Genomic DNA, 102,391 nt, shown 5'->3' with positions numbered 1-102,391 from the left:
GAGTCCTGACTGCCTGTCAGAGCGGAGCAGAGAGCGAGGCGCCTTTGTGGGAAAGGTTTCTTACCAAAAACATTTCATGACTGAGTTCCCCCGGGTCAGATTACTTTCTGTGCAGTGTTGTAAGAAGTTTCTCCTGTCAGTTTGAACCACTGACCATCTGAAAATATAACGTACTGTGCACCTTTAGACGATGGAACATTTGATTATTTCCTGGAAACTTCAGAATTGCAGCAGCTCATTTGTTTAAGTTGACTGAAAGAAGTGAAGACATGTAAAAAAAAGTTGTATAATAATGATTTTTTTTATTATTTAAAACAGTGTAACTGTATTTATAACATTTAAAAAGTTCAACGCTCACTCATGTTCCTTCACATTAGCTTCTGTCCACTGACCTTTTGTAACTTTCAAAGCATTCAAAGCCCTAAATGATCCAGTTGTAACGTAAAGGTTTGGCGTTCAATGGAGAGGCCTCTTCACACATAAAGGTCATTAATGGAGTTCCACAGGGTTCAGTGCTTGAACCACGTCTGTTTACATTACACATGCTTCCCTTAGGCAGCATCATTCAAATGAATAGCTTAAATTTTCCCTGCTATGCAGATGATACCCAGCTTTATCTATGCATGAAGCCAGTCTTAGAAATATGGTGTCTAAGCAGATACTGGCATTACCTTGGCTTCTAATAACACCGTTGGAGGTGTTTTTGACTTCTATGTTCTTCAGTCTGCATATTAAACAAATATGTAAGACTGCTTTCTTTAATTTGTGCAACATCTCTAAAAACATCCTGTCTCAGAGTGACGCTGAGAAACGTGTTCATGCAGTTGTGTAATTTAGTATCAGGTTTTTCTACAAACTGCTGCAGCGAGAGCATCGACAGGGACGAGAGAGCAGGTTTGTCTGATATTAGCTTCTCTTTATTAAATCCACAATCACATACAAGGTCTTAAATAATCAGGCCCCATCGTATCTTAATGACCTTGTAGTACCATATCACCCTATTAGAGCACTTCGCTCTCGCTCTGCAGGCCTACTTGTTGTTCCTAGAGTATTTAAAAGTAGAATGGGAGGCAGAGCCTTCAGTTTTCAGGCCCCTCTTCTGTGGAACCAGCTTCCAGTTTGGATTCAGGAGACAGACACTATCTCTACTTTCAAGATTAGGCTTCAAACTTTCCTTTTTGCTAAAGCATATAGTTAGGGCTGGACCAGGTGACCCTGAATCCTCCCTTAGTTATGCTGCAATCCGGTCGGGAAGTCTGACGTCACTAGCCGTGTCTGGGCCTAAACTCCGCTGCAGGTCCATATATCAAACGATCACTGTGGCATTACTGAGAGTTGAAAAACTGTCTAAAGTCTTTCATCTTTAATAAAATGATCAGCGTTCTGCTCTACCAGGTGTAACAATTGAGTTTAACATCCAGGCATCCATGAAAACGGAATTTATGACATTTAACGGAGTTAGAAGTTAGCAGGGAGTTAGCTCGCTAGCTTCTATCTAAATACAATATAGCATGTCCTGACTGCGGGGTTTTGGAAACAAATTCAAACGTACAGCTCTGTTATCACTTCCAACATAAATGAAGACAGAAACTAAACAGCAGTGACGTTTGTAGGGTTACTGAAGTTTGGCTAGTTGGTATATAATGATGTGCTACGTGACCGCTAGCGACACAGCTATGTTAGCATAATATAAACAAGCTAACTTTTTTTCCACTCGATAAAAGTTACCGTGAGTGTTCTCGGTGGTCAGGAACAAATGTAATCGCGTGGCAGGATGCTGTAAAAGGACCAAACTTCAGCCAGGAGAACAACTGAGATAATCCATCCACAATACGAGGTTAGTCATTCATATACTGCTGCATGGGCTGGGCTGTAGTTACATCCTAAGGTTTTAAAAACTGAGCTTAAATAAATGATTAGTGGTAATAAAAGCCGAGGGAGGTCAACAGGGATCACTGACTGTTTTAGGAGCTTTTTGAGATTAAATAGAAGAAAATACAAAACATTAAACATGTTAACAACACAAAAGCCATATTAAACGCAGACTACTTTAGACCCGGAAGTAGGATTCGTCGCGTCATCACTGAACAACCGGATTGACGTAGGCTGCCGGGGGATTCCCATGATGCACTGGGTGATTCTTCTTCACTCATGCTGTGTGTTTATACACCACTTTGCATTTAATCATTACTGATTGTTAAACTCTTCCAACTCTTCTGTCCAGTCTCTCTCCCATCACACCCATCAGTCGTGGCCGACCCTCCCTGAGCCTGGTTCTGTCGGCGGTTTCTTCCTCTGAAAATGGACTTTTTCCTTCCCACTGTCGCCAAATGCTTGCTCATGGGGGTCACCATATCAATTAAACTGAGTTGACTTTTATAGAATAAATGGTAAATGGCTTGTATTTATATAGCGCTTTACTAGTCCCTAAGGACCCCAAAGCGCTTTACATATCCAGTCATCCACACATTCACACACTGGTGATGGCAGCTACATTGTAGCCACAGCCACCCTGGGGCGCACTGACAGAGGCGAGGCTGCCGGACACTGGCGCCACCGGGCCCTCTGACCACCACCAGTAGGCAACGGGTGAAGTGTCTTGCCCAAGGACACAACGACCGAGGCTGTCCAAGCCGGGGCTCGAACTGGCATATGTGTCCTCATCTCTGCTGACATCTCCTGGACAGTCAACATCTCAGCGGTCATCAAGAAGGCCCAACAGCGGCTGCACTTCCTGAGAGTCCTCAGGAAGTACAAGCTGAACTCCAACCTGCTGCTGACCTTCTACTTCTACCTTCTACTGCTAGTCCATTGAGAGCCTGCTAACCTACTGCATCATATGGTACGGCAGCTGCACCAAGGCGGATAGAGTGAGGCTTCAGAGTGTGGTCAAGACAGCACAAAAGATCATCGGCTGCCCTCTCCCCTCCCTGATGGACATCTATTCCTCCCGCTGCCTCAGCAGAGCAGCAAACATCATCAAGGACAGCTCCCACCCTGGCTTTAACATGTTCAGCCTGCTTCCCTCAGGGAAGCACCACAGGTGCATCAGCACAAAAACCCACAGACTCAAAAACAGTTTCTTCCCCAAAGCGATAACCACCCTGAACTCACACATGCACCGACTTCCCACTTCCTCTATGGACCACCAGTGTGCAATACCAATTCTATGTGCAATGACTCAACTGTATATACATAACACTATTTATTACATATTACTTACAGCTTGTATATTTACATCTTATATATATATATATATATATATATATATATATATATATATATATATATATATATATATATATATATATGTTTTTCCCTGTGTTAATACTGTCCATATGTACATAGCGCTGCAGAACTGTACCACCCCCCCCCCCCCCCCCCCCCCCCCCAGCATGTTTACACTGAGTAGGAGATGCTCTGTATCTCATTGTACAACTGTATAGTGACAATAAAGGCATTCTATTCTATTCTATTCTATTCTATTCTATATGCACAAAGAAATTGTGAGTGCTCCACATGGACTGTGCAGGAAATAAAAATAATAAGACAAGTGAAATAAATACCAAACAAGAGGAAGGCACATCATTAAGGAGGCACAATAAGACAAGTAGACAGTGAACCATTTAGACCTTCAGCTATCATGCTGCTCTCCAGTGGAACCAGTTCCTAATCTGAGTTATGGCTGTGGAGTTATTGTCTCTTTTAAACAAGAAATACACCGACTGTCTGTTGTCCCTTTATGCTTTCGTTGTAATGTCACAAAATCCTTTCACATTTCTTTTTTCCAAGTGTACTACATGCATGTATGATGCAGGAGCCAGTATTTTCAAATTTACCCTGAATTTTGTCTTTTAATGTATTTCTTTGTCATGGTTCTGAGCAGTGAGACAAGTTAGGTGGCAAAAACAGACACATTCCACTTTTTGGGCAACTCAGAGATGTAGATATTACACCATTACAAAAATAATCATTAACTGCGGGTCATCTGGTATACTGGTAAGATGGTATTAGAAGATATAAGTTAAATGTTTGCTTCAACAATGTGTTTCTGACCATCTTGTGAATTTAAATCCATTATTTACTTTAAGCTCTGCCAAGTCCTGGAGTAATAACTGGACCTTCTGTATCAGCTAAAGTGTTGCACATCTTCACTTGCTGGTCACATCTTCATCTTCCTGAAGTGTGCTGACAGAAGAAGTACAGACGCAGTAAAAAGAGAACAAACTGAGGCTCAGACAGTTGAATCGAGATTGGAGCAACTTTGGAAAAGAAACAAAAGACATCTTCTGTGGATTTATCAGCACCAGTGACGGCTCGAGTTTTTATTTAACGAAAATAGGCAGGTATATATTCATTTTTAAGCTTCAGCCTCAAAATGCTCGACTACAAAAAATACAAGTGCTCACACCATGCAGCAGATGTCTTTTCATCATCCCTCAGCAGCGCTACTCGTACCTACAGAGCTGTGCAGCAAAGGAAAGAATAACAGGAAGGAGTGAGACTCAGGTGCGTCCAAGCTGCTGTCAGAAAGCTGCTGCTGGGGTTCAGCGCTCACAGATGAAAATAGCTTCACTGTGGAAAGTCGAACGCATCTTCACAGCATCAGGGAAAAACTGCCGTGGACCGAGCACTTCTTCATAAAAAGAGGGGGAAAGAAAGAAACGGCGTAACCGGACATTATAAATCTGGGAGAAATGTGCAGCTCAGTGTGAATGTTCATAATGAAGAAGATAAAGAAGACAAAAAAGGCCAAAGCGACGGTTATTAAAGATCATACTCGCTCTGCTTTTGTGCATAAACGGTTTACCCTCGCAGATATTAAGCGTCTCCTCGCATCACTTTTCTGAGCTTGTAATTCGTGGAAAGACATTTTTATCTCTTTGTGCTCATCTTTGAAACACCCTGATGCAGTGGAGTCACTGCACTCAAAATGACAAGGACAGAATATTTTAGATCTAAATCAAGGAGTCGTTATTTTATGGCACTACTATCCGCTGAGACAGCAGCGCCGTTTCAGCTGCTTTCACTGTCATTTTTTCACCTTGCTTGCGCTGACGGGCCTCCTTCTCCCTCGCCTTGGTTTTGGCTACTGAGACGTTGGTGCATGCTCAGTCATGAATGCGAGTTTGCACCAGCTTCGCTTCTTGACCTCGCCTGTCTGCTCACGCTCAGCTCGTCATCTCAAGGATGCCCCCCCATCAGAGGCCTCACACCGCCAGAGGAAAATGAAGAAATTATGGAGCCTTGTGGCGCCTTAATGAGCTGTCGGGCTGTCAGACTCAGAGAGATAATTAACCTTGATAATTTGTCACGTCACAATATCGTTGGAAGTTTGTCTACGCTGAGGACTCGAGCTGACATCAGGGTGACATCCCTGCCGCCGCAGGTACGGGCAGACGAAGGAGAGGGAAAGACCGGGGAGTGATAGTGATGGAGGTCCGAGATTAGGCCGGCGGATGTTGATACCTCAGGGAGAGCTGGTCCTCTGGCAAATTTCATTCTTTTTATAGCCTCAGTGGTCGGGCGCTCCCATGAAACCTGCCTGACACCTCACTTCATTCCTCTCTCCATCCATCACTCTCCCCCTGTTGGAAAGCCAGCATAATGTTAATGTTTGTATTTAAAGTGCTGAGCTCTTCCCCTGACTTTCCTTCTACAGGAAGACTGTTTAAATAAACAGCACACACACTGAGCACTCTCTCACTCGCCTCGCACTCCCTGGAGGAGGCAGTCTGGGAGAGTTGTGTTTATTTATTTTACTGTTATCAGACATAAATAGCATTCATGACGCAACGCTGGAGATTTAAGAATACTTCACAGAAAATCTGGAAGAGGAGGCATTTGCAGTTGCTGGTTATGTAAAGAAACTCACAAATGCAATGTGAGAAAAGGAACAAGGCATGCCCAGAAGCACCCAGGCGAGCGGCGTGGGGATACTCACACTGCACGCATGCACACACAAACTACGGGAACAGAGAGAGGCTACATCTTGTCTGTGGGTGGGAGAAGATGAGCCGACAGTCCAGCTTAACAAGCTGTGAGCTGAGTTGGAGCTGCCTAAGCTCCGGACTCAGAGGAGGGGGAGGCGTTTTACAGCTCCTCTCTCGTTCTGTCACACACACCGGCACATATGTAAACTCAGTAGGTTTCCATCGAATCTGAAGACACTCTCAAGTTATTAGTCTGACGTTGTAGTGACTTCGTTCTGCAGATGATGAGTTCTTCTTCTTAAGGTACTTTTGCATCTTGCTTCATAAGCTCCCCTAGCTCATATTTACTGACTCAACTCTGAAGGCGTCTCCTCTAAAAGCTCACAGTTACCAAACAACATTTGTGTCTCTTCTGTATTTCTATAGCAGCCATAGTTTCGAGACAATTTAAGGCAGGGGTGTCGAACTGCAGGCCTCGAGGGCCGGTGTCTGCAGGTTTTAGATCCCACCCTGGGTCAACACACCCGAATTAAATGATTAGTTCATTACCAGGCCTCTGGAGAACTTCAAGACAGGGGCTGTGTCCCAATTCAGGGTCTGCAGCCATAAAGGCCGCATTTTAAGGCCGATTACATCACAGCGACGCGACGAAGGCTGTCCCAATTCGAAGGCTGCTCGAAATGCGGCCCTCAAATGCGTCCTTCATTTCCCTGAATTTTAAGGACGTGGCGGTGTAGACTTCATGGCCCAATTATCCCAGAATGCATAGCGCGGCGGTGGGTGTGGATAATTTTGCTGAAAAAAAACACGGCGGATGAGGGGCAGCCGAAGAGTAAACTTTAAGTAAGTACTGAATATTATGTCACTTATTTATGTGCAAATGTTTAATAACGAAGAACATGAAAACATTCCTGTTGGCCACATGTCGGCAAAGTCATGTGACATTAGTGACGTTTGTACTAACTTGGTTTTAAAGCCTTTACTTTAAAATATACACCGATCAATAGCTGAGCTTAATCTTACAGAGAATGATCAAAGCTCATGTAGAAACAAACAAATAAATGAACAAAGAATTTTCTCCTTCATCTCTGTCAAACACAGCTGTATGACACGTTTCCAGCTGTTAGTATCATGGTTGCTAGGCAACCTTGACATTGCAACGGAGGCTAGACCGTCCCATTTCACAAGCCTCGCACTTCCGGCCTTAGCGGTCTTTGAGTACGCGGCCCTTGTGGACCGTTAAGGCTGCGTACTTTAAGGCTGCAGACCCTGAATTGGGATACAGCCATGTTGAGGAGGTCGTTTAGCCATCAGCTGTGTTGGACCAAGGACACGTCTAAAACCTGCAGGACACCGGCCCTCGAGGCCTGCAGTTGGACACCTGTGATTTAAGGTTTTATACACAAAATATAAGTTAGTTAATACAAAAAACCTGCATTGGTACAAGTCAAAGTAAGCTGCTCCCTGAGTCCTCATCAGAAATATACACCTGGCATAAGAATAAGCAGCAAAGTAAAAGGAAAGAAACACTTTTTCCCTTCCATTGAAGTGCTTCCTGTCTAACATTCACACTGTGATGAGCTTCAGCATCTTCCCCAGCGATACTCATGCAGGAGGTCAGCAGGGATCAAAGCACCCAACAGTCGTCCCGCTCCACCGCCTCCCCTGTGAACATGTCAGTGAGATACTGAAGATATCATAACTCAATTTAGACACAGCTTGATAGTTATGCAGTCCACTATAGTTTATATAATTGAGGGAACAAATGTGTGATTTAGCAATGTATGTAACTGCACAAACTGTAGTTATTAAGCCTGAGCATTCGATTGTGTCAACCTTAGCTTGTTGAGTGTGTTTGTTGTAAAACCTGCTGCGACAGCGATCGCTCTGTAACAGTATTGTTGGTGTTTGATGGTCTGCTGAGCCTCAAACACTCCTGCTGTCTGTGTGACAAAGGCCAGGCAGATGTGCTCCAGCTGTAGTTCTTCTTCTAGATGATGTTTGCAGTTCTGTAGCTTGAACACCTCGTGTACTCACTTGTTTGAAATACATAAACAGTGTGAATACATACAAATATATTTGTGTTTTTTATTCCCTAAAATTACAGATGAACCACTTACAGGAACGGAAGGTTTCAAATTGAACACTTGACCATGACTGGCTGTCAAACTGGTCATGGTGTTACAATTCATGCTTGTGAGAGCTTGTGTTAAACGTGTAAGCACAGAGAAACTTTCCGCCTTTAGCAGCAACAGAAGCCCGCTGGTGTCAAACTGCACATCACTCTGGGCAGCTCAGCCATCCGAGCACAGTCGCATTCTGACGTTTCCTGCTGCGTTTGCTGAGGATACTGAGAAAAAATAAAGTGACACTTGGTGCACGCAGACAAATGTATGTAGTTAGAAGAAAAGCCACTTGTGTGAGAATCCTGATCTGGTTTATTGATGAACAATGAAAAGACGGACTGGTTAGAACTGGGTTTTTGTGGTGATTTTGCACAGGAAATCTGCATTAGCCTCGACATCAATGGATTTTATTCTGTACCCGGTGAGGTGGCACCTACACTGAAGTGTGTGTGTGCGTGTGTGTGTGTGTGTGTGTGTGTGTGTGTGTGTGTGTGTGTGTGTGTGTGTGTGTGTGTGTGTGTGAAGCCATGGAGCAGGTCCAGCATATGTGAAGAGCAGACATCAGCATACTGGTTTTCTTCTTTTGCTTGTCTTTTAATAAAAACAGGATCCATGCTGTGCTGCAGCACAAACTGTTTATGCTGGAGATGAAGAGCTCAATGAAAGTCATCAGAGGAGCTTTCCAAACTTAATTTCACTAAACAAACGCACCTTTGGTAACTGCAGTTGTTTTTATTGTTGTGGATTCCTGATCTTTCTCAGCATCATCAGCGCAATACCCAGACTTCAAACAGCAGGCAGTGTTCCCACTGCCAATAGGGAGATATGTTCTTCAGCTGGGTATAAAATCACCTCCGGACCCTCAGCATCACATGATCTGTACATTCACTGATGGCAGCATTAACAAGCAGACCACCAGCAAATGTTCTCCTTGTGATGGGAAATTGCCCTGGGAAGATGTAAGGGATCTGATTAGAGGAGTCCTGAGTGAACAGCTTCATCCTGCACATACACGACAACTACTACAAACATAAAATATCACGAGTACTTTTACATCGATTCTTGCTGAGCTTCCTCTGTGCTTGTGTATAAATCAGGAGTCAGCAACCCTGGGCACCCGTGCCACAGTTGGCACGCAAAGGGTTAACTGATGGCACAACCAAATACCCAACGGTGGTGGTTTTTCATTTTTATGGGCCGATGGTGGTATTTTTGTAACGGCATGAACAATGAGAGGTGGTGGATTGGCCAGATGCTGGCAGATGTGTAAAAATAACTCAGTTGTTTGGTGGTGGCTATGGTGGAGCTTCCACAGAGGCAGCAGGTGGATGAGGGAAGGGGAGGCAGGAGGAGAGACCCGAGGCGGCCGCCGGTCCGAGTGTCAGGTGAACTGAACTTCAGGTAAGAAGTTATGACCTGCAGTCTCTCTGGGTCAGATATGAACCAAGTTTAGGTGGAGTTTATTTTAGCTGTGCTGACTTTTTACAGTCAGTTACAATAACTCGTACTGCGTACTAGCTAGCATGATGGAGTTTCTACAGCTGGGTGGTGCTATGATGTTACTGATAGTGAACTTTATTGTATTCATAAGGTCAGTTAGTAGAGTTGCCAACCGTCCCGTCTCGTATTCACAGAAAATATTACGCGTTTCGTGTTGAGCTGAAAAGAAACACAGTTTGTCCCGGACTTCAGCTACAATGAAAAAGACACAAAGCTGGAGTTATTCTGTCTTTGCTGCACAGCTGCCTCTTCTCCTCTCATTCAATCATGAAACTGATTAATGATCAGCTGATCGGCTTTTCTCTCTTGTTTGTTTATCACTTTGCGTCAGAAAGAAGAAACCAGCAGATGTCGTGTTAAACAACAGCAGCACGTTCAAGCTTGATCAGCTGTTGTTAGAGTTTATTTAACATTAATTTCTAGTATCAGCTGATGTTTGCTGGAGCCACAGCTGTCACGGTTCTGGGTCAGTTTTGACCCAGTATTTTGAGTTTCTCGTGTCTTGGTTTAATTTTGTATTTTGATTCTTTGTTGCCGCAAAACCAGAAGCTTTGCAAACACCTTAACAAATCTGGCTCACGGGCCGAGGAGCTGCACGTGCGCTCTCTTCACCGGGACACCTTAAACACCTCGAAATGTGATTTTTGTTTTTCAATCTGAAAGCACATTTGCTTATACCACGCGTCGGATTCGCTCACTGCAATTTGTGCTCATTTGGAAAAACACCATGATGCGTTCATCATTTATGTCCGACTTTTGATCCCAGCGCTAAAATGCTTTCTGTTGTTGTTTCGACCCTAACCCACTGAAAGGGTCACGCTCACGCACAGGAAAAAAAGCTCACACATTATTAACACGTGACACATGGACTGGTATGCAAACTGATGCCTGGCCTGCCCTCTTCTTTTGCTTACATTATGCTTCTCCCTGCCAGGCTCCATCTCGTCACTTCAAAGAAATCAGGAAGCTCTCTAAAAGGCAGCGATGTCCATCTTCCAGACTGCGTCAGATTCAAAGTTGGGGTAGAAAAGGGCTGAGGTGTTAAAAGTTAGTAGGAGGTCTGATCACCTCTATGAGAGCTGTGCTATGAAGCATCGAAGCCCCGGAGAATTGCTGCTGCCCACGTTACAGCCTTTAAATAAAACACTGTCCTGATTATACAGCTCTCCTCCCAGAAACATGCAGCACAAGGCGACTTGTCTACATGGCCTATATGCAAAGCCGTACAGTAAAGTGCAGTACAACGCCACACAGGACAAACAGGCAAATGCACTAGATCACAAAAACTTACTCAGTACTCAGATTATTCTACTGCCAAAGACATCAAACACCCTTTTCTCCACAGTAAGAAAGGAGACAAGCTCCAAGTTCTTCTTCTTTATTTGTTTTAGGTAAAGCAGCAGCAAAGCTGAGTAGACTTAGGCAAAACGACTCACTGGAAGTTTTCTCTGTCCTGATGTCAGGGACACAAAGCTTCTAAAGGCTGATGTTACACATGATGAGGTTACTCACTTTGAGAAACGCTGCTTATCCTGCTTATGGTCCCTTAATTCTCAGAAAATTTTATGGGTCGATTTTACAACAATACATCACTATTATACTTTTACTGCCTCTTCCCATTGAACTGGCCAAACTCTGTGAAGTGAAAGAAAAACTGAATCTAAAGTTAAGTTCCATTAACAAACACTGTTTGTGGAGTTTCATTTGAAGTATTTATTCTTACAGTCTTACTCAACATGTTCCTGGAAAGAAGCGTTGTTTTGGTGGGTGATGCTACCACTTTAAGGCGTATTATGATGTACAGCCCATTTTTTAAATGAGGATAAAAATACCTTTTTATGACCTCATTGGAAAAAGGGATATAGCTATTTACAGCTGTGGCCCGTGTCACAGACTGCAGTCTGTAGGATGTTAGCTAAAGGCTGGTCAACCAGAAGCATGCACAGAATTTGCCTAACAAATGCTGGCAAGCAAGGACGGACACTGGATGCAAACCAGGCTGAGATGATAAACTGAGGCTGGTGCTGCACACACACTGTGAGAGTGTGCATTATGGCTGTTACCTAAGAAGGTAAAACAAATGGTATGCTTTCATTTAGAGTGCAGTACTTAGCATGTCGCAAATCCAGGAGCTAATTTCCTATTTGGGAGACACCAGTGAGAGCTGTGCTCTGTATTCTTCATAGTCAAACAAATAAAAGCCCATCTCTGTTGTTCTCGACCATATCAAGAATATCAACATGACATATTCCACATGTATGTGTGGATACTTCTTTAAGAAACTCTGGCTAGCCCGGCCAAATCCCACAGCACAAAACAGCTGTTGAGACGTGAAACCGGTGATTGTTTGATTGTCACTTGCTTTTGTGTGTGTACCCCGTGTGGTACAGTGTGTGGTTTATTGTGTGTCCGTTTACCTTTGTGGAGTGGTAGGTAGCCTGTCCCTGTTATCCCCAATCCAAAAGAAGCAGCTGCAGTGACACTAGTTCCTGGTACCCTGTCTCGCAGGCTGCACACTTGGCACTCGCCCAGGGTCCGACAGCAGACAGTGCCCTAGCGTATAGCTTGCAGTGGGTTTATGTGAAAGTTAGACCTCGCTGTGTTTGACGTGTCGGCTAGCGAGTGAAAGTTCTCCAGCTTGCAGACCTGGCTTGCCATACGGCATATTGCCCAAGGTCTCGTGGGTTTACACACCCAGCGGGACCTGGCTGAAGCTAACATGTTAGCTTCTCTGGGTTTAGCGAGCCTAGCACTCTCAGACTTCCCAGTTCACAACACATAACATCAAGCATCCCATTCACACCATAAATGAGTGTGAGTATGGCAGCCCCAATGTATCATAACTGTGTGGTTTGCAGATGCTTTTTCTGTCCTCTCCTCTGAGGGACCCGTGGCCAGCCTCCAGATAGTTCCCTAGGGACAGAGTCGGACCAGAATCAATTTTTCAGTGTGTTAGGCAGGGTATCCAGGGTTCTGGATATCGCTCTGTCTGAGAACTCTGTGGAGGTGGTCCCATTGGCGCTCCTGGACATGAGACCGGTCCAATGATGCCTGCGTCTGTGCCCGCACCGGTACCACCAGTCGACAGTGGTAGTCTCTCAAGGGCTCCACCAAGCTCTCTGTTGGTGGAGGGACTCGTCCAACCTGGAGCAGGGTCAAGTGGTGGGTGTGGTGACCCACCATCAGTTAGTCTTCACAGGCGGCTCTCCAGTCGGGGTGCATTCAATGAGAGCTGTAGGGTCAGTGGCCATTGGACTGGCCTCTGGGCATCCCGGCACATACTGGAGCTGCAAGCTGTCGTCCTGGCACTCCGGCAGTTTCTGCCTCGATGGCATAGGTATCATGTCATCATCAGGACAGACAGCACGGTCGCGGCAGCCTATGTCAACAGGATGGGGGGCTAGGAACTCCTGTTTTGGAGGGACCTCCTATTCCAGGCAAGCGGGTCTCTGGTCCAACTTCTCCCCACAGGTTTCCGGCCTGATGGCCTGGCCCCTATGAGGGACAAGCTGCCTGCTGCCTGGCTCAGTTGTGTGAATGTTGCAGGAGTCTCCTGCGCCATCAACCTTGGTTCTTTACATGAGAGACCATCTCTCCAGCCTCAGCCTGCTTGGAGACACATTTCAATCAAACCATCAAACCATGACCGGTTTCACACCTGCACATCTGTTTTATATGCAAACTGTGGGCTGGACTAGCTGGACTGTCTTAAAGACGTATCCACGCGTCAGGACCAAGAGGGGTAACCTTGGTTCTCTCATTCAGAGAACCAAGGTTACAAAATAACCGTACACTTTGTGACACTACTGTGTTTATCTTCTGTTGGCAGTTGAAGATTAGATAAGACGGTCTTATACAGAAAAGTATGGCACCATTTTAAACTTTAATTTAGATGGTAATGTGCAAGAACAGTGGTTTTGTTGCATGATTAGATGAGGCAAAGCTATTGATGTGAAGTTGTCTTAGAAGCCAGCTTTCTTGGCATTAGGCCACCTTTACAATCAGACATAAATTCCTCAGATTAGCGTTCAGTAAAAAGCGATGGAAGCCTGTTTGATGCAGTAGCGATCCTGTATGCCTAACAGGAACAGATAACTTGGAAGATATGTTAGAAGCAAGTTCATTTCAGAGATGTGTTAAAAGGACGTTCCCTGTCTGGGCTCATTGTGTAATAGAAATCTTTTTTTAAGTTTATGTATGAGCTCTCATACAGGTGGTTGAGACACCTGAATGTGAAATGCAGTGACAAGGCAGCTGCATCTGACGCACAGCCAGAAAGCCTCTTTTCTACAGAATGAGTGCTCCATCACTCCGCTGTCACACAGACATGCACACTTTGGGAAAAGTGACAATTAGGAAAAGGGAAATCCCAAAGAAACAACAGTGCAGCGCTGGTTTCCTTTCAGTTTTTCAGTGATTTGTTTTCCAGTCATTCCTGCTGACAATGAAATTTCCAACAATACTGTGACAACAGTAATATTTTAATACTTCTCCTTTGGCCTTATTTCCAATAAGAACTAATCTTTGTATTTATAAGCATGCAAACACAAAAGCTGGCAGGTCATGTACGCACACAGGCTCTGCTGCCGTTTCAAGTAATAATGGCCATTAACTATTAACCAGCTCCCACTCGTTTATGCTGAGGCTTCATTGTCTGTCAAGGTCATTTGCTGAGAAATGATCCTGGGCCAGGAAGGCTTAATAAAAATGACGGAATTAAAATATCATCTTTCATGGCTGTGACTCCACTGGACCATCCAGTGACAGAATGAGTTCTAGTACAGTGCACCTTTAAGAACATCACATTGTGCCGCAAGTTAATGATGGAGTTACAAGTAGACCACTGCAGCACATTGTTGTGCATCAGAGTGTGACCTGAATCTGGGGCAAGTGGATGTGGAACAAGTGAGGCACAAGTTGGAGCTCGCATTTAGTAAAGCTCCACATCGACGAGAACAGCAAAAACATGTACAAACTGGATCTTTGTATGTGTGCATGTTCCTGCACACGTCTGACAGTTTACATTTAAACTAAAGGCCTCAGAGCTAAAATAATTTGATGCAAGCAGAGGGAGACACGTTTGTCACTCACACGTGCTGCATTTCATCTATAAAATAACACTCTTAAGAGACTGATGCAATGTCCCTGAAGAAAATGAGCCTAATTAGATCAGCGGATTGTAATTCCACTGGAAACAAAGACACATGGGATGGACCATAAACCTGGTCTTCCTACCACAGTGACAGGAATCTACAACAATGCATGGCACACGTCTTCCCCAGTCCATCCATCCATCTTCGTCCACTTCCCTGCTCTCAGTATGGCACAGGTCGTCGTGCAGGCATGCCCCCTGCTAAAAAAATAAGGAGTAAAGAATCAGGCAGTGGAGCACATTGCAGTACATGTGGTTAGTTACCCACCATCCCTTCCTCTCTTCATCATATCTGTTACTTCAGTAAGCCCCAGAGTGTGGGCTTGTGGGCACGGTGGACGCTCCCCTGAGCCTGGACAAGCTTTGCCTCTGCAGGAGGCAGACCTCTAACAGAATATTTACTCAAAAACATCTGTTCTGGATTTATCAAAGTACACAGAGTACATCTGTGCATACGTAGTAAAAGTTGTTATGTATGTGTCGTGGAAGAACCCAAACGCAGGATTCAGAAACAGGAAGTTAAGTTAAGGTGCAGCTTTATTGCTGGGAAAAGTCTACATAAGAAATAAACATCACAAAATGAACCAGAATCCTAAACGTGAAATTAAAACACTAGACTGAACGCTGGAGCCTAAAACTAAGAACCTCGTGGAAACAAACCAGGACTGAGAGCGAGGGTCAGGAACGCAGCACGAAGAGAGTGCAGGTTAAACAACAAGCCCGGGAAGACTGAGGACTAAAATACACAGGATGGGGAGCAGGAAGAAACACAGCTGGGGCAACTCAGACATAAGGAGACGAGGGAGGCAAAACTAGATACACTGACGTAGGACGCACACTACCAAAATAAAACAGGAAGTACGACACACACGCACCGACATGGATTCAGACACGAACAGAGGGAACACGGAGTGACTGAGGAACAAGAGAATAAACCCGAGGGCAGAACTGAACCTAAGAAGTAGAAATCACAAACCAGACGAACCAGAGATCTAGAAATACAAAACACAAACCAAAAGCCTGGTAATAATAATAGATTGGATGTATATAGCGCTTTTCAAGGCACCCAAAGCGCTTTACAATGCCACTATTCATTCACTCTCACATTCACACACTGGTGGAGGCAGCTGCAGGTGTAGCCACAGCTGCCCTGGGGCAGACTGACAGAGGCGAGGCTGCCATATCGCACCATCGGCCCCTCTGGCCATCACCAGTAGGCGGTAGGTGAAGTGTCTTGCCCAAGGACACAACGACCAGGACAGAGAGCCCGGGGATTGAACCAGCGACCTTCCGGCTGAAATGACATCGCTAGCTTGTCCATTTCAAGCACTTTTTAACAAAAATCACACCATAAACAAATAACATCTACTTACATATACAGTAAATATGATCACAAAGCTCATTCACATGATATGGTAAATAGAAAGGTTTCTACAGGACTCTGTGCCATCCTTTGAACGATACGCTTACTGATTCTGTAGGAGTTCAGAGGGTAAGTAGCAGCCAGGTCCTGCTAATCAAACGCACCGATTAACTGATTATCAGTGAGCGTGAACACGTAAAAGCAGGCGTCTTCACAGTTTGCTGGTCAGCTGTGTGTTAACGGTTGATGTCCGAGGAAATTCACCCAAATAATCCAAGCGTTACATATACATATTTTTGCCTCAACCTCGTGTACTGCGATAGTTGTATTTGAATATTGTAAAGACGAGTGGGCCAAAATTCCTCCACAATGACGTGAGAGACCGACAGAGTCATACAGAAAATGATTTGCATGCAGGACTGCAGAGGGAAAACATTATTTTTCACATGATTGTATGTTTGATATGATTCACAGCATCTCTCTTTCACATAAACTGGACTTTTTTTCTACTCAGGTTTTCAACTTAATAAGATCCTTTGGTCTGTGAATAACTCGACATGTGGACGCTTACTGTACTTGCTCCAACAACAAAGCTACAGCATAATCATAAGATGAACATTTTAGCTTGACTTTCTAATGTTACTAGTCAAACTTGAAAGAGGAGAGGATGAAAGGATGAGAAGAGAAAGGAAGGAGACGATACGGAGATCTGGTATAAAAGACTAAAGAAAAAAGTAGCAGAGAAGAGAGGAGGAAGAGCAGCTGCTGTCCTCCAGGCATGCCGTCATGTTGGTAGATTCACCTGGCGTGGGCAACCAGCTCTGCTGGAAACATTGGGGACTAATACAGGCTTTATGATTCTCCACAAGCTCTCAGTCATCTCTTAGTAGCTGAAAAGCCTCCTACAAGAAAACAGTGTTACAACTAGAGGCGTCTTGTGTCACAGATGAGCAGCGAAGAAGAGCTGACAGCACTATATCCCGATATCTATGGCTTGATCTTTGCAGCACCTGTTACAAGCCTTGAAATGTTTCCCACCAGAAAATATGACGAGTAAGACACAAACTCAAATCTGACTTGCATTTGTTTGGAAAACAAACAGCAAAGCCGGCGACGGCCCACTGGAGCTTTGAGAGTTACCGATTTCTCCTGAAAGCGTGTTTATGCCTGTAGCTGCAGAACACACTGTAGGAGTTTAAAGCTGGCCAAGCAACACTTCCTTGGCTCTAAAGATATGTAAGGCATGGCCTGGTCTCTCATATGCCTAAGTCTGACATTTTGGGAAATACAGTAAGCTGTTTTCCTAAGACTTAGCCTGCATGACAAGACTCATGCCATTTTTATATCAGAGCAGTAAGCTAGCTTAGCATAGATGCTGGAAACAGGAGGAGGCTTGAAAGAAGCTGAGGTTTGAGTTTAATGATGTGCTGAACAGAATGTCTCTTAATACATCCATTGGACTCTTTTCTGACACTGGGCCACTAACCAGAACCTATAGTAACCTATAGTTGCCATGGTTCTGTTCATGCAAAGATTTAAGAAATAAAATACTCTATAAATGTGAATCAGTCAGTTAAAGAGTGGTCGCTGGAATGTGCAACTTTGGACGGCAGCTACCACTTGCTATGTATGCTAAGCATTAACAAGAAAACAAATAAGTGTATCTTCCAAAATATCAAACGTTAAAATTACAGTGTGTAAAATCTCACCACTAGATGTCAGTAGATTGCAGATTGGTTAATTTGGTTTCTTGCCGTCACAATTTAAGTGCATAATCTTATCAGTGGAGGCTGCTGTAGGGTAGAGGGTAGCCTATGGGATGATCTGATGTCCTCGTGTCAGTGTTGTTCCCACATCATCATAATAAATGTTGTTCCAGATCGTGCTAGGCTATGCGTCTGCTGTTTACCTCAGCTGCCAATACGTGTCCACTTCCATTTACTCTGGAGGAGGCTGTAAAACATTATGAAAGGAGTTCAGTGTAAGTGTAAGAAGTTAGTGTAAAAAACAGCAAAGCTTACTTCTTACTTACTGACAATGATACTGAAGAGAGTTATTGAGGATATCTTTTACTTTTTAGTAAGCGCTGCTGTTTTTGCCACTGTTAGCTGCTGTTAGCTATTAGGCCTAGACTTGGACACTTTGTGAATAAACTCTCATATGATGTGAAAATGTAACCAAACTGTTCTTGAGGGAAACCGTGATTTTTAAGATACCCACGGCTACCATTAGCTGGCATAATGTTAGCTTATAACCAGTTGTTGTTGTTTAGCTGGCCTGTTGTTAGCTAGGAAGGAAATGAGACAGCATGTCTAATGTGCTAACAATAAGTAATTGTGACAATATTGGGAATAAGAAAGCACGTTTATTCACATTTCCATGTTAGAGCCATGACTTCAGATCAGGAGATGAGGCCTGAGGTGAGGAGGTAGAAGATGACGTGCTGTCCAGATGTTGGTCATGTTGTCTCTTTCTTTGTATTTTTACTTCTTTGGTGATAAAACATAAGCATCCTTGATGTCTTGAGGCTGAAGGTGCAGGCATGAATTAAAATTTACCTCTGTGTCTTCTCCCTCACCTTTGGTGTGCCATGTATCCCCGACTCCTAGCTGAACACATTATACACGATTGGCAGCTGTATTCAAGATGGTGGGGAAACATGGTTGGTTCTACAAACTGGCATCACTTCAACTGACTGTACTCTCAGAAAAGCTTGAACTCTGTTTTGCAGTCTGGGTAGTGTGGTATTGGGTTCAATTTACATTCCCCTTGCTTTTTATGAGGCAGGATGAACAGGCACATTTTTTTAAACAAAACCCGTGAAAGCACATATTTCAAACAGTAAACTCACCACATTTATGCAAATTATTTACTTTTGTTTATTTTGGGTATAAATCTGTTTATGCAGTCAAAGTGTAATAATATTTTTAGAAAATCTTGGTTTTAGATTTAGGCCGTGGTTAGGCAAAGGCCAGCGGTTATGTTCATCGTTGTGGTTATGGTGAGGCTCTATGACATGAATGTACGTGAAAGTAATCTCTGATAAGACCTTCACACTGAACTCTGTGCAGAAGCAATGACGATCCTACTGGAGGTACAGAACCCCTGGAGGGGACAGTGTTAGGTGTTTGGTACAAGTGAATCTTCCTAATAAAATGATGCTCCTGTAGTAACTAACATTCAACTACGTACGTTTAAAATATATTGTGATCAGTTAGAATTATTAAAAGGTTCATGGTGACTCTGAGTTTGTTCATTCAATGTAAAATCCATTAAATAGAAAAGTAGCCAAACTTATTTTCATACAGAAGGAATCAGTTTTAGAGGAAGAGCCTGGTATGAAAACATGTTGAAAGAAAACTTTGACAGCCACCTATCCCTCACAGGGATGTGACCCTTACATTTTATCCAAGCTGTCACTTTTACACATTTTCTTGAATTTAAAAAATGTGTTTAATTCAATCAAATTTTATTTATATAGCGCCACATCTCCAACAACTGTTGCCTTAAGGTGCTATATATTGTAATGTAAAGAGCCTACAGTAACAGAGAGAAACCCAACAATCGAACGACCGCCTTTGAGCAAGCACTTGGCGACAGTGGGAAGGAAAAACTCCCTTTTAACAGGAAGAAACCTCCGGTAGAACCAGGCTCAGGGAGGGGCGGCCATGTGCCACAGGCGGTTGGGGTGGGGGGAGAAAGAAGGGACCAAAGACTTACTGGAGGTTAATAATAACAAATGACTAAACTGAAATGACTTGTTGTGTCTTATCCATCCATTTACACACCACCACTCACACCACTGCTGTGTATGTGAGGTGTTTGTCTGAACCCCAAACAGCTGGTTAGAACATTGTCTCATACTCAAAGGAGCTTGCAAAGAAAAGCGTCTGGACTTCTTTAAGTTGCTTGAAGACGTTTCACCTCTCATCCAAGAAGCTTCTTCAGTTCTGAAGAATCTCATACAGACAAACTAATTTGGGTGTTTGTGACCAGTTTCTTGTCCAGGTGAAGCGATCAATAATCGCCCTTTCATTTCACACAGGTTCAGGCCACAACAGGCCAGTCAGTTCCTCTCGTCGCCATCGCATTAGAGCCATTATCCCCTTTTAGTCATACACAGCCCTCGTCCTAATGATCCAGATTAGCGAACGCGCTTGGCACCACGGCTGTCATATTGGAAGCCCCAGCTATCCATTATAGTCCACCTTCCCCTTGTGCCCTGGGTGGCTGTTCCAATAACAGCCCTCCTCTAACCCAGATAGGAGCGCAGCGAGAAATGAGATCAAAAACAGCGAGCTTCTCTCTCCCAGTGCGATCACACAACAGTGTGCGCCTAGCTGCTAAATCTGGGTGTAGTCCTTCACAGCGTCCTATTCTCACTGGATTCCTCAAACTACCCAATTATCCCCGATCCTCTTGAGAGGTGACCCATCGTGTCCCAGGAGGCTGAGTGGAAGTGGGTCTCATTATGATAAGGTGAAGGTAGAATTTCCTTCATCGTGGGAGCAGTTTCATCAGCGGGGTTGTGGAAAATGTCCAGAGATGTGAGCAGACTACACAACCATTCGCCCCCTTTTAACAGACTCCACAGTGAAATTCTGTGTTATTATTGGTGATATTATAGCGGTTCCATCCACTATAGGAAGCCTGAGTGGAAAACACTTAAGTCATCTGCACCAAAGTACAAAAGCAGACACGAACAATGATGACGTACGTGAGACTCAACGTCCAGTGAAGCTGGAAAGATGACAAACACTGGAGCAATCAGGAAGCTCTCTCTCTTCTCAAAGTTATGCAGGAAACGTATTTCATATCATATTTCCACGATCTTTCCTACATTCCTACGTGGCCATCTTATCTGTTTTGTGGCACCGTCTGTTTATCAGGACAAGCAGTATGTCTGTGTGACACGAGCGGATGGAAAAATGCTTGGTGCCGTCTACACGAGTACAGCACTGATAACAATCACTTTACTAAACACTCTGGCTGTGTCCCAATTCAGGGTCTGCACGCTTGAAGTACGCATTTTGAGTGCGATTACGTCACCGCCACGCAACGACGGCTGTCCCAATTCGAAGTGTGCTTCAAATGCATACTCCAAATGCGCCGTCGATTTCCCCAGATATCAAGCGTGCACGCTTTGTGGTCCCATATATCCCACAATTCATAGCGCGGCGGTGGGTGTGGATAATTTTGCCACAAAATACGGCAGAAGGGAGCGGCCGAAGAGTGAAATGTCAAAAGTAAGTACTGAATATGATGTCACTTATTTATGTTATTAATGTTTAATAACGAAGAACATTAAAGCATTGCTGTTGGCCACATGTCGGCAAAGTTATGTGACATTAGTGATGTTTGTACTGTATATATATATATATATATATATATATATATATATATATATATATATATATATATATATATATATATATATAGTTCCTGATGAAGGCTCTTAGGGTCCCATTGATCATGTACAAATGTAGGCATTCCAGTATCCAGCTGTGGGGCATTGAGTCATAGGCCTTCTTGTAATCAATCCAGGCAGTGCACAGGTTGGTCAGTCTGGTCTTGCAGTCTCGGCTGACTGTTCTGTCTACCAGTAACTGGTGTTTTGCGCCTCTGGTATTCTTGCCAGTCCCTTTCTGTGCCCCGCTCATGTATTGACCCATGTGCCTGTTCATCTTAGCAGATATGATGCCTGACAGGAGCTTCCATGTAGTACTGAGGCAGGTTATTGGTCGATAGTTGGATGGGACCGGTCCCTTCTGGGGGTCCTTGAGGATCAGGACTGTCCGACCTTCGGTTAGCCATTCCGGGTGTCTCTTGTCAACTAGCAGCTGGTTCATTTGTGCTGCCAGACGCTCGTGGAGTGCAGTCAGCTTCTTCAGCCAGTAGGCGTGAACCATGTCGGGCCCTGGTGCTGTCCAACTCTTCATACTAGAGACCCTTGCTTGGATATCTGCCACTGTGATGGTTACTGGACCCTGTTCAGGGAGGTTGCTATGGTCTGCCCTCAGATCCACTAGCCACTGAGCATTGCCGTTATGGGTTGCATCCTTCTCTTCCAGTATTGTTCCGTCTCCAGCCTTGGTGGTGCTGTTCTCTTATTGTTCCCTTGCCACTGAGAGTACACCTTTGCTGGTTCTGTGGAGAACAGCTGGTTTATTCTCCTGCCTTCTATCTCTCTGGTGTACCTCCTCAAGTGGCTGGCCAAGGCTGTGAGTCTTTGCTTGGCACTCAACGATCCTTCTCCTATCGCACTTGGGGCTTGGTACCCAATCTCGGGTGGGGGTGATGATATCTCACCCCTGACCTGGCGTCCTGGCTCCCCCCTTGCTGTAGCATTTATGTTGTGCCTCGTCAATACATATATATATATATATATATATATATATATATATATATATATATATATATCATAATAATCTGACATACATACATAATATTGTCCATATTATATTTACATTACCACAGTGAGATGACTTTAGTCTCATGAACAACATTAGCTAATTGTTATTTACTAACTAATCTTAAATAACTGTTCAGCACAGAAATGAAGCCCAACAATCATGTTTTACAGTCCTGTGGTCTCAGCCTCAGATACTCAACTAATCAAAGTGATGTCATGACAAAAATGAATGACCAACAAAACATTTTTCTCCTTCATTTCTGTCAAACAAAGCTGTATGAAATGTTTCTCGCGGTTAGTATCATGGTTGCTAGGCAACCTGAACAGCGCGACGAAGGCTAGTCCGTCCCATTTCACAAGCCTCTCATTTCCGCACTTCTCGTACTTACAGTACGCACCGTGCGTAGTACGTGTAGTGCGCGTACTTCAAGCGTGCGGTCTCTTAATCCGGTTGTGAAGTCTGACGTCACTAGCCGTGTCTGGGTCTAAACTCCGCTGCAGGTCCATATATCAAACGATCACTGTGGCATTACTGAGAGTTGAAAAACTGTCTAAAGTCTTTCATCTTTAATAAAATGATCAGCATTCTGCTCTACCAGGTGTAACAATTGAGTTTAACATCCAGGCATCCGTGAAAACGGAATTTATGACATTTAACGGAATTAGAAGTTAGCAGGGAGTTAGCTCGCTAGCTTCCACCTAAACATGATATAGCATGTTCTGACTGCGGGGTTTTGGAAACAAATTCAAACGTACAGCTCTGTTATCACTTCCAACATAAATGAAGACAGAAAACTAAACAGCAGTGACGTTTGTAGGGTTACTGAAGTTTGGCTAGTTGGTATATAATGATGTGCTACGTGACCGCTAGCGACACAGCTATGTTAGCATAATATAAACAAGCTAACTTTTTTCCACTCGATAAAAGTTAACGTGAGTGTTCTCGGTGGTCAGGAACAAATGTAATCGCATGGCAGGATGCTGTAAAAGGACCAAACTTCAGCCAGGAGAACAACTGAGATAATCCATCCACAATACGAGGTTAGTCATTCATATACTGCTGCATGGGCTGGGCTGTAGTTACATCCTAAGGTTTTAAAAACTGAGCTTAAATAAATGATTAGTGGTAATTAGGGCTGGGCAATATGACCCAAAATTCATATCTCGATATTTTTTACCTGGACGGCGATATAAGATATATATCTCGATATTTTTTTTTAAAAGCCATAAAGTAAGAACAAAAAGAGAGTTCTTAGTCAAAGCTGTGTCCCAGATGTCACACAGGCACTTTTATTAACATAGAGCAGATGTACATAAAATTTACTCAAAAATAAATTATGAGCATTTATTAAATAATAATGCTCCATAAATAAAAGAAAACAATGTTGTTTTTGTGCATAACAAAAAGCTCACAATTGTGCAGTCAAAATGTAAACTAAAAGACGCTGAGCATAGTAACAAAGACAGATTTCACAGCTGCTCTGTTCCCAACTTCTACTCTGTGACTGACAGCATTGAGTTTGAAATCCTCTTCGTAACCACGTCTCTGAACAGGTGCCATTTATGGTCCTTATACACAGTAGGGTAATATTATGTTGAAGCACAGTACGTATCACTCCGCGAAGGCTCCTCGGTAGCTGTAATGCTCTGACAATCCATCAAGCGGTGCAGCACCGTAGCTTACCAAAGTCGTAATAAAACATTTTTGACAGATTGCTGAGCGCCGTGTTCCACATAAAATCGGTTCACGGCCATCAAACACAACCAGAATTCATACATAAGGCGCGCTGTCAACTTTTGAGAAAATGCAAGGATTTTAGGCCGCGCAGCGCCTCTGGGCTGCATGGCGTTAGCGTGGTTAGCTAGCTAACACGTTGACGGCGTCCAGCCCCACGCACGGGGCGATGTGCAGTAACTAGTTAACAGAGATTTGCCGTGTCCATCTTGTCGCTTCCTGCAGGTGAAGCGATGGGGGAGGAGGGGGAGTTGTGTTCAGTGAAGGAGGGGCGAGGCCGAGTAACGTTGCGTAAAGACAAAAGTGGATGAAAGAGAGGCAAACCTGCGGCTCCACAAGTATAGTTATAACGTAACATAGACTATATCGATATAAAGGATATTGTCACATCTTATATCTCGTATAAAAATATATCGATATTTTTTAAAAACTCGATATATCGCCCAGCCCTAGTGGTAATAAAAGCCAAGGGAGGTCAACAGTGATCACTGACTGTTTTAGGAGCTTTTTGAGATCAAATAGAAGAAAATACAAAACATTAAACATGTTAACAACACAAAAGCCATATTAAACGCAGACTACTTTAGACCCGGAAGTAGGATTCGTCGCGTCATCACTTAACGACCGGATAGGGACACAGCCTCTGACATCACTGTTGGAGGCGGTTACAGGTGCAGCCCTGACTCTAGCCACACCGCCTCCACACTTTGAGGAGCTTCACGCTGGTGGCATCATCATCATGACAGGCATGAGTTGCAATCAAGAACGTGCCAGGAGGCATCTGAATATGACGCAAATGACACACTTAGCATATGTGTGGTGACAGTGAAGAGGGGGAGAAGGAGCCACAGCAGGCTGACCTCAACTGCCTGAGCCGCAGTGTGGCCGCTTAATTCATCTGAATGATCTAAAAGGAAAATGATGTGAGACAAATGGGGATGCTGGGATTCAGGGAGGCTTCGTAAAATGTGTTACTGCTAAAAGCTACACATTTGTAAAGCACTGGCAGCCTGATTCATTTGGTGCTTCGTGATTCAGAAGTGTAAACAGCTGAAGGAGACGATCGTGAAAAGCAAACGAGGTCTGAGGCGCGATGCTGCTGTCGTGCATATGGCCCCGTGAAACAAGCTCGGCGTATTGTGTCTCTTTGTTTGCTTCTCTCACTTTAGTCATGAACATTGTGTTATCATAGCTCTCTCTAGCTGTCTAAACTCTTTCTTCCTCTCGCAGCCTTCTAAATATTTGTCCTCTTGTATCTACAGAAGCCGGGAAGGTTCTCTTTCTATTTTTTCACTCCACTGTGATTTTTCCCATATCGCACGACCACATTATGCGGGTAATGTTTAATTAGAAGTCTCTACATTCCTTCCAACACTTAGAAGATGGAGCTGAGTCATTTCTGACATATTTGTGGGGATATCAAGAGCACATCTCTGTCCTCAAACCATTTTCTTCCATGGTTATTATAGAAACATGGTTTTCATATTTGCAGTTTTTCTTTCTTGTTTTTGTTTGTGTTAGAAAAACTGTGACACATTGTTTCAAATGAATCAGCAAAACTGTTTTTCTCCATAAAACCAAATGTTTGGTAGATGGCTGTGCTTATGTTGGTGTGTCTTTGTAGACTCACGGCAGGGAGACTGAGACCTGACAGAGCTGAAATCTGTGGCTGCACAGGGCTCGTGGTCAGCACTGTTACCTGACAGCAACATAACCCAGGCCGGGGCATTTCTGCGTGAAGCTTGAGAACCTAAAGTTGACCTTTGTGTGACCCTCAGCGCTTCATTGCTGGGCTGATGTCAGTGCTGTGATGGAGCCGCTGCAGGTGGAGAGTCATGACCAGGCCAAAACAGAGTGCAGCTGAATACGAGGAGAAACAGAAGCGTCTGCTGATGCTACAGTGATGACAATTATTTTGCTGAAATTCAGTTTAGATCTTTTTAATTATTGAAAAAAAAAGTTTGAAAACGGCTGCCGTGTGTTAACGATTCGACATCAAAATGTGCATTTTTGAAAGTCTGCAGACGATACAGTAATATTTATAAATGCTAGATACAGTCACAAGAGCATTAAATCTGCTTTTGCCTTCAGAAAGGTGTTGGAAACATTCCTCAGAGGTTTGGGTCCACACTGACATGACAGCATCGCACGGTTGCTGCAGATTTGTCAGCTTTTCAAACACATCCCAGAAGTGCTCAGTTGGAATAAGATCTGGGAAAGTGGAGACCATTCACACCAGTCGGTTTGGCACCAGCAACCGTTCACAGCCACTTTAATCACCTTTCTTTCCCTTTGTGATGCTCAGTTTGACCTTCAGCAGCTCATCCTGTCTGTGGCTAAATGTGTTGACTGTATTTAAGTATTTGAAATAATTATTTATTCATACAGATTTAGTGTGTTGGTGATTTCCCATGTTGGTGTTATTCCTCAGTATCATTGTGTTTGTCCAGGATCAACGTTGCGTCTGCGGACATCAGATCGTGCTTCACATTCACAGAGTGGGATGGTAAGGGCAGAGAAGTGGAGCTACGTGCTGCAAAAAGGGAATTACAGTCAGCGCAAGCGAGAGCGAAAATGAAGGTAGACGAGTTTAAATAGCTGTGGTCAACCATTCAAAGTGAACGAGAGAGCGTAGAGGGTGGAGATGAGCACTGGGTGATTTGGGTTTGGAGCACAGCAGGAGTGAAAGGTGCTGAGACTCGCTATGATGTGAGTGGCTCTAAAAAGTGCTTGAGGAGGCAGAAATAAAGGTTTAGTGATCTCCACTGTGAGCGACCAGGATTCAGGGATGAGCAGAGGATCCGTGGATATCCTGGTCAAAGGATGTTAAAGGTGGAGCAGATTTATTGATGCAGTGAATGGGGACATGGAGAGGGTGGGTGTAACAGAAGAGGAAGGACATCGTGAGGTGGAGTCAGATGATCTATTGTGGGGACCCTGAAAGGGGCCGTAAACATGTCATTTGTAGCTCTTAACTCTCCTCATTCAGTGAACATTTCAACTCAACGTTGAACACTTGGAGCTCCACAGAATATCAGCACAGCTTGAAAACAGTTTCTCACAGCAGCATGCATTCAGCATTTCTTTCTTGAAAGTGCCACATTTTGGGAGGTTTCCCCATAGATTGCAGCTCGTGCAAGCCTTTTCTTTTTCTCCACCTCAGGTGAATAAGCACAGCGGGAAGCTGCATGAACAATCAGAAGGAAGCAGGACATGGAGGGGGGGTGCACCGGAGGAGGGGAAGCAGAAGAGCTGACTCACTCCAGTGTGGGGGCGCAGCGGGGTACTGAATCATCTGGAGCCTTATTGAATATTTCCTCCATTTAATGTCATTATCGCCCCAGCGATCATCGGCGCTGTCCCCGAGACTCTAGCAGGCTGACCATGAGCTGATGACGCTGAATAAATCAAAGTCGTACGACGGGGCTGCTCAAAGAAACAACAAAGCGAGCGGTTTTTGTTTTATAGTGCAGAGGATAAGATGCATTTGTTTTTAAGAAGTCAAAGGGTGAAAGCAAACTCTTGATGGCGCTGGCTCACTGTGCGGGCTCTAATCACTGCTGAACGAGCGATCAAACTTTATTTACCGCAGCACACGCTGCTCCTACAGAAAGAAGACAGCAGGCGCCAAATTTAAGTCATTTCTATCTTTTATTAGAAATGGATGACATTTCAACCCAAGCAGGACTTTAGTTTTACCTTCGGTGTGCCATGCATACAAAACCAGAATCCGAGTGTCCGTGTTAGTGCCGGTAATGTTTATTTGTAAGGGGTTGATATCAAAGTCTTTTTTTCTCCTGTGCAATTAATATTCACAGATATGTACATTCAGATTAGTCAGCCTCAAATATCAGCGTGAAAAGAAAAGCAACGTTAAAAGTAAAAAGTTACAAAAACCCCTCAAATTAAACAATATATTTCTCTTTTAAAATATAATTAATAAGAACTCCGGTAACACGAGTTAAATTATGATTGCTTCAGTTTAACCATAGGCACATAGTAGATCGGTGAGGCGCTGTAGAAGCCCAGCGGAGGGCACATCTTGGCCTTTGCTAACTGCGGTTGATGTTTGTGTGAACAAAACCACCAGCAGTCCGTGTGGGACCACTTCAGAATTAAAAGATGAAAAAATAAAAGAGACACAAACAAAAAAGACGACGCGACGTCTCAAGGTTTCCTCTGCGCCTCGCAGGTGGAGCTGCGTGAGAGACACAACGAACTCCACCAGGATCTCTCACAGACGTTCACGACGACAGTTTCTTTGGTATAAAACTACCACGCCTTCCTACATCTCAAAACTGCATTTATCCAATAATGATTGGGACTCAGACATGCGTGATTTGAAGCGTGACGTGGCCACGTGCCGCACGATGAGACGAAGGGTTAGACGACACGTTTAGGAAGCGACTGAACGTGAGGACCTGATGTTGAACAGCAGTCAGATTCACTTCATAGTAACGTGTCACAGGGTCAGCGATGAAAGTCGAGGCCTTCGAGGGATCGGGCGCTTCTCAAGAACAACATTTGACATCATGATAGTTTTTCATAAAATAGTGAAACGGTCTCAGATTTCCCTCTGCTGCCGTCCTCATCCCCGTCCTGTGAGCCTTTGTTCCCTTTATACACAGGTCAGATCCATGTTTAGCATATTTATTGTGACACGTCGATTTCACCGTTCAATGAGAAAAAAAAAAGGAGGTCATTACTTTCTCTCTGTGGTGACTAATGAGACTCGAATGTCCCGGACAGTATTTTTAGGATGCTCCTCGTGTCCACGGAGACGCAAGTCGCCAAGGTGACCCGTTTTCACCACGATCAACTGGCGGCTGTATCTGAACGGCTTGTCGTCGTGTCTCAGTGGCAAAAACATCCTAGATCTGTAATATTTACCTGAAGGTTGCAGGTCGAGTCTAAACGTGTGGCGTGTCATTAAAGGGCGTGCCTGCACGACACCAGGACTTTGTCTTTTTACAGGATGCCCTTAACAACAATAACGTGTGCAGAACGACCTCTTTTGCTTAATTGTAACATTAGTAAAACCTTCCTGTACGTTTAAAGCAGGCGACAGAGGGAGGGGGGGGGGGGGACCCAACTGTGTCTCACTGCTTCCATGTGAGGGGCGGAGTCTCTCAGCCACGCCCTGCAGCGCTCTCAGAGAGAAAGAGACATCCTGCTCAGTGACAATGACAGCACTAAGGTGTGGTTACATTTCCCTGTGTGCAATACTAACAGCAGGTCTACGGGTCTTTTGCACATGTGGAATTATTATGCAACGCTGTCGCTGTCGTGGCTCGTGGGTGTGTCAAAATGCAAGCGTGAGGAACATTAATGCAGAAACCACCTATGGGAGTGACTGATGAAGCCAGCAATGTCAGCTGCCCCGTGTCTGAAAAGTGCTTACGCAACCCAGAGCGGCCGCTGTTCAGAAGGGAGGGGAAAGGCAGGAAAACTAGGAATAACACTTCCCCTGGAAGGCTGCAAATTTGGCACACTTGATGTCATTTAGCACAGATTCTTCAAGTCAAAAATAATGACAGTTACACCCTACATTTGTTCCGGTTTCAGTGAATGCACATGCTGATATAACCGAGTCCCCTAAGGCAAAAAGGATTGTAAGTGTGGAAAGCTGTTCGAGTCCCCTCCACACCCACGTCCACAGTGCTGCACTGCGAGCTACCGTCTGAAGAGTAAGAGGGGGTCCTGGTAGAGGAAAAGCAGTAGATGGTAAACCGAGGTTCTCCTCTGGATCTCTGTGCCTGTTAAACAAGCAGAGTCAGGATGTGTCCCCTTCAAGTTATCCTCCTTCTTCCCTCGGGTCCTCTCACGGGGACATGTTGAGTAGCTTCGTAGATTTATTGGGGTAATTGATGGCCAGGCTGATGGCAGCGATGTTCTTCAGTGCCTACACAGAAAGCAAAAGTACGTCAGGAAACAGCTGCAGGTACAAAGAAATACTCAGTTCATCTATACAGCATCACACTACAGCAAAGGGCCCGACACGCAGACGACCCCTGTGAACAGGCGCTTGGCGACAGCAGGGAGGAAAACCTCCCATTAAGAGGAAGAACCCTCCGACAGAATCAGGCTCGATGAGGCGGAACAAACAGTGCGGATGTTAATATTAAGGATGACTTTCTGAAACTAACGATGCCATAACGTCTCTACGTCTGTGCTGTGCCAGTTTAACAGACGGTGCAACTTATGCTTTATGAAACTTTGTCCCTTATTAGCCGCGTCCTGTTATCGGTCCACCATGACACCTGCTCAGAGCGGGGTCTAGTTTTCCTTTGTCGAGTCCACTAATGGCAGCGGGACAAAAACCCAAACACCTCCACGATAAATAATAACGCTGTCACATTCAGTCGGTCACGTGCATCACTCTGATTTCTGCACATAAGATCTGTCAGAATATCAGGAAACATGCACTGTTGTAGGCTGATGCAGCTTCTGCTCCAAGGAAACATTCAGTGTAAGTGTGTCAAACAGCAGATTGATTCACATATTTGATCTGAAAGATTTTCACGTTGGTGCACTTTTGATGTCTGCAGCTCCCGGGGACCTGCGTCTTCTCCTGGTCTCAAACTGGACAGCTTCATGTTTAGGCTGTGTGACAATGACAAACATGTTCAGAGCTGCTCTGCAGTACAGAAATATTTAGTATTGCCTAGAAACCATTTACATTTGTTTTCTCCCAGTTCAGCTTTCTATTTTGACATTGCAGCTCCTCAAGTGCAGCAGCCAGGCTGCAGACATGCACCAAAGGAAAGGACGCATTACACCCAGTATGGCCGACTTGTGCTGGTTTGCTTCACAGTTCATTTGACACATTGCATAGCATTAAAACATGTCCCACACCAAGTTATACCCATTTGTCCCAGTGTGAACCACACCATCGTTCCTTTTAAGCTATAAATTGCACATTTTCAGTTCTCTAAGTGCAGCTAGTGCCATGCAAGCAGGTGGATGCAGTGAACTGTTAGCAGACAGCGAACTAGTGAGCAGCCAAATCAGTGAGCTGAGGGTGGCCGTCGGATGAGAGGATTCATCACTTCAGTCCCTTTTTCACATTATACCTGCTCGTTTCATTAATGGTTAATATAAAGCATGCAGCCACAGCGGATGCAGCCTTAATTTAATCAAACACTTGTGTCTTTTATCTCCTCACAGAGGAGAGCAGATATATGCACTGGAGGATTAATGATGAAGCTCCATTCTGCTCTTTCCATCTTGCGGCTCTACAATAATTTTTTAACAATGTTTCATTTAATTGCTTCCTCCTCCCTCCTCCAGCCTGCAGCTCAGCTCCAGGGAACGCTCCGTCTCATCGCGCTCGCCGATTCGGCTGTCACCGTGCTCACGGGGTCTGGTGGGCAATTTCATCAAATCAAAAACACACTGTTTAACTAAGTGATCAGTAAGTGATGGGCAGCCCTGTGCATTACTTTAAGCTGTGAAGACACGACGGCGAGCGAAGCCGTCCTCGGTGGCTTCAGAGCGTTTGGGACATCAGCTGATTTGCCCCAAATATCCATTGTTATCGTAACAGTTTGGACTATTGTGTCACCTTTGGGTTTGTTTTCACCCTGACAGGTATTAGGTAACCACTCAGCAGAACCACCCACAGTGTGCTTTTCATGCTGCATCCTCTGCTCCTCCTAACTGCCTGTGGGCTCCTCTGCTATACTGCGTGGTCCTGAGTGCAGAGGACACTGTGGCTCGCTCTGCCACACATGCTAATGGACTGTAATTACCAAATACATTAGTCCCGAGCACAGCCCACACACATTCAAAACAAGGGGAGGGGGTGCAGAGGGATCTGCTAGGTGTCAACAGCTCTGTGATTCACTAGCAAAAGAGACTCCAGGCGAGCTGACTCACAGCAACTCAAGAGCGTTCAATCAGTGGGACTGCGTGGTTAAGAAAGAGTTGCATAACACTTTAAGGTGCACGAGCAACTTCTCTGAGCTGCAACCGTCCGCTGAGTGCAATGCTTTGAATTTAGGAATATGTTAATATGCAAAGACAAAGAGCGAGAGGAAGCCTTACCATGGCGGTGTGGTTGAGGAGCTGCTCATCAGTGGTCATGGCTAACAGGTACTCCTGGAGGACGCCCTGAGCCTGGAAGACACGTCCAACGCAGGTAAATTAGTAATGCATCGTTTGCACCATTCCAGCATTTAGTTTGATGCATGCATGCAAGACGCATGAATAAAACCAGATAAAGAAGGAACTTCCTGAAACAGAGCAGCAGGCTACATAAAAGAGGCGCTCGGTTATAAATGAGGCCTGGTTCCCTGACCTCTCTTCATCTCAGCATCTAACTGAAGCGTGGGATGTTGGAAAAGTCATTGAAAATTATAAACAAACTAAACGAGAGCTTCCACTTGGCCCTATGAGAGAGATGTACCTTGGGCTTACATAAGCACAGGGATTTGGAAAACACAGATAAGACTACACAGAGGCTAAATGGACTGAGACTGGCCAAATTGAGCTTTTACAGCACTGGAAACACAGTCCAGAGCTCTGCTCCAGCATTCATCCAAAGTGTTTACGCTGTAGGAGCAACCCAGGACGATTTGTACAGGCAGTGGTGCACGACTTACAGCTTGGATTCCTAAACACAACTTTCCCTTCTTAGGCAGCGACTTAATTGACTCTCAGAGGAGCTGACCATGAACTTTACGTGCATTCAGAGAACGAGAAGCCCGAACGTGAAGCCCGATGGCCCCTAAAGCCCTCTAATAAGCTGCGTAGGCGCTCAGAGCTAATGCAGCCACAGAGGACTCGATGCTGCTCGTTAGCTTCGTATGACTCGAACATTTTGTCACCACGGCGCTGGTCAGTATGGCCGTGCATCATCACTGCAGTCAGCTCTGACAGCCAACTTTAGTCACATCTTTCTGAGGAAGATCACAGATGCTTCCCCAGTATGTCAGCCACAGTGGACACCAGCATTCCCAGTTTTGGCTGGATGTAATCTAAACGCTTTGTAGCCCATTTGTCACCAGTCTAATCCAGTTTACAACCACACTTCCAATAATCCCGGACCAAGCACATCTCAGCCCACCCTTACTTCGACAGCTGCAACACGACGTGTTCATGTGTGGTGTTAAAACCACGGAGCCATTTCACACCCATCAGGAAAATCACAGTTGCGTCACATTCACTGGAGAACTTGTGAACAACAACTACTGCTGACGTCACACAGCTTCACTTCACTCCTAAGAAAGAAAATCTGCATCATACGTGTTTGTATAACCGAAGTGTGTCTGCAGTGCTGCTGTACACAACGCGTTACACACCATCATGTGTTGTTACGCTGACTGCAGTATTCATGAGGGGCATCCCAGGCAAATGTACTGAGCGCCACTACCGCCCCCTGGTGCTTGTTCAGAAACACTGCAGAACCTCAGCTCGCCAGTCCCTCTCTTACACGTGACAACATCGAGCGGGTGCAGCAGAGACTCCGTCCTGTAAGATGATTTAAGTGATGTCCTTTTATTATCAGAGAGAAGCCTCGGGCCTCGCTGGGAAGGCTGCAGGAGAGGTCCTGCTTTTCTGGCCCTGCCTGCTTCCCCTGCATCGACAGATGGGAAACTCCTGGCTGATGGTGCGCTCATAATCTCGAGACTTCTCTTCATTAATAATTCAAAACAACTGAGACGGAGAAAGAGAGCGAGCATTCATAAGCATCACAGTGAGCAGCATCTCTTCCTCGTCCGTGCAGCACGGCGCTGTCCCACAGATGGCTTTGGCCACGAGCCGAGCGTAGAACAGGTGCACGGTAAACATGCTCACAGAGACGCAGAGAGGAGCTCTGAGTAAATGCTCCTTCATATTAGATCTTTACTGTTGGAATGCTTCATATTTCAAAAGTGACAAAAACATGAAGAAAAAGGATTTTTAGATGATCAGCTGTGTGTGTGTGTGTGTGTGTGTGTGTGTGTGTGTGTGTGTGTGTGTGTGTGTGTGTGCGCTTCATATGTTGGTGGGCCCAAATCCAGGTCCCCACAGGGCTGAAGGCATTTTCACACTCAAACGGTGGTTTTAGTGTCATGGTCAGGGCCAGGCATTCATTATAGATGGTGAGGTTAGGGAAAGCGTTATGTCCATGGGATGTCCCCACGAGGATGGCAAACCAGACGTGTGTGTTGATGCATTACTCACGATTGCACGGGCCTCTGCGATAAAGAAGAGTTCAGTGAGGGCTCTGTGAAGAGGCAGCAGCACCGTGATGCTGGTGGGATCCTGGCTCAGGCTGTTCTCCATAGACATGAAGAGCTGCCACAGAGGTCGCAGCAGCGTCAGCGTGCAGGCTCTGCAGCAACACATCAACAGCAGGATGAAAAGCTGGCACAAAATGCTAATATCACCTCCTTAACTCTCAAACTTTGTCTGTTCATCATCTTACAAGTCTGTCGTCATGAGGTCATCTCGTTCAGCCCCCCCCCACCTTTTTTGCACCACGGACCGGCCTTTAAGGTGTCGCGGATAAATACAACAAAATAAAACCAGTACCAAAAAAAGAAGATTTATTCATAACACACAGGAAACGACCCACGATAAAAAATAATGATAAAAAGCCTGAAAACCATAAATTTCACACTCGAGCCTCAACTATCGCGACCTGGTACCAAATGACTCAGACTGGTACCAGTCCAGGGCCCGGTGGTTGGGGACCGCTGATATAGCTCCCAACTCAAACGCAGAAAATCCTTTAAAGAGATTTTCTAGGACGCTAAACGGATGATTTCACTCTTAAAGATGGAGCTGCTGCCCGTCTACACACCAACTTCTATGAATTCCCTCATCGTGACCTGATGGTTGCTGGGTCAGTTTGCACATATGGAAATTTCTAAACGCATACTTTACCTAATTTCCATCATGATTACAAGAGCATGTATGAAGGCTTCTATGCAAATGCTGCGTGGAGGTGCACTCCTGCACCAGGACATGATGCTGAGCTAAAGATGAGAGGTAGACGGCACGGCTGCATCCAGGTGGGAGTGTGACAGTCACGGACGCATTTACAGAAAAAAAGAAGGAGGCTCGACCTACGTCTGGGACTGACACTGCAGCAGACGCAGCAACAGGTGAATGGCTCTCAGTCGCTGGTTTCCAGTCTGTCGACAGGCCACGCCCACTTGCCACTCCCAGATGTCGGCTAGTGGCAGTTGGCTGAGCACTTGGTCATCAGCTAGCATTTGCTTCAGTATCTCAAAACCTGATGAGCGAGCAGAGAAGAGTTGATGAAGCCGATGTTAATGTGACGTTCAACAAAAAGGCTGCAAAGCGAATCTGAACCCAAACAGAAGGAGGACGGCACCTGTCTGAAAACGGCCCCTGTGTCCCCCCGTTACGGTGAACTTGTAGCCCCACTCTGTGTTGCTCATGTCTGACATGAATCTGTAGTACAGGGTATCACCTGAGAAAGCCAGAGATGCAAATATGAAGTGAACAGTCACACGATCTCAAACGCAAACACACACGGACGGTCCTCACCGGGGATTTCAAAATCGGACCACTTCTGCGGAGACCCACTGAAGTTGTGAACATCTTGGACAAAATCGCTGCTGCTGGACATGATGAGCTCGTCGCAGCCTTCCTCTGTGTAGCAGCGGGAATCGAATTTTACGGACAGGTAGATGGCGCCAGGGATGTGCACCTTGTCCTGAGGGCAGAACACACGACATGAATCCCAACACAGCGCAGGTCTTTGTGGAGTTCAGATGTTCAGTAAAGCACACGTTTGAAGCAACAACAACCGACTCACCTCAAAGTTGGTGTTGTTATCGTACGGGTGTTTGGACTCTCTGACCTGCACTGCCATGCCAGGCTCCTCCATGAACTGGCAAGCAGTGAGAGAGAGACTGCAGAGCATGCTGTGGCTGCAGCCCTTCAGCACCCTCTGAAGAATCTGATTGTAAAAGCAAACAAAGCGGCTTCAGCCCATCGTGTACTCGCACACTACTTTTGTTCACTTCTGCCTCCCGTCTCACCTTCTCCCACGACGGCCGCTCCTCCAGCTGCATCAGCATGTCCAAGATGTAAGCCATGTGCGAGGCCCCGCTCAGCTCCAGGGCCTCCTCGCTCATCGGCGCGTCTGCGGGCCAGTCGGCCAGCAACGACGCCAGCACGTGGCGAGCGTACAGTGTGGCGATGGCCTGGTTGACCTTCACCAGGTACTGACGAACGGCTCGGTTGCTGCGCACATCCAGCTCTTTGTGCAGCAGAGCGGAGCTTTTGGTGCGTCTCTGTTTGGCATAGCTGAGCTGGAGGTCGCTCTCCGAGTTGGTGATGAGCTTCTGGGCTACGACGTTGATCTCCTCTGTGGCCTTTTCACAGTGACTCGGTTTAGACTGCCAGGCCAATCAAGAACATTATCATTTAAAACAACGACTTGTAACACTGACTGAGAAACTGGCTGTTTTAGAGCATTTTTGGAACAACCCACCATGCAAGACACCACAATCATGTCCGTGTCCACAGCCTTGGTGTTCCGCTCCTCAGACCGAGGCCGCCGGCTGGATTGCCACTTCTGGGCCAGCGTACGGATCGTCTCGTCCGTTTTTATCTCTTCTCCATCAAATCTGAAAAGCACAACATCACAGCAAGTTTTAGATTTGAGTGAATCCATGAATCACAAAGTAAATCTTCATCCTCACCTCTTCTGGACCTCCAGGAAGAACGAGTCGGTCCTCTTCATCTGCAGCTCATACATAGCTCGCAGAATGGGCAAAGGGGCGTTTAAGGCATCGTGGGTGATCTGCATTTGGAAGGAAAAAAGTCTTGAGCGTTTTCTTTCACCCCAGGTTTGGCTGCGCGTGTTTGCAGCACAACTCACTTGGAAGCAAATCTTTGTCTCCTCATCCAGACCCTCCAGCGGGTCGGGCTTATTGACATCCGTGTCGTCAGCACAGCAGCTGGAGTGGTCCGAGTCGTGCTCCTTGTCCTGCTCTCGTTGCTCTCGCTCCGGGTCCTGGGCCATGGAATGGATCTCCCTCTTTGAGGAGTACAGCATGATGGAGAGGATCTCCAGGTCGCGCAGCAGCCACAGCTTGCTGAAGCCGGTCCCCTTACTGCACTTCCTCACCAGCAGCTGGGTCAGGCCTGACTCCTGGATGGCTTCATGTGCGTGCTCCACTCCGTGCTTCTTAACAAAAAACACAACAGGACATGAAAAGGAATCGTGCCAAGTTTGTCTGATCAGAGGTGGGATACTGATCATGTTAAACAGGTCGGGGATAGCTTGTTGATAAGAAGCTGTCCAACGTGGAGGGCAGATATGGTTGGAGTACCTTGAGTATGTTATAGAGGCCTTTAAGAGCCAAAGACAGGACCCAGGAAGCCTCCACGGCATCAGAAGAGCCGTTGTCCTGGCTTGTCTGCAACAGGTGGCTAATAATGGAGGTGAAATTGCCCAGGTAGCAACTGAGCAGCGTCTTTGGGCAGCCTTGGCCCTCTGGCTGCCCCGGTAGACTGACCGTGCAAGAATCCTGAGACTGGATGAGTTGGTAGTCCTTCACTACGAAAGTGAACACACAGAAGGTTAATCCAAAGATGACTCCTCATCATACGCGGTCCAGAAGCTACTGTGCTAACCTGTTTTCCTCTTGCGTGTTCTAACGTCCACCACCGCAGCATGGTTCTTTTCTGTGAAGTGTTTCAGCAAGATCATGTTGTGCTTTTCATTGGCGTTGTCGATAAACACCGTCTGGGTGCCCACACACAGCACCTGGCGTGCACACGCACACGCACACGCACACACACGCACACACGCACGCACACACGCACACGCACACACACACACACACACACACACACACACACACACACACGTCACAATAGGCTTCACAGAGTCTCAGTAAGGTTTCAGACTCCACAGCATCAACTGTCTTCTACCCACCTCGGCGAAGCCCACGAGCACCAGCAGTGTGAAGAGGTTGGTGCGCTTCAGAGTCTGCGGCAGCTGCTGAATGCAATGGTCAGTGAAGGCGGCGATGATTGTGCACCACTCGGGGCAAGCATTGAGACTGTGCAAAATGTCTGCCACCGTGCATGCCCAGTCCAAGCCAATGCGACTGCAACCAAACATCCAAACAGCTGTTTACACATCCACAAAAAACAACAACAGGGAAAAACAAACAAACTGGTTTCTATGAGCAGCTGGCGCCACCTCTGCCGTTAGGCCCATAATTTTGTAGTTTCCCTCTATAAAGCCCCGCAGGGGATTTCAAATCGATCGATCTGCGATCGACGTTCAGGGGATTGTAGGATGTACAAACAGTTTTATACATGTTTTATCGTTCAGACATTTTCAGAGGCTCAAAAGTAATTGGACAAAGAGCATCATCAACCCTGGGCACTCAAGCCACAGCTGGCACGCCCAGATGTGGCTCGACACGCATTAACCAGAGAAAGTGCATGAAGACATAAATATCTACGGCCGGGCCGCACTGCACAGACACAGCTGTGCACTTCTCAACGACGGTATGTGAGCTAACAGCAAACGCCAGCGTCAGCACCACGGAAATACACGGATACATCCGAAGACTCGAGACGCTTTCAGGACTGAGGTGTTCGGACCAATGTTTTCTTTCCTGATCAAACCAGAAAGCTTTAATAAGCAGCTGGATTCGTCTCTCAGACACAGAGGACATCGAAATGCAGCCGACTGAACTGAAAGCTCGACTCTGCGGGGTCAAAGTTTGCAGAACTACGAGCGCAGCTGAATCCACAGCTGTGCGTGTTCATGGAGCTGCACGTTCACCTGCTGCACGTCACTACCTGACACGTTTAACTGTCTTAAAAACACTGCACGGGGCTTATTGACAGTATTCGGCTCACAGATCTGTGTGAGCTGATCTCCCGTCACACTAAGAGTGTCCTCAGGTCTGAATGTGGACGCTCGGAGACTCTGAGTGGGAGACCAGGACCACATTAACACGTGTGTCCCTGCATTAACAAACGTGTCGTATTGGCCCAGTTTTTCGCATCATTGTTGAGGGGACCATAAATATACAGAGACCATTAAATGCACTTTGCCAACATCTGTGAACAAATACAGTTCGATGAAGTTGTTCATTATAGTAACTGTTGCTATAGAGCGTTACTACATTTATTGTTCATGCACATGAGGACATTTTAGACGGCACTCATCATGCCGACCCTGCTCAAGAGCAAAATGTAGCAGCTGACAGAAAGCAGGAGGATGAATTTGTTGACCAATACTCTGCTCAGATTCAGCCAAATGCTGCAACGCCGATCGCTCAACACTCAATGACTCAAAGCCGAGAGCGTCTCATGGCAAAGACTGGCGCTTTTGTCAGACGCTTAAACTGAACCCAAAAGCTTTTCAGTTACTGAAGAGGAACCTGAAGGCAGAAAGACGGACAAACGAAAAGTATGTGAGGGCAGCTGCAGGTCTGTCAGAGCGCTGATGTCCACGCATTCAAGAAAAGGATTAAAAACAGTCCTTCTCTTTGAAGTGATGTCACTTTGCCCAACTACTATCGAGCCTCTGAAAAAGGGACCAACGTATAAAAAAACAGTTCACGCAGTATTTTGTTAAGGCTCGTGAATAAAGGCTGATCTGCACTTCAATCACATGACTGTTAATTTAAAATCTTTCACACAGAGGCAACTTTGTCCTGTATTTGTGATCAGCAGAGACATCGTCCTGGCTCGTCTGCAACAGGTGGATAATAACATAATGATATTTACCTGTCTAAACAGACGGCGCCCAGGCTGAAAAGCAGCTGTATGGTCTTCCAGCCCTGGATGTCTGAACAGGACATCTCTCCTTGTATCAGCAACTCATACTTGTCAGCCAGAGCCTCTGTCACAGCAGCGTCAGCCTCCATCGGAGGGATCCGGAGCAGCAGCTGACCCAGGAGGCCTAAGGTGAGGTGGTAGGTCTCATTCAGAGAGCCAGCATTGGAAATGACTGCCTTAAAAAGCTGTGGCAGCATGGAGCTCAGACTGGGCAGACACAGGGAACAGCCCTGACAGGAAGACAGCACACGTGAGGATAAGAGGAGAATATGTCAGCGCAGTCATAGGAGTGACGAACCTTTAGAAACATGTACAAAATCATTTATACTGTCCAACAGTTGGACAACAAGGTGCCGTCCATCAAGGCTCGCCGTTTGTCCACTTCTCATTGTTTAAATGTGTAATTCAGCTTCTTCGTACTGACTGGAGTTTCCCTGAGAGTCTGCTGTATGGCCCACAGTGTCATCTGGGCCAGCCCCTGACCTCAGCCAAGCTAAACGGCTGACAGCAGATTAGCCTTGTAGCTGTAACTCCATATTTATTGCACAGACATGAGAGCTGTATCTCCTATCTTAATGTTTTAACCCCACAAAATGATTTTGGTCTCTTACTGGTTTGGCTGGAGGTAGCATGGCTGCCAGCAGTCCCAGGATCCTCTCTCTTGAGCACTCGGAGAACACGTGCCCCTGAAGGGGAACTGGGGGCAGCCTATCGTCAGTTTCCTTGACAACATCAGATGTTGGCGAGTTGACTGCTCCTGGTCCACAATTTGGAGCAAAGAAGAGTAAATAAATAAATGAATACATTGAGTTGAACCAGGCCGAGCGTCTGGGTGAAAGCACTCACGTCGGACCACAGGAGAGAGGGCGTCTTCGCTGGACACTGACGGGGTCTGGCTGAGCCGGGCGGAGTCTAGGGTGTCTTGAGTGACCAGCTTCTTTTTGTCCCCCGGCCCACTGCTCGGAGGGAGCGACAACTCTGGCTGAGCAGGAGGAGGACAGCTCCCCTCCTCTGCCTTTTTCTCATCTGACGGTTTGTCCTGTTTGACAGAGGACAGGCTGACTTTTACGCGTTTCTGCATCTTTTCTGTAAATCGGCGAGACCCAAACATGAGGACGTCACATTATCTTTGAACATGAGTTGCATTCCCCACCTTGTGCTTAGGAGATGAAGGAGAGCAGATTGCTGCTGTGCTACCAGGGAGCGAGGAGGTGTCCGTGGCTGTGCTGAGCTCTTGAGAGGACTCGGGAGAGACTGGACACAGCTCGCTGTCAGAAGCAGAATCGTTGGTGGACAGCAGAGCAAGCAAAGCAGAGGAACGGAAACCTATGCAGAGCACAGGAGAAACAGAGTATTACATGTTAATAACCAGTCTGTGCAACGTAAAATTATGCAAGTGCTACACTGCTGTGAACTTACCTTTGCCAGTCTGTCCTTTGAGCAAGCAGTCAGTGATGAGCTGGGAGCAGTGGGTCTGCAGGGCTTTGGCCACGTTCAGAGTGTCGCTGTCCAAGGTGTCTCCATCCGTTTGCTTCTCGCTGCTCAGCTCTGACGTGTACAGGGCCAAAGCAGCAAACAGCAGCCAGGAGTAGTTGTGGATGTAGGGCTGGATGAGACGGTGGCGATCGCTGATCCGTATGGTCACCATGGGGTACACAGTGATCCGATGGGTGGGCAGGTGGCTGGCGATGGGACGATAACCATTTAATAAAAGGAGAACTAAAGAGGCCAACCTCAACATTAAATGTGAGTTGACGCGCGTCACCTGTCAGGATACTTCTTTGCGTGGTAACAACCGAAGCACAGGTCAAAGTCTTCACACACGTTGCAGTTGATCCTGCTGCCTACAATAAGCCCCTGGCAATGATCGCAGGCATATTCCATGTTTACCATCTCATGGTCATCCTCGTGGCCTTCAGGCTTGGCACCACCTGGTTTACATATACACGCATCCAGAGTGAGTATAACTACGACTACGGGAAGGTCCTCTGATCATCGGTGTCATGCACTTACTAAGGAAGCAGGTCTTGCAGAGGTCCATGTCCATGCACTGCAGACATCGGTAGCGGTGCCAAGGTGCCATCCTCTCACAGCCATCGCAAGAGATCACGACGTTGAGCAGGTCACAATAGCGGGCAATGAACATGTGCATCTGTGGACGGAGCACGTGCCTGATTAGAGTTTTTAAAATGACGGAGCATGCGTGCACATGTGTGTAAGCTGCAGCACGAATCTGCAGGTTTTTGTAAATGCAAAGGGAAGAATGTGGAGAAGAGAAAACGCAGCCAGCTTTGAGGCGAGTCTGGCTGTGAACATTGAAACGTTCATGTAGGGCTGCGCGATACGACCAGAATCTCATATCCCGATATAAGACATCTATCGTCCGATAACGATATAAATCACAAATTTAACATTTTCTGTAAATTCTGTGAATCTCGGGCAGCTCGACGTGAAGTGTTTCCTGCTGCGCGTCATGTAGCTGGAGTCGAGTGTTTTAACCGATGCATGAAACGATACATTTTTAGACATAAGTTGTAACGGCGCCGTTTCCTTTGTGAGTATTTATTACATGGCGTGCTGCGGGGAAAAGCCTGTTCTAACGTTTGAGTCTAAGCTTTATTTTTTAGCACCTGGCGGCTCGTTTTTACTTCTCATCTGTAAATAATCTGCTCTTTCACGTGATTCAGTTTATTTTGAAAAGTCTCAACAGGATCTTGAGCTTTATTGTGAAAGGTTTATGTGGAACATAAACAAGCGGACACGCGATGCTGTTACCGTCGCTGTTGCTAATGACAACGCATAAAAACAGGCGCTTGTGCGTCAGCAGTGTGGGTATATTAAATATAAGAGAAAGAGAACTAATAAATTAACACAGCCACTACAGTGACATCAGAACCATGTAAAAATATTGCCGTAAACAGTTTTTGTGACACCACGAAACAAACGATAGCGTAAAATGAAAGAACGTTTTTATATCGTCATCTGATATATATGGTTATATCAAACAGTCCTACGTTCATGGACTGCAGTGTACCTTCCTCCTGTCCTCCATCGATTCCTCTTCATCAATTTTGTCATACCACTTCTCAAACATCCCGTCCATACACTCATCCATCCACTCCTGGTTCTTCTTGTAGTCTGCAATCTCGTCCTCCTCTGTCCACTGACTGCAGATGAAGTTAAACCACAGAAGAAACTTTATGAATGAAGCAGTTTGTGAAAACTGAGGTGTCTTTTGCCTTCTTCAGCAGCTTTTCGTACATTTAGACGAGCACTGAGATTACCTGATGGCAGTGTCATGGACGCTGATGTTCTCCTGAGACATGCTGAGGAGGAGGTCAGGAAGATTGATGCTCAGGAAGAAAGGAAGATCGTGCGCCTCCCAGTTCATGTCCAGGAGGTGCAACAAGCAGGTCTGCACACACGACAGGGCCGGCAGAAACGCTCTGTGGGGCAGTGATCGCGATCAGGTCACCGTGCACGCACTTTCACAACAACACTTCCTGCACTTGCAACAAATCTAAATTCACAAAATCACGACGGGTTAGAGGAAAGCGCTCACTTCTCATTGAGGCTGCTGAAGCCCTGTACCGCCTCCACAAGCATGAGCACCAGCTGATGGTAGGAGCGCCTCACTTCCTCTCCCAGCTTTTGCCCGCTGTCTGACAGCTGAGAGAAATAACTGGAAAACACAAAGAAAATGTTGTTTCTGTGCAGCCAGTCAGCAAAACACCAAACTGACATCGGTGACTACTCTCCAAAAAGACTTGAGAACCAAACTAAACTGCTGCCATCACATTTTGGGACACAACTGTTAAAAACCTCTTGCTGTAAAAAGTCTTCTGGGGCCTGGAGAGACTCTGCGTGCTTTGCTGCAATCTGCAGAGTTTAACCCTTTAACTGGGTGAGTGTTTAAAGCAGGGGTGTCCAACTCCAGGCCTCGAGGGCCGGAGTCCTGCAGGTTTCAGAACTCATCCTGGGTCAACACACTTGAATCACATAATTAGTTCATTTAGGCCTCTGGAGAACTTGAGGAGGTCATTTAGCCGTTTAAATCAGCTGTGTTGGATCAAGGACACGTCTAAAACCTGCAGGACACCGGCACTCGGGGCCTGGAGTCGGACACCCCTGCTTTAAAAGGTAAATTAGGTCAGGGTTTAAAGGGTTAAATGAATCCATTCATTTATTTTCATTATGGAAATCTAAGACCTACTATCCCACTAGGACCAGTATGTGTGCAGCATCATATTCTGTGACCTTATTCTGATTGCTCCTGTGTCATGGAGGTTCATGCGTAAATGAATTAAAACGGAAAAACTGAGATTTACCAGGTAAAGTCTTTTTGGCATGCCAGCAGCTCCTGTAGGAACAGGATGCAGGGGGCTTGGAAGAGGTGCGGCTGTCCCATGGAGTGGAAGCACTGCTGAACCATCTCCAGCACCTTGCACACACTCAGGGCCTGCGCTTTGTTCAGAGACAGCGTCTGCAGAATGCTGCAGGAAGAAGAACGAGGACTTAACCCTGGATGCAAGTCTCATTATGCGTTACCAAACAGGAGAGTAGCAGTTTCTCACCTCGCTGTTGTGAGAGCCTGGTCCTTTATGAAGTTTAGGATGTGTTTGAGTATCGGGTAGCGATCTTTGACTGAGGGAGTCATGCGAGGCTCTTCTATAGAGCGGCAGGACAGGAGACGAAGGCGTGCCCGACTGAACGGAGCTTTGCGGTTGTAAGCAGAGGGGGAGGCTGGCTCCCCAGGCTGGGGGGAGAGACTCTCTGTCGAGTCTCGATGGGTTCGCCTGCTGTGGCCACATGAGGATGAGTTGGGAATGTGAGTACCGGACGACTGACTCTGTCCAGACCTGGACTCGTAGCTTTCCTCAGACCCTGCAGCCTGAGGTCCCACAGATGAGCTGGCTTGGAAGTCTCCTTCTGAAATAGAACTTGATTGGAACAGCAGAGCACTGCTGCTCTCTGTGGCTCTGGGAGCGTCGCTGCCTTGGCATGGAACGCCGCAAGGAGCAAATCGGAACAACAAGAGGCTCTTCTCGATGCACATCTCAGCTGAGAACAAGAAGAAAGAGTTAAAATGTCAGGAAAAAGCAAAGTAAAACCAAGACATGACATTAAAAAGGAAGAAGCACTCACCCAGTGTCTCCATGGTAACCTCATCAGGACCACCTTCCCGCTCGTCATGATTGTTCATCTTGCCAACCAGATATCTCTGCTTCATCTCCAGCTAACAGGAAATAGATCCCAGCAGAGTCACAGGTCAGAAACATGAAAAGCACGAGCCAGCGGAGATGTCCCGTGTTACACTCACCATCCACGTTCTGATGCTGTCTGCTAGTGAATACACCTGCACGAACTCTTCACTCAGACTGGATTTACAGTCCGGATTAACTACTAGCACAAAAACACAGATGGGAGAAAATCATTCAGAAGATTAATTAAGGAACAAACTCACAAAAACACAGCTGTATGAGCGCTGATTACCATAGCTAAGAAGTGCGAGGTTGAGGGCCGGTGTGTGGTACACCATGGCTGCCCAAATGGCATTCACAGCTTGGTCTATCTTTGACCCAGCGGTGATCTCGTTCCTCATCGCCTGTTTCCTGCAAGCCTGCATGAGGGTCCTCATCAGCTCTGTTCTAGCGTCTGTTAGCTCCTGTGAAGGGTTCCAGCGAGCAAAGTCCTCCAGGAAGCCCGTCGGCTCATCCAGAGTCCACGTGCTCGCCTACCACACAGAAAAAGAAAAACACCATCAGAGCATCTTCCAGTCGAGGTCACCGACTAATGCAACAGCAGCATCCGGTGCTTGTACGTAACTGAGGCAGCAGAGCGTTTTTTACCTGCTCTGTGATTGTTTTTGTTCGGGTCGCCTCCCTTTTGTCACACAGCCCATGTCTCAGGATGGGTTTCCATAAAGGTGAAGACTGAACATGGGACATTTTCCCTGATGGAAGTTCCTTTACACTGCGAACCTCTGGAGACAGAAACCCACAATAATACACGCTAGTGCCTCAAACTGGTTTCTTTTCTGCTCTGATAAACTGCGACTCAGGCCAGCCTCATGAAAACCGTCTCACCGTGCGGAGATTTCAACGCCAGCGTTCTGGATGCAAGGCGACCCATCAGACGAGCCACCAGCAGCTGCAGATCTGACATCCAAGAAATGGTGATGTCTGGTAAACCCAGCGCTGTTACAGTGAACTTATAGCCCCACTCGTTATTGCTGCTGTCAGAGTGGAAGAGGAACTGCAGCTGGGGACCGGTGTCAAAGGTCACTTTCTAAAGGAGCAAACACACAAGGACACATTCGTAAACATCAGTGACGCATCTGAAGACCGGCCTGTGATTTTCCTTCGCCTACCTTTGGCCACTTCTCAGTTCCGACCTTCATGTCGTAGCGGACCTTTCCCCCTCTGGAATCTGTGAATTCTAAGTAGTCGTATCTGCGAATATTGTGAGCACAGTTAACAGGATAAAATCCCCACAAAGGATTTCAAAGACAAACAAATAAACATTTACAAACACGTCACCTCTTCTCTGTTTCACAGCGTTCATCAAACTCCACCTCGAACGACGTCGCACCGGGGCAGGCGAAGATGCTCGTCTCGTGGCGGCTGTTCTCGTAGTTGTGCGGGGACTCCATGTTCCAGGTCCTTAGCACCACCGGCTGCTGGGGTTGGTGCCAGTTCTCTTGATCCACCTTATAGTGACAGGTTACAACAAGTTTGTGGACTGCTGCACTGTTTGTGTAGCTCTGAACACCACACAGTGGATCAACTCAAACACATCAAAACGAGGCTGAACGCAGACTTTCAGCATCACTTGTAGAAGTATTATGTCACAGGAAATACAGACATTTTTAGACATAGTACGTTTATATAGCCTCCGTTATCTGAAGGTCAAAAGTAACTGGACTGATAATACAAGTACCTCTGTTGTGCATTTCAGAAAGAAACACTGGCTTTCTTCCCACAAAAACACGTGATTTGCCTTTCTTATGGTTTTAAATACTTTTCACCACTAATTAGACTGGTCCTTCTGGACCCTCCATTCCCCAAATACATGATATCGGCTTCATTCGCACCCCTACGATGGGTGGAGGCAACAGAAATGCTAGCGGTCAAAGTGGACTGACCTTAGAAAAGATGTCTCCGGTGTCGCTTGACAGGCTTCTGAGCAGCTCAACGAGCGAGGAGAAGCTTTGCAGCAGCAGGCTGTGGGGGATGTCCAAAGGGCACAGCTCCAAGAGGAAGATCATCTGCCAGGACCCAAACCAATTATTCACAACGCACTATTCTAGATGTGTCTATGAAGCCAATTAAAGTGCATAACACAAGAGAGCATTACCAGTTGTCTGAAGACTGTGGCTATGATAGAGCTGCCTAATTTTGCAGTAATCTGAGCTCCAGTGTACCTCTCCAAGAGCGAGCCAAGGATCGACTTGACACTTTCCAAGAACTGATCCACATCTATTGAAAACAAATCATCATACAGCTTAGTCACACATGCTCTGATAAACACACAACCCCTGACAATCACGTATGTCGTCAGGAATGACGCGTCTCACATTTCAGCAGGATGTCTCTGGCCAGCTCCATTGCAATGGCCGTGGACGCTCCTCCTTTGAGCTGCAAGTAGCACCAGGAGAGCAGACTGCCCTGCAGAGCCCAGAACAACGACAGCAGGACCGATCTGCTGGCGCCGCTATTCTCATCCACCATCATGACCTCACACTGAAGGACAGAAGACACGAGGAGAAGCGAACTTTAGAAAGACAAAAGAAACGTTCAATGTCCACCCGTGAGAAGCGGGCTTACCTCTCTGGTGGCAACCAGGAGCAGCGTCTCCATGACTGAGAGTATTGGGCTGATGTCAAAGTCTGAGGGAGCTCCTTTAGGAGGGAGCAGCAGAAGGCCACTTGGATCCTGATCGCTGCAGAGGAAGCACAGACGTCACCGACTCCTCGGGATGTCTCATGTTGACAGGACCATATGATGACGTGTTTGTACAGCGCTTACCTGAAGTAATTACAAAGGGATTCAAAGGTAACCTTCACCGACTCTGGCTGATCCTCCTCTGTAATGTTCTTCTGGAAAAACACAAAAATACACATTAGGAGAATCGTTACGCTGCTGCTGCTTAATAACACTTACAAACTCACCATCATGTGAAAGAGTTTGTCTCGCCTGACACGTTTATCAGGGAAGAAAACAGCCGCTCCATGAAGAACGGCCTTCACCGCTTCTGTGTGCAAAGCCTTTTCCACGGATGTCTCACCTTCCGGACTGTCCACAACTACAACAAAAACCACAAACAGGGTTGCTACGCCGGATTTCTCTGATGCTTACAAAGCTGCTCCCTCGCTCTGTGACGGCTCCTTACTGTGACAGAGGTGAGTGTAGAGCTCCCACACAGCCCTCATAGAGTCACTGAGATCATCTCTGCTGCTGGACATGGATGGACGAGCTGCTGCGCCAGCTTCATCTGGTACTTTGCTCTCCTCTTTGCCCCGGGACTCCCGGGGGGTGGGCAGCATGGGGAAACAGTTCTGCATCAGCTGGAGGAGGAGAACTCTGCTCTTCGTCACCTCCTCGCCCTCACTGGAAGAAAGAAACATGCTAACTTGCAGCAGCCATGGACTCCCACTGACTGACTCAGTGGTAATTATCATTCCAGTAATTCTAACAACAAGTGCCAGCCTTGGCAGAGAGAAGAGCTTCACTCACATCTCCCTGAGTTTGCTGTAGAAGCTCCAGAAGAGGCTCAGGCTGAGGCCACTGAACTCCAACAGATACTTCTGCTTGCAGTGAGAGGCATCCTGTAGACACAACACGCAGCTCTATCAGTCATAAAGAGATGGGAAACATGTTGCAATGACTCTGAATGGCCATCAGGGGGCGCACTGTCTCATGTCTCAGGTTAGTTTACTGATTTCGTACAGGTTACATGTTTCTCTTGCTTTCTTGTAGGTTTCTTCATCTTAAATGCAGGAGTTTCCTCTTCAGCACTTTCCAGATTAATAACGGTCTTAATAGTATTCAAACTATATCTGAATGTGGCCCAGTGACGACTGCGTTCATCCTACGGTCCCTGCACCGTGCTGAGTGGCAGTTTTCTTTTTTTATCTGAATGATTTTATCACCGATAAAGTTGGTTTTTCTTGCCTGTTATGATTCAACCAAATGCAGCTGCCTTTGTTATGCAAGTCAGTCTTTACAGCTCTACTAACTCCTGCTAATGGAGACTCGTCACCAGCTGATTGTGCTCACAGGTCTACTGCCCAGAACCTCTGATCTCAGAGGAGCCAGCAGGAAATGACAGGGTTTAGTGATGGAGCAGATCCTCGTGGGAAATGTAGGTGTTTGCAAAACACAGCAGTGGAGTTTACTGAGGTTATTGAGCCCAGTGGGAGCATCGTGAGTGGAGTTATTGCCACGCTCACACGTTTCCAAACCAGTGTGACCGTGTCTGGTTTCAGGACACTTAAGGTGCATGGCGGCGTGCACTAGCTATGACTGAAACGTCACCGAGGGAACGCGGCCTCAACATTGAGCTGCTAGCTGTCTAACTCGCCACAGTAACTCATCAGTGCTGCTGAATCAGCACGCCTTTTGCTCCATCACGTCTGTGGCTGCGCTGACTGGATGCTGATAATCCTGATCACCCTCTGTACCGCTTACAGGACACACAGAAGGACGCTCTCTTTAAAATCTGTTTCAGATGCAGGAAATCTTTACCACCTCATACCTGCATTCATTTCAGATTTAAGCTCGAGTCTTAGTTTAATACAAAGAAAGAAAACTTTTTTTAAACTCTTCGGAGCCATTTCATCTTGTGATGCTTTTTTCCTCTTACATTTTAATATAGTGAAAGTCATTTTTCATGTTTTGGCTGCTGTCACACAGTAATTTCCCAATTTTGGGGATAAAATGGGGTATTTTTATCTAACAAGTAGGTACCATGTCTCGTGTGAGCTGCTGTATGAAGAAGAGCGTCTTGTTCAGCAGACAAAGGCCGGTAACAGCATCACCGTCAAAGCTCTCTCCTTTCGGACTGAGGTCATCCAGGTCTGCGAGCCTCTCTGTCCCAGGGCACAAGTAGCCACTGAAGCTGAGGGACTGCACACCAAGGCGCTCGGCGTTGTCCTGCCTGGTGCACAGGAATTTCACCATCAGGAACTGTGAAGACGGAAGAATTACAGGTGGTGTGACAATGACAGCACAATATTAAAGACTAACTAAACGTTCACCAATAATGAAGGGAGCTGACTAACTGGATGTAGTGTGTACCTTGGCAACACGACACTGCTGCAGCTTGATCTCCACATCATTCCAGTCGTCCTCCAGCTCAAACCAGCCAATCGGCTCGTCTTCACTCTGCGCTGGAGTCCTGGCGCTGCAGGTCAGGTGACAGCATGGTGTAATAATAATAATGATACAAATTTAAAATAGCAGAGTGGAGAGGTTATGTGGGATAAGCTGTTTTGAACAAGTGAGTTTTGAGTTGGGACTTAAAGAGAGAGAAGGAAGTGAGATTTCTTAAATCAGGAGGTCGGGAATTCCAGAGTCGAGCAGCTGAAAGCTCCCCATGGTGGCAAGACGAGGAGAGGGGACGGAGAGAGAAAGAGAAGAAGAAGATCTGAGACACCGAGATGGGGCGGTGATGTGAACCAGGTCAGAGAGATATGGAGGAGAGAGAGATGATGAATAGCCTTCAATGTGTACAAGAGTATTTTGAAATTGATGCGATATTTGACCAATGAAGCTGCTGCCGGACAGGAGTGATGTGGTGGACAGAAGGGGTCCAGGTGATGATACGAGCAGCAGAGTCCTGTGTTGGAGCTTGATGGTGGATTTTTGAGTAAGACCAGAAAGAAGTGAATTACAGTAATCGATCCGGGAAGTAACAAGGCTGTGGACAAGAATGGCAGCGGCATGTGGGGAGAGAGAAGGACGGAGACGATTAATGTTGCGCAACTGAAAATATGCAGACCGAGTGACGTTATTAATGTGTGAATTTAAAGACAGAGTACTGTGGAGGATGAGACCCAGACTTTTCACAGAGGAAGACAAGAAGACCGGCGAGTTATTGATAGTAACAGAGAAACTGTTGGTTCTGGATAATGTAGATTTAGAGCCGACCAAGAGGAGCTCGGATTTGTTACTGTTGAGTTTGAGAAAATTAGAAGAGAACCATGAATTTAGTTCGGCTAAGCAGAGGGTGAGGGAGGACGGGGGAGAGCAGAATCAGGTTTAGTGGACAGATACAGCTGGGTGTCATCGGCCTAACAGTGAAACTGGATATTGTGTTTATGGAAAATGTGTCCAAGCGGAAGAAGGTAGATAATGAAAAGAAGGGGCCCAGGACAGATCCCTGCGGCACGCCAGTGCTCAGAGGGAAGGGCTGAGAAGAGAAGGATTTGAGTTGAATAAACTGAGAGCGGTCAGACAGGTATGATTTAAACCAGGCTAGTGGAGTATGGGAGAGACTGATGGAGGCCAGCCTACTGAGGAGAACAGAGTGAGAAATAGTGTCGAAAGCAGCGCTCAGATCGAGGAGAATAAGAAAGTAAACCGGAGTCAGCTGCCATAAGAAGATCTTTGGTTACTTTTATAAGTGCTGTTCCTGTGCTGCGGGACTGGAACTGTTCATACAGATTATTATTAGTTAAATGTGAGTGGAGTTGTGTGCAACTATTTTCTCAAGAAGTTTTGAAAGGACTGGTCGATTGGAAATAGGCTGAAAATTCTCAAAATGACTGGGATCTAGACCAGTTTTTTTCAATATTGGGGTGATGGCGGCAAGTTTGAGGGAAGCAGGAACAGTTCCAGTGGTAAGTGAAGAGCAGATGATAGCAGGTATGAGGGGAAGCAAAGAAGGCAGACATGCCTTGTGTCAGCTACACACAGTATCAACCACTGAGGGCCCCACACACATACAGACTGCTGAGGGGTCTAAAGTTTGTCCCACTTTTAGGACTGGATGGTTCATTTTAGTGAGACGGTGTCAGTCTGTTCTTATCACAGGAGCATTTCAAACTAACATATAGGAACAAATAAATAGTTAAAAATAGCTGCAAATCCTTACCTGCTTTGTACAAACTCTTTGAAGTCCTTGTAGTCCCAGGAGTGATACTTTTTAAACCTTTTGAAGTGTTTCTCTGCATCGAAAGGGTCGTCCTCCTTATACGCAAACACTAAACCACATTTCGGTCCAATGGCTCCTTTCCGCACCTTGTCACACAAACACAGTGTAAGACCTGCAGCACCGTAATCCTCCGTCACTCTCTAGGTTATTGTATTTTGCACTGTAATGGTAAAATTATAGGCCGTCTCACTTTGATCTTTATCTGAGTGACCTGGAAGTTGCTCTGGTCCTCCGTCGAGAGGATTACGCTGGCTTTCAAACGGCCGGCTTCTGTGAGAAAACCTGCAAAGGACAAAGTATCCAGCAGCACTTTACGTCATGTTGATTTTGTACTCAATCTGAAGAACAGTCGTTATTGATCTCAGCTGTACCATCTCCAGTGGAGTACTCTGTTAGCATGTTCTCTGGTCCTGATTTCTCATCTTTGCTCTTCACATCACAGGCCTGTAAGTGCAGCTGGAGCGGCTTCCCTGTAATAAGCCAGAACGTCCAATCACAGCACACTTAATCATATGATCGCGTTCCATTACGTTGCAACTTTGTTACTACACTGGAGGACGGGAAGGCAGTAATCAGCACACTGCAGCGCAGCTTTGTAAAAGAAGAAGCAATTTTCCACTAATGCAACTCCTCCTCAGAAATGGCACTTTCTCAGATTTCAACGTCCTCGTGTGAAGAAGAGGAAAAGAAGAGCCGTTTACGTTACCGTTGCGATACAGCAGTCGTAGCCGGACCGAAGCCATAGAGACGATGAGAGGCGAGGCCTTGTACTTGGTGTCTAAATGATCACTGATGCAGGACAGGGCCTGAATGACTTTTGCCACACTCCCTCTGGCGAGGGCGAAGGCCAGGAGGGTCAGCTCTACATCAGGACTCACACAGCAGCTGCACACAGGAGAACAAATACTTTGCCATGAGTCAAACTTGTCGTGCCAGCGCACACTTTCCTTTTTTATACAAGCTCTAATGCCATGCTCACACGCTCAGCAGCATGTGCCTGCTGTGTTGTTGTTTAAACTGACTGCAGAGCTTTATTCACACACCGCGGGCTCAAAGGCCACACCTGACCTCAGCTGAACTTAGGAAGTGTTTCCTGTATAACCCAAGTGGATCGAGTAGTTCTAGCAACAATTCGACACATTGGAAATCGTAAATGCAAACTGATATTAAATTGTTTTAAATTTGTCAGAAGGTTAAAAAATGTGAATTTCCTGACGGTGAATTAATGGTTGTGGCTTTACAGAGTTAATAAAGGGACTCTACACAAGTAGATGTTTCCACCTTAAACAAGCTGTTTTACTTCCTCCTCATTTCAGCCTATGAGAACAGAACACGTGGGACTTGTAAGCACACAGAGCAGTGTGCATGGATGACCAGATTAGGGATAACTTAGTGACATCATACATATCTAAGAGTAGAAAAAACAATGTTTTTCTGCCTCTGTCGGCAGAATTAGATTTGCAGAGCACCAAATGGAACAAAGTGTGTCGCCGCCTCAGTTAACCAGTATTTTTGTTTCCACCCGCTTTTACTGAGATGACGTCAGCATGGTGAGCTCAGTGTGGTGTCCGTGCCACAATGCCTTACTCTGCTATCCTGAGGAGAAATCCATCCACCTCCTCCAAGATGTTCGCAGAAAAGAACCTGGGGAACTCTGTGGATGACGGTGTAAGGGACAATGGCGGCATGTGACGCAAGGCTTTTCTAAAAGTGAATCAACAAAAGAAACCAGTGGCATCAGTAGGAATCTTACAAATGTGATGTCAATAAACACATGCAGTGAGCTCTGCATCTTACTGTGTGCTCTGAAGGACGGTCTGGGCAAGTGCAGGGTTCGTCTCCATGGACGCAGTGACCAAAGAGGTGAGGAGAGACAGGTACCAGACGGCTGAAGCATCCGAAACAGACATCTCTTTATTCTTGGTAATCTGATAACCCAGCGTCTTCAAGCCGTGAATCCGTGTGTCGCATCCATCACTCAGGCACCGCTTAATGTTGATTTGGATGTCTGGGATTTAGTGACAAGTTTATGTGGTTAACGGAAAAATCTGATACATCCCACAGGAAAGAAAGGAGAGCACCGTTGAAGATACTGTAGAATAAATATTGATTAGGGAGGCACATGTGAAACACATGACTTAACTATGGGGACCTCAATACATGCAAAGCACAGCTACGATTTTTAAGTGTGTGTGTGATTATTAAAAAGGAGCACATGTGGAGCATACATAGGCCTGTAAGCTGAAAAACAGACTCTCTCTTGGACTGGATCCCCTCGATCTTCAGCTTGTGGAAGCCTGCATGTGGACCCAATAAGGAGGCACAACTGTATGACCCCACAAAGCTCATATGAAGCTTACACCATGCTTTATGTTCAGACAGGTGACAGTGTGACCTAGAAGCATCAGTGAGATGGTGACTCACAGGGGTGTGTGATGTTGGCATTCTCCAAGAGAGCTACATAGCCCGTGACATTGCTCGGGATGCGGATGTCTCTGATCTCCTGCAAAGAACGCCGGTTCTTCCCCACAGCAACTGACACTAGCTGAGGCATATAGCTGTGGTCATTAGAAGCCACGGCAATGGCCAAACGTCTCAAAACAACATCCGGTTTCATTTTTAGTCTGGGAAGGGAGAAAGGAGATGAGTTTCCACCTTAGATCTGTTAATAGACTTGCTTAGAAACATCAGAAACTCAGCTGCCTTTTACCGTATCCAGTGCGAGCGAGCGCTGCCGTCAGACTGCCAGAAAGACGCCGTTTCCCCATTTGTCATCTTGTAGATGTCAGCAACATTGGACGAAGCTTCTATTGTGCTGTAGCACTGAGTGACGACCTTGACCATGTCTACGTCTGGGTCACGGTCCAGCTCTGCTCTGTACTGAATATCCAAATCTGAAAGAAAAACTCACATGAGGACAGCCTGCTGGATGTGCATTTAGCCTTAAATTACTAAAGAGAACACTCATGCTCACCTTTCTCCTTCTGCAAGAGGAATTCCAAGAAGTCCTGCACCACACTGGACCTCATGGTACAGATACTGTTGTAGCCCTCTAAAATTGGGAAAGGGATGGCACTGCTGGGAATACGATTCCTGTGTAAGAACTTTAGAATTTTAGAGGCGTGTGCTCCTAATCGGTCTTTGGTCTTGGAGAATATGTCCACAAAACCTGTGGAAAGGAAAACACAAGAGAAATGAATGGGTTAACTTTTCGGCCACACGCTGGCTGCACTGATTCAAATAAGGTCGAGTTTGTTTATCCGGGTAAACAAATCACGTATCGTACCTGGGGTAAGCGAGCAGGCCTGAAGCTGTCTTATCACATTACTCAGCTCTCCCTGCAGATTAGCTCCATTGGAGTTCTTCAGAGCAATCAGCATGCTCTCTATGTCCACCACTCCATCCCCCTCCGCATCAAACTGACCAAAGGCCTGAGACAGTGGAGAAGGACAAAGACTCTTTTATACCAACATTTACTTCCTCACTTTCACAGTGTTGCAAAAATCTACAAGAACATTAGTCTTAAAACACAAATGGCTGAACAACTGGTGTTAACATAAGGAGCCCTCAGCTGGAAGCATCTTTATCGCAGACTATGTTACGTAGCTACACTTTTGGAGTCTGTGGCTTGATTCCTGAAAGAAACACCGTCCCACTCCCTATTTAAAGCACAGCTTTGATAGTCAGGATTTACAAAGAGCTCAGACTGACATGCATTAGTTCAACCAGTCATCTGCAACCACTGGTTAAAACACAGCCAGTCAAGAGACGACAAAACAACGTGGTCTGCTACAAGTGACCAAAGCGGAAAACCTCGTGACAAACCCCACAAGAACGGGTGACATTATGTCAGCTCGTTTACTCGATCCACTGCAACTTCTAGAAATCTACAAACGGCAAAAACAAAGGGGGGGCTGCTAGAAAACTCCCCCTTCTGTCCAAGTTCAGCCACAGTCTACAAATCAGCCATAGCCGAGTTGTGGTTTGACAGAATTGGAGCCCGTCTGTTCCAGGCGACACTCCCGAGCTGCTTCGTGCATCGTGCCCAGGATAGATCGTCCCGTTACTCGACCTGGTACTGCCGACAGAACCGTGACTGGCCAAACTCACCTGTCACAGGTGAAGCCTGATAACAGAGCCCCCTCTTCGATCACTACAGCGCTATTTAGATTTGTTGACCGGCAATGATAAAAGCACGTGACAGCCCAAAGACTTAATTACGTATTTACGTATTGATTACAAACGCTGAATGGGCGTGGCGACAAGTTATCAAACACGACGCTCGAACCTGGGCCAAAAACGAGAAGACGCGACGGCTCCAATCATAACATGTGACGTTAGAAACGTGAGCAAGGCCACAGCGGGTTTATACCTCTTCGCACTCGTCCCTCGGGGCATCTCTGCTCTCTAACATCTCACAAAATTGCTCAATATTAACGGACTCTTCTCCTCGGTTTAACCGGTCCTCGAGCCACCGCATCAGGACACCCTCATTCCCGGCCAGGACGGACTCGTGAATGGCGACTCCAGAGTCGCTAATACGAGCCGCCGCTTCTCTCAGTTTCACTTGCTCCAAGAGAACCCCGGGGCTGGGTGGTCCACCAGTGGGCACGGGTAGGTTATTCGATCCCCTTCCGCTCCTGCCACAACCAGAGCCGCCGCCGCCGCCGCCTCCAACACCGCCGCCAGCGGTCGCAGAGGCCGGACCGTCTTCCGCGAAGCCGGGACTCTCCGTTTCTATGTCTTCCTCGTCGCCGCTGCCTCCGCCGCAGCCGCTCTCCGCGTTGCCCATGTTTGTTTCGCCGACCTAAGGCTCCCCTGAAAACCCCTGCGGCCCACTGGGCGTGAGTTCTGAAGCGGTTGGACCGGTCTGTACACAGACCGCTCCAGCGTTCACCTACAGCAGAGCTCTACTCCACTACCGCATTGACGTTCTGTACGCCCGCAACGTCCTTTGCGTTCGTAGTTCGCGCAGGCGCTGTGGTTTGGCGTGTCCGTTCGCGGAAGCACCTGTGCTGCCACTGTGAGGTGTGCTGGACTGAATGTAAAGCTTAAAGAAAAGGCGCTTTAATAAAGCAGCATGCTCAGCTATGTGGTGGTCGCGCTTTTATCCGTGTCGCTGGCAGTGCTGTTCATCCCTCCTGATTGGTCAGCTATGTTTGGCACTGAGTCATCAAAGGGGTCACCGGTCAGACTCCTAAGCAGGAGTGAGTTAGCGCTGCACGGTGGGCAGCGGGGCAGCAAGGGGCTATACCTGGCCATACTGGGCCATGTTTTTGATGTACACAAGGGAGAAAAGCACTATGGACCCGGTGGCGCTTATCACTTTATGGCAGGTGATGCCCGGCTTTCTTTAACGACACTGGATTCCACGTGTGGTTCTCCTAGCAGTCCTCTATATTCCGCCTTTGTCTCTACGTGTGTTTGTACTTTCAGGCAAAGACGCCTCCCTGGCCTTCATCACCGGAGACTTCACAGAGAGTGGGCTGACAGATGACGTATCGAGTCTGTCCCCCCTAGAGGTGGTTGCACTGTACGACTGGCTGGCCTTCTACCAGAGGGACTACCAAAATGTGGGTATGTGATTTCCATCATATTGTAGTGGAACAGCTCCAGGTGGCCGTCAGAGTAAATAATGGTCTTGTTACTACAAGTGCGCCTGGTTGTTTCGGAAACGAAGAGATATTTTTGGTACGTGTTGTGCAGATCCTATTTTATGATGTGCAAAACAGACGCAAAGTATACAATGTTTGTTGTCACTATAATGACCTAGTGCAGAAGGTTACTTTAAAATGTCTTAACAACACTTCCTTTGTTAATTGACACGAATATTGTTACTACTTTACTCAGGGAGCAAAGTGCAGCTAGGATATGACCATACACTTCATGAAGACAATTTACCTTAAACATCCCAGAAAGTTTTCATTTAATGTTTTGGTATCCAACATTTAAATACAGGTGTATTAATCGGTCGGTTCTATAACGAGGCTGGAGAGCCCACAGAGGCCCTGTTGAGAGTAGAAGCATCACTAGCAGAGGGTAAGAAGCTCAAGGCTCAGTCTGAGGCTGAGAGGATTCGCTTTCCGTCTTGTAACTCAGAATGGACTGCTGCCAGTGGAGGAAGATTCTGGTGCTCCACTAAGAGGTATGGACATGTTTTCGATTAGGCACAAACTAAGTCAATGTTGTATTATCCTACTGATGTGTAATACAGCATTTCTGACACTAGTGGGCGAGAGGAGTGCACATAAGGAGACACAGGGTTGAGTTTATTTCTTTATTCGCTGCAGCGGTGGAGTGGCGAGACACTGGGCAGGCGTGCCACGGCAGCTCTTCTCTCCCGGCTCCAGTGGTGTTCGTTGTGTCTGTGTTGAAGACCCGATCGCGGCAGAGGAAGACCCCAACCTGCAGAAATACGACGGCTGCCCTGCACATGCCGAGTCATGCTCTGTGGGAGCGCACTAGACCGGTCAGCCCCGAGAATGGGCCCACTCATAGCTGCTTCTTAGCAGCACTGAACTCAGAAAACTTTGGCTAGTAACTGAATTGTTTGACAAAGAGACGAAATCATGAAACCTCAAAGCATTTTTTGATGACCTTTATGTAAAGTTGTCCTCCTTTTCCCTAAAAGAATACACCAGGAAGAGACGAGCTAGATATCTGAGCATACAGATACGATACAATGTGCATAAAAGATTAAACAATGTGCATAAAAGATTAACAGAGGCAAGATTTAGGTTTGTCACAATGACAAGCACAAACTGCGTTTAAGTACAAAACAGTTGTAGTGGTCAAAAATATCACACATTTATCTGTACAATTTAACAATACTTGAAGAGGCCCCACTACGTGGCCATCCCTCTTACTCCTCATTCTCCCCAATGATCAGAAATGTCACGTGAACTTGATAAAGTGCACCTGTTAGGTTTAGAAATCAAGAAGCGTTACATGTGATGGGGTCAAGACGACAACTTGACACGAGGCAACGTCGTGGGACCGTCGAGGACCTCACGGTCGGCCCGACATGGAATGTAATCATTTTAAAATTATAACCATGACTTGAAGGCTGCAAATTAAATGACATGCATAGGCATACTAGGCATTTCTGTAACTGAGAAGGGGGGGGGGGGGTACTTCATGTTTTGGAGAGGTTTCTAATGCTCTCGTGATAAATGGGCTTTCTCCTGTCACATTTCCATTCAACTTGGCCGAGGCGTCCTCATAAAGCTCAACTGGGGACAAAACACCACCTTATTTTTCCAGTTGCACCGTCACGTCTGCAGTAAAGTAATATAAAAGTTTAACAGAAAAGGTTGGATTCACTTTGGACCTAGTCAAGTTGAGGTGCTTTCCCCTCGACCCATTTTACTCAGTTAACACAAAATAGTGAATAAATGTTCAAAGATTACAGAGAACGCAGCGATCTTTAGAACAAAGGGCATTTTCCTGTTTGTTCTTGGTTGGCAGCAGCCTCAACTCCATCACGAATGTAGAGTTTCATTTCGTAGCATTGATATTTTTGTTGTATTTGGACAGGTCGGCATGTTTAAGGGAAGACCCCTTCTAAAGGTGGACTGAAATGCCGTGTACAACAGCTACCTGCTTGTGATATCAAAGAGCTCATCGGCGCAAACATCACTGAACTCAGTCCAGCCACTGATATTCACTTCAACATACTTTGAAACAGAAACAAAACAACAATGTTTCACTTCCTACTTGCAACATCCCTCTAAAAGATTAATAGTTTTTCATAAACTGGAATAGTATAAAGATGATGGTCCATAACTGTCTGGGATTCTCTTGTTAGCATGTCCTGCTCCCAGTGTGCCTGAATAATTGTGCCAAGTTGGACCTGGCGCGGTCGGAGCCAGAGGTTGAAAGACATCCAGGCCGGGGCATTACGACACGCCGCCCAGAGTCAGTACATCAAAGCAGATATCGCACACTCTGACCGGCTTGTTCAAGTCAAACTTGATGATGGGTATCTCTTTTATAGAGCACTTGTGGCACAGCAGACGCCCACAGTGGCGGCTAGAGGCAAGAAGGAAAAAGGAGAGTTAGACCAATACTGTATCTACTGCATGCCTACACAGAAAAGCTGCAGCACTAACCAGTGATGTTTCCGTGTTGTAACTCCAAACTTGGCACCGCATTCATAGCAGTTGGAGCCATCACACCACGGGGGCTCTTTGGAAAGCATATCTGCGGAAGGGGGCGAAAATTATCCCAAAGATCACCCCAACACGCCATTCCCTGTGAGGCTGTTGGTTTATAATACTGGAATATTGATGGGTAATTAGGTATGAAAAAGATACCTAGAAGGCGGAAGAGCAACTGCTTGGTTGCAACCTGGTAGTTGAAAATATTGATGCCCTGATTATTAGTGACTCCCAGGCGAGCGCCGGCCCTCACAATAGCACGGCACAGGTTTGCGTTTCCTTTCATGTAGGCCAGCAGCAGAACTGCAACAACATACATGTCGCCGTCATCCTTTTAGAAAAGCACCAGTGATTTCCACATTGTAGTTTTATAACTTCAGCTACAAAAGCCAACATGGTACCTGTGTTCCCTTCATTGTCAGGTTTGTCCAGAGGATATTCAGGCATGCACTCCAGGAACAACTCAAAAATGGCAGCAGCATTTTCTTTGCCATAGTGGCCCAGCACATGCATTGGTGACTGACCCCTAAACACACACAATGAGATGAAAAGTCAGAAGATTTTTTCTCACATTAGTTTTAATACAGTTCGTTCACGTGTATCTGCATAAATCACCTGAGATTGAAAGCCTCAGCATCGATGTTGGACTCTGTGAGAAGGACTCTGACATTGTTAAGGCGACCCTGCATCACAGCCAGATGCAGAGCTGACGAGACAGAAAAGAACGCAGTTATTCACAAATAGGTCGCAGTGGTGGAATAGTAACGACTGACACCAGATCCCACAGCCAGTCTAGTTTTAAAGGTGAACAGAGCAGGAAACTCCAGTTTGCAGCAGTCTGTTGTAATACAAATCTACCAGCACGATGCAACACCTCAGGAACAGCACTTATCACGTACAGATATATCTGCATTTATAATGACAGTTCTGATCTTGTCAGAAAGAACTGGTCGAGTCGTGATGTAATCTTTGCCCATCTCAGAGTCATTTCAGTGAAAACAAGACAAATGCTGTAAAGTACCATTATTGCCATTCTCGTCCTCGGCAGCGAAGTCGACTCCGTTCTCCAGCAGCACGGAGCAAATCGTGGCCAGGTCCTGCTGAGCAGCCAAATGTAGTGCTGTCTGTCTGTGTTTAGTCAGCTCATTCACTTTAGCACCAGCAAGCAGCTGGAAGGAGAAACCGTATCCATTGCAGTGTTTTTCTCATTACAACTCAAACTGGCATGAAATACGACTCATACAGGAGAAAATCTTGGGTTTCTTACCAGGTTGCGGACGATGATCTCAGATCCAGCCTGCACAGCCAGGTGGAGCGGGGTGAGTTTGGCCGCGTCCTGAACTCTGGAGTTGACGTTAGCTTGGACGCTGATTAGGAACAGGACACTTTCAATGTCTGAATTCTGCACAGCCACGTGGAGAAAGTTGCGCCCTTTGTTGTCCACCTGGACACAAGCACACGTTTGAGGTCATTACTGCAACACTCATTAACGCTACAGCAACAAACTAGCCCCTACCTGTTCGGCAGCACCTGGCTCCCTCTTGAGAATAGCCTCTGCCGCTTTATTGTTCTTGTGCGTCATGGCGCAGGCAAAGGGGGTCATTCCCTGACGGTCGCGAATGTTGAGACGAATGTCTGGATGGGAAATGAGGAGCTGTATAATGACATTGTGCTGGTTGCTAATAGCAGCATGGATGGGAGTTCTGCCCTCTGAATCCTGACAGAAAAACACATACAGCATTAACAGACAGCACAGTTACACACACCAAGGCTTGATGATCTGAGTTCTTTGTCCACAGATAATTTCATGCATCAGTAACTACACAGGTACAGGTTTAAGGTTCCCCTTCAAACAATGCCAGCAAACTATTTGAGCATCTCTTTGAATTGTTATCCTCTGCCAGCAGTTTCAGCTCCGTTTTTTTTGGCTGCTCTGAATCTGTTATGTCGTGTTTCAATTACATTTTCTAAAAATCTGGATCGCGTCATAAAACCCTCCAACAAAGATTAGTGGTGCAGTTTAAACCAGGGTAAAGATGTCATGCAGGTCCAACCTGTGCATTAACATTGGCTCCAAACTCAAGAAGGCACTGCACCACATCCTCCAGTCCCCAGTTGCTTGCCAGGTGGAGGGGAGTTTGTCCATCTCGGGCTTCTTCATCTCCCTCCCCATTAGGGCCAGGCCGCCTGGGGCTGTTCACGTCACAACCACTGCACGCACACGCACACACACACGAGATAGGAGTTATAGAGATACACACGAACAGTAAAGATAGATCGCCTGTTTAACTTTCTAACATCTCAGTAATGTTTTGGTAAAGACCGCTGCTAACGTGTTGACAGTTGACTTTTTTAAATTGAAGCCAATCAGATATAAGCGACATTCAGACACTTGCTGCATTTAAACAAGCAAACGATTTATAGCTTTGGTAAATATGTACAAGAACAGAGACGTAGCTGACCTGCGGATAAGGAAGCAGGCCGAGACCTCGTTGTTCTCATCAACAGCTCTGTGCAGGAGGGTCTGCTGGCAGCCTGACGGCCCGGAGCTCCAACAAGTTGCATCACAGCCGTGGCGGACCTACACAGAACAGACAGAGTCTAGACTCATCCCACATCCTACCTGACAGAGGTTTATTTTATTGTTGCTAGAGCTGCCACGATTAGTCCACTAGTCACGATTACGTCGACTATCAAAATCGTCGACGACTGATTTAATAGTCGACGCGTCGTTTGAAGCTTTGTAAGATCACAAAAGACGCAGGAATAAGTAGCAGGATTTAAGAGTGTAATAACGGACTGAAACAGAAGATGGCAGCACTGCATGTACAAGGATGCCAGCTGCCGTTAAACCCCGAAGAAGAAGAAGCTGTGTCCCAGAATTCATAGCGCAGCCCAGCTCAGTTGTCAACAATGGCGGCAGCTAGCTAGTTTTAATATTACTCTTATTATTCTTTCTGGTCACAAAATAAACGTTTAACATATTTTCAGGTAAGAATGTAGCTGTGTAAACCTCAAATATCGGCTCAGTTTATCAAGACACCACATATTTTCAAAAGCGCTCCGACGTTTTCGGAGACGTCTGTTACCCACTAGCTCGATAGCTAGCCGGGGGCTAGGCTCACTAGAGCCGTGAGAACACCGGACTCCCGGCAAATCGTTTTCAAACCCACCGCCGTCTTTCGCTGCTCAGGTTAAACATGATATATGAGTCACTTAGATAACTTAAAATGTTATTGTTTGGCTTTTTTAGTATTTTATTTGTTCCTGAGTAAATCAGTTTGGCTGACATTAAAGTTATAGTTTTTACACAGCTGAATAAAGTCAAGCAGACAGCTGATTATCAGAAGTGTGAGATGCTCCAGAATTTACTCCGGTGTCCTGTTATATTTTAGATAGCAAGGAGTTTATTAAACTTCACTGAAACAATCTGCAGATTTCATTAAAATTGAATAAACTATCATCTTGTCTTTATTTTTAGTTAGCACAGACCTTAAACACTTAAAGCTGTAAGCTAATGATAGTTATATAAGAGCAGATGCTGCTGGTGCAATAAGCTGTAGTTTTACGTCCAATGGATGATGATCTGATTAGTCGACTAATCGCAAAAATAATCGGTGACTAGTCGACTATCAACATAATCGCTTGTGGCAGCCCTAAGTGTTGCTCGTGTGGATACTCCTGCAGCTTCTTTTACTGCTGGATACAAACGAGTCACAGCAACTTTGTCTGGACACTCACATCCATTATTGTATTAAGAATGATTTCTTTCACGTGATGGATTCCTATCGGTGAAAACTGTGGAAATGCACTAAACTACTTCAGTTCATTTTTATTTCAATCATATACATTTACCAACATTTCACAATATCAAGGAGTAGGCAGAAGTACATACTTATTTAGCCCCACCCCCTAGGTTTACATATTAATTATTTCCTCATCATCTAAATTTGAACAACAAAAACTTCAATGGTTTCAACTTTGAACATAACGTCACAAAAAATATTTTCTCATATTCAACTAAAACTATATTTAGATTTACTAACTTGCAAAAGAAAATAAACATCACTTTGACTGCTGTCTTGGGTTAATTGCATTTTCTTCATTCTTATACTTATTTAAAATTTATTTTTTGGAGTTTTATTTCAAACTGGTTTATATCACTGCTGACCTTTATTTCGATTGGGAGCATTCCTGTCCTTGCCTTATATACACTTGCTCAACATGCCATAGATGCTGAGAAATACAGAATATTCCTGCCACATGCAAACCACAGACCCAGCCTGACAACAAACTGTTAGTGTCAGCGTAACAGCGAGGGACTAAAACACCGTTTGTCTGTGCATTCTTACCAGCGTGGACGCGATATCTTCAAGTCCGTTCTCAAGAGCCAGCCACAGTGGAGGGTCACCTTTGTCATCAACCACCGACATGTCAGCTCCTCTTGTGCAAATGGCGTCCACCACCAAAGGCAGCTGGTTACTGATGGCCAGCTGCAGTGCTGTTTGTCCCTCCTGGGTCCTGGTAGTTGAGGGACCCAAAGAGAAAACAGTTGGAGTAAAAACAAACGAAAACTGAATGAAAAGTATTTTGTAATCTGCTGAAATACATTAAAATTACACATATCTCGGTATCGTTACCTAACATTAATGTCTGCCTGGTGTTCAAGAAGGAAGAGTGCGCTCTTGCTGTCCTGCCTTTGGATGGCCATGTGCAGCAGAGTTTGTCCACTGGACATAGTGTCATTGATAGATGCTCCTGATCCCAGCAGCTGAGCCGCTATGGTGTGCATGCCTGACACAGACAGATCGACAAATACAATCACTATTATTGATTTCACAGATCAATTTGATGACGCAGAAGTGACTTTGTTGGGTATTTTGCTGTATACCTGTCCAGAGGGCCAAGCCCAGAACGGTCTGGTCCATGGAGTCTTTGAGGCTGAAGTCTGGGATGATCTGGAAGTTGTTGGTGGCATGTAGTGCGTTGGCTGCAAGTATCAATGTCAGAATGATCATTACACACAAATGTAAACACGGCAGGTTGCTTTGCAGGTTAGTTACAGGATGTAACAAAGTCCCAAATCATATATGGACCTTTCTGCTCCAGCATGACGGAGACCACATCTGGGTGGTTGTGAGCGATGGCCATGTGGAGGGGGGTCTGCATGGCCACACCGAGGGGGTCATCGGGTAGAGGCTTCTGGGTTTGCAGGTTAGGATTGGCCCCTTGCTGGAGAAGCTCAGCTGTCAGGCTTGCTAGGCCACAGCGACATGCTGTATGAAGTGAGCTTTCACCCTGAGAGACAGCAAAGGGACCGAGCATGTATTTATGACCAATTAACAGTATTATTGATTTTATGTTAGTTTCATCGATTTAAGGTCAAATTGAGACATTCAGAGAGTTTGTGGTTTATGATATTACAGTGCATTAGTTATTTCATGAAATCTGTTTTTTACTTTTCTCCAACAATCACTAAAACAACCTGCAATGACCTCTCAGTCACTGCGTGGCTGTTTGATACAACGCTGAGCCAACGGGTCTCTGGAACAGCGATTGGCCTCATAGACGTGAGAAAAAGGTCAGAAGAAAAAAGAACAAGTCTGCAGCAAACCGTCTGCTCATGACCAAATGTTCATACGCACCCATTTGTTAATGTGGTTGACCTTTGCCCCATGAGTTGTGAGGAAAAGAGCAGCCGCCTCATTGTTTGCAAGCGCTGCTCTCTGCATGAGGCAATACTCTGTGACCAATAAACGACGTAAAGGAGAATGTTTAAGGCACAAGCAGCACTGGAGTTGGACAGTAACGTGCAGAAAGGTTGCCGAGCAGCTTAATAACCTGTGGTAGTGTCAGGTGCATCGGGGTTGCTTCCTCTCTGGATGAGCTGGGCCGCAAAGCTATTCTCGTCAAACGAGGTGCCGTTTACGACCGGCGCATTATCTTCAAACGGGTTGACAGAGGGATCCGAAGACACGGTGATATACTGCAGCGCCAGCCACAGCGCTGTGCTGCCCTCGTGATCTTTCAGCTCCAGGTCAAGCCTAACAAAATGGAGACAGAAGGCCAGGTTACACACACAGCACTATCACACAGCACCAGGTTACACACACACAGCACCATCTTTAAGGTTACACAAGCTTAAAATTGCAGTGTGTTCAAAGAGAAATGGAAATTAGGATTGATGAAGTATGGCCTGCATTTGTATAGCGCTGTACTCAGTCCCTAAGGACCCCAAAGCGCTTTACACTACATCCAGTCATCCACCCATTCACACACTGGTGATGGCAGCTACATTGTAGCCACAGCTACCCTGGGTTTCATATGTAACTCAGTAACTTTAGTAGGAGACTTGCTTTGTTTTTTTTAAAGTTCCAGTTGATTCTAACTGGAGCCCAACTGATACAGGGTCTTTGAGACCAGTACCGACACAAAGACGGGTCAGAGCGCCCTCTGCTGAACAAACTGTGAAACAAAGCTCATAACACAGTTGAAGGGTGTTTCTCTGGTCTCACTTTACTGGCTGTTTTAAATGCAGACACATCTATAAATAAAAAGCTAATATTGGTGGATATTAGCTTTACTTTGGGCTCTAATCCTAACCTGCCAGCTTCTAATCTCCCATTTCCCAGAGTCATCATCAGTGCTGTGTAACTGCTGCTCAGGAGAGAACAAACCCCAATACAACTGACTCGAGCTAGCGAGTCTCTGTGCTGTGAGCTTGAAGGCAACTCTGTCCAGAACCTGCAGCAGGAGTAGAACTGGTTAATGCGCCGCTATGCCACGCTCAGCAAGGCTGCACAGCAAGGACTACAGAGGCAAAGACTTAGTGCAGCTTAACCCTTTAAGACCGACCATAGAACCAAGTCTGCCAGAGCTTATATTATATTTTTACATGCTGTGGAGCCATTTTTGGGAGCATTTCAAGTTGCTATACACCAATACAACCGTTATAGACCAAATTTTAATAATATGTCTGCATTAAGTGCATAGTAATTACATAAATTGCAAAAAAGTGCAATAAACTACAAATAAATTGAAAATCGTTTTTGTTTTTTTCCCCCATATATTTCTAGTTAGAGACATTTCAGAGCTCAAAACTGTAATTACAAAACAGTTTCCAATAACAGGAAATTTATTTTGAGTGTCTTCATAGTTTTATTTTTGAAATCCACCAATTTTTATATACTGCAGGAAAAACGAAAATAAATATTATGATGCAAATTTGCAAAAAAACAAACAAAACAAAACAGCATGTGCATCAAAATAAACTGTTTCCAGCAGTGCAGTTTGAGTTCCAAGCATCCCAGCAACTATTCAGAAAAGCATGAGGTCAAACATAACTTTTAAAAACACCAGTATAGGCTTATAAGGCCCCGAAGGTAAAAACAACATTTTCCGCAAAAATGACATCACTTCAGGTTTCGGGCGGACATGCAACAGTTCTCGCTGACGTCTATTCCAACGTAGGAAGTGTTACGAACAGCTGATCGGATCAGCAAAGCGTGTTTCTGGAATATTATGTTTTTGTTGCTGCAAGTGCTTTTTATGCAGTTTTTGCAAAGCTATATGTGGAACGAAACCGTGACTGAGGACGAGCTGATGGGATAAGATGTAAGTACAACTCCTCCGGTTTCATATGCAAAAAAAATTATTGCGCTCGCTCACGTGGTTGCAGAGCTACCGGGATTTAAAAATAGTTACGCAAAACGGAGCGTGCCCGTTTTAAAGGGTTAAGACAGCAGAGTGCAAATGAAAAGAAATTTCAAAGTATATACAGGGTTATCTTTTCTTTAACGTGCGTGTCGCGGCTACTGGAACAAATCGATTTTATATTCTGTGGGAATCGCTGCCGAGTGTGACACGTCAGAAACAAGCCTGACATTCAGTTTGAAGGCAGAACATAACTCACTGTTTGCACTGCAGCAGCTGGTTGAACACCGGCTCGTTCCCTGATGACACAGCTTCATGCAAAGGAGTTCTAAAAACAATAAAAGACTAAAATGAATGATGATTATACTTTACAGCATAAGTAACTGCCTTTACAGTCCAATAAAGGTCATAAACCAAGTATCATGTGACCTACCTTCCCTTACTGTTCTGCATGTTGGGGTTGGCTCCAGCCTTGAGAAGAGCCTCAGTTATTCGCGCCATCCCGCTCATCACTTCGGCAGAGTGTTTCTTGGGGCTGAAAGAACAGACCAGGTGAAGCGGCGTTTCCACAGCCCCCACCGTGGCTGCATTAACCTGAGCTGAATGGCGAATCAGGAAGATGGAGGCAAACTCATCACCTGAAGGAAGACGGAAAGTTTTCAGGTTCATGGAGCTCAAAAGACATTTTTCACACAGTAACAAAGTTGATACATTTTAGCAGGAAACAAGCGAGCGATACAAAGTAACGTAGACAGGAGCCCTTCACCTCTTTGAATGGCTTTATGCAGCAGACTCCAGCCGCTCTGGTCCACCATGTCCACATCAGCTTTGTTGTTCACAAGAGTGGTTGCAATGCTTTCCAATTTCCGGGAGAGCGCTAGGTCTAATGCTAGGTCGCCATTGTTGTCAAGTTCATTCAGCTTGCCAGGTAACTGAAATCAATAATAATAAAAACCAGTAACAAAACAAAATGTTGTGTTTTTGTACAATTCTGGTTACACCGTGACGAAGTCACTAAATAAGCATTTCATGGGAAGTTTGTGTGGAGAACTGACCTGCGCGTCCATCTCGATGAGATACAGAAACACCACATCTTCTCGCTCTACTTTGATGGCTTTATGGAGAGGATACTCTGTTTTAGATTTGATCATCTTGTACAGAAGCTGGGCACTCATGGTGCTGAAATCTTCTTTCCTCAGATCATCCTAATGAGAGGCACAAACAGTGTCACACAAAAGACTGCGCTCATGATGGAGAACGTCTAAGACCTCAAAAATCACAGACGAAGAAAGGCTGGCTTTTGTCAAAGACTGAGATCAAAGCTCGAGTCTATACAACAGTAAGGGGAGTGGTAGAAGCTGACAGTCAACAGCCTGCTATTCAAACAAATCCACAGGAAACAGTGAAAGCTGCATTTGAATTGTTGGAAAATAAGCAAAGCAGGCAGTTCCACTTTGATCTTACGAGCTTGTGCAATCCAGAAACACACTCATCGCTGGACATGCACAAACATGGCTCACGTTACTCACCCAGTGACTGGCTATGATCTCCCCACAGTAGTTCATTAAGGTGCTGGCATTTAGCTCCTCGGCTGTCTGGTAGAAGCGAATGCAGTTCCTGACATTCACCGAGGACATCACGCCTTTTTCACACCTGGCCCAGCCAAGAAGCACATGTATGTGTGTGTGTCACATGTGTGGCATCGTAATACACTTTGCAAAAGTGACACCACTACCATCAACAGTGCAGTCAAAAAACTCAGTATGTAGTTCTTCTACTTGCCTCTCTCTGAGCAGCTGAAGCTGGAAGCGGTTGGCCAGTTTCATCAAGTCGATAAGAAAGGCATCATCCTCGCTCAGCTCCAACTCGTCGGTGTATGTCCACCGTAACATTGCCATGGCAACCTCAGGTTTGCAATCTGAAAACCAATAAAGTTTTAAGACAAATTAGAACAAAAAACATCCCCTCGCAAAGTCACAACGCAGGGACGAACCGCCCCACCTCCCACGCCCACAGTGGACTTTGAAAGTGTTCTCACCAAAATAAATATTCTGCTATCACCCATCAACATACTGAGTGAGCTGAGATGGGAATAAGGACTTGGTTTAAACTGCCCTTTAAAAGCTGCTCACCAGACAGGTCCAGCTCATTGGTTGAAGCCAGGTTGGAGAGACTCCACACATCGCTGCGAGCAGCCAGCACAAACTTATGGGCATGAATCTGCTCCCCCACTACTTTCACCTTTAGATCACTGCAAAACCAACACATTCATCACTGAGAAGCACGTCCATATTAAACATTAATACTTTAATAAGGCACAAACTAACTAGGAACCACAAATTGTCTGGCACTTACACTTTTCTAGTCTTACTCAAAGCCATTTATAAACAGACAGCACTCAAAAGATGACCCACAGACCCGCGTCCCTATAATGACCCTCACCTGTACTGTTCCTGCTGATAGAGGTCGGCCACAATGTCCAGCAGACGGCTGATGAAGGTCTCCGCGGCTGCAGGGGTGGGAGTGCCCTGACTAGAAGACTGAGCGGCAAGCATGGCGCAGCGCCTCTCTGTATCAGCCAGCTTCTGCTGCATCTTCACATACTCCTGCCTGAGCAGGGCCAGGTGCTTCTGCAGCTTGGCCACCTCCTCTGTTGCACATGAAGCAAAAGGCAGGGCGAGGGAACGTGAGCTAGAAAAACCTACTTTAATCACAGGTTAGAACTGAGCTCCATGATGCGAGCAAACTTTCACCTACAAACAAGCAGGGTGGTCCAAAGCACACACCGAAAGAAGATATTATTTGGGGTTAAGGTTACAAGCTTTGTTGGCATTTTGCAGATAACATCACCAGTGTTTAAAGATAATTATTATAGCAGTGTTGACTGCATGTAGTATTAAAAGCTTAAGAAACATCGCTTGAGCACTGACTACTTTCATAACGCTGGTTTCTCTGTGTGTGTGTTTTAAGAAACAAGCCAATTTGCAGACATTTTAAAATCCCTTCACAAGGCAGAGACCGTGCTGTCAAGTCTTATAAATCAGCTAAAGGAAAATCTAATGACAGTAATTTTGTTTGGCCAAACTTCGAGGCTATGCTTGAAGTCAAACGCACTTTCTACACATCATCATGTTACAATATTAACCCACAGAGTTTCACAGAGGCCCATTTCCTTCCTTTAAGTCAGTAAAGTTTTAGTGAAGAAAAACATGCTGAGGTAGCTCGTTACTTTGTCCTCCCTTGTAAACCGTCGCAGGGAAGGCTGGCTACTGGTCATGAGGAACAGAAAGGGGGAGTTGCTGAAAACCACATGACCAGCTCAGCACAGGAAGGGTGGTATGCTGCCAACCGTAACCCAGCTGCTGAGGACCAACTGAGAAGTGAGAAAACACTGACCCAAAATAAGAACAGTCTAGCAGGCATCAGGAAAGTCTTCCTCTCCAGGCTCACAGTTTTCAATCATTTTTTAAAGCTTTAAGACAAAGAAGTCTGAGGCATCAGGAAAGTCTGTTTGTCAGGACTTGTGGTCAGAATCACTTGCAGACCTGATGTGGCAATGATCCAAAATCTTAAAATGTTAGTACATACAAAAAATGCTCTCAAACTGTATCACCGACCAGAACACAGAGCAGTTTTAAATAAGCACGTATATCCTCTCTCCTACTAACCACAGACGGGTGTATTTGCTCCCTGGGTTCAGGAGATCTCCCTTAAGGACAAGCACAGAGCGTGTTTAGGCCAAACACCTGCCTGTCAGGTGGTCCGGATGACACCACCTGACACGGAGTGACATTTAACCTGTCCTGTCAAGTCTCCTGTCCTGCATTTATTCTCCATTTACTACGACTGGTAACAAGATGTGTTAATAAATAAAAGAAAAACTTTACCATAGCAGTTAAACCTCTGACCACGGTCAGATAAAGCAACGCTGGACAGTCTGATTAGACTCATGAAGCTAACACTTAATCTTTACCAGCAACACCTGCACATTACTGAAGATGATACACACCTTCTGGGACCTAGCAAACCAGCACGCTCCTTCGAAACGTGCCTTTCTTGCCTGGTTAAGCTAACTCGTAGCGATACAGTTCAGCTAGCAATATAAGCGAGAGCTAACGACAGAGCTTCTCAGTGGAAAGAACAGCGTGACAATAAGTGTCGCGACGCTTCGCATTTCCACCCACAGACTACGCTCGGTTTCCTTCACCGCTAACACATTAGTTGAGTCGGTGATATAGTTAAACAAGCGCACGCGGATAAAAGGGCGTGTGTCAAACTGCCCCCAAAATCAGTCACATACCTTCCGCCATGTTGCTCAACGGTAGCGCCGTGGCCTGGCGGTGTCTATCGCGATATGATGAAGCGGCTCGTAGCAGGCGGTGGTGCTGCGTTCAAGTGATTAACAGAAAAGACTCGATCACATGACCGTTACTAGCCCTCCTGCAGGCCAGTATCCATGTAAAACCGGTGCCAACTCCGTTAAGTGCTTTTCATTCACACTACGTTGCCAGTACATTTATAGGGAAAGACGGTAACAAGGTAAGAACCAGAATAACGGACTGCACAAACACAACTAATGCAGACGCTTTTGCAATGGTGCACGGTGTGGTTCAGTTAACACTCTAATGACAGTTTGATGGAATCAACTCCCAGCCGTAGTGATCATTGCCACCTGACAGGGAGACGCACGCGTGTAAGTTTTGTAATATGCTGCAAACACTAAGGACAAACCCAACAGAATGATTCAAAGCTGTACTAATATTTAATTTATGAAAGCTACTGTATTCTTTTTATTAGAACTATCAAAAACAAAGGTGTGTTGATACATTAGCACTCAAATGACTGCAATTATGAGTAGACTTGTTCTTAGAGGGGAAAGCAAAGCAGTATTTAATTAAATTCAGATTACTCAATCAGAAATATATTAGCAACAATGATTGATTTATGGAATCACAAATAATATTAATAGGACAGCAACAGTGATCCAGTGTGTTCACTGGGACACTGAGTTGGAACATCTGTGGACCCCCCCACCATGAGCTCCCCCCAAAACACATGAACCCCATGTAGGCTCACATGGGGCTCGTAGCAGTTTTGCCTTTTAGGTCCATTTCTGTGGGAAGCCATAGTGGGTTTGCCCACAGAAAACCCTCGATGCCACCCCTGTGGGTTAGACCACACAGGCCGCGTGAGTCTTCTGTGGGCAATGCACTGGAGCCAGCCTGCCCTCCACGGTGCTGCTAACACTGCCTTCACGTGGACAAGGGAGCATGTTTGCTGGGTTCCTACGACAACTTGAAAATGACCCAAAGCACAGCACCAAAATATTCAAGAAATGTTTGGAGAAAAAGAGCTCGGCTAGGATGCTGTCGACAACACACAGGCCAGCAGAGACACCGGACCTGATGGTGAGTCCGATACAGCCCAAACTCTGCACACGGCCATAAACAACCAGAGGAGTCTGTTCAGTGACAGGTTGCTTCTCCCAAAGAAAAGAACCAACAGACTTAAAACTCCTTTGTCCCACACGCCATCAAACTGTTTAACTCCTCTCTGGAGGGGAGAGGGAGGGGAAACAGGAGGACAAAGGAGGGGGGAACAACTAAGCTGAGGTGCCTTTTCACTGTGCAATACTTTTGTTAATATCCAACGGTGCAACAGACTCACAATACTTGAAATGTGCAATTTCCTTGTATTCTTATTCATTCCATTTCTCCCTTTGTATACTCTGGATTTATATATGTGTGTATATGTCATAGTTCTGCTCACATTCTGTGACTTCTGTCGGTGCTGTGCCACTGGAAACCCAATTTCCCGGAGGAATCCACCCGAGGGATTAATAAAGTTTTATCTCATCTCTAATCTAATCTCAAACGTCACCAAACTTGCAGCAGGATTAGCACAGATCTGCAGGGCTGACTAAAGCAGATATTTTATGAATAAAATGAGTTTTTCTTTTTTTAAACTAGAATTTGCTGGCTAACCCTGATCTGTTGAGCAGTGATGCAGTCTGCGCTCAGGTTTTAGTCTGACAGCCCTGCTTTAACACAGCTCAGCTAACATTAGCTCTATTTTGAAATGCTAAATATAACTTATTTTTAATTGCAAATGGTTCAATAAGAAGAAATCAAGTTTCTTTAACTTAATGTTTGTGCAGTTAGACTCTTGCTTTAAATTTCCTCCTGATTGCCAGGTGAGTTTTTATAGTCACAGGCAAAGGTCGCATTGATCGTGATCCATGACTAACAAGCTCTAATCAGTTCACCGGTGATTCCAGGTGAACATGTCCGGTGAAACTTCCCTCAAGCTTTCCTGACCTATCGCGTTGCCAACATAACAGCGAGCATCGAGCTGTAGCTGGCAGAGACGCATCAGACAGGGAGAAAATCACAGAATTCAAATTGTGTGATAATTTCACAACTCAGAGACGTCCTGTTTGAGACACACTTTGCTAAAACATAGTGCTGAATAAAAATACTGGAACACTTACAGAAGGCATCAGATTTGGAACAAAATAGGCAGCATGTCACTGGCAGAGAACAAAATCACACCAAAAATTAAACTTTAAGCAGGCTGATGTGGCTCAGCCATGTCTATAGTCCCCACATGGAAATACACTCCTGGCAATCCCACAGTGGATGTCGTCTTGAGGGTTGTACTCCCAAACCTGGAACAAGGCATCAGTGAGCTATTGGGCAGTCTGTGGTGCAGGTCTGAGGAATGGGACGGCTAGTCGATGGAATCAGTGCCCTCGTCGTCCTCAGTGAAGCTGTGGTGCACCAGGATGAACCCACTCACCCACTGCACCATCATATCTGACAAGGAAACAGATTTGAACACTCATGCTGTTAACACGTTTGTGGAACCGCTCATGAAAATGGCTCGCCAGACCATTATTGACCCACTGTCAAACTGGTCGGAGGATGATGCAGGAAGCTTAACATTCAAAGAGTCACCAGACTCGTCCCACCTGTCACTCAGTGTAGACCTGCCCTCACCTGTGAAGAGAACAGCACAGGGTACGCTAAACTGGGAGCTCCCGCTATTGTCGCGGAGCCTGAAACGCCAGCACGCTGAAATGATCAAGTGTTTCCTGCGCTTTGCTGCACTGGGCCCATTTGGTGTACGGTTTAACTGCTCCAATCGTTTTGTAGTTTTGGCTGCAAAACAACTCAAATCCCCCAAATCTAATATTTAAGAAATATTGTACAAAAATATCTGAAGACTGACCTGATCTCAGGAAATTTAGTTCTCATCTGTCCAAATGTTTGCAATCGTTGGTGGATACTGTTTAATATTCCAGGCCGCTGTGAAAACAGGTGAACACTGGAGCAAGCAAAGCTCAAGAACGCAGATAAATATTGAAAAAAAGTCATGTTTTAGAAGAACTCACTACAGGTGACAAGTTTCATAACATGAAAAATATACATCAGTATTTTGTCTTTATACATTAGGCAAAACTGCAATAGTGAGCAGAGTAATGATGAATTTGAATCTTTGAGAGGAAAGAGCGACAAAACCAAACCGGCGTACACGCTGTACACACAAGCACTCAAACGTCCACAAACAAAATCCCAGAAACATTCAGCAGAAAACCAACAAAACCAACAAAACCATAAAACAAAGCATGCATAACAATTCCTACCGAGGACGATACAGACGATGGAGAGAGGCGCTGCTAAAAAATAAAACAATATCCGAGGAGGACGACGCGTTTTTATCAGGGTATCAAAAATGAATGTGTACACTCCAAACTAGGGGGGTTATTGCTACACCAAATTGTTACCGAATTATACAGTCGCTGTATACAGTCCCAGTCATACTACAGGTGGTAGTTTCTATATTTGCCTGGTTTTTTGACATTTTTAAGACTTAATCAACGCAGGATGAAGTGGCCGAGCTTTTTATTGGGAGGCACTTTTGAAAAGAAAAGACCAACAAAATTTAGCATGCACAAAAAAAAAAAAAGAGGGGGTGTAAGACTGAATATAGAGAGAAAATCATTCAGCTGCCTGTGATGCTGAGCAATAAAGGACCCAGAGGACAGCTGTGTATTCCTTAGTCACATCATTCACGTCTTGCTGGGACTGAACAAGCTCTTCACAGGTGACATTCCTCCAAACGCATCCGTGTTAACGGCTCCTATGAAAACAATCTAAAGAGAACTAATCCATGCCGGGGCTGAGAGAAGGAAAATGGACAAAAAGAAATGAACCCGCGCTATTTCATTTGGTCTAAATGTCTGGATGGATGGAAAGGGAGCGTATATATTATCCGGTTTAGTCTGTGCTATATACATGTCTTTACAATATCTTCCTGAATGTTGAAGCAGTTCATAGCCTTGAAAAATCTTTTATCATCTTCTGGGTTTTTTTCTTGTTTTCTTTTTTTCAGTTGGCACTTGCTTGGCGATTTTCCGTCAGCCTTGGTAGTCCTTGTTATGTTTCTATTGCAGCCTACAGTAGCCAGTCTGTTCCTGCCAAAATAAAGGAGGACAAGCCTGGCGACAGGGTGGAAGAGTGCAGGAAACAGTGCCGTGTTGATTTTCAATTGGAGACCTGCGGGAAACAACAAATGGCCGGAAAAAACACAAGTTAGGACCACGAGTCGACGACAGGCGACATGCTCAGTACTGTGCAACAGTCTCAAAGCTCGCCTTCATTTCTTTAGATTTGGCGAGGAAAATGGCAAACAGGTGTAGTGAGTTATTGGACCATGTGCAAACATACATGGGATACATCAGGCAAAAAAGGCGACTGAGCAATTTTAATGAACTCATCCTTTGCTCTTTAACACAGCCTGAAATCTCTTCAAATGTGAAGCTTTGTCTAAGCGGCCGTCAGCAGCAGTTCTCCAGGCTGCTACAAACAGCAGCTCTTCTTTGGATGTTCACTGCCTTTCGTTTCATTCTGTCAAGATCAGTTGGACTGTGTGTTTTTCTATCCACACACTGTATCGCCTGTGTTTTAGACGTCACTGCCACCCTGAAACATTAAGCTGCTGCCAGTCAGACACTTTGCACATGGTGCTGCATGGCGGAGCAAAGTCTGCCAGTACTTTGCCTCTTACCTGTAGTTATTTTTATTTAATTTAATAACTGTACAGTACTCTGTTTATAGTAACCATTGTCCTTAATGTAAATCTGTAAGAAAGATTGTGTATGTTTCTGTTCCGTGTCCTGTTTGTTTGTATATGTGTCTTTTTGGCTGCTGTTACAACCAAATTTCCCCTTGTGGGACAATTAAAGGATTATTCTGTTCTATTCTACTTCTGTGTTCATGCTTCAGTTTTGATAGGATCGTCAACATCGTGAGCTGACATGCAACCACGTTGTTTATCTAAGCACGGCACAGACATTCAGAGCCGTGCGTCTGTCCTGACCTCCTCTGTACACACGGAAACGTTGAACCACCAATTTATCATTTGGATTCAAATTTGTCTGGTTCATTGGAAGCAAACTGTTGGTGCCTCAAGACTTTAGCACAGCACGCCATTTATTTATTCATTTGGGGTTTTTTAACGCTTTCATCAAGTGTAAGCAGACAAAACTAGGAGTGCTGCTAATATTTATCCTAAATCTTTTACAGTTGTGAATTTGTTTACCAGTATATTACTATAAACGTTTTTGTTTTGAGCCAACTGAATTGTCTTAATGGAGAATCTGTGGTGGTGCTCTCCAGATTAAGTTTAGGGATGACTGAACAATCCTTACCCTGAAAACATGAAGCCCAGAGCCGTGCTGAGCATCACTCAAACGCAGTCTCTTGGCTTTTTCGTACACAACGGGCAACTTTCCTTTTGAATGCGCCGTGTCTGTCCTCCCGCCATTCTTTCTGCAGGGGGACGTTTACACAAAATGTTAAAATCAGAAAGATTCACTCACGACTGGACTTTTATAGAAATGTTTGGATTGAATAAAAGGACACATGCAAAAGATCTTTACACAGTCAGACTTACTGCAGCATCCACATTGGCTGGCGAGTCACCGTTTGGGTCTGCCAGCATAGAGATAACACTAATCATGATGGTTTCCACAGTGTGGATAGGCAGCCAGCGCTCCTCTGGTTTCTCGTAGCCATATTTGTCCTCCCCAGGCTCGTGTAAAATAGAAATACATACATCGCCGTTCTTGTCAACTGGAGATGAAGAAAGAAAGATTACTAATATTTTGTGAAGTAGAAAATGCTCTCATTGGAAAGTGTGTACGTTGCTTTTCACTGCCTGCTCCTGCTAAGTGGCCAAATGTGTGTGTCCACAAACTTTCCCACTGGTTAGTCCTTATTTTCCTTAGACCTTATTTTAAAGGTCTGAGAAAATAGTTCCCATAGTCAGTGGGATTACTGCTGAGGTCGCACTGGTTCTTGATTTTACTGAATTTTATCTGGCTGCTGTTTACGTGCTCGTGCATCAGTGGCCTTTATGTCTCTGCGTGTGTTTACAGTCTTTGCTGCCACTTTTGAAAAAGAGGCTTTTACCTCCATCAGGATAAACACACCATGTAGTAAAGATGGCAAAATAATTTTAATCAACAGTAGAGTCACAATAAAACTAATAACATGTAACATTAACACAAAGATCATACAGCCTTCATTTCGTAAGCTTAAAAACATTTATAATAACACTGATAGCATGTTTCACCGGTACCTACCGTTAGGGTGCCAAATATCTGTGATAAATTTCATTTTAGGTGGCCTGAGAGGGTAGTCTTTGGGAAAGGTCAGATGAGCTTTAAACACACCACCTTCACTGTGGGGGGAGGGGGAAAGATGAAAAAAATCAGCATGATAGGTACCAAAGTTTAAAAACAAATCCACACAGGCCAAAACTCATCTCAACCCATACACAAGACAGGGAGACTCACTACAGGGTGTCTGGAGGCCCAATGATAAGGACTTCCCATCTGTAGAGATCACTATCCTCGATCAGGCCTGCTGAGAATCCCTCCACTGGGTTTTTGTTCAGCTCTGAATATAAAAAAATCAAAGTCATTCACTATGACATACAGCACACTACCTCCACTACATAACCTACGTGCATTACACTGTTCTTCAGGTGGCTGAGGTGACAACATGACACTCAGAGGGGCTTGAGTGAGAATGAGCATATTGCTCAAACTACTTAGCAGTTCCCACCTATGTTACCAATTTGCCATGAACACCCAACATTGCATCAAGAATGGCAGCGCTCACTGTAAACAACATTTTAAACAACTGTAAATCTGTGCTCATGAGTCGGACTAAATGTCGATTTTTTACATCATAATACATTAAGTGGACTTTGGGATTATCGATCGAGCAGCCGTTTGATAAAACAGTTTAACCTTTTACATAACATGATGGAAGAATTTGTTTTTCTTGATAGGCCAAACAGAAACATTTCAAAGGAGCTGGCTCGGTGAAGTCTGATGCTTACTGATCATTATTTCAAGGCTTATAAGAATCACAAGCATTAATTGTAGACTGCAGATCGTATGAATGTACAACAAAGAAAGGCAGCCTTTTTATCAATGCAATAGCCCTGCGACACGAAATCCGTGGAGCTTTAATTTCCTGAATTAATCTACAACCCTTGCTCCAAAATATGGAGGTTTAGGTCAATTACCGGTCACCTTGAAGGGCAGAATGTGGGGACAAGTATAAAGGTGGACCCAGTGACCCTTACAGTCTCCATGCGAAATTTTCATTTTAAACAAAACCTGAAACACGTCATCAGTGCTACAAACCTAAAACATTATACAGCGCCTGTTCGACGCAGCTACTTTTGAAAGGTCGCTAATTTTAGAGTGGCTAAATATAATTCGCAGCTGACCCTGCTAAAAGAGCGAATTGAGGTAATGCGAGATTAACGTTAGCTTAGCGCGTTGACGCTAACAACAGTGACAGCGGCTAGCGTTAGCCTACAGTTAGCTAGCTGGTTAAACACGTTAATTCTGCGGTGAGTGGTAGGGACATGTTCTAACTACTGAAACTGTACTTACATTTATGCGTAAAATGTCCACTAATATCACACTGATCACGTAACTGCTAAACGTCATGTTAAAAAACGAGAAACACTACTTGGCTCCTCGGTTAAAAATACATGTAAACACATTAAGTCAGTCGAGCCAGCTACAGGCTAACATTAGGCTCAGTGATTTGAGCTAGCCTCGTAATAGAAAGTCGCTGGGACTTCTGACAGCGGCTTTCATCTGCAAACAGGACGCAGTGTCGAAAGGCACACACACAAATCACTTGGTCTCCTGAAACACTGAAGACTTTCATTTACTAAACGAGGGAGGTGTTTGTTTGCTCCCACTGTTGTAATCCCCAGGCAGTTCTTTTGTCATTCGGATCTTAACGTTAATGCAGAATGTTCAAGAAAACAGTTTGCGCCAGCACCACGGTTTCAATCAAAGCCGCGGCACCGCTGTCGTTAGCTCGGCACCCAGCATCAGTTAACATGACGGTTTAATTACCTGCAAGCTGTCTCCGGAGTAACAGCGCTGACTGAGGCTCTGTCATACTTATACCAATGTAATGCAGCTATGTTCGATGTTAATATTTCGCGGTAACAGCGTTAATTTAATGTTCACTTAACAGGACTCTGTTCCTTCTATTTTCCGTTTAGCATTCCCGTCATTATTCTTCTTCGCCGCCTTCCCCTGCCGCTATCGTTTCTTCTTCGTTGATTTGTTTGGGGGAACTTCGCGTCCTCAGTGATGCATTACTCCCACCTTGCGGATAGGGTTTTACTTGCAGTGTTCATATTATTAAGTGTGCCTATGCCAAGAGCAGCGTTGGGGAGTAACGGAATACATGTACCGCCGTTACGTATTTAAAATACAAAATATGAGTAACTGTATTCCGTTACAGTTACCGGTTAAAAAGGTGGTATTCAGAATACAGTTACTTTGTTGAAATAAATGGATTACACTGCGATACTTTCCTGTTTCATTTTGTCGCGGGTCAGGACTGTTTGGGTTTTGTTTGACAGCTGTTCCAGGCGGCAGCGTTACGGTTGCCATGGTTACAGGGCGACACGCTCTCTCTCTCTCTCTCTGCGACTGTGTGTTTCCTGGGTGAGAGAGGCCTTTTCGTTGTTGTTGTTGTTGTTGTTGTTGTGCTAAGCTAACAGGCAGAATGCTACAAGCATAGCTCTAAAGAATGTAGCATCATGGGCAGTGTAGTCCGTGTTGCAGGGAGAATGGACTGCCATACACGTTATGTGTCTGTGAGCGCGAGGAGGGAGAAAAAGGGGAGTGGAAAGGTACGAGCTGTCATGGAGGAAAACGGGAGCTGGAAGCATGTAAATATAATAATAACCACTGCAGCCAAGAAGACAGCCTGACGAGCCCAGCTGTAAGTAAGCTATTAAGACTCGACTGTACACCGTGTTCGTGTTTTCCTCCGAAAACAATAAGTTCCGTTGGAGCCTTTCAACGCCTCTCTCTGTCTCTCGCAAGAAAAGTTGACCCACACAACAAAGTAAAGCTATTTTTCGGCTACGAGCCGACAGGGACCCCGCCGTATTAGTCAGAGGTCCCTTTACTACAGTTTGGAGTCGCGGACCTTCAGTAATAGTAATAAATCACACAGCAATAGTACATTCATGTTGTTGTAAAAAGCATGATAATATATTAAGTAATCCAAAGTATTCAGAATATGTTACTGTCATTGAGTAACGTAACAGAATACGTTACAGAATACATTTTGGGGCATGTATTCTGTATTCTGTAATGGAATACATTTTAAAAGTAACCTTCCCAACCCTGGCCAAGAGGCACACTTATTACTATTCCTCAGATTTATTCTTCTTCTTATTATTATTATTCCTCAGTTTCCGCCTGAAATTTTACAGTGTAACTCACCCCACAGTTTTGAGACATATTAATATTTAATGCAAATTTTTGCCCATTGAAATGAATGGGAAAGATTTATTTGTGGTGTGTTGGCTCCATCTCTTGGTCCCATTGAAACGAATTTCAAACTTCATTTGTGGTGTGTTGCCTCTCTCCAGTGGTATGTTGGCTGTGGTACGGCCTTGTCTACCCTTATTTGTATTACCGTAATGACGACAATATCAACGGCGCGCACAGCGTCCAGGAACCGTTGAAATTTTTAAGGTTGCATGAACCATTGAATAGTTATGGTAATCGCAAGGGCGTATGCTTGGTGGAAAACTCCATATCCCACAATTCATAGCACGCCTCTGCTGAGTCAAACAATGGCGGCCACCACTTTGTTTTTATATTGCTTTATTAGTGTTTCTAGGCGAGACACGCTCGTTTCATTGTATTCTTATGGTAAATGGCCTGTATTTATATAGCGCTTTACTAGTCCCTAAGGACCCCAAAGCGCTTTACATATCCAGTCACACACACATTCACACACTGGTGATGGCAGCTACATTGTAGCCACAGCCACCCTGGGGCGCACTGACAGAGGCGAGGCTGCCGGACACTGGCGCCACCGGGCCCTCTGACCACCACCAGTAGGCAACGGGTGAAGTGTCTTGCCCAAGGACACAACGACCGAGACTGTCCGAGCCGGGGCTCGAACCGGCAACCTTCCGATTACAAGGCGAACTCCCAACTCTTGAGCCACGATCGCCCCATTAAGGTTAGTTAGTAGAGTTGCCAACCATCCCGTGCAAACGGAATGCAAAGACTCGGTGTCTCAGCTAGACTTATTTTTCATTTATATGGGCTGATTATTCATTTATTCGTTTTAGTAACGGTATAAACAGTGAAAGGTGGTGGGTTGTCCAGATGCTGGTCGATGTGGAAAAAATAACTCAGTTGTTTGGTGGTGGCTAACGCGGAGCTACAACAGAGAGCAGCTAGCCACCGGTGTATGACAGAAAGGACATGCGAGAAACTGAGAGATACGAGGCGGCCGCCGAGCGACCGGGCATGGCTTACCTGGCGGTTCTCTGTCTCGTTTCACCCCCTCCTCCTCTCTCTCGCGCGCGCCGCCGGTGAACTGAATTTCAGGTAAGAGGTTATATATATTTTCGTTGTGCTGACGTTTTACAATTAGTTACAATAAGTCGTACTGCGTGCTAGCTAGCATGACAGACTTTCTATACAGCTGGTGCCTGCTGTGTTACTGATGGTGAACTTTATTGTATTCATAAGGTTAGTTTCCAACCGTCCTGTGCAAACAGAATGTCCCGCATTCAGAGAAAATATTACGCGTTTCCTGTTGAGCTGAAAAGGAACACAGTTTGTCCCGGACTTCAGCTACAATGGAAAAAGACACAAAGCTGGAGTTACTCTGTGGTTACCTGCACAGCGGACTCTTCCCCTGTCATTCTCTCGCCTGTTGCAACTTCAGTCATGAAACTGATCAATGATCAGCTGATGGCTGTTCTCTGGTGTTTGTTTATCACCCACTTTGCGCCATAAACAACAGCAGCAGTTTAAGCTTGATCAGCTGCTGTTAGAATTCATTTGATTTTAATTTCTAGTATCAGCTGATGTTTGATGGAGCCACAGCTGTAAAAGCTGCTGGTCGAAACCAGGAGACGTCCTTACTGAATCATCAGAGCTGTGATGGAGAAACAGGTTTACCTTTTAGGTGACATGAATGAGTTGAAGTTATGAACTGTTTCTGAGAGACAAATAACACCAGGATCCTTTTCTATGTAGCTGACAGCTGGTAACTGTGCAGGGGCGGGTCTAGCAAAGTGTTGCCAGGGGGCAGGTAGGGCATTAACAGGGAGAGGGGGGCACAAAGAAATACTTTTCTTTCTTACTCTCATATAAAATATTTAGCTTTTATTAAATAGTTATCTGAATCTTACAACCAAAGTTTGTATAATAATACACGAGATTGGCTGTAGACCATTGTTAATAATTCAGAACACTGTGTAAAAATAACAAAAAGTGAATGCAAAAGTGCACAAATATTTATTTTACGTGTTTGATGTGTGTGCCGGGGCGTGGTCTGCAGTGCCGCTGCAGGGGAGGCGGACCCACCTGAGCGGCATCTGCAATCACGCCTCTCAGGCGTAAAGTCCATGCTGTCTCGGCTGTTGTTTTGGTATGTGTCGGGCTGTGAGATGAAAAGCTACAGCCGGCTGTGTGGGTACACCAACCATGTGTGAAAAGTGGTCCATAAAGTAATGCTACAAAGCGTGTTCATGCAAACATTGTTGGGTCTGCCGTGGTACAACGGGACTTCTGCTCATGAACCTCTGCGCACAGCGTCTGCAAATCGGGGCTGTACGAAGTCACCTCATCTTTACACAAAACTGTAAGCTGTGATCTGTGAGGCGCGAGCGGTGTTTGGTTTTACCATAGTTCATGGTGGAGAATGGCTGCTCTGCTGAGTTTTGCTCTCTGTAGCCGTATGAATGGCAAACTACACTGATTAGCAGCGGCATAGGCACACTTAAATTTTCTTCAGAAATAGAATATTCTTCTTCTTATTGTTGTTGTTGGCGTGATTTTATTTTTCGTGCACTATTGAAATGATCGTATTTCATTTTCACATTTCTCTCAATTACTTCCAGGGTTTACCTTTTACCCTTGCACCTCCTGTTAATTATACATTATGTTACATTATACGTGTAGATAGATACTTTAAAAGTGCCAGAGGTACATAGTGAGGGCTTTTTACTGAGACATAATTTTACTGTGAAAAATGTGAAAAATAAAATTTGAAATTAGGTTAATGAATGTCTGGTATGTAGAAATGAAATAAAGGCAACAGAATGCTGAAACTACAGTGAATCTATTCCTTCTGACAAACCTTCAATCAATAAAAATAAAAATAAAAATACTGCAGGAATTTTGCATCAGGCTTCAACATAGCTTGATATCAATTTCTGATTTTCTTGTTGATAAACACTTTTCAAATAAAAGGTGGAAACAGTAGATTTAAATGGCATTTTATTTTATAAATAAATAATTTTAAGACATTAAGATAAGCAAAGCAGTAAGATGTTCTCATGCTTTACTGCATATTGTTAGTGGACATATTTTCTGATCTTAAGAAGAAAGCTCTTAAGGTGAAGAAAGCTCTGACACACTGACTGACTTGCAGCCATTTCTCACTGATCTGAAGAGCGAGGCAGGAAGTTGATTTCTAGATAAGAGTCAGCACTTCCAAGCAGAGGGGACCACATATGTGACACATGCTGTACTTGATCTAATGAGATTTGAAAGCAAACAGATGCTTTGGTGACTCCGCAGTTAAATGTAGACCTTCACATTCAGCATGACTGCACCAGTTTCCTGTCAGTAAGCCTGGTGTTTTAGAGCCTTTCAGGCATCCTATTGCTGCCAAAGGCATCGTCTTATTTGTCTTAACCTCAGAAGAAAGAAAGAAAAAGGTTTTACATACTTGAACCCTTTCATGCATAGTGGTCACTACAGTTACAGCTGTTCAAAGGCTGTTTTTGTGTATTTGTGTCAGTGTTGATGGTATACTTGCACATAAACCTCTACATACACATCAGTGTCCACCTAAATGCATAAAGATGATGAACTCTCTCCCTCATACATTAAGAACTGTGGACTCGGTGGTTGTTTTTTAAAAAAAACCCTCAAAACTCACCTTTTTAAAACTGTTTTTGGTTAAATGTTTGCGTGTTTTATATTGTCTGTTTTACCTTTTTATTATTTGTTATCTTATGTGCAGCACTTTGTGATTCTGTCTAGAAAGGTGCTACATAAATACAATCGTGTTTATTTATTTATAATAAAAATACTTCAGAAAAAATCCAGGTTGAGGTCGTCGTCATCATTCATGAAAGGGTTAAAGGTTTTTAATGGCTCATATTATTATTTTTATTATTATTATAATATTATTTCTTTCTTTTTTTTACATGTACATGACCCCAGTGTCAAAGTGAACAGTAGTTTGTAGAGCAGTGGTTTTGATGAGTCACTGGAAACTGAAACTAAAGCGAGTGTTTTCTTTCTGTCAGAAATAACCTCTCAGTCCTGAGATAACAGATGAAATGTAAAGGTTTGATAAGGCAGGTGTTTCCAGAGCAGAGCAGGACCACCTTTTAATCTCTCCTGAAATTGGATGGCAGGTTGCACACGTATAGTTTAGCTACTAACTTAACTGATCCGTTTGCCTTGCTGTCATGTGAGTGTAAGGCTGTGGACGGTGAATCAGACTAGTAAAAAGTCAAATGAGTACATTTATTGCTTTATTTTGTGCTAAGTTTCTTAAAAAAGAAACACAAAGTGGAAAATGTCCATGACGTCTGGCTGGTCTGTGCCATTGCTTCACTAAGACAGATATGTGTGAAACCCTGCATGACCAACCCTCAGTGGGCTGGCCCTGTCGCTAACTTAATATAACTCGAGTCGTCCCAAAACTGAGGTCCCTGTTAGCGTCTTCATGCCTCAGAGCCATTCAGAGTCACATTGTTCTCTCGCAGCTGCACATCTGTAGGAATGAGATAAGAGGATTTAAAGTAAAACCAAACATCAGCAAGTCGGTGAGTCACCTGTAATTCACATTTTGCATGGTTTTAAATACCCGTATGATGGGAACACAGCTGCATTGTAAGATTACAGCTGTGCTGCACGGTGTTGTTTTGGGACAGAAGAGTTCATAAACAATGCTCTTAGTGTTGTCCCTCACCCTGGTTGGGCTGAAATATCTGAGGCGCACTGTTGCAGACGCCAAGGTTACATTTTTATACGCTCCGACTCGCTGTGTCTATTTTCTACATATGCATAAACTTGCTATAATTAAAAGATGCTTTAACCTTTCTGTCGCGGTTTTAAGAACTGGAAAATAAGCTGCATTTAGAGAACAACCTTCTTCTCCTTTCTCTGTTATTTTGACACTGTTGCAAAAATATCTTCTTGGTTGTGTAATTACTTTCTGTCATAAGGGCTGTTTCTAAAGTCTTTCTACAGCTCGCATGAATCAAATTTGCTAAAAGCTGCATCGCTTGAACCTGAAGACAGCGACTTAATGAAAGCAGGACTGTGTGTCTGCACTATATTGTCATTCTCGAGCTCTGTGGAGCATCTGTGCACGAGTTTTAACATTAGGTCATCTCATTCAGCTGAAGGGAGAGCAGCTAGCTATGGAGCCACGGGCATCAGTCACATCCTTCAAGGACATCCCAGTACGCCGATGGAGCCTGCGTTCCAGCTGCAGTCTACCTTATGGCTCTTTTGCAAACAGCCTGGCGTCTCTCGCACCCGATGCTGAGGAGAAACCTGCCATATCGCCCAAGCGCGCCTATGTCACTATGTTTGTGCTTTGCTACGTCAACTTGCTCAACTACATGGAGCGGTACACAATAGCAGGTTGGATGATTTCTTTGTCGATACACACTATTTACTGCTTCCAGTTGGGCAGGGCTTGCACTGAATGGTGTTTCTGGCCTTACAGGCGTCCTTACAGATATTCAAATATTCTTTGATATAAAGGACAGCACCGCTGGACTTCTGCAGACAGGTATGATGAAGCAGCTGTTTGACAAACACACAGAAGCACTGATGGAGATCAAATTTGTTTTGCTTTTTTCTTTTTAATGTAAGTGCATGGCAGACCCATGTGTCGTCAACTGCACATACAATCTGGCACCTAATTAAGCAGCGCTGTGTTTGGAGCTTTCACTGATCGTTGTGTGTTTACTGTGAACGAATGATGTCATTGAAAAGGAATAACTGATTCCATCAATTTTCAGTTTTCATCTGCAGTTTTCTCCTTTTGGCCCCTCTCTTCGGTTACCTTGGCGACCGCTACAATCGCAAATACATCATGATTGGCGGCTTGAGTGTCTGGCTTTTGACTGCAACCGCCAGCTCTTTTGTCAATGAATCGGTAAGTGAGGAGTATTTTACAAGGAATAACAAAGTAACACAACTTTGCATTGCTACGTGTTCACTTTGCTCCCTGCGTTGTTCTAATTCATCACACGTCTGTTGGAAAGGCTCCTGAATTTCAACATTTGGCTCAGTGTTTGTGGTTCAGGGTAGTTTTCTTACCAAACTCCATCAGCTGAGTCGCACTCTTGTGAGGCAGAAACTGAAAGTCCAAGACGGTTAACCTGCACCCCGTCAGACAATCTGAATTATTAAATTAAAAGAATGAACAATTTGTCTTCATTGGGTTTAAAAAACTTTATTGTCATCTGGCTCTATAGAAACATACAGCTGTATCATAACCACGCTGACAAATGTTAAGCTGTCGGGTGAGGTTTTATCAGATCGAGACGTCTGAGAAGAAAAGTCACAAAGCTGGTCTGCAGAGGTTACGCAGAGTTTCTGATTTCAACACTGGAAATTCCAGCCCAGCGCTTGACAGCATTTTATAGTCTGTGGTATCAAAGGTTTCAGTGAAGTAAAGTGAGGACGGCACAATAAGTTATTAAGTTAGTCTGAGGTGACCAAACTATGTTGGTGAGGAGGCGCGCTGCGCTCTGTGATCACACTGGAACCCATCAAGCGATTCATTTTTGCATCAGTGCAGCTTTTTCTACAAAACAGTCTGTTTGTGTATTCACATTTGATATCCTTCGAAGTGGTTTAACTACAGGGGGAGAGACTCCTCCATCACATTCAGCTGTAGTTTTGACAGGCGCAGAGTTAAGAGGGAGTTTCAGGGAGTGGGAGCTGTGACACTCAGTGGGGTCTGAGATCATTTCCCCATGTTTGTGTTGAAAATGCATCAGAGGTTTGTGGTACCTTATCTGCAGACTGATTGTGCTGATGACTCTCCGTGCATGTAACCATGTGCGCTTGACAGAAAACATGTTGAATGTCTTTGATGTTTTTGTCTATGCAGCAATTCTGGCTTCTCGCCCTGCTGCGAGGCTTGGTCGGGACCGGAGAAGCCAGCTATTCCACCGTCGCTCCGACCATCATAAGCGATCTCTTTACTGGGGGCAAAAGGAGCATCATGATCTGCATCTTCTACATCTTTATCCCTGTCGGAAGGTAAACAGGTGTTTTTCTTTTTGCACGCTTTAACAGTTTCATTCAAATGATGCGCTGCTGCTGCTGCGCTGCTGCACGGCTGAAAGTGTTGCTGAATGTTGGGTGGATGTTTGGTAGGTTTCTCCTCACCACAGTTGTTTCGTGTGCAGAGCTGGTGTTGCAATGAGTGGTGACACAGCAGTGACTCTAGATTTAGGTTTCCGTACGTTATCGCCCGTCTTAATCTCTCACTTGTTAAGATGTCATATGGCGATATGAGCTTGTTTGTGCATCATGATCACACTATTGCCTGTTTGCAGCGGTCTTGGGTATATAACAGGGCGTGGCTTTGCATCTCTCACAGGGGACTGGCACTGGGCTCTGAGGGTGAGAACATTTTTCTTATTCACGATGCAGAAGTGCGATTTGATTCAAAGTGATGCTGGATTATTTGGCTCTGTTCTCAGATCACACCCATCATGGGCGCAGTGGGACTCATTTTGATGATCGTTTTGTGCCCCAACCCGCCGAGAGGCGCTGCAGAAACCCACGGAGAGGGTGTGACTGAGCAGAGCTCTTACTTGGAGGATGTCAAATATCTTCTGAAGAAGTACGATTTATATTTTGCCCTTGCAAGCGTGAAAAAACCCAAACAAATGGTGTTTGCTTCTAAACAATCTTGTCTTCCTGGTTCTCTGACCTCAGTAAAAGTTACGTGTGGTCATCGTTGGGAGTGACGGCCCTGGCCTTCCTCACCGGGGCGCTGGCTTTCTGGCTGCCGAACTTTTTGTCCCGAGCTCGTGTCTATCAGAAACTCAGCGACAAACCAGGTGACTCCTCGGACAGGTATAGCATGACCTTTTCCCCACGTCGCTTACTTGCTCCAGCCTGAATCGGTGCAGTTTTGACCGTACTGTGTGCTCTCTTCTGCTTCCTGTGCAGTTACATCTTTGGTGCTGTAACGGTGGCCACGGGCATTCTGGGCGGGGCTCTCGGCACTAGTTTATCCAGACGGTTTAGAGACAAGGTGCCAAATGCTGATCCACTCATCTGCGCCGTGGGCATGCTTGGATCAGTGCCGTGCCTCTTTATCACCATCTTTGTGGCATCAGCAAGCATTCCCGCCACTTACGTAAGACAGACTTTGGAGCTATCCTCTGGCTGAGTATACCTCGAGGTGGTGACGTTGTTGGTTAGTCACTGAAGGCACAGCTTTAGGGCAAACTGTGATATTTAGGACAACATTAAGAAGACTGAGCATCCTTTAATGGTTCATCTGGCAAAATTCTCTTCAGATGGTTTCTGCTGGTGGACTTGTAGTGATGCAACATGCAGCAATAGGTCCAAACGTCAAAGAAAGCCTCCTTTTTCTTCTTTCATTTAAATTCTAGTCACAATGTCAAAGGTTCACATTCAGAGTAGAGAAGTTAAAGGCATCGGTTGAAATAAAACATCGTGAGCACCTGTTATGACTGAAACATGAAAGCAGCAGTGACTGTTTGTCTTGAACGTTTCAGGTGTTCATTTTCTTGGGCGAGCTGCTGCTCTCGTTGAACTGGGCGGTCTTGGCTGACATACTGCTGGTGAGCATTAACTCTGACAGTAAAAACCTCAAAGTGTCGGCTCAAATGTGACACGCCCCTTTTGCTCGTGCTTCTCGCTTCAGTATGTTGTCGTACCAACAAGGAGGGCGACAGCGGAGGCTCTGCAGATTACAGTCGGACATCTGCTGGGTGATGCTGGGAGCCCTTACTTATTAGGAGTGGTAAGAAAGTAAGCTTTAGGAGATCATCTCTGATTCTGTCACTGACCACTAACACCGATTTCATACCTGCACTGGTGTAGATCTCTGATGCTATATACCCAGGTAGCCCCGACAGGAACTTTGACAGTTTGAAGTACAGCCTGCTGCTCTGCCCCGTGGTCGGGATTGTCGGGGGAGTGTTTTTCGTCGTTACTGCCGTCTACATTGCTGAAGACAGGAAAGCAGTGCAGCAGCTGCTTGGAGGTAATAAAACACAAAAGACACAAACACCAAAAACTAAATGTTGAAGCGGCTTCCGAGTGTTAATTTGTGCAAGGACGCACAAAAAGTTGTCATTTCTTTTGTAACATGCATGCTTGTGCCCGTGTGTCTGAACAGTGGTCCTCTGTTCAAGCTCTAACTTCAGACAGCTCCTGTCCTCACACAGTTACAAACACATCCCCCTCATCTGCACACATGCTCCAATAACACTCTGGTGCTCTGGCAACTCAGAGGAAGAACTGGGCCACAGCTGATAAAGGACACATCGTGATCCTCGTTTGTCTCATCCTTTCCTTTCTGCGGCGCTGCTAAAGGCTCAAACAGCCGACTGTCAGCTCAGTGTCTGAGTAGCTCTGCTGTGGTTCTACGTCTCAGATCCTTCACCAACCAGTGCGTGCAAGTGCGGCTTGCTTAATTTAGCATTTTTCAAACGTGTGTGTGTGTGTGTGTGTGTGTGTGTGTGTGTGTGTGTTTCGTTACCAGAGGAACCCCAACCACCGCAGCATCCTGCACCTGAGCCCTCGGTGGAGCTGAGCAACAGGGGAAATGTGTAACGTCTTGCAAAACGAGTCATGCAATGAATGTTAAGTTATGAGGCCCTGTTACACAGACGAACGGCTTTCAGTCTGTGCAGTGTTTAACACCACTTTTAAACGAGAGTCCGTTTCCGTTTTCACCTCAGTGTAATCTCACAGGAGAAGTTTGTCTTTTAAAATGGTCACATTGTTACCTCACAGCTCTCTGCAGTAGACTTGAAACGTGAATGCAGTTGTATTTTTCACTCTAAATGTTGTTGGTTATATTTCTATTAAATTTTCAAGCAAAACCTGCTCTCGAGTGTTGCTGAGTTACTCGCGCGTGCTTCAGTCTGCCGGTCGAACTAAAATAATAAGCTGACACTAAAATCTCAGTATTTCAAAGAAGACGTGTCTTTGACAATACTTCCAAGGATCATCACTGAAGTGACTCACTTATTTTTAATGCAAAAGAGGAGCATGTGTGGTTTGTACGGTGAAGCTTAGCTGCTCAATTCTGTCTACTGACCAGCAGGGGGCGACTTGATCTGACAAAGTGAAAATGATATAAAAGTATAGAGTGTTGTCTGTGTTATTAAGTACCACGAGTGTCTTGTGTTGTTTCTCGGTCAGAGTCGACCCTCATCTGGTTTAAAGAAGAAAAGCACCAACAACACGGTGACAGGCACAATGCTCAAACCAAGATGATGACAGGCCATCATTTATATACAGTTTGATAGTATGGTCCAGAGGAGGAATAAGTGGACGAGTGGTTCAATGAAGGAAAGAAGCAGAAAACAAAACTCTGTCATAAAGTATTTTCTGCTTTAAAAAACAAAGAAAAAAGCAAAACAAAAATGTTTGGATGCCTTTCAGAGAAAATGCTTCTGTCTGACATGAAGCAGGAGGCTGAACTTGGTGTTCTGTTAGGCCGTTATCCATCTAGTTTTATGTTCTTGATGACTGATGATGATATGACTCCTTTTGCTGACGCTCATCTGTGGAAGAGCTCCAAAAACGTGCCCAAGTATTCACAGCGAGTATCGTCACATTAACCTTGACTATCCTAACCAACGAGCAGCTGCTCCTCCAGAGATGAGACCATAAAATAAGCACATGATGGATTTAAAGATGGAGGAACAACATCCAGGCTGAATGCAAAAATACTGGGACAGCTTTGGTTGTTTAACAAAAAGCTTTCCAGTGTTTGTCCACTAGATGGCACCTCTGCATTATTCTTAAAAACGCTCCCAGGAGGGAGTCTCCTCCATCAGGGTGGCAGTATGGATTTAGCAGATGTTCACTGAGACCTCGTGGACCTGGCGTGGAAGTGTTCATGTCTGAGCGCACACAGTGAGCAGTTTTGCTGTACTGATGCAACTGTGGGTAAATAAGCCTGTTGTTGGGAAACCATTTGTAAGTCTGTGTCACCCAGCCTGGCAAAGTTTCCTTTAAGGCTGATATAATCATACTGACAATGTGAATTAAGAGCAAACAAAGAGCCCTGGGCACCGACCAGGTAAGCAAACTGGTCAGATTCCACAGCATGTCAAACCCAACAATGCACAGGACCCCAACACGTCTGTTACTCGGGACCACAGGACACCTTCAATGTCCCCTCTCCATCTCAACAAGCACCTGCTGTTTGGTCCCACAAGAGGGCGCTACACAACAATAGTTTTAATGGTTCTGATGATGCAGCTGGTCGTGTATATGTGCAAATACACAGTTCAGGAGTGTAATACAAACCCACACACCTAATGGACATACATACATACAGGTTATCGATATATATAAATAAATATAAAAACATATTTTTCATCCCCGACCAGTCGCAGCAGATGGCCCCGCCCCTCCCTGATCCTGGTTCTGCTGGAGGTCTCTTCCTGTTTTCCTTCCCACTGTCACCAAATGCTTGTTCATAGGGAGCCTTCAGCTGACAGTTGTGATTTCATGCTATATAAATTGAGTTGGGCTGAGTTGAGTTGAAGCCGCCGTGCTGCAGCCTTCCTGTGTGGAGTTAGCACTATGTGTGCATGCATTCTCCCCGGCTACCACAGCCTCCTCCACAGTCACACAGGACATGCATGTTTGGTTAGTTGGCGAGTCTAAGTTGCTGGATGTAGCTGATAAAATGAGAATGGTTGTCCGTCTGTGCCTCTTCCTCGTCACAGTTGGGATAGGCTCCAGGCCCTCTGAGACTGAGACGTGGATGAGCAGAAAACATAACACAAAGTCACACTGAAGGAATGCAGCTTCACAGGTTTGGGCACTGACACTGTAGCATTTTCATCCTCCTTTCATGGATGGTTACACATCATACAGTGAAGGCAGGCGTGGTGCTGAGGTGTGAAGGTGAGAAGAATGGAGCACAACCACAGTACTGTCCACCAGTGCTGGACCTTAGACCTTTAATCACCTCTCTCCATGTTAGAGGAGCTCTGTTACAGACATGGATTCCTCCCCCAGTACTGTGTGTGTGTGTGGGGGGGAACTATCCCAGCTGCCATAGGGCGAGGGGCGGGGTACACCCTGGACAGGTAACCAGCCTGTTGCAGGTCCATTACTTACACCCACATATTTAGAATCAGCCCAGTAGCAGCAAGTCTTTGGACTGTGTGAGGAAGCCAGAGGATCCAGAAGTACAAGCAAACTCCACACAGAAAGGTGGATTCAAACCCGGGACCTTCTTGCTGTGAGACCACAGCGCTAACCACCGCTTTCCAACTGGCCAAATCCTAAACTGGCTAACTCTCTGACCTCTGTCGAGTTCACGGAGCATGATGGGTGCCATGTTCAGTGTAGCCCAGCACAAACAGGGCATCATCACCTACGACAGCGTCGCGTCAGTCGGTTTCAGACAGCTGCTGCAGAGGTGTCTGCTCTGCCAAATCCTAACAGCTGCATGTCTCCGTTATTTTGAACTGGAGTAAACCATGGAGGGAGGTTAAAGGTCACTGGCCTCGTCACTTTCAAGTACAAGGTCACGCTGTAGTTGGGCTGCATTGTCATCATGTTGGTTTATCCCAGTAAGTGCTGGACACGAGAACACGTGGCTAAATGCAGTCGTTTTACAGATTTTATGGCTGATTTATGAAACTTTTCACCAAGCTTGGCACTTACAAATTGAAATGAAAGGTGGAGTTCAGGGACATGGATTCATTGTTCAGGGTGTCACTGAGACACCGTCCTTTTGTTTTTCAACATTTCCGACTTTAGCTCTGTCTGCTGAGGGAATAGAGCGGGCGGCACGACAGTGCGAGCTGAATAACAAGCAGACGCACACTGAAAGGTATGTGGAAAACATTCTAGCGGTAAGAGTTCAACCTGTAATCAAAACACAATGGGTATTGTGTGGCATGTTTGAAAGCACTTTATCTGCATACCTCTGTTTCCCCCGTCGACCCTGGCTGTACAGGAAACTGTCACAATGGCTAATAAATTGCATTGGCCAATCAATGCAGGAGCCAGTGGCTGTTGTGGAGCGGATACAGTCGGTGTTTACTCAGGGACGGGGAGCATTTTAGTCATGAAAACAGGCTCATACATGGGAGCAGCTCTCAATCAGAATGCTGACGTGATATCATTATTCCCCAGAAATGGCTCGTGCACATCGCGAATATTTACTGTAACTGAGGAGTGGGCTTATCTAGCCTTCATTTGAGTTATTCTCACCCTTCCACCAATCAGCTGTAGAGCAGCGATAAGAGGAGTAAAACCACATTTCTGGATGTGAGGTTGCACTCGGTCCTTATCTCCAGCAAACTGCTGCAGTGTCATGACATCATAGAGAGGAAGAGCCCTCTCCACCCTCTGTACTGTCCCTCATTTGGACAATTACATCATATGGGCCCCTCATGCATTTGGCCTAGACAAATATTTCTGATTTCGCTGTGAGGCGTCAGCACAGTCATTATTAGGACAACTATTGTTATGATGCCACCGTGTTCTTAGAGTCACTGGGTGCTTCTTGGGCGGGTTACACAAGAACAGAAGAGATGTGTTGATTGGATTGTTTGCAGGCGCGGGGGGTGATAATCCACACAGGAGCACAAGCATGCAGAAATTCAGAAGTTGTGTTAATTAACACAGTGGTTGTGTGATGGTGCCAGACAAAGAAGGAGAAATACCGATGTTGCAACGGTTGATTTTTAGGGGTTATTATATTTGTATCATGTGAAGGAAGTTGCCTGTTCATGCAGCAACATGCAGGAGATGGAGCTAGCACATGAAATGCCTTTGTCTGAGCACAGAACACAAATGTGGACTGCAGTGGAAATGCAGCCAAATCGGAGGCTTTCCCTTTAATGACACATGCACTTTTTTGGTCCTATGTATTTAGCATTCCTGCTTCAGAGGCCTGCCGGCCACTGAGCTGAGGAGAGCTGATTTGCAGACTTAGCAAAAGGGTAATTACAAAGATCCATGTGACCTATAAATATGAGCTAAAGTACCACACAGATCTGCCCTCGCTGCAAGTCAGCCTCCGTCACACAGCAGCTCCCATTTCTCCATTTAAATGCACTGCGATTGTTTTTTGTGCAGGAATGCAAACAAACAAGCTCAACACGACGATACTGAAGTGCACGCTGGAGTCTGGCCCCGATTGTCTACCCCTCATACAAATCAGCTGAGACTGATGACCCGGGTCCAAGGATTCCAGCTTGGATGGAGCTGCTGGATAAATTATTCAATCAGCAGATAAAAGAACCCGTCTCTGCCCCTGAACACTATATTTAGTCACTGCTGTCTCTCTGCCACCTGCTGCTGCACTTGCACAGCTCAGATCAGACTTCCAAGGAGGGGAGACATCAGCCCAGATCTGCCCAAATCCCCAGCTGCTCTGCTGCCAGACGCTCTGCTGCTCGACTTTGGGAGGGCAGTCACTCCTGCAAGCTACAGTCAGGAACAGGCGGGCCACAGGTCAGGAGGTCACAGCGGATGAGAGAAGGTCAGAATGGCAGGGCCAGCACCTCAAGACAGGCTGAAGCCAAGACGGCTCCAAAAACAAATGTATGTGAGGGGTGGTCCAATGCTGCCAGATATCAGCGAGGAGGACGTGAAAGGCACAGTTCAAAACACGTGTTAGTCTTAAGATGGATCATGTTGTCAAGGTTGTAGCTACGCTCTGTTAAAAACAACAGCTCTCTTCTCACACACAAACCTGACACTAGCTCTGCTTTTAATATCAGGCCTCAAACTTTCCTTTTTGATCAAACGTGGATCAGGTGACCCTCCCTTAGTTATACTGCAATAATTTCAATTCAATTTTATTTATATAGCGCCAAATCACAACAAAAGTCGCCTCAAGGCGCTTCATAGATACAGAGAAAAACCCAACAATCATATGACCCCCTATGAGCAAGCACTTTGGCGACAGTGGGAAGGAAAAACTCCCTTTTAACAGGAAGAAACATCCAGCAGAACCAGGCTCAGGGAGGGGCGGGGCCATCTGCTGCGATTGGTTGGGGTGAGAGAAGGAAGACGGGATAAAGACATGCTGTGGAAGAGAGACAGAGATTAATAACAGATATGATTCAGTGCAGAGAGGTCTGTTAATACATAGTGAGTGAGAAAGGTGACTGGAAAGGAAAAACTCAATGCATCATGGGAATCCCCCGGCAGCCTACGTCTATTGCAGCATAACTAAGGGAGGATTCAGGGTCACCTGGTCCAGCCCTAACTATATGCTTTAGCAAAAAGGAAAGTTTGAAGCCTAATCTTGAAAGTAGAGATAGTGTCTGTCTCCTGAATCCAAACTGGAAGCTGGTTCCACAGAAGAGGGGCCTGAAAACTGAAGGCTCTGCCTCCCATTCTACTTTTAAATACTCTAGGAACAACAAGTAGGCCTGCAGTGTGAGAGCAAAGTGCTCTAATAGGGTGATATGTTACTACAAGGTCATAAAGATAAGATGGGGCCTGATTATTTAAGACCTTGTATGTGAGGAGCAGGATTTTGAATTCAATTCTGGATTTAACAGGAAGCCAAAACAGGAGAAATCTGCTCTCTCTTTCTAGTCCCTGTCAGGACTCTTGCTGCAGCATTTTGGATTAGCTGAAGGCTTTTCAGGGAGTTTTTAGGACTTCCTGATAATAATGAATTACAGTCGTCCAGCCTGGAAGTAATAAATGCATGAACTAGTTTTTCAGCGTCACTCTGAGACAGGATATTTCTAATATTAGAGATGCTGCGCAAATGGAAGAACGCAGTCTTACATATTTGTTTAATATGTGCATTGAAGGACATGTCCTGGTCAAAAATGACTCCACGGTTCCTCACAGCGTTACTGGAGGCCAAGGTAATGCCATCCAGAGTAAGCATCTGGTTAGATACCATATTTCTAAGCTTTTCAGGGCCGAGTACAATAACCTCAGTTTTATCTGAATTAAGAAGCAGAAAGTTAGCGGCCATCCAGGTCTTTATGTCTTTAAGCTGTCTTAGCTGTTTGACAACTACTCTTTCAAGGATGCTTGATATGAAAGGAAGGTTGGAGATTGGCCTATAATTAGCTAAGACTGCTGGGTCTAGAGATGCTTTTTGAGTAAAGGTTTAACTACAGCCAGCTTGAAGGCCTGTGGTACATAGCTGATAATTAGAGATAGGTTGATCATATTTAAGATCAAAGAATTAATTAATTAATTAATTAATTCAGCCAGACCTGCGACCATATGTTCTGGACACTCGGGTAAAGAGAGGGGCTGAGCTGTCAACTGATCACCACCTGGTGGTGAGTTGGATCAGGTGGCGGGGGAGGACGCTGGACAGACCTGGTGCACCTAAACGCGTAGTGAGGGTGTGCTGGGAACGTCTAGCAGAGGCCCCAGTCCGCGAGATCTTCAACGCACACCTCCAGCAGAGCTTCAACAGCATTCCGAGGGAGACTGGGGACATTGAGTCCGAATGGACCATGTTCAGCGTCTCCATTGCCGAAGCTGCTGCATTGAGCTGCGGCCGCAAGGTGGTGGGTGCCTGCCGTGGTGGTAATCCCCGAACCAAATGGTGGACACCAGAGGTGAAGGGAGCCACCAGGCTGAAGAAGGAGTCCTATCGGGCTTGGTTAGCCTGTGGGACTCCGGAGGCAGCCGACAGGTATCGACAGGCCAAGCGGAATGCGGCTCAGCAGTGGCTGAAGCAAAAACTCGGGTGTGGGAGGAGTTCGGAGAGGCCATGGAAAAAGACTTTCGGACTGCCTCGAAGAGATTCTGGCAAACCGTCAGACGTCTCAGGAGGGGAAAGCGGTGCTCTACCTGCACTGTGTATAGTGCTGGCGGAGCGCTGCTGACGTCGACTGAGAAAATTGTCAGGCGGTGGAAGGAATACTTCGAGGACCTCCTTAATCCCACTGACACATCTTCCGAGGAGGAAGCAGAGTCTGGGGATGAGGGGAATGACCCGCCAATTTCCGGGGGCGAGGTCACTGAGGCAGTTAAACAACTCCTTGGTGGCAGAGCCCCTGGTGTTGATGAGGTCCGCCCCGAGTTCCTGAAGGCTCTGGACGTTGTAGGGCTGTCCTGGTTGACACGCCTCTGCAATGTTGCGTGGAGATCAGGGGCAGTACCTGTGGACTGGCAGACCGGGGTAGTGGTCCACATCTTTAAGAAGGGAGACCGGAGGATGTGTTCCAACTACAGGGGGATCACACTCCTCAGCCTCCCTGGGAAAGTCTATGCCAGGGTGCTGGAAAGGAGAGTTCGTCCGTTAGTCGAACCTCGGATACAGGAGGAACAATGCGGTTTTCGTCCTGGACGCGGAACACTGGACCAGCTCTTTATCCTCTCCAGGATACTTGAGGGTGCATGGGAGTTTGCCCAACCAGTCTACATGTGTTTTGTGGACTTGGAGAAGGCATTCGACCGTGTCCCTCGGGGTGTCCTGTGGGAGGTGTTGCGGGAGTATGGGGTGTCTGGCCCATTGCTACGGGCCATTCGATCCCTATACAACCGTTGCAAGAGCTTGGTTCGCATTGCCGGCAATAAGTCGGACTCGTTCCCGGTGGGTGATGGGCTCCGCCAGGGCTGCCCTTTGTCTCCGGTTCTGTTCATAATTTTTATGGACAGGATTTCTAGGCGCAGCCAAGTGGCGGAGGGCTTTCGCTTTGGTGGCCTCAGAATCTCATCTCTGATTTTTGCGGATGATGTGGTTCTGTTGGCTTCATCGGGTGAGGGCCTCCAGCTCGCACTGGAACGGTTCGCAGCCAAGTGTGAAGCAGCGGGAATGAGGATCAGCACCTCCAAATCTGAGGCCATGGTTCTCAGCCGGAAAAGGGTGGAGTGCCCACTCCGGGTCGGGGATGAGTTCCTGCCCCAAGTGGAGGAGTTCAAGTATCTCGGGGTCTTGTTTGCGAGTGATGGGAGAAGGGAGCCGGAGATCGACAGACGGATTGGGGCTGCAGCTGCAGTGATGCGGATGCTGCACCGGTCCGTCGTGGTGAAGAGAGAGCTGAGTGTAAAAGCGAAGCTCTCAATTTACCGGTCGATCTACGTCCCTACCCTCACCTATGGCCACGAGCTGTGGGTAGTGACCGAAAGAACGAGATCGCGGATACAAGCGGCAGAAATGAGCTTCCTCCGAAGGGTGGCTGGCCTCTCCCTTAGAGATAGGGTGAGAAGTTCGGCCATCCGGGAGGGGCTCAGAGTAGAGCAGCTGCTGCTCCACATCGAAAGGAGCCAGCTGAGGTGGTTCGGGCATCTGACAAGGATGCCCCCTGGGCGCCTCCTGGGTGAGGTGTTCCAGGCATGTCCCACCGGGAGGAGGCCCCGGGGCAGACCCAGGACACGCTGGAGAGATTATATCTCTCGGCTGGCCTGGGAACGCCTTGGTGTTCCCCCGGATAAGCTGGAGGAGGTGGCTGGGGAGAGGGAGGTCTGGGCCTCTTTGCTTAGGCTGCTGCCCCCGCGACCCGGTCCCGGACAAAGCGGATGAAAATGGATGGATGAATTAATTAATGGCAGGACTTCTTTGAGCAGTTTTGTAGGAATGGGGTCTAAAAGACACGTTGATGGTTTGGAGGAAGTAATTATTGAAGTTAACTCAGAAAGATCAATTGGAGAAAAAGAGTCTAACTTAACATCAATGGTACTAAGAGTAGCTGTAGATAATATTACATCTGTGGGATGATTATTGGTAATTTTTTTTCTAATGATTAAAATTTTATTTGTGAAGAAGTTCATGAAGTTATTACTAGTTAACATTAAAGGGATGGTTGGCTCAACAGAGCTCTGACTGTTTGTCAGCCTGGCTACAGAGCTGAAGAGAAACCTGGGGTTGTTCTTATTCTTCAATCAGTGATGAATAGTAAGATGTTCTGGCTTTGTGGAGGGCTTTCTTATAAAGCAGCAAACTATTTCTCCAGGCTAAATGATGATCCTCTAAATTTGTGACACGCCATTTCCTCTCCAGCTTAGGGTTCTACTTCCCATGATGACGAATGCTTCTTCTTCACTCCTTTGCTCTCTGTTCTGGTAGATGGCCGCCCCTCCCTCAGCCTGCATCTGCCTGAGTTTCTGTCCTCTTAGCATAAAGAAATAAGGATTATTCAGAGGTCCTACTGTCCTACTTGGACTACACAGTTCATCAACTCTGTTTGTTTTTAAATGTATATTTAACTGAATCAAAGAAAGAGATGCTTTAAAAGTAAAACTGTTCTAGTTTCAGTCAGGACTCTGAGAGGACAACTGGGCACGTTGTTTAGGGATTTCTGTCTGGGCTTTTTGTTTTAAAGCAATAAAATACAAAACTACAGCTCTGTGCAGTGGTAGCAGATGTTAACTAAAAACGTCCTGCGTAGGTTACAATGATCAGACAGAAAATGCACAGCTGCTCATTTTTGCTCAGCTCAGTCTAATGCACAGTTTTCAAACAGACGCTGTTTCTTTCAGTCGAGGGAGGAACATGTTCATGGTGCGTACACAGGCAGACTGAGGCCATGAAGTAACCTTTACAGTGATTAAAAACAACAATCGAGTGATTCTCGATTGTTGTTTGCAGAAATCTACAGTGAGCTGGAAGTTTAACCAAATAATGCCCATTACTTTCTTCTTCTTCTTATACTTTGTGGGTTCTTGTGAACTTCATGGACTGAAAGACATGAAGATGTGTTTACCAGAAAAACAGCTGATAGACACACAGCTGATAGACATGTGTCAGTGGGACATTTAAACTTTAGTGGCCCCCACGTGTCTCAGAATGCACCGAGAGCCGGCCTTATCGTCCTGCAGGCGCTGGGTGCAGCGATTAGTCGGTTATCTCCCATCCTGCACTGGAGGCTCAGCCCTGAGCTTAGACAGGAAGGAAGGCCGGCGCAGTGACTGTGGCTCCGAGCCACATGGTAGAATAATGCTACAGATAGTTCTGGGCCCACCGAGCCATTCTGCATGATGGAAAAACACACAGGATCCCACAGACATGACCAGCATATTAAACACATACCAATGAAAGAGGGAGCGGGGGCTCCAGAGAGGGAGACGGGAGCAAGTCTTTACCAGGGATCTCTCCTCTGATCTTCTAAACCCTCTACATAAGGCCACGGGCTGGTCTTTTCCTGCATCCTTCCCTATACTGGACGTCAGTCTGCAGCATTACAAAAGCAGCTCTTGTATCACTTGCCTGGATAAGCATGTCAGGCTGCAGTTTTTGCATCATAGTTGTTATTTTAGACATCAAAGTTATCAGGAAGTACATGGATGACTGCTTAGAAGTCCTGCAAAACAAATCTAATGAGGGGCTTCAGGATGAGCTGACTTAAATCAGTCAACAAAACAAACAAACAAACGAAAAAATGCAGGTCATCTGGTGCACACAACATCCTGGCCACAGCCATACAAGCACCCAGCCTCCACCCTCACTGACGCCAGGATTCATCCTCCCTCATCGTCTCCATAGCGATCTGACCCCACGTGCTGATTGGCGATTAACTAGTTTGATAGCTCTCACTTTCACATCAGGTAGATCAGAGAACAAAACCTAATCGTTTACAGGCGGTTCAGAAAGCAGCTTACTGGCCCGTGTC

The 102,391-nt window shown here is 45.6% G+C and overlaps 5 protein-coding genes across 13 annotated transcripts; 2 read left to right on the top strand and 3 right to left on the bottom strand.

Annotated features, from left to right (window-relative positions):
* Positions 1–27,571: 27,571 nt before the first annotated feature.
* Positions 27,572–57,194, bottom strand: zzef1 (zinc finger, ZZ-type with EF hand domain 1). 5 transcript variants are annotated; one of them, XM_086307713.1, is made up of 54 exons: positions 56,524–57,194; positions 55,438–55,582; positions 55,126–55,320; positions 54,862–55,045; positions 54,576–54,775; positions 53,949–54,159; positions 53,739–53,855; positions 52,858–53,036; positions 52,523–52,621; positions 52,342–52,433; positions 52,092–52,237; positions 50,294–50,399; positions 49,964–50,182; positions 48,731–48,822; positions 48,387–48,604; positions 48,166–48,299; positions 48,023–48,093; positions 47,822–47,936; positions 47,572–47,737; positions 47,352–47,473; positions 47,140–47,262; positions 46,535–46,704; positions 46,366–46,447; positions 46,082–46,283; positions 45,845–45,978; positions 45,489–45,729; positions 45,316–45,398; positions 45,141–45,231; positions 44,570–45,056; positions 44,324–44,488; positions 43,558–43,677; positions 43,280–43,441; positions 43,030–43,162; positions 42,009–42,147; positions 41,761–41,926; positions 41,415–41,677; positions 41,149–41,321; positions 40,842–41,034; positions 40,607–40,752; positions 39,945–40,225; positions 38,128–38,302; positions 37,824–37,956; positions 37,520–37,746; positions 37,066–37,371; positions 36,887–36,987; positions 36,676–36,811; positions 36,221–36,580; positions 35,995–36,138; positions 35,724–35,892; positions 35,548–35,646; positions 35,280–35,445; positions 34,389–34,539; positions 32,268–32,339; positions 27,572–30,123 (listed from the first exon to the last, which is right to left on the bottom strand). In XM_086307713.1, the coding sequence occupies exons 1-54, from the start codon at positions 56,941–56,943 to the stop codon at positions 30,043–30,045; spliced, it is 9,105 nt and encodes a 3,034-aa protein (XP_086163839.1). In that variant the 5' UTR covers positions 56,944–57,194; the 3' UTR covers positions 27,572–30,042. The 5 variants fall into 5 exon arrangements, with proteins under 5 accessions (XP_086163839.1, XP_086163840.1, XP_086163838.1 ...); XM_086307714.1 differs by having other exon boundaries at positions 37,066–37,374; positions 40,607–40,746; XM_086307712.1 differs by having other exon boundaries at positions 37,066–37,374; positions 48,023–48,090.
* On the top strand, positions 56,458–59,269 carry cyb5d2 (cytochrome b5 domain containing 2). Its single transcript, XM_086307722.1, has 4 exons — positions 56,458–57,487; positions 57,588–57,728; positions 58,110–58,296; positions 58,442–59,269. Exons 1-4 carry the CDS (start codon positions 57,232–57,234, stop codon positions 58,614–58,616), a joined length of 759 nt encoding a protein of 252 aa, XP_086163848.1. The 5' UTR covers positions 56,458–57,231; the 3' UTR covers positions 58,617–59,269.
* On the bottom strand, positions 58,735–72,565 carry ankfy1 (ankyrin repeat and FYVE domain containing 1). Of its 2 annotated transcripts, none has more exons than XM_086307716.1 (25): positions 72,264–72,565; positions 70,406–70,613; positions 70,096–70,214; positions 69,746–69,881; positions 69,493–69,616; positions 69,019–69,168; positions 68,730–68,895; positions 68,397–68,601; positions 68,223–68,291; positions 66,152–66,354; positions 65,956–66,053; positions 65,407–65,608; positions 65,202–65,300; positions 64,951–65,104; positions 64,663–64,831; positions 62,773–62,891; positions 62,365–62,521; positions 61,827–62,027; positions 61,578–61,754; positions 61,332–61,479; positions 60,926–61,016; positions 60,712–60,836; positions 60,467–60,613; positions 60,263–60,353; positions 58,735–60,182 (listed from the first exon to the last, which is right to left on the bottom strand). In XM_086307716.1, exons 1-25 carry the CDS (start codon positions 72,271–72,273, stop codon positions 60,050–60,052), a joined length of 3,501 nt encoding a protein of 1,166 aa, XP_086163842.1. In that variant the 5' UTR covers positions 72,274–72,565; the 3' UTR covers positions 58,735–60,049. The 2 variants fall into 2 exon arrangements, with proteins under 2 accessions (XP_086163842.1, XP_086163841.1); XM_086307715.1 differs by lacking the exon at positions 72,264–72,565 and adding an exon at positions 71,851–71,929.
* On the top strand, positions 72,333–91,687 carry spns3 (SPNS lysolipid transporter 3, sphingosine-1-phosphate (putative)). Of its 4 annotated transcripts, none has more exons than XM_086307721.1 (13): positions 72,333–72,502; positions 86,981–87,227; positions 87,313–87,378; positions 87,611–87,747; positions 88,711–88,862; positions 89,162–89,228; positions 89,309–89,451; positions 89,547–89,687; positions 89,784–89,973; positions 90,359–90,424; positions 90,508–90,606; positions 90,687–90,849; positions 91,351–91,687. In XM_086307721.1, exons 2-13 carry the CDS (start codon positions 87,002–87,004, stop codon positions 91,419–91,421), a joined length of 1,521 nt encoding a protein of 506 aa, XP_086163847.1. In that variant the 5' UTR covers positions 72,333–72,502; positions 86,981–87,001; the 3' UTR covers positions 91,422–91,687. The 4 variants fall into 4 exon arrangements, with proteins under 4 accessions (XP_086163847.1, XP_086163844.1, XP_086163846.1 ...); XM_086307718.1 differs by lacking the exon at positions 72,333–72,502 and adding an exon at positions 80,956–81,300; XM_086307720.1 differs by lacking the exon at positions 72,333–72,502 and adding an exon at positions 82,162–82,934.
* ube2g1a (ubiquitin-conjugating enzyme E2G 1a (UBC7 homolog, yeast)) lies at positions 75,321–80,673 on the bottom strand. The gene is made up of 6 exons (XM_086307723.1): positions 80,418–80,673; positions 78,825–78,927; positions 78,612–78,709; positions 77,921–78,099; positions 77,676–77,796; positions 75,321–76,521 (listed from the first exon to the last, which is right to left on the bottom strand). The coding sequence occupies exons 1-5, from the start codon at positions 80,461–80,463 to the stop codon at positions 77,710–77,712; spliced, it is 513 nt and encodes a 170-aa protein (XP_086163849.1). The 5' UTR covers positions 80,464–80,673; the 3' UTR covers positions 75,321–76,521; positions 77,676–77,709.
* Positions 91,688–102,391: the final 10,704 nt, after the last annotated feature.

This window comes from Aulonocara sp. 'chitande type north' Nkhata Bay, linkage group LG10 (genome assembly GCF_057382095.1).
Source record: "Aulonocara sp. 'chitande type north' Nkhata Bay isolate Kocher_YH1m ecotype deep benthic linkage group LG10, A_spYH_male_GT1.1, whole genome shotgun sequence".
Taxonomy (NCBI): domain Eukaryota; kingdom Metazoa; phylum Chordata; class Actinopteri; order Cichliformes; family Cichlidae; genus Aulonocara; species Aulonocara sp. 'chitande type north' Nkhata Bay.
The sequence above is the reverse complement of the archived record's forward strand: the minus strand, read 5'-3'. Positions and strand labels throughout refer to the sequence as shown.

What these genes read in the sequence shown, in the direction of transcription:
- zzef1 (XM_086307710.1), bottom strand. Translation starts at nt 56,943, where the DNA reads ATGGGCAACGCGGAGAGCGGCTGCGGCGGAGGCAGCGGCGACGAGGAA. An exon ending in ACAAACTCTTTCACATGATG is followed by an intron (nt 48,094 to 48,165) that starts GTGAGTTTGTAA and finishes GTGTTTTTCCAG; the next exon opens with AAGAACATTACAGAGGAGGA. An exon ending in TGCTCGTGGGCTTCGCCGAG is followed by an intron (nt 37,957 to 38,127) that starts GTGGGTAGAAGA and finishes TGTGCACGCCAG; the next exon opens with GTGCTGTGTGTGGGCACCCA.
- cyb5d2 (XM_086307722.1), top strand. Translation starts at nt 57,232, where the DNA reads ATGCTCAGCTATGTGGTGGTCGCGCTTTTATCCGTGTCGCTGGCAGTG. An exon ending in GAGGGACTACCAAAATGTGG is followed by an intron (nt 57,729 to 58,109) that starts GTATGTGATTTC and finishes ATTTAAATACAG; the next exon opens with GTGTATTAATCGGTCGGTTC. An exon ending in TTCTGGTGCTCCACTAAGAG is followed by an intron (nt 58,297 to 58,441) that starts GTATGGACATGT and finishes TATTCGCTGCAG; the next exon opens with CGGTGGAGTGGCGAGACACT.
- ankfy1 (XM_086307715.1), bottom strand. Translation starts at nt 71,914, where the DNA reads ATGAGTCTAATCAGACTGTCCAGCGTTGCTTTATCTGACCGTGGTCAG. An exon ending in GGGCTTGGCCCTCTGGACAG is followed by an intron (nt 65,105 to 65,201) that starts GTATACAGCAAA and finishes TGTCTGTGTCAG; the next exon opens with GCATGCACACCATAGCGGCT. An exon ending in GGACGAGAATGGCAATAATG is followed by an intron (nt 61,017 to 61,331) that starts GTACTTTACAGC and finishes CTGTCTCGTCAG; the next exon opens with CTCTGCATCTGGCTGTGATG.
- ube2g1a (XM_086307723.1), bottom strand. Translation starts at nt 80,463, where the DNA reads ATGACAGAGCCTCAGTCAGCGCTGTTACTCCGGAGACAGCTTGCAG. An exon ending in ACTCCGGAGACAGCTTGCAG is followed by an intron (nt 78,928 to 80,417) that starts GTAATTAAACCG and finishes TTTTATATTCAG; the next exon opens with AGCTGAACAAAAACCCAGTG. An exon ending in GGGCCTCCAGACACCCTGTA is followed by an intron (nt 78,710 to 78,824) that starts GTGAGTCTCCCT and finishes CTCCCCCCACAG; the next exon opens with TGAAGGTGGTGTGTTTAAAG.
- spns3 (XM_086307721.1), top strand. Translation starts at nt 87,002, where the DNA reads ATGGAGCCACGGGCATCAGTCACATCCTTCAAGGACATCCCAGTACGC. An exon ending in ATCTTTATCCCTGTCGGAAG is followed by an intron (nt 88,863 to 89,161) that starts GTAAACAGGTGT and finishes GCCTGTTTGCAG; the next exon opens with CGGTCTTGGGTATATAACAG. An exon ending in CAAGCATTCCCGCCACTTAC is followed by an intron (nt 89,974 to 90,358) that starts GTAAGACAGACT and finishes TGAACGTTTCAG; the next exon opens with GTGTTCATTTTCTTGGGCGA.